Source organism: Nothobranchius furzeri, chromosome 11, assembly GCF_043380555.1.
Source record: "Nothobranchius furzeri strain GRZ-AD chromosome 11, NfurGRZ-RIMD1, whole genome shotgun sequence".
NCBI lineage: Eukaryota > Metazoa > Chordata > Actinopteri > Cyprinodontiformes > Nothobranchiidae > Nothobranchius > Nothobranchius furzeri.
The window spans coordinates 28,767,814-28,911,992 of NC_091751.1; the positions used below are offsets into that span (position 1 = coordinate 28,767,814).

The 144,179-nt window shown below is 43.8% G+C and overlaps 3 protein-coding genes, 2 long non-coding RNA genes and 1 pseudogene across 12 annotated transcripts; 2 read left to right on the plus strand and 4 right to left on the minus strand.

The window, feature by feature from the left end:
- Window positions 1–2,907: 2,907 nt before the first annotated feature.
- Window positions 2,908–5,055, minus strand: LOC107383337 (uncharacterized). Of its 5 annotated transcripts, none has more exons than XM_015955890.3 (5): window positions 4,903–5,055; window positions 4,195–4,369; window positions 3,755–4,104; window positions 3,526–3,665; window positions 2,908–3,440 (listed from the first exon to the last, which is right to left on the minus strand). In XM_015955890.3, exons 1-5 carry the CDS (start codon window positions 4,948–4,950, stop codon window positions 3,023–3,025), a joined length of 1,131 nt encoding a protein of 376 aa, XP_015811376.1. In that variant the 5' UTR covers window positions 4,951–5,055; the 3' UTR covers window positions 2,908–3,022. The 5 variants fall into 5 exon arrangements, with proteins under 5 accessions (XP_015811376.1, XP_015811375.1, XP_015811377.1 ...); XM_015955889.3 differs by having other exon boundaries at window positions 3,526–3,668; XM_015955891.3 differs by lacking the exon at window positions 4,903–5,055 and adding an exon at window positions 4,807–4,874 and having other exon boundaries at window positions 3,526–3,668.
- Window positions 5,056–5,851: 796 nt separating this feature from the next.
- LOC107383627 (deleted in azoospermia-like) lies at window positions 5,852–15,887 on the minus strand (annotated as a pseudogene).
- A 2,117-nt stretch (window positions 15,888–18,004) lies between these two features.
- LOC129164913 (uncharacterized) lies at window positions 18,005–22,632 on the plus strand. Of its 4 annotated transcripts, none has more exons than XR_011521881.1 (11): window positions 18,005–18,161; window positions 19,438–19,560; window positions 19,631–19,848; window positions 19,933–20,034; window positions 20,119–20,223; window positions 20,299–20,331; window positions 21,248–21,295; window positions 21,408–21,499; window positions 21,580–21,844; window positions 21,985–22,197; window positions 22,280–22,364. XR_011521881.1 is itself a non-coding variant. In XM_070556049.1 (11 exons), exons 5-11 carry the CDS (start codon window positions 20,191–20,193, stop codon window positions 22,342–22,344), a joined length of 795 nt encoding a protein of 264 aa, XP_070412150.1. In that variant the 5' UTR covers window positions 18,005–18,161; window positions 19,438–19,560; window positions 19,631–19,848; window positions 19,933–20,034; window positions 20,119–20,190; the 3' UTR covers window positions 22,345–22,632. The 4 variants fall into 4 exon arrangements, 3 of the variants coding, with proteins under 3 accessions (XP_070412150.1, XP_070412151.1, XP_070412152.1); XM_070556049.1 differs by having other exon boundaries at window positions 21,580–21,890; window positions 22,280–22,632; XM_070556050.1 differs by having other exon boundaries at window positions 19,714–19,848; window positions 21,580–21,890; window positions 22,280–22,632.
- Window positions 22,633–22,885: 253 nt separating this feature from the next.
- LOC139073081 (uncharacterized) lies at window positions 22,886–24,257 on the minus strand. The gene is made up of 3 exons (XR_011521882.1): window positions 24,126–24,257; window positions 23,158–23,221; window positions 22,886–23,071 (listed from the first exon to the last, which is right to left on the minus strand). It is a non-coding gene; the product is annotated as an uncharacterized lncRNA (long non-coding RNA).
- A 5,141-nt stretch (window positions 24,258–29,398) lies between these two features.
- On the minus strand, window positions 29,399–99,458 carry rapgef5a (Rap guanine nucleotide exchange factor (GEF) 5a). The gene is made up of 26 exons (XM_054744675.2): window positions 99,057–99,458; window positions 81,552–81,602; window positions 76,399–76,505; window positions 75,866–75,987; window positions 74,571–74,748; window positions 68,072–68,153; window positions 67,900–67,948; window positions 67,705–67,778; window positions 58,974–59,153; window positions 45,981–46,126; window positions 45,109–45,209; window positions 42,348–42,426; window positions 42,124–42,268; window positions 39,482–39,573; window positions 39,360–39,390; window positions 39,191–39,269; window positions 38,927–39,076; window positions 38,686–38,783; window positions 34,288–34,410; window positions 34,007–34,185; window positions 33,839–33,929; window positions 33,714–33,764; window positions 33,544–33,631; window positions 33,408–33,472; window positions 33,201–33,255; window positions 29,399–29,684 (listed from the first exon to the last, which is right to left on the minus strand). The coding sequence occupies exons 1-26, from the start codon at window positions 99,198–99,200 to the stop codon at window positions 29,566–29,568; spliced, it is 2,679 nt and encodes an 892-aa protein (XP_054600650.2). The 5' UTR covers window positions 99,201–99,458; the 3' UTR covers window positions 29,399–29,565.
- A 635-nt stretch (window positions 99,459–100,093) lies between these two features.
- LOC107383338 (uncharacterized) lies at window positions 100,094–103,530 on the plus strand. The gene is made up of 3 exons (XR_001572729.3): window positions 100,094–100,213; window positions 102,815–102,898; window positions 103,415–103,530. It is a non-coding gene; the product is annotated as an uncharacterized lncRNA (long non-coding RNA).
- The last annotated feature ends 40,649 nt before the right edge of the window (window positions 103,531–144,179 follow it).

Sequence of the window (144,179 nt, forward strand, 5' to 3'; positions counted from 1 at the left end):
TGATTTCAGAAGAATACATCAGTATCGGTAAATATCAGTTATCCACCATAACAGTGATATTAGTATCGGTATGAACACACGAGTGAACACATCACTCCTGTATTATCTTCACTGCACTGGCTGCCTGTCCATTTTAGGGTTCATTTTAAACTTATTTAGTTTGTTTTTAAGTCTTTAAACGGTCTTGCCCCGCGCTACCTCTCTGCGCTACTGCACCTTCACTCCTCCTTTCAGTCGCTCGATCAGGTCATCTGACCAGTTGCTCCAGGACGTTCCAAGGACACAGCGTAAGCTCAGAGGGGATAGGGCCTTCGCTGTTGCTGCTCCCAGAACTCTTTGCCGGCACATCTTAGAAAGGCCTCCACACTGGAAACTTTTAAATCATCTTTAATGACCCACCTTTTTAGCTTTGCTTTCGACACTGTATGAAGTTTTGGATTTCTGTTTTATTTTAGTGTGCTTTTAACTTCTATACTGTATTCTATTTTATGCTTTTATGTTTTTATATTCAGCATTTTGGTCCGTGACGGCTGTTTTAAAGTGCTTTATAAATAAAGTTGGCTTGGCTTGGTATCGGCCAAAAAGATTCATATTGGTGCATCCCTAATTAAAGGTTCACGTTTTAGTTTTTTTTAATAACATCATAGCGCTAAGCTCACGTTTTCTTTAAAAAAAAAACCTGCCCAAAACAGCTGTTCTGCTGGTGGCACGAGGCCAGTCTGCAAAGGAAGACGGTTTGCTGCTAAATGAAATAGCCTATGTAGTAGTAGAGCCCTTCTAGCCAATCAGAGGCGAGAAAGGCAGGATCTTCCTTGGCCATCCTACAATTCTAAATCACGTCCGCAGGGCGTCTACGTGCTCAGTGAGAGCAACATAATGCTAGCAATAGAGCACTAAAGGCTAACTTTAATCGTTTTCTCTATTTAATTGGAGTTGCTCCGAGGAATAAAAAACAAACAATGCATAAATTTAACTATTATACATTTAGGTGGCTCGGGCGAAACCAGAAAAAGAAGTTTTCCTATCTGGCCGTAGTGGAAACTCATGATTTGTTTTAGAACACTTCTTTCAACAAGACGTCTGTAAAACGGGAAACAGAGCCGGCTTTTCCTCGATGGCTATTGGTTCGTTGACCTGTCCATCAAATCTACACTCGTAAACTCTGCTTCTCATTGTACGATAGGGTGGAACAAATGATGACGTCAGAACCAAAACAAGAACTTACATGTACATTCCTGCTCTGAGGTAAAACCATCGCTGTTTAATGGTGACTCCTCCTATCTGTGATAAACGCAGTGCGTCCGGTCAGACCTTTTTCTTCGTTTTTCAATACAAACGCATTTTTTTAAGCAAAGTCTTTTTACGTTTTTAACATTTAAAACTAACAACAATCCTCCATCCCCACCCAGCCCACTACACTGGACCAACTAAATAAAAAATACATAAAACAGGTCTCATGGACGGTGACACTGATTAAATTCAAGTTTATTTATAAAGCACCAATTCAGACAAGAGGCGTCTCAAGGCACTTCACAAAGTAAACATTCCAAAACAAGTCAGTTCATTAAGCTAATCAGGAAAACTTTTCCTATACAAGGAATCCAGCAGGTTGCATCAAGTCACTGACTAGTGTCAGAGTCTTTACAGCAATCCTCATACTAAGCAAGCTTGCAGCGACAGTGGAGAGGAAAACTCTATTTTAACAGGAAGAAAACTCCAGAGGATCCTAGCTCAGTAAAAGCAGCCATCCGCCGCCACGACTCACTGGGGATGGAGAAGACAGAGCATGCACGCACACGCACACGCACACACACACAACCCCAAACCCACCAAGAGACACACAAACAGCATCCATTGCTGCAGAAATCCAGGTTTTCTTCGGAGATTCTGGGCCGCCTACTATCATTCTATTACATATCCCGCAGTCCTTTCCAGAGGATTGTCCACTAAAGCATTCTATCAAGCCTCCCACGGGCCTAACACCGGATCACAGCAGCTGCAGGGCACAGTGAAGTGGATTGCTCTGTGTGTAACAGTTTGCTCTGCATGTTGATATCAGGAACTGCGCTGATCCTGCTGCTGTTTTGCAGACCAGTTCTTTTCTAAATGGTAAGTAAATAATTTGTTTGTGGTAGTGTACAATGCTGTTGTATATTTATCTTTGAATTAAACATATTTGTTTGTATTCACATTTATTAAATCCATCTTTTGCATTTAAAATTATGGAAACGCTGTTTCCACGCAGGAGCGTGTTTGTTTATTGTCATCTCTCTACTCTGTTTGGATACACAAAAATGACCACATTTATCAATCGCAGTGTTTTATTTTGAAACATTTCTTTATTTTGTTAAATTTACCAGCTTGCCTCTTCTGTTTGACTTCCTGCCAGAATTCACGCAGCTCCCTCACGGCTCACGAAAACAGAGCACACGCCAAAATGATCGCTGCATGGCGTGGACCTTCGTAGCACTCTGCAGCTGGTGTGACCGAGACCGTAGGTTAATAAGGGCACCGAAAAGAAGCGCTCATCGTTCCACGGCGCTTCTGCATCTGATGTGATCTGGGCACAAGTCTCCTCCCTTTCTGGTCCACTCATGGGTCCCCGGAAAAACAACAAAAAGAATGCAAGTCAATGGAGCTAAAGGGGCTATTGGGGCAACAAAACCTCAGGGGGTAGAGCGGGTTGTCCAGTAATAGGAAGGTTGCAGGTTCCATTCCGGCTCTCGACAGAAAATCCTGCTGTAGTGTCCTTAGCCAAGACATTTTCACGTCTTATTTAATCAATTTTGAAGACTTTGGAGTTCCATACATGGGGGCAACCTGCATATATTGGTATCGGTTTATATCAGTATCAGAAATGAAGTTAGCCCGTATCGAACATCTCTACATTAAAGTATATGACAGAAGTCGTTTTAGCCAGATGGTTTATTACAGAATACATACGGAACAAATGACTGCTTCATCGTGTTAAAGGTAAGGTGACTAGAAAAACAGCAATTATAAAAATGACAGGCAGGACGTTTCAGAAGTTTGTCTCACTTATTTCTACCTTCATAACTGCGTTGCTGCAGTTAGACATTGTAGCCATGATGGTGACATTTCTACCTTTGTGTGTTAGACTTTGACCTTGGGCTTTGGCTCTGACAAAAGATCCCTTAGTGGTTTTAAACATCTCTTTAAAAAGTTCCTGACCGCACTCCTTACTGTGGTCAAAGATTCCTACAGCATAAGCAACTGAGTTGAGGTCAGTCGGCACCACAAACAAGACGGCGGCTTTCTCGGTGAAGGATCTGGTGGAGTTATTGAAGAGGTCGTAGGTAAAGATGCCGACAGATCCTTGAGTCGTGTTTGGAGTTGTAGTGAAGCTTGCCTCACCAGAAGTGGAAGATCGAATAGTAGGAGGGAAAGGAACAGAGCAGCACCCACTGTTGAGGTAAACACTGTCCACACAGAGAAAAAAAAGCATTTCCACGTGAAAAGGTGAGGTATAACAAGAAAGAATCTAGTGAGATGGTCTGAATTTACCTTGGATAATAAAGAGTGTAGTCTGAAGTGTCATTTTTCAGCTCAATGGAGCACTGGCGATGTGTTGCTGCTGAAACAGGCGAAGGACCAGGACCTACAATGCCAGCTGCACTGTGTAGGTACTCCATGAGAGCCAGCATCTGCTTCAGAATTAAAGCACAAAACTGTTTCATGTGCTTGGTGAAATCCAACTGTGCAAAGAAGCTTAATGTGGAAACAAACAAATTACATCAATTTTCCTGTTTTCTTGGAACTGGAACAACGTTGAAGGGCTTGGAGGGAAGGAAGCAAGGGAAGAGGTCTCCGAAATTGGCCCCAGGGTGGGTGACACAGGGCTTGGAGAGTTTGAAGGACTTCCGGGGCATGAGAGCTGGGTGGATGTGACAGAACCCTGCTTCTGAGTGGACAACAAAGAGCTTTTCTCATGGGCAGGCGTTGGGGAGGATTGCATATGTTTCTTGAAGCAGATGGAAAGATGGTTTTTGATATCGCATCTCCTGAGGATCGTAGCTGAGCAGTACAAACAATGAAAATGTTGTTGCTTCCTGCAGCCAAGTGCACATCTATGGATGGTATAATCTGAAACGTCACAATAACAATTAATAAACACTCTACAACTATAGGTATATTTACGTCAAAGGAAATTGTGCTTATTATTCACAGAAATACCGTCAACGAAAAAGGCTCTTCTCATATGTCCGTTCATATGGGACCTCAGCTTAGACTGTCTGGTTGGCTTGAAAACTTCTGTCACGCAAAAAGGACAGTGATACAGAGGAGTCGGGCAGCAGCTGCATTTTTTCATTCTTGGCAGGGACAACCCCTTCTGAATTGTAATATGGAACTGTTGGGAGATGGATAAAAGGTTAAAGGCTAAAATGAAAGTAAGATCTCCAAATGTATGCAAGACGTGGGATGATGGCTACAAGAAAAACTGGAAACGAGTGAACTTTATCATGAAGGTGACCAGATGTGGATAAAATTAAATCTAAAAATAAAAACTCTCATTGTGTTTAAAAGCAGGACTGTTGTAGTTTGACAAAGTTTGTTGGACTGAGCGTTTGTCACCAAACCTTCCACATAAAGTGGGATAAAACCTGCATCTGCGACAGTAACAACTCACGGTAAGTATACACATACCAGTGGCTAAGCCATAAACACGGTAAGCTGAAATAAACGTGACACGGTCGCTAAGCATCGAGGTAAACATGACTTTAGTTTAGAATAAACACGTTTTACTAACTAAAGACTTTTTGAAAACCAAATGAACTAGTAGAGAACCTCAGCAGGAAACCAGATGCCGTGCTAGCGAGACGAAATAAAGAGCAGTGTCATTTCAAAATGACCGGAAGTAAACAAAATACCCAAACGACTCACTTTACTTTCTTCCTCTGGTGCGGCACAAAGTGAGGCATGGTCGTCCATATCGACTGTAGACAGCTAAAAAAAAACACCACAACGACGCTCTGAGGCCCCGACTTTCCGAGGTCTCTTCCGGCCTACGCGGGTCTTTTCCGGTCTACGCACGCCTTTTCTGATTCACGCATGCGTATAAGAAATTATCTAGTTCTTTGTTTCCACCATAGACACGAAAACATCAACGCAACAGCGCCGAAGAACGTAACAGCACCGGCGCCATATTGGATGGGTCTCTTCACTCTCCAGTCAAGGCAGTGAGCAACTATACCCGTTTCTGTGCAGCCAGCATACTATTGACAACAGATCACATGGGACTCCTTTTCTAACTTACTTGATGGGATTTTGGATTTGAATTTTTATTTATATTTAAATTATGTTTTCTGGGTTTTTGAGAATGCTTGATAAAATGTTTTTTGTTGGACAAGCATTTTCTTCAGTAGAAAAGTAATGCACCTGGGGTGAATAGAGACCCATCTAAGATGGCAACCAGCCACTGTCAGCTCCAATAGGCAGCACCAGTTCACATGATGTCTACGCATATGTCCGTGGTTTCTCCCAGACCTATGGATGTGTGTACACACAAAAAAAGGTACCATCCAATGAGCTTTTACTTGTTGTTGTACTTTAAATTTGTGTATTTCTTAAACAAGTACAAATCAGCTTGACTTTATACCCAGATGCTTTGGTGTCATGATGTAACACCATCAAAACGAAACGCCCTGCGACCTAAGGATGATGGGCTTGTGGCCAGGCAGGACGGCTAACCTGAGGCTGGCTGGTAAGCAGCAGCTGCTGACAGGACCCTCTCATCTCCACCGCTCCATGCAAGGATGGAGAACTAGCAGGAAAAATACAATAACAAATTCAATCTTTATTATCAAAGCAAATAATCAGGGAAACATCCTAAATAGTGGGTTTAAAAGTAAAGCACACCAAACACCAGGTTAACCTTCCAACAAGTGCCGCACTTTTGAAATATAAAATATGCTGCCGAGTTACAGTAACAACGTGAACAGTGAACAGTTTAAAATCAATGTTTGATCCTTCTTGTGTTTGAGTAGAAAAGTGAATAAAAGATTGTAATCAGAGAAGCATTATAATGAACCAGAACATCTCCAGTGTAGAAAACAACCAGACTGCTGTCAAGACGTTTATAATATTCACATAGAAACGTGCAGAGCCTTTAACCAGGAGCAAAACCCACATAAAGAAACTGAAATAAAAAAGTGAAAACATAAATAAATTAGAAGTACACACCAAAATGTGAGTCTAAGTCTTTTCATTCTCCGGTATTAGAAAAAACAGAACAACTAAAGTGACCCCTTGTGTCAGCTGGTAGAAACTCTTCATGTACGATAGTCACTGTGATCTGTGTGAGTTAAAAGCATCTGATCACAGATCAGCCTCATCATTCCTGGGTAAAATGGCTGGGATCAGCTGAAGCAGAAAACTGTCCGATGTTAAAATAGCTCAAACTAAAGCAGAGACAGGGAAGAGCAAAGGCCCTCTGGAAAGTTGGGATGCTCCCAGACGTCCAGAACCACAGATGTCATCTCGTCTGCGCTCCGATTCCCAAAAGCCACCGCGGCCTGCATCTGGGGAAAGAGAGCAAGCAAACAAGCTGGTTTCTATTTCAAATGTAAACAAAGACACACTACAGATACTTCAGCAGATGGGTGTACTGGAAGTGAGGACGGCCAAGATTTACTTTGCACAATCATTTCAAACAGTTGAGTTTGTACCTGCCACGGGGCTCAGTAGCTAAAAACTACAGCACAGTCTGGACTCCACAGTCCACAAAGCTCTGGAAACATCAGAGAACAAGAACAATGAGAACAAACCCACATATGTTCCTTCAAAGACCTCAACAGCTGTCATAAAAACACACAAACAGCACGGCCACAAGGTCTCTTGTAGATAACATGAACAGAGATCATCTTCAGCATGTGAACACAAACACAGCAGCACCATCTAGCGGTCAGCACTGATATCACACTTACAGAAAACACATTGGGCCAAAACGTTGTTTAGTTCGTTAAATAAATAATATATTTTAGAAATTTAAATGTTTTATTTTAATCCAAATAACCTTAATCAGAATAAATAATCACCTGATTGAAAAGCTGTGTCGGTCGGTCTGGAGTCCAGGGAGCTGTGGTGTACTGCATGGTGAGGGGCTACAGGACACAACAGTCCAGTAAACAACAGAAATCCAGATGTGCTTCTACAGGAACAGTGGGGGTGTAGAGTGTCTAGATACCTGATAATAAGGACCATGTGAGTAGTTCGTGGACATCAGAGGAAACACCACCTCTCCAAAGTTGTTGTATGAGTACGGCTGCAAGCAGCAAAGAGGACACATTTACAAACTTTGGCCTTTTTACTCTTTTCCTTTTTGAAGTAAACTGAAACGTTAACAGAAAAATCAAACCAACCCCTGATTAATTAAAAGTTTAGCCTTAAAAGCTACTTTCTATTTCAGTTTTCCTGCAAGCCGACGTGAGATCGGCTCACCCATGAGAGGGACGTACCTGATTATAGTGGGTCCTTCCACTGGGGATGGGTGAGGGTTGAGTCATCCCTCCTCCCACAGGCGAGCAGCAAGGACAGTAGACGTAACCTGAGGGACTTGTCCAAGTAGTCGGTCCAACTAGATGAGAAACAATTGGACCTGGAAACACAAAAATATCACTTCGATCAAAGGATGGTGTCCAGCAGGAGGGGAAGTTTGCACAGAGAATAAGAAACTGAGATAGCATGTTAACATGTATGTGGATGTGCTTTCTATTTGCGGGTGTTTCCTTATAGAGCTCCGGGAGTTGACGTCACTTCTCCCGGCATGCAACAGTTCAAATCGAAACGGCGCCATATTGGCAGGCAGAAGCCGGCAGCTGGACTATTTGTTATTGTCAGAAAACTCAATCAAATGGGAAATATGGTAGATTCCTGTTGTGCCCCAGGATGCAGAACAGATGCGGACGAAATAAGAAATGAGCCGGATTCCCCAAGATCCGGAGAGCTGCAAACGTTGCATCATTGTAATAAAACGCGCTAGTAGTCTATAGGCTAAAATGAAACTGTGGGATCCCGAGAGTAAAGGTTTTCGCTTATGCAGCGACCGCTTCATATCAGGTACTTAAACCAACATTTCCTCAACTGTGTATGGTATTTATTTTAAATGCTTTTATTACGATTCTTAGTGGGCTTCCTAAACTTATTTTGGCGTGGCTTTTTCTGTCTTATTACTCATAGCAACAAGTAAACATCACGTAAAATGTTGCCTCATGAGTTCTGCGTGTTGCCGTTTACGTGTTTTATGATCACAGCAATTAACCGGCTAAGCTGTATTTAATTTTTAATCAATGGTTGATCAATTGTCAGATCACACATAAAAAGCACTTTGGATTGCTATCATCTGTCTCACCGAGACAGATCTCAGACAGACCCTGAGACGCTCCAGCCTGACATATTTATTTTATTCATGGAAAACAATCAGACTAGTGATTTCTCTTGGCGTTCAGTTTATACATTCAAACAGCACAGCACTCTATTTAAACTACTTACATGTAAATCTGTTATTTGTCCATCCATCCATTTTCATCCGCTTATCCGGAGTCAGGTTGCGGGAGCAGTAGCGTTGAGAGGCCCAGACTTCCCTCTCCCCAGCCACTTGGGCCAGCTCCTCCGGGGGAATCCCAAGGGGTTCCCTGGCCAGGTTCGGTATGAAGTCGGCTCCGACTGCTTCTGGCGTTTTTAAAAAGTATCCCAGGGGCACGGTAAGGGTCGGAGATGTTTAGTCTATTTAATTTCTGACTATATAAAACGATTTCTTCGGTTTTCAAGTGTGAAGTAAACTCCGACGAAGTAAAATCCAAGCCGATCCCGTTCAATTTGTTTACATTTGTTGCCTGCCAACATGGCTTCTACTCTCTGAGAGTCACGTGACGTGCGGAGCTCTATGGGAAACATTTAGGCTACATTCACACTGCAGGTTTTAATACGCAATTGTTATTTTTTTGAGTAAATCCGTCACACACAGTGGAGTCAAAGCCAGGAAAGGTGGAGTAGTGATGTTTAAGTCTGCACTGACGGTTCATCCACAATTTCAGGATCACACCTGTCAAGTCTCCCATTTTGGTCCAGAAACTATTTTAAAAACTATAAACTCTTTCACTCTTTATTCCCACAATCTTCCTGTGTTATCTTCCAGCGAGGTCCGCTCACTCCTCAAAGCCCGTGATGCCGCCTTCAGGTCAGGTGACAGAGCTCTGTACAGGGCTGCTCCAGCTGACCTGAAAAGAGGGATTAAAAAAGCCAAGTCAGACCACAAAAGGAATATGGAGTCCCACCTGTCCAGCAACAACACACGAGAGGTATGGCACGGAATGCAAGACATCATCAACCACAGAGGCAGCACTGCGAAAACAGAAAACCTGAGTGTGCAGCTGGCAGAGGAAATAAACTGCTTCTTTTCGTGCTTTGAAACACCACAACAGCAACACTCATCTGTTTCAGCCCTGCTCCCATCCTCATCCTCACCTGGTTCTTACACCGCTCCACTCACTGTAACGGAGCACGATGTCAGACATGTGCTCCTAGCAGTGAACACCAGGAAGGCGGCCGGTCCAGACGGAGTACCTGGCAAAGTACAAAGACCATGCGCACACCAGCTCACCCTCATCTTCACCAGACTCTTCAGCCTCTCACTGGATCAGGCAGCCATCCCGTCCTGTCTAAAATCAGTCACAATCATCCCAGTACCGAAGAAGTCTCCCATCTCCAGCTTAAATGATTACCGCCCTGTGGCCCTCACACCAGTAATCAATGCTTTGAGAGACTGGTCCTTCAGCACATTAAGGATCACCTCCCCCCAGAATTCGACCCCCACCAGTTTGCATACCGTGCAAACAGATCCACAGAAGACGCCATCGTCACAGGCCTCCACGCTGTGCTGAGTCACCTAGAGCAGCGGCAGAGCTACGTCCAAATGCTCTTTGTGGACTACAGCTCAGCCTTTAATACAACCATCCCGGCATCCTCATCAACAAACTGGTCACTCTTGGCCTCCCTCCTCTCACATGTGCCTGGATAAAGGATTTCCTCACAAACCGGCCCCAGACTGTGAGACTCGGCCCTCATCTCTCCTCCACTCGCACATTGAGCACCGGCTCCCCACAGGGCTGTGTGCTGAGCCCCCTCCTGTATTCTCTGTACACCCACGACTGCAGTCCGACCCACAATAACACTCTTATCATCAAGTTTGCTGATGACACCACGGTAGTCGGACTCATTTCGAAGGGAGACGAGGCAGAGTACAGAGAGGAAGTCCTGAATTTGGCAGCATGGTGTTCAGAAAACAACCTGGCACTGAACACCAAGAAAACCAAAGAGCTTATTGTCGACTTCAGGAGACACAGCACCGACTTGGCCCCCCTCTACATCAACGGGGAGTGTGTGGAGAGGGTCCACACTTTCCGGTTCCTTGGTGTCCTCATCTCTGCTGACATCTCCTGGGCGGAAAACATCTCAGCGGTCATCAAGAAGGCCCAACAGCGGCTGCACTTCCTGAGAGTCCTCGGGAAGTACAAGCTGAACTCCAACCTGCTGCTGACCTTCTACCGCTCGTCCATTGAGAGCCTGCTAACCTATTGCATCACGGTGTGGTACGGCAGCTGCACGAAGGCGGATAGAGTGAGGCTTCAGAGTGTGGTAAAGACAGCACAGAAGATCATCGGCTGTCCTCTCCCCTCCCTGATGGACATTTATTCCTCCCGCTGCCTGAGTAGGGCAGCAAACATCATCAAGGATAGCTCCCACCCTGGCTTCAACATGTTCAGACTGCTTCCCTCAGGGAAGTGCTACAGGTGCATTAATACAAAAACCCACAGACTCAAAAACAGTTTCTTTCCCAAAGCAATAACCACCCTGAACTCACACATGCACCGATAACACAGCCCCCCACTTCCCACTTCCTCTATTGACCACCACTATTTATACCAATTCTATGTGCAACAACTGTATATTCATAACCCTAATATTGTCCATATGTATATAGTGCTGCAGAACTGTTAACCCCCCCCCCCCCCCCCAGCATGTTTTTTACACTGAGTAGGAGATGCTCTGTATCTCATTTTACAATTGTATAATGACAATAAAGGCATTCTATTCTATTCTATTGGTAATTCCTGAAAAGGAACTACCTGCAGCACCCCCCATTACCCCCCTCCTGAATTTTTTTATTCCAGAACTTGGCAGGATTCCCAGAGAGACCACTGAATCCTTGTCAGCGCTGCTCCTCAGGAATGTCAACACACAGCGCTCACCTCCTCTGACTCAGTGACGTAGGAGGTGATTAATGCGACTTGACCATTCAGGCTGCAGTCGCTTTCGAAAACATCAGATACGCATCAGATTCAGGACCACATATGAATGTGACCTGGATCGAATTTGACAAAATGGGATCTGTGCTGTTCAGACTGTCACAAAGAAATCAGATATGGGTCACGTGATGTATTTGTGCCTTCAGCGTGAAGGTAGCCTTAGTTCCCATTTGGACTGAATCCACTGACGTTAGGTCAAACATATGTGGGCGTCTTTCCTTCAGGACTGCAGGACCCAGCTTGAGTTTTGGCCTTTAAAACTGATCTGTTGCTGTTAAGTTAAGAAAAAATACATTCAGAAAGAAAACATTACCCCGACTTGATACTGTTGCAATTAACCACACAGACAGACATGAATTCACCTCAACAATTGACTCATTGTTGACCTCTTTGTTAAAGTACTCAAAGCCATAACTAGAAAACACTAAATTCCTTAGTAAATACAGAAATATATTCATGCAATAACAATGCACAATGTAGAACCAAAACATGCATCATTAGAGACATGTACTACACAGACAAACCTCCATTTTCAGTTATTAATAAGATGAAAAGTCATATTCATCTGTAAAAAGTGCAGAAACATCATCCAAGTAAAATCATCTCTCACCCTCTGCAAACAAATCCATGATATCTGACAATTTTAACTTCCCTCAGAGCCGTATTTTGTAAAGAGGTCCAACAAGTCATTTTTATGAACCTGAAGGATGACAAACATGTCAACGACCAACAGAAAATCCCTTCCTTTGTTAATTAAAGAGGATTTTAGATCTGGCAAAGAAAGTACATGAAAGCAATACAAAAACATGAACAGGCATCCTCTCCTAAATCTAAATTAAGGTGAAAATGTAAAATTGCTGTAGAGCAAGATGTGAGACTGAGATATGTTAAACCTTTGATTAAAAAAATAAATAAATAAAGATCTCCATCTGTAAACCAAGTGGTAATAGGAAACTTAAAGAGCAAGTCACCTCTTACAAGAAGCGTACTTCACTCCCACTTCATGTTTGAAAAATGCAACAAATGCTGTTGCCTAGCAGACCGAGAGGGTGGAGCCACTAACAAATACACACACTCACGACATTGTGACATCATAATGTACCAGTTTACATCATAGCATACCTCTTAGCCAATAGCGGTGGCAGATTTAAATTCAAATCCAGTGCAGAGTTTTTACTTGACAACGGCACAACACTGACAGTTTCAGGCAGAAAATTTAAATTGTAACTAAAATGCACTAAAGTGCAAAACTATTGATTACACATGTCTGCAGCATGATTAGACACACATTTATATAGTTTATCAGAAAAAAATAGTTGATTTGGGGGTGACTTGCTCTTTAAGTCACGTCCGGACCACGGGTCCCGGGAAGAATGAAAAAATGAATACAAGTCAGTGGAGCTAAAAACACTATGCTCTGATTCTCCTTTTTTGTGCCATGGATTTCACATTCAATGTCTGTGAATTTTAAAGACGCATTTTGATATCAAGAACGCACTTATTTTCGAACGGGGGAAACACTATTTTAGGTTTTGTGGGAAAATAAGTCCAGAACAAAAAATGCGCTTCACGAAAGTGACATTGTCGAACCAGACATGGAGGAAACTGAGGGAAAATGGCTGTAAGTTCAGCAAATTTCCCACAGCAGGAAAGAACCACCATAAATCTGGTCATTTGGTAAGTAGCAGCTACGCCAGGGGAGGGGAGATTATGTGGTGACGTCACATTTGCGACGTGCCGATTTCTAGTTTGTAGTCATGCTAGTTACGAACTTTTACAAGCTAATAAATCTAAAAGTACGTGACTGGCGTGGTCGAAACACCCATCATTACTTTTCATTTAAATTGCAGTACAACATATGTGTGATCCAGGGCGTGAGGCAAAGCAGAGTTTTTAGCCCCGTTGACTTGTATTCATTTTTTCGTTCTACCGGGGACCCATGATGCGGAAGTGACTATTATGGTCTACATTTCTGAAGCCAAGAAGGAGTGGCTAAAATTGTAGTTCCACCCTCATCCACTAGGGGCTGGCAGCAGAAAGCAAATCCTCATAGACTCCCATGTTAAAAATGCCAATTTTACAGCAAAAATACATGTTTACAGCCTGGTTCAAAAACCCATTTTAGGTTTAATAGATCTAGTTTACACTCATGACGACTCTGAGGGGGGTGATTTTTTTATTGTAACTCTTCTGTTCAAGTGTATTAAATGCATAAAATTGTGAATAATTAGTGAGCATCAGTGCCATCTGACTTCACAGCTAGTCCCGGGGAAAAGCTGCAGCCAGGGCCTCAACCTCACGTTAATAGATGTTTGGCCATTTCGACTCTCTGAACTTTAGTTTTGTCTGTGTGTTCATTAGGGATGCACCGATACCGATGCTGGTATCGGTGCCAATACAGATACCGATACCAGTATCAGTAAAAGTTAACAAATACCAGTAACTGATACCAATGCAGTTGCTTGAAAGTGACTTCACTGTAACTTGTCATTTCTGTTCACCTAACATTTTAGTTTTGTGATAATTTATGTTAACATGTTTTACTTTTTATCTACCTAACAGTCTTTTCCTATTGAAAACAGAGAGGAAAATAAAACCTGTATTCCAATTAATTACATTTTTTGTGTGGTAGAAGTATCGGTATCATAATCTGTATCGGCGAGTACTCATATCCAAGTATCGGTATCGTATCGGTTTGGAAAAAAGTGGTATTGTTGCATCCCTTGTCTTCGTGTTTGGATATTCATCGTGAAATTTTTTGGACAAAGGGCAAGCTGTGGTTACTAACAGATCGTCCAAGCAGTTTCTGCTTCTTTTTACCAGTAAGTAAAATTATATTTCTGTACTTTATTTTGCTGGTTGAATGGGAAAAATGCTGTGTCATTTAACTGCTAGGTCAAACACGCTAGTGGGGCTGCTGGCTGGATAAGAAACTTGAGCTTCTGCCCGTCTCCTGTCTCCTGCCCGAGACGAGTTGCTAGAGCAGGCGGCTGGCTGTTCCCGTTTCCCGGTGCAGCCGACACTCGGACCGGCTCCGATGCCAGGCTGTAGTCATGCTGGTCATTTGTGGTCACCGCAGCTTTTTTGGTTGATGCTACTTCACTTTTCAGTCGCTCAACCACATTTTTCTCGCTAAAAGTTTGCTGGTTGAATGGGGCAAATTTTATGTGTTTACCATAATACTAAGATGGGTTGAAATCAGTTGAAATATGATGTGTTGGTGTGGCCGCTGGGTATCTGACCAAGGATCGGGTTTTGCTGGACCACCACAGTGAAAGATCCGCGAGTCAACCATTCTCGTCTCTGGTCGGAAGGGCGGCATGAAAACGCGAGCCGAGTCCAGGGGCCACATGCGTCGATAACGTTGAACTCACGGATTTTTGACCGCGGAGGACCAGCGGAGCTCGATATCCTTGGTCAGCTTACCTAGTTATGATTTTGTTACTAAGCAGGTTGGAGGTGGTACACACACTCACTCACATCCATGCACATGCACATATGCACACATGCACGCACACACACACACAATGAAGAAGTTTAAAGGGACTTTTCGGACTTTTGAATTTTTATGCTCGCGATTGCCCCTCAGCTGACCCGAGCAGCTCGCGTTTTCTGTGATTTTACAGAAAAACAGGCAATCACAGTAAAAATGCCAGGGCTCATTCTACAGGACCAGGGCATTACAGGAGAATGTATGAAGAAGAAATGTATTATTTCTATACATGTTTTGACTGTCAAACTTCCTTATAGTCCCTTTAACAAATGAATCTGAATTTACCATCATGTCAATCCCTCCCACAAACAGAGCATTTGGGGTCACTTTGCCCTTAGGCAGAATGATTCCATTTAATAACTTTGAATAAGTCTGGTTCATGCTTTTGGTTTCGTCGAGATCCTTAAATAAAACAAACATAAATATTATCTAATGAGAAATTACTAGAATAAACATGGTGGTGGTACATGAACTCAATACCTGACTAGTTGAATGACCTTGAACAGTTTCAGTCACATCATGGCTAACATGTGCTTCACTCAGCTTCTACAACACATCAAATAATAGCTCTGTTTAAAATATCTGTAACTTTTTCACGAGTTTACAAACGACCACTACAACAGAGGTGATGCTGTTACCACAAAGCTTCACGTTGAAAATAAAAAACTTTCGCTTTTTTTTTTATAGCTTGAGAGATTTGACTTCACCCACAAAGTCCTGCTTAAGGATATTTTTGTAACTGATAAAATATTCCTCTTGGCGTACTTTACCAAATAAAAAAAGAAAATTTAGCGGCGAAACGTTAATTAGGAGGGATTTGTCCCAAGTTAAAGTTAGCCGATGTTAGCTAGGGTGCCATTTTCAGATCGGCAAACGTGAACTAGGCTCTCCTAACAAACTCAACAGATAAAAAAATGCCTCAAGCTATGTTTACATGATTCATCTCGCTGCAGTCTAGATCAGTACGCATAAACTCACCATGTCTAAAACAAAAATAAAAATCTTCAAATCTTCCCTGGACATCAGCAAACGTCGGCGCCGAGATTAAACCACGCCTGCACAGTCACGTGACCCAATTAAACCAGACACTCGAATTCTTTAGATTAGATTTTCTCTTAGAATCTTTTTTGACTGTAAATGAAACTAAATTATTAAATTTTGGGGTAAGATTAAAACATTTAGTTACAGTCAAAATGTAATTTAGTAGCTCGCTAAGTTTGAATGACAACAATAATCTACAACAGCAAGATAAGCATAAATAGGATTTATCCTAGTTATTGGAAACATCTAATCCCACAAATTACTTCGAATGTAAAGGGATTAACGTCTCTGTAATATAATTTGCGGCAGCTCGGGATAAGCTTTAAAAGTGAGGACAATACATTAAAATGCACTCTAAAATGAACAGGGACCCAGCACAGTATCTTACACATTGTGGATATTCAGGATGTTCTGCTGGTCTGTGAGATCTACCATGCCCCTGAATTCTGCACCACCTGGAGGCGTTTCAAATCTTGTCTTGTTGAAAGATCCAACCCTGGTGCAGCTTCAGCTTTGTCACTGATTCCTGGACACTGGTCTCCAGAATCTGCTGATACTGAGTGGAATCCATGTGTCCCTCAACTTTAACAAGATTCCCAGTCCCTGCACTGACCACACAGCCCACAGAGAGAGCTTTATTGCCAGCGCTCCAGCGAACCAGAGCATAGGAACTTGACTTCACAGAACAGCCTGACCAAGGTTACACACACACATATAGACAGAACAGGTACAGGCAGACCATGAGAGCAGCCATAACGGCGCTCATTTCAGTTGGATGAAGAGGGGATTACATGAGGAGAGTTGGGGGAGGGAAAAAAAGGCAGACCAGAGTTACTCCCAGCAGGGAGTAGCTCTACTATGCAAAAAAACACCTCAACATCTAAGCAAAAACGTCACAGTTCACAACATGAGACTTCGACTTCGATTGGGGGGGGATCCTGATTCCTCAGCGGGAGCAGCCCGTGTGGCGCTCAGCCAACTGTGTCCACAGGTGGGTGGGAGGTCACGGGAAAAGGCAGAGCACATTGAGTTCCTGCATTTTGATGGCCTCGCTAGGCAGAGACCACAATCTGAGGGGGGGGGGGGGGGGGGGGGGGGGGGGTAGGTCGGGTTTTCACAGCATCTGTCTGCACTCCTTCCGTCGTGGGGGTTGTATGCACGCAACTCCAAGGCTGCTATGGCGTCAGATTGGATAACAAGACTTTGTTTGGGTCAGGCAGAGATAATTTTCCTCTCTGCCTTAAAGTCTGTATAGATCATTCAAGTCCTCCAGTGAAGCCAATTCAGGTATTAAACATCTCCACACCGTCCAGTGACCCTCTCCGAGATGACATCCATTTTGCGCACTAATACTGGCAACGCAGCAAGGACATTGTCCAGCTTACGGTTCACCTCGAGTAACGTCCCAGTCAGTGAGGCATCCGCCCGGGCGGTGCTTGCCATGGGTGCGGGTCGCACTCCAATCGCTCCCGACTTCCCAAATTTCCAGATAACCAGATATCCTCCCACTCCAAACAGAAGAAATCTAGTGATCATCAGGCCAAATATCCATATATCTTCGACGTCCTCAATGGACAGCTGAGAGAGACAAACGATCCTCCAGACCTTCCAGGAATCGAGCGCATATCCCGCTGCGTGTGTCCCTTGAGGGCACGTGGGAGCCCCCTCCTCCGTTCTCATCGTGGAAAAGCATGATGGAACCACCATGTTTTATTGTAGGTAGCAGGTGTTTTTCTTGGAATGCTGTTCTTACTCCTCCATGCATAACACCCCATGTTCTGCCCAAGCCCCCACAATGCCGCTCAGAAAATGGTCCCAACCCGGAAGTAAGAAAAATTGCAGTTCCACCCTCATCCGCTGGGGGCTGGTACCAGAAGCGAGCAAATCCTCATTGACTCCCATGTTAAAAATGCCATTTTCACAGCAGAAATAAACATGTTTACAGCCTGGTTCAAAAAATGTTTTTTTGTCTAAATTATCTAGTTTATACTCATGACAACTCTGAGGGGGGTGAATTTTTTTCTCACTCTTCTGTTTAAGTGTATTGAAAGCCTAAAATTCTGTATAATTAATGAGCATCCGACACACGTGACCGCCGCCTCAGACCCATGTGACCACAGAGCTAGCTCCGTGGGGCCTCAGTACAGCCTCGGTCTCTCCTGGAAACTGTGTCGGGATTTTGAGTCTCTGTGCTTGTGAATTCTGTTTTGGATAATATTGGTGCAATTGTTGGACAAAATGACTTGCTGTGGTATTAATTGCACTAATAGAGCGTCCAAGGAGTCTCCACTTCATTTTTTTCGGTAAGTTAAAATCTATATTTGTATTTTATGTCACTGCTGCCTTTAAACTAGCTGAGTTTACCGAAGTAGCTAGCTAACTATCAGTTTAACATGTAGCATGTACTGTTTAACCATGAAATTTAAATGTAAAATACGGTAAAATAATTAATACGGCATATTTAGATGGGTAATAGGGTAAAACCCAGTGCATTTAAGATAAAAATGGGTTGAAATATGACGGGGCGCGCCGCTTGGGGGGACACTTCTGTGCTCCATTCTTTCATCCGGTAATCTCCAGCGGTCAGGCCGGGCAGGCTGACCGATGCGGCGCCTCGCTGCTGCGGGCTGACCGCTAGTGGAACTCGGAGACAGATCTGACCGGAGAAATACTGCAGCTCGTTGAGAAGTTGAGAAGTCTATTAAATTAGTATAGGGCATACAGCGTTTCCCTTAAATCCCACCGCCACGCCGACAAGATCCTAAGTTTCTTTGTTTTTGTTGGCGCTGTTTACCGAAGAAGCAGCGGGAATACCAGCAAGTTTCATCAGACTCGTAAAGTTAGTTTTTGCAGGGGAGCCCCTGTATTTTACTGCTCCCTCCTGCAGTCTTCCCCTATTAAAATTTAAAATGTGTAACTTCATGTATTGGGATGAATGACTAATATTCATGTTAACTAAAACGTTAGGTATTTAGGGGGAAAAAAACAAAATAATAAACATTATACAGATGTCAAATAAATCAAACTGTAATTAAACTATATATTTTCAAAGTTTCGATTCTGGATAAAATCCAACAACATATGCTCTATAAATAAACACTACACATGGCTTTTACACACACACACACACACACACACACACACACACACACACACACACACACACACACACACACACACACACACACACACGTTACATTGTGATTTCTTAGTAAATATTCTATTTGGCGAGAGATAAACTTTATTGTATTTATCCTAGTGAATCTATAATTAAACGGGTAAACTAGCAGTAGTACATCCTACATCAAAGAAAGTAAAATGTTATTATCAGGAGAGGGAGAATGATTAAGTGGTTAGCAGCAGTGTGCTAGACGATGGCCCCCTCCATGAGGCCACCACAGCTCAGCAGAACATCGTTGTAGCTTCTTCTGGGGAGAAAAACACTTACAGAAAAAATAAAGTTAACAGCTGAAATAGCAGGAAATAATACAGTTAAAGAGCAGATTGTAGAAGAAAGAAACCCCTGGGTTAAACTGGTCTGTCTACTGCATAATACTGAACTCTAACATGTGTCCTCAGGGAAGGACCTGATTGGTGTCCAGAACCTGCTGAAGAAGCACCAGGCTCTGCAGGCTGAGATCACAGGTCATGAACCTCGCATCAAGGCTGTCACCCAGAAAGGAGAGACCATAATGGAGGAAGGTAGAGCAGGTCTGGTCCTGACATGTTTCTGAGGTGTCTGCAGGTTCTGGCTCACTTTGTTTGGGTCCAGGTCACTTCGCTGGTTCAGAACCCTCGGCCCGTCAGAACATTCTTATCCACCACGTTCTAACACCAGACCTGTTAACCCGACAGCAACAAGTGGCTCCAACTGACGATGAGACCGGGAAGGAGCTGGTTCTGGCTCTGTACGACTACCAGGAGAAGAGTCCTGGAGAGGTCACCATGAAGAAGGGCGACATCCTCACGCTGCTCAACAGCACCAACAAGGTTCGTGTGCCCTTCACAGCCGAGGAACGACCTCCAGCTCAGAGCGAACATCTCCACACCTGCTTTGTGTTTGTGTGACTTTAGGTTGTTTTACTTGAACTCGCGTCTTTAGCTGAATGAGGATGGAGAGACGGGTCAGACCTGGAGCAGGTCGAGGTCTTGCAGAATTTTGACGACTTCCAGAAGGTCGGACTTTTCCTCCTCTCCGTCTTCCAGCAGCAGCTGTCAGATCAGCTCAGGTGATAATCAGCAGGTGCTTTTGTCCTGCAGGACCTGAAGGCCAACGAGTCCCGCCTGAGGGACATCAACAAGGTGGCATCTGAACTGGAGTCAGAAGGTCTGATGGCTGAGGAGGCTCCTATGGTTCAGGCTCAGGTGAGCGTCACCTGTCTGCAGCAGCTGGTCCCTCTCACTTCCTGGTTTGTTAACTCTGCTCGTCTCTGTTTGTAGCAACAAGAACATCTGGGTTCTGCTCCTGGAAAGGTGCGTGTTGTCCTCCGCCTCCACCAGAACCAGACGTGGTGTTTTTGTTACCACTCATTTGTTTGTTTACAGGATGAAGCCGACTCTAACCCCGGCTTTCCACAGGAGTCGTCAGCAGCACGTCATAGCTGCTGATAGGAACCGCTGTGGTCAACAGAACCTTTTCCACTGGAGCCGTCGGCAGCTCGAGTCGGCCGCGTCTCAGGAGCAGCATGTCGCGGCCCTTACGCGCCGGTTCTATTTTCTACGCGCGACGCCTCTGAAACGGGTCAAGTTCGACATTTTTGGGGAAGGAAAGACAGGAAATCGGACGCGGAAATTGAGAGAAGCTACCGAGATTTTCAGAATAAAGAACGTACTGCCTTCCGGTTGCTTTACTTTTAAAAAAAGTTACTAACTGAGCGGCCCCGTGAGAAGTTATCACCTAGCTAGCGGTCTCCTTTGTTTTTCAGGTCCGTATTGGCGATTATAAAACGGACAGAACATAAAACACAAACCATGTTGTAGTTTTCTCCTGCTTGTTGTTGTGTTTACTGACGAAGTCACTCGTGTGACTTCGTGCTCGGTCGGTGACAGCTGCTCCCCTGCTGCTTCGCGTCTCGTGGGAAGGGCCGAGCAGCAGCTTACGCGAGCAAGACGTGCTGCTGCAGTAACGTGCTGCTGACGGCTCCCGTGGAAACCCGGGGTAACACGGCGTCACCCTAGAAGGTGAGTTCATTCAGCTGATCAGAGGTCAGCTCTGATGGCCGCAGTCACGGCCGACCGTGCTGAAATCACACAGGAATTCAGGTGACCCGGCAGGCACCAGGTGCTGGTGAAAGTGGGGACATGTCAGCTGGTTGCCATGGCTACAGTTATCTTTATGCATCTGTATGACTGCTGACTGGTGTGTGTTTCCTGTGACCTTTGACCTCAGACCGTACGGTTGGGCGTTCAGACGATGGCTAACTTTAATTCCATCAAGGTAAGAGGAAGCTCTTCCCTTCCTGTCTGAGCGATCCGTCTCCAGGTTTCCTCGTCCGGCGTCCAGCCCGCTGGCGTCCACCTTCATCTCACTGGGTTTGGTTTCTCTCCAGGAGCTGAACAACCGCTGGCGCTCGCTGCAACAGCTGGCTGAAGACCGGAGCAACATGCTGGGCAGCGCCCATGAGGTGCAGCGCTTCCACAGGTACCCCGCACACTTATGCGCCGCTTACGGGTCAGTAGAGTTTGGACCCACACTCAGACGGAGTTCTGATGTCTTCTCAGAGACGCTGATGAGACCAAAGAGTGGATCGAGGAGAAGAACCAGGCCCTGAACACAGACAACTACGGCCACCACCTGGCCAGCGTTCAGGCTCTGCAGCGTGAACATGAAGGCTTTGAGCGTGACCTGGCAGCTCTGGGTGATAAGGTCCGCTTCCTGATCGGTACCAGGACCCGAGTTGTCTCTGGAGACACGTTCTTCATGGTTCTGGTGACTCCACCCCAGCCGTTCCTGATCAGCGATCAGCGGGGTGCTTTCCTATTTAAGGTGGATGGAGGACACAATTTGACGCCAGAAGATTGCCTCAGTTTTGGTAGTAACCAGCCACTCGTGTTACCTCTAGTGTTCCTAGGATTAATGTTATTTCGTTGTGTTTTTGCTCTTATATTGGATTTACCATTCTTCAGGATTCCTGTCGACCTCATTGGATACTGAACTCTACTCCAGGATTTGGATATTCAAGACACGGACCTTATCACCACCCTCCATAACCCACCTCTCATCTCACCCAGTGCCCCATCCACCAGGACGCCCCGCTTCTCTCCACCTCTGCTCCCTCTCCTGCGCTTCCCCCGGCTCTCTACCTCTCCCTCCTCCAGCCAACACATACACCCACCACAGTAAGTCTGCTGAACACCTCTGCCTGCCTACAATGGATTTTGAAACCAGAACCTATGCTCACCTGTGTTCTCCCTCCTCCAGATGCTGAGCTGTTGTTGCAGTTCCAACCACAGACTTGTCTGTGCACCTTAAGTTCCTCCTTATAAAGAAATAATTTTTTCCATCAGTTTTTGGTCAGTGTTGTATTCTGCATGTCTTGGGTTAAGTACCTTCCTCCAAACATGACACTCCTCTTCAAAGAGCAAATCTGTTCAGCACATTCTGACAGACAGACCACCATTCTTCTGTCATGATGCTGTACAGGACATTTTTAGAGTTTTTCTTTTTAAAGATAAATAGGATTACATTTAAATAGCAATACTTTCACATTATCATTTTCCCACACTTCTGTATAACTGTATTTTGTTGTTTTTCAATAAAGAATGACAAATTAATTAAGTTTGGATTTGTTGCACACAAATACATATCTGTAAAAAATATCTACAAAGCTAATGTTTACATAACAAGTATGATTGGGTTTTGCAATACGGCACTATTTTAGTAAGATTTTTAAACCAAGTAAAGTTAGTAAAGAACACATTTCTATTGTCTGCTAAGAAACTGTTGGGATTTAAAATGGGCCTGTTGTACAAATAACTTGTAAATGATTATTCCTCACTTTTGTCTTAACCAAAGAAATTCCAGTAATTGAGCAAAAACATTTATTTTTAACACTACATTTTATAAAACAGGGCGCAAAGTGTCGGCACATGTATGTATGTCGATGGTCCACCCCAACCGAACCAGGAGACACAGACGTCAGGGAGGCCAAGGTTGTCTCTGCAGCTCTCTGGGCACCACGCCTCACTCAGCTGTCCCCAATGATCCAAATGGCTATGGAGAAAAAATAACAGGTTTGTCATAATTGTTTAAAGTACAAAACCATACATGAAGTGGTGAGACAGGTATGTGGAACTTACACTTGCTGCGTTGTGTAGCTGATGTTGGAGACACACAGGCTGCCATGGTGACATTGAAACAGATCTAAGAAAAAAATGAAAATTAAAAACTCCAAGACCTCATGTCATATTTACTAATCAGCTATGGCTGATTTATTGTTTGGATCACAGTGAGTTACACTAATTCTAATATATTTTATTTCTATTATACATACATACTTTTTAACTGTTATTTTCACATGACTGTTATCAGGCTCTCTTGTTCTGGTTCTGATGATAATTCCGTGTCTTCCAGTAAGTTATCTTGTGCTTACTTCATCTGTAGAATGTCTCTTTACTTTTGGTAAATTGTACTGAGTCCAGAATAAAGACTAGTTGGCTGTACAAGATACAAACAAGTATAACATTTTGGAAATATATGAAATGTATTTACGCTGCTAATTTAGCTCGAATACTAATAACTGCCATATTTTCCAGACTATAACTTGCACTTTTTTACATTTTCTGGCTGGTCCTGCTACTTATACTCCGGAGCGACTTATATAACAAAATATGTAGGCTACACCGCGCTGCTGCGGGCCGACTCCGACCCACACAAGAATGAGTTCCCCTGTCCCGCTGGGAGGGTTTCAAACACCGCCAGCATCTGTTAGAGCCTGTGGCGGGGTGCTGAGGGCCGGCTCCAGCCCAGGAATGAGCTCTCCTCGCCGGCCGGGAGGGTTTGAAACACCGCCATCATCTCCTCTGCTGGCTGTTGTTCATTCTGTTATGGTTACCGGTGCTTGTGTTGCAATGTGAAACGCTTGGTCTCAGATTTTGTAAGAAAGATAATAAAATGTCCCCCCAAAATACGACTTAAATATATTTTCTCTTATTCATGATACATTTAATGGCTGGTGCGACTCAGGAGTGATAGCGCCGAAAAAAACTGTACTGAAAACTTCCTCAAAGCAAAATGTTTTCATTACGGAAATAAATTATAAACTTACCGATTTAAAACTTTTTTAATACAGGTACTTCTCACGAACAGGCGCAGAAAACCTCCACCTAAACTCCGTGTAAGGTTCAGGTCGATGGGTGTTCCAGTTAGCTCCGGTTGGGTTGAAGCTAGGTGGCTACATCTGTTAGCTCGGCTCCCACCTCCGCTTTAGCTTTGGGTTAGCCAGGGTTAGCTTCAGGTTAGCTCGTAGCTAGTTCGCCTGGGTGTCGTCACTCGAGCCCAGCCTTACAGCCCCACCCTCAGCTCCTCCTCTCTTCCCTTTTATGGAATTGTCTGGGCTGGACGGAACCTGTGACACGGTCAAAATGGCGGTGGTGGCCACCTCCCATTATAGACAACAAACGTGTTATTGAAGCCAATGGAATCCGTTTGTCCAGTATATGTACAGTCTATGGTTCTGCCCAAATAACTCAGTTTAGTTTCTTCAGTCCACAGCACCTTATTCCAGAATGAAGCTGGCTTGTCCAGATGAGCTTTGGCGTACCTCAAGCAGCTCTGTTGAGCTGTGGGTGGAGAAAAGGCTTCCTCTGCATCACTCTCACATACAGCATCTCCTTGTGTAAAGTGCACCGAATAGGTGAACGATGCACAGTGACTCCATCTGCAGCAAGATGATGTTGTAGGTCTCTAGTGCTGGTCTGTGGGTGACTCTGACTGTTCTCACCATTCTTCACTTCTGTTTATCTGAGATTTTAATTGCTTTGCCACTTGGAGCCTTAACATGAACTGGGCCTGCGATCTTCCATTTCCTCAGTATGTTCTTAACTGTGGAAACAGACAGCTGAAATCTCTGGGACAGCTTTCTGGATCCTTCCCCGAAACCATGATGGTGTCAGGTCTTTGTTTTCAGCTCATGTGAGAGTTGTTCTGATGTTGCTGCTCTTCAGAGAATATTCACAGAGGAGGGAAACTTAGAATTGGCCTCCTTAAATACTCTCTCATTACTGGATTCACCTGCGTATGGAGGTCAAGGGTCACTGAACTTACCAAATCAGTTTTGAGAATTAGTTCTAAAGGGTTTTGAAAAAATGAATTGACTAAAGTGCCCAAATGTATGCACCTGTGTGCATACACGTGCTTGTGTATGTAAGGTTTCTCTATAGAAGTGTTCAATAGTGAATGTAAGGGGCCACAGACTGGGGGGTTTGAGTTATAAGTCTTTGGAGTTTAACATAAGTACTTACCATATTTACCCCAGTTAAAACATACTCAGCAACATAAACTTTGGTTTTCTGGTAAGCAATGGCCACCAGCATGCTACAGCCTTACTTATTTAAATGACATTGTCCTCTATTGATCTGCAAACCCAAAGACACCGTAGTACAAACAGGAGATGACATAACTTATTTATATTGTGACATTTCTGCAGCACTAAAGCACAGACAGAACACCATTTTGCCGTAGCATCTTATTAAAGTAGTCTTATTAAAGCTGCAGCTGCAGCTCTCACAAACTCCCTAAACCAGGAGTTGATTTTAGTTGTCACCTTTTTTCACATCTTGAGTTTGCAAGAATACAGACATCATGTCATCAATTTCTTTATGCTTATTATTCTCAGTCATATTTATCTATAAATCCTAGTGACTCAAATCAGTCAGGTAGTCTACAGGTGTGTCTCAGAGACAACAGGATGACCATCTCTGTTTTCAGTTGAATGCTGATTGTTTATGTAAAGTCAAGTCATTAGGGATGTGAATCTTAGAGCAAATCACGATTTGATTCGATTCAGAATCGATTCTCAATTTAAATCGATTCACGATCAGTATTAACAAAGAGTGTCAGCTCCAGGATGAACTACTTTGTTGTACAAGTTAGTTAAAGCTATGGGACATTTTTATTTGACTTTAAACTGGTCATGCTCAAAAAATGCAAATCTACAAGGTAAAATAAAGTGATTCTAAAACTGTAATCAAAAGCAATCTTTAGACCAAAAGGCAACATTTATTTTTGCTTACCTTGTAAAATATAACAAATCTGTAGTTACCTAACAGTAGCTTTGAAAGTAATACGGTCAAATACTTTTCAAGTATGTGTGGAAACAAGTTTAACATTTGAGTACTCAACCTGTTTAAAAAGGTGCCTCAGATTTATTACGAAGAAAAATGTGTTCTCTCATTTATCAATAACTTTAAATAAATACATGAGTAATCCTGAGCCCTCACTTATCAACTTAGAAAATAAATATGAGAACATCTCAAATTAATGACTATTGAAAAAATTACATTCAAGTGCCCACTTAGCAGATTCAAAAATAAATCATCTCAATTTATGGGATTACAAAAGTAAACGGAGTACTGACTCTCCTAACAAAGATAAAAAAACAGACCAAAGTGCATCTCAAACCTGTAACATGCCAAATATTTGAGTTCTTGGGATCGATTCTGAACCTTTGTGAATCGACTCTGAATCGTTATAAATAAGAATCCCGATTCAGACTTGAAACAATTTTTTTCAGCACCTCTACAAGTCATCCCAATGCACTTTACAATTCAACCCACATTTACTCAAATATAACAGCTGCAGATGTGATTTTGTAGCAGAAGTCAGGTACAAACAACACCGGGTCAGGTGACTGAAACCAAGCGACTGCAGTGGGCAGGTCCAGGATTGTCATGAGTCCAACAGCAGAGGGGAGGAAACCGTTCTTGTGGCGAGACGTTCTGGTCTGGATGGATCTAAGCCTCCTGCTCGATGGGGGCGAGTCGAAGAGACTGTCCAGAGTGACACGGGTCAGCTGTTATCTGACCTGAATGCCTCAGTGCCTTGGAGGTGTACAGGCCCTCTCTGGAGGGGAGTTTGCAGCCAATGACCTTCTCAGCAGAGCGTATGACACATTGCAGCTTCTTCCTATCCCTGGTGGTGGCTCCAGCATACCAGACGGTGATTGAAGAGCAGAGAAACCCAATTTGTCCTTTATTGTTTTCTGTATACATTTAAAGTAAATTACTGGATAGTTCAGGATAATGAGTTAAACTCTGATGCAGCAGCATGAAAACTGCAAACAGTGAAAATGAATGAGCTGATCCAGATGCTGGTGTTGGTGCATCCCAATAAAATACATACTAGAACCTTCAGCACCACTATGTATTAATGTACTTCACCCTGGAAAGAGAATAACTAATCATTACAAGCTTACATGACCACGAAGAGAGGATGTAAACCTCTTACTGCCAACACTTATGGCACAGGAAGCAGTGAAGACCAATGACTCCTTAGTAGATGTCACATAAAACCTATAATTTATTCATTTTCAGTAAAATCGAACATAGTAAAACAGCTTTAGAAAAGACTTCAGCTGAGGGTTGAAGGGGACTAGGGGAAACATATTGCTTTATAGTTGACCTTTTTTCCATTTACAACAAATAATAAACATTGGCATATATTTACACAAACAATATTACAATAGTACAAATCATCAAATCAGTCTTTTAATTTGTGAATTGTTTTTCCACTCATGCAAACAGTTTTTTCTACAATGATGCTTATGTAAAAAAAAAAAAAAAAAAAAACAAAAAAAACCATAACTTTACTTTTTAATGACAAAACACTGAGTTCAGCTCCTGCTGTTTAACTGCCCACTCAGCTACTGGACAGCAGAAGGCTTCTCCTGCACCTCTGCTGCCCCCTGGTGGCCATAAAACACCAAACATTATTGAACTTTGTAGCGTTGCAACTTCTCTCTTCTAGTGAGCACCTCTACAGAATAAAACCTCTGAACATGGCACAAAACAAGACATTTATCACTATAAATAAACAATACACACAGTTCAATAAATAAGCAATAAAACAATGTTTTTGATCATGATCATCGGAGGTGTGTATGTACATCATGTACAGTTTAAATAGGGACCACGGGGTGTTTGTGTCACTCTGAACATAAACAGGTTAGGTCTGACTTTTCAATATCAGACAAAAATTTAAAAACAAGAGGCGATAAGATTTTCTACAGAAATAAAAAAAAACGTAGTATGAAAGGTTGCTAATATTAGCTCACCTCTCAGTGGTTGCAATGGAATTAAACCCAAATGCACAACAGAGAATATGCAGGTCACAGTGGCTTCAAAGCACAGCCTTTTGTTGCTGCTCTTACGTTCACAGGTGAGACTTCTTCAACATCAAATATCTGGATGCTTTTGAGGGATTTTTCCTCCAAGTCCATTTTATTTCAAGATCTCAAAACTAGTTCCAATTTAAAAAAACAGTTGAGCAAAGAAGTCAATAAAATCAAGTGTTTAATACGGTCAAAGAAGAACCAAACGGGCCTTTGGCACAGAAACCGCTGGGAAACACCAACTCAGTTTGTGTTGAAATGTTAGCAAACACTTGTTGGGGCATCTATTGCACTTTATCTCCACTTTAGATCTGATAAAAGTCAAAGAACAAAGGGATCAACAGGAGCTGGGAACACAACTGATTACCTGACACCTGCTGGTATGAAGGCGACAGATGTCCCCCTCTGTGATCAGAACTAAGAAATGCTTCTCACAACTCAAGAGTCAGAAAAGCGTAGAATGTCTTCTCTAGGTCAGGGACGAGGTCCTGCTCCAGGTGGAGGAGTCTGAGTGTCTCTGGTTCTTGTTCACGAGTGACAGAAAGATGGAGCAGACTGGTGCTGGTTCTGCAGTGATGCGGGTGTTGTATCGTGGTGACAAGGGACACGCTGGAGGGAATGTGTTATTCATCTGGTCAGGGCTGCTGCCCCCACAACCCAACCTCTGATAAGGGGATGAAAACAGATGGATGGAGAACTGATATTTTTATAGAAAGTCAAAACGAATGTATTTTTGAAGCAGAAAGTCTGTTCTTCAGTCAGCAGCACCTTCTCACAGTTTAAATGAGCCCATTACAGATGCTCTTTTCAGTTGGTGAGAATGAGCTCACGTTACATGAGCGATGAGACCTCGTGGTCCTAGAACAACAAAGATGTTTGGCACTGGAAAGTGTTTAGGTCCACACTAGGCACAGTTCTGTATCGTCTGCATACATGCACAATGAAAGCCATTAAGGAGCGTTTGGCTCAAGCACAAACATGATGTCTCCAGGACTAGAACATGTCTGCAGGTGGGAACACGCTGGTGGACATCTCAACCAATCAAAAACTTTTACAATATTTTTGGGTTTGAAATGATGAAAATGTTCTTGTTGATGTTCAGGGTGAAACCAGAACAGGTTCATAAACAACCAACTGATACAGAGAAGAAAGGTACGGATTCTGTATGGACCAACCACGTTCCCGTTCACAGATCCTGTCCCTCTAGAACGTCCACACAGGTTCACACAGTTTATAAATCCTCAGAAAGTTCATGTCCATCCTAGGAAGTCCTGAGTCCTTCTTGTCTATCTGACATCACTGCTGGTTGTATGAACACTGTGTGTCCGCGTGTGTGTGTGTGTGTCCGTCCAGTATCTTGTGCGTGTTGGGAGTGGATTTAGGCTCGAGGCTCAAGTTTGTGCGACAGTTCAAAAAGCGTTTGCTGATTGTCGATGATGTGCAGGCAGTGAACGCTCGCCCGCACCTCTGCACTGTCCACCCCAATCACCTCGTTGCCTAGGAGATGGACACAGGTCAAACTCAAATCAAAGAGTCACAAAAACACACATTTAATAAAAACTCTGCAGCCAAGTGAAAAAAAGAAATGAAAGCCAGCCAGTCTGGAAACTGTTGCTTAGTAACAGTACAGATAACTACCGATGCGCCGGCGCATGCACCTAGCTCATAGAGCGAGACCTCGTGTCGGTGCACATATCGTTTAAGAAGTAGTCATGTGACGGCTGCTGTTTCGCCTGCCACTGACGCGCGCAACTGTGTTTAAACAGAGGAGCATCTCCATCTGTCAACGGGATGAGTTTCTGCCAAAAATACACCTTTTGAAGCTAAATTATTCCATTGTTAGATCCCAGAGTCAGAAACAAAATGGAAGGTTTTGTTCTTATATCAGCAAACAAGCTACTCGTTTTCATTTCCTTGTCTTGGTTTCTGCATTCTCCATCAGGATCTTGTTTCTAAATGATTCTTTCTGAATCACTCATACGATTGTCTGCAGGTTAAATGTTGCATTTATTCAACTGGACGTCCAGTTTCATAAAAGCATGTCAAAGACAGGTAGTACGTGACTTCTACTTCACAACAGTTTCACTTTTTCACAAACTGTGACACATATTCACATTATTTATCTTATTGTGCGTTTTAAACGTATCAAAGATATTTTAAACTTGGATTAAGATCTAAACTAATCCTCTCTTCGTCTCCATGTCTGGTTAAATTATGCCAAGTTGGTGAGAAGAACATTTGTAATCCTACATATCTTTTCACACAAAACCGAAAATAACTTTTGCCGCCATTCAGAAATGAGCGCTTTGTTTCTGTAAAGTGGTGGTGAGTAGTTTCCTGCCGCTAGGGGGCAGTACATAAAACATGTCAGGGTGGTTTTACACCACATCTTCCTGACTGTTGCTAGTTTAAAAAACATTACAGTAAATGTTACCCGTGGAGCAGAAAGCATGCAGCCTCAACGTGACTCCTCAGACTTTGATGGTTCTTCAGGTAATTCCAGTGAGATAATGTAGTTTTCTGCCGCTGTAGTTTCCGGATCTGCTCTGGGGCTTGCACCTGCCGATGACGTCATCATACAACGGCAATACCGCTTGACCAAAACATATTGCATCCCTTTTCAATTCGGTTCTTTCACACGTTTTGGAAAGAGTTTAGCAGCTTTGTTATTGAATTGGATATTTCATACTACCTAAATGTTTTTGAACGTGGTAACGTAACTTCTGTAAGCCGTACTACGTACAGCCAGTCATCTAGTGTGATGTCATCAACAGGCGCAGAACCTTGAGATGGCCAGAAGGAAACATGGCAACCCCCAAAGACGCTAGACCTGTGCCCTATGTACATTAGACCCCATTTTTATGGTTACATGGCACGAAGCCTCCAATATTTTTCTACAACATTTCGATGGATATTTCCAGAGTGAAGGTAAAAACTACTGAGTGTCTCTTTAAAATTCGACATCATAAATGAAATCTATGGCACATATCAAACAGGATTAGAAAATAACTTTTATAGCCACAGTGACGTGCATTTATGTTTTTCTCATTTCTGGGACCATGATCCAAAAGTTGATGACTAATGGGCCATTCCCATCTGTACCGGGTCGGCCCGGGCCGGGTAGCCCCAGTCGGCCCCATCCTGGCCCGGTTGATTCCACACATCCTTGTCTTAAGCCCATGTGGGCTGATTCTACCCACCAGTCAGAGGCTTGCTCTAATGGAAGGTGTGAATTTGCTGTCAGCAGTGGGTGTGTTGGCCCTGGTCGGCCTGAAGCAGACCCCCTCGAGAAGAGGGCTGAGAATGAGCCTTGGTTGGCCCGGAAAAATACCAGGCCACCCAGATATGTAAACAACCTACGCTACCCGGCCCGGGCCGACCCGGTACAGATGGGAATGGCCCATTAGGCCTAATTTAAGTCCCTCAGTCAGCTCGTGTCGGGTCACACGCATTGTTCAATAAAGTTTAGAAAAAAAAAGAGAAGGGTATGGCTGCAGACCCGGAGACCGCAGATTCACTCTCTATTGTTTCTGAGACAGCGCCACCCACTGTTTTATAGCAATCCAAGATTTTCGATGGATGTTTAGAAAAGTGGGCTTGACTCCGTCCGTCCTTGTGAGTCCTTGCAACGACGGATAATGGCGTGTCTCCGTACTGACGCAGATGGAGAAGCATAAATTAGGCTTAAGGCTCCTTACTGCAAAGCAGCAGAAACTTTCCTCTAAAGATTTGATTACAAAGTAGATCCCCACAGACTGGATTGTTTTTTCCTTAGTTAATCTCTCAAAAGTAAACATTTCCCTTATTGAACGGGTCGTGTTCACCAAAGTTATTATTCTTTACACTAAAAACATCCTAAATGCTGCTTAGCATTAGAGTTTCCTGCTAAACACTTGGAAAAGCAGAAAATAAACTTTACATAAAGCTGCATATTACAGTATTAAAGAGAGCAGACAGCACTGTTGGGACACAAGCCTTCTCATGCTTCCACCAGACTAAACTATCTAAAGCCGGGCGTACACTGTGCGACTTTTTCACTCGCAGCGTTCAGCTTCAGCTCAAACTGTACGACTTCATCGCAGAGCAGATCTCACGAGTCATGTGCTCACACTGTACGACCCAGTTCTCGCATGCGACCTGACTGCTCACACTGTACGTCTGGTAGCAACACATCGGCCCTAAAAATGTGCTAAAAATAGCAGTTTTTACTCAACACGTCAGACTTTTTTGTCTTGCCTGTTGTCCTTCGGGAGTGCTGCAAGAGGACACACAGGGATTTATGGGGGTTGGATGAGGAAAACGAAATAAAGAAAGTAAATCTGTGTTTTGTGATCAGTTTAATTTGACATGAACACGACAAACACGCTTTCTTGACAATCTTTGTGAGTAAAAAAACGCGTAGAAACAAAAGCGAACAGCGTGTGTTATTAGGGAAATAGCGAGCGACCGGCCGGCGTTGATGCAGGATTGCGCATGCGCCGTGAGCGGTTCTGATACTTTTTGGATCGTAGCTGCTCGCAGCTGCTCGCAGCGCCGCTTCAACAGTGCGATACCCTCACGAGGGACGAGCGAAATATTAAACACACCAGAAGTCCCTGCGACCTCACGACTGCTGATCGGCGGCTGGTCAGGTGGTGTTAATCGCCTCTCGTAACCCCCTGTACACTACACGACCGCTCGGCGCAAAACTCGCCCCGATGTCGTGGCTTCTCGCACGACTGGAAAATCGGCTCAAAAAAGTGAAAAAGTCGCACAGTGTACGCCCGGCTTAAAGCACAGACGTGTGGACTCAGAGGGCTGACACCGATTGCTGATGCCCAGTTTGGCTCAAATGAATAAAAAAATGAACACAATATAAAGTTTTTCTATTTCAGATTAAAAACAGTTTCTCTAGAAATAGCAGAACAGCCACTTGGATGATCTGTTGTTGCTGGCAGGAGTTGGACCTTCGCCATGAGGAGTTCAGGCTAATGTCTGAGTGTCTAACAGGCTGGTCAGGGCTAGAAGACTCACCTGGCTGCTCGCTTTGGCAGTGGCGAATCATTCTCACCGTGTCTGCAATCATGCGCTGTAGAACAGGAAGAAAACATGTCAGAGCGAACGTCATAATCTCATCCTTCACATTTGATTAGATTTTTGGGTTAGTCACACTTCTACAGCGGCCATATAACTCTACAAGCATGAAGACCTTTTAGACAGCAGATAAGTGACTCCACTCACCAGCTTCTCAAAGTTGACCAGGTTATCATGGAAGGTTTTATTTCCCTCGTGGATAAAGGTGATGTCTAACAGCAAACAGACATATTAAGGTGTGTTTAGCACGTGTTTGTATGAATGTGGAGGATTTAGATGGTACCTTTTAGCAGGAGAGGCATGAAAGGAATCTTGGGAGGCTTCATCCTCTTGAAAGCCTCTCTGTAGGCTTTATGGTTCATAGATGGATCCTGGAAACATAAAGGATCCATAAATTAATGTTTAATAAATAAGGAGGAATTTCATTGGGGAAAAAAACTATTTCAGTCTCACGGTGATGAGCTCCAGCTCTGAGAACAGCTTCTTAAACTTCCCTGGACATTTCTGAAAAGGAAGAAGTTAGGTCAGAGGTGGATGTTTGGTAAACAGAAGTTTAAAAACACAGCGATCCTCCTCACCTCCCACGTCTGGTTGAGTCGACTGACGGCGGCTGTGTTAAGACCCATGATGATGGCAAACGCAGAGTGCAGATTTCTTTGGGCTTTACAGCTAAACCAACCAAACACACAGAATCACGACCCTGTTCTTCAGGATTTGGTTCCTGCCATCATGCTTGTTGAACTTACTGAGCTGCGATCTTGATGAACTTCTTCAGCAGCTGGACTCTCTTATTGAGGGAAACACACATGAGAACCTCAGACATGACCCACTGCTGGACCTCGTTGCAACGCTGAAGGAGAACCGAAAGCGCCGCAGTGTAACCGGCACCTGGAGCTCGGCTCAGAGTGTAGTACACCAGCTCCTGCTGCTCAAGGAATCAGAAACACAGATTCAGTTTAGGGCTCTAGACCCACTGGCTACTCTGCTCACCCGGCAGACTCTGTCTGTATTACAAATCTGTGTGTACCTCATGAATGGATTTGAAGAGGCTCCAGTCCAGGTGTGTGAGCGCTGCTGCTACATCCCAGGTGTTGATGCCTAAGAGTCGAACTGGCCTCCTGCTCAACTCACAACAGTCTATCAGAGGAGGCTGCAGACAGAAAAAACAAACGAGTTCAAAAGTGCACCAAATCTCATCCCCCCCCCACATATGACCCATACCTGATTTGTGACAGTCTAGGGTTGTCACGGTAACCGGTGTAGCGGTAAACCCCGGTAAAAAAAGTTGACACTAATAACCGTCTTGTTTTTTAAAAAACTATATTATCTCGGTGGGTTTACCGTGGCTGCGGTGTAGGCGCGGTGACCCTTACCAGCCACCGTATCATCTGCTGAAGTTGCCGGCGGCACATGCGCACTTTGTTGTTTACAACCAAAACTTTCTTGAAGCTAAAGATGAAATAATGGCAAAAGGAGGAGACGGCAGTGTTCAGGAGGACATTTATTATCCCTCAAAGAAGACAGAGTGGGAAGTACGGGCATCTTTTGGATATTTGAAGAATGCAGAGGGACAGTTGATAGAAGACGGCTATCCTGTTTGCAGCACGTGCAGAAAAAGTGTCTGTGAAAGGCAGCAATGCTTCAAATCTCATGGCACATCTGCGTGGCCATCACCCACAACTCTACAGTCAACGCAAGGCAAGCTAACGTTAGCATTTTAGCTAAAATGCGTGATCCGAGGATTTGGGTTGAGGGAGAATGCAACGAGTCGCTATACAAAGCAGCCGCAGCGCCGCTACCTGCATATAAACCGTGTCACGGACACCCCCATGTTGAAATGACGCTATGCATTACGGGGCTCCCAGGGGCAGATAAGAGTTGGTCTCTCTCCGAGAATAATTATGAATTTAACAATGATTACTGCCTGATGACATTTTCCCACATCTGCAAAGCTCACTGGAAGGACACAAACCGAGGACAATATTTTCCTGATATGCAGGGTTTATTACTCAAGTAAGGGTAAAAAAGTATCTGATTAGAAGGCTACTTGAGTACTGAGTATCATCTGATCTAATATTTTTAAATGATGACATCAAACAGACTTAAAATAAGAAGTTATGGCCAAATATTGGTATTTTAAAGACTAAAGGGAAAAAATGTAAACAAATAAACAACATAATTACAAAATAACACATTTTAGGCAAAATTAGACACAAACTGAGGACAATATTTCCTGACATACAGGGTTTATTTAATTGTGTGAAAATGTAGCACGTTTAAAAAAAATACCGCGATAATACAGAAAACCGTGGTAATTTTGGTCACAATAACCGTGAGGTTAAATTTTCACACCGTGACAACCCTATGACAGTCTGAACAGCACAGACCTGATTCTTTTCAGATCTGATCTAGGTCACTTTCATATGTGGTTCTGAATCTAAATATCAGTCTAAACGATCATGCCGCATCAAATCCGCCTCCTACGTCACTGACTCAGCAGAGGTGTGCGTTTTGTGATGAACAGCGCTGACGGAAGGATTCAGAGGTCTGCCTGGATATCCTGTCCAGTTTTGGGAAAAAAAAATGGGGGGGGGGGGGGGGTCGTACTGCTGGAGCAAAGTACCTCTCCAGTCTCTGTGGGGGGTGGAGTTTCTCCATTAATGAAATTAATACTAAATACGAGAAGCCAAAACAGGAGACTTCACAGGTGTGATCCAGAAATTGTGGATGAACTCTCAGTGAAGGTTTTCACATCACAACTTCACCTCTACTGGTTCTGACTCTACAAAGCGTGTCGCGTGGACTTCCTGTTGTCTTCTGCACATGCGGACCTCTTTAGGGCCGTGAACTCTTCATGCTGAAGAGTGTTTGCTGTTGTATTTCAGTTATAATGTGAGCGACCACACAAAAAAATCAGATTTAATAAAAAACTGGAATTGAGCGTTAAGACTATGGAACTAGGATTGGGACAATATTACATGTAACTTGTACAAAGTTTTGTAACTTGTGACATGTTTTGTAACTGTAACTTTCATTTTGTAACACGTAACTTTCGTTTTGTAGCATGTAATTCTCATTTTGTAACATTAAACTATTATTTTGTAACTTGCAGAAAAAAATCAATGTACAAGTTTCAAATCACAACTTTCAAAACACACATCTCAGGCTACAGTTACAAAAACTCAAGTCTACAAGTATGAAACATTTTGTCCCAATTCTAGCTCGCTTCCAACAGGAATAGTCTTTGACAAGAATACAAGACTTGTGATTGGCTGGTCAGATAAAGCCCGTCATTGGTTCTTTGGAAAAGAAGCTAAAATTGGGAGAAACTATTTAGTACTTGTAGACTTAAGTTTTGTAACTGTAGACTGAGATGTGTGTTTTGAGCGTTGTGATTTGAAACTTGTACATTGATTGTTTTCTGCAAGTTACAAAATGAAAGTTACGTGTTACAAAACATGTTACAGGTTACAAAGCTTGGTACAAGTTACATGTAACATTGTCCCAATCCTAGCTCCATATAAGACCTGCAGTGTGAACATCTCTGTTTTTATAGAAATTCAAAGAAAGCTAAAAGAATCCAGTGAAAGTTCTTCCATCTAAGCTCAGACAAGAAGTTTTTTTCAAACCTGATGATTTTTGTAAACAGCCTGTATTATGTATATGATTCTCCACCCGAGGCCGATTCGATCCGTATCTCGATACGCTGCCAGCGATACGATACATTAATGATACAGTGAAACCCTCTGCTGATGTGATTTGAAACGATTCATCACGTTACAAAGAAATCACAAGCCCACATCCGGTCTTTAAACATCATAATTCTTTTCCCCTCTCTTCCTCTGTGAAGGATGTATTTGATCCTCTATAGTTTTCAATTGATCAATAAATACAAGATGAAAAAAATAAATGCACTTCTTCTGTGAAATTTACATATTATACATACAGTCACTCTGCTCAGAAAAATAAACCAAAACAATCAGAAAAGTATTAGAGTTCATCATATTTATAATCATTAGGAATTATTATGAAACACTGTAAACATCTGAGCATGAGGGGCTATCGTGAGAGCTGCTGAAGCCCAATGTTAATTTCCTTTAGGAGAAACGTGAATGCTGCAGATGCAGGGAGATGTGAGTTCATCTCAGGTGTTTATTGAACTTCTCTGAACCACCGTCACGGGCAAAACGTTGTTCTGTCTGGAGTTTTTAGTTCTGCTCAAATGTTACAATAAGGGATTATCTTAAACTACCTCACACAAAGCTTCAGGTGCGCAGATCAATAAGAACGATCGGAAAACCATGGTTTTTACCGACAAGAGGCACGCATGGAACGATAAATTATGACACAGCCGTCGGCGGGATCCGATGCACACATAAGCTACCCATGCAGTCGCATCGCTAACGCCCTGAACGAATCACCGGTTCAGATCGGTGAATCTGTCCAGCTCTACTTCTGAGAGTTCTACAACCCCCCAAAGCGCTTCACAACACAATCAGTCATTCACACGTTGGTGGGGATGAGCTATGATGTAGCCACAGCTGCCCAGGGGCGCACTGATAGAGGCAAGACTGCCGAGCACAGGCGCCCCCGGTCCCTCTGACCACCACCAGCAGGCAAGGCGGGTTCAGTGTCTTGCCCAAGGACACAACAGCAGTATTCTCTGGTGGAAGCCAGGATTGAACCTGCAACCTTCAGATTACTGGACAACCCGCTCTATCTCCTGAGCTACTGCTGACCCTTTTCTTTGTATTTCTGTGGCAACTGGCACAAAGTCAGGTTACAAACTTCCATCCATCCATTTTTTTACCCGCTTTCCCAAGCAGGGTCGCCGAGGGCTGGTGCCCATCTCCAGCAGTCTGGACACACAAACCCTGGACAAGGTGCCAGTCCATCACAGGGCAACACAGAGACTCACAGGACAAACAGCCAAGCACACACACACACACACCTAAGGATATTTTACAGACCAATCAACCTGACAGGTGTGTTTAGACAGTGGAAGGAAGCCGGGGTACCCGGAGAGAACCCACTCGTGCACAGGGAGAACACGCCAACTCCATGCAGAAAGATCCCAGGTCGAGATGTGAACTCAGGACCTTCTTGCTGCAAGGCAACAGCGCTAACCACTGCACCAGTGTGCAGCCCAGGTTACAACTTTCCCAAAATAGAATGTATATACCGACTTCCTGAAGAGACTGAATTTAAGAAATTTTAGGTAAATTTGTTGTGTAAATAATATATTTTACTGTTAATCATTCATCTGCAACCTCGGCCTTAGACTCTTAACAGCTGAAACTATAATTCTTCAGTTTGTTTATAATCTTGCTTGTAAAACCTACAATAATCTGCTGTTGTTTTAAAGCCTCTGCTTCCAAACAGGAAGATCTGACGCTGCCGTCCAGCAAAGTGGATTTTTACATACCAGGATCTCTGTGAGGTCTCTGTGACAGGCTGCAAGCCTTCCCTGTGGGGTCAGAGACTCTGAATACACACAGTCACTGGGCTGCAGTACTCGACGCTCTGCAGGCAAGAGTAGGAGAGGAGAAAGGATGAGGAGAACGAGACATCTGAGGGCAACTTGATGCTTACTGATCTAATTATCAAGTTATTGTGAATAACAACAAAGGAGAGCCGAGTGTGTTTATCGTCCTGTGTTGGTGTACCTCCGGTGTGTGACACCACAGCTAGCACCATGTCCTCCTCTGCTCTGTCCAGCTTCAGGCTCACAATCCGCTGCAGCTCGTGGGCCTCCAGTGCAGGATGAGTGTGGACACTTAGGTAGGAGTCCACACTCACGTACACACAACAAATCACTGACAAATACCCCAAAATAATCACTGTTAGTGACAAAAAAAAAATCACACTAGAAAAACCCAAACTTAAGCAGGTGTTTGGAGATGGAGCACCTCCGCCATGATGGTTCCTACCTTCTCTGGTATCTGCTGGTGGAATACGATGCTGTAAACTGTTTTCCTTTAAACTCAGCTGCTGACACAGTTGTTTACTCTGACAGAGAAGAACCAGTTAAATGATCCTGTAAGGGCTGAGAGCATGTACGCAGCATCAATATAACTGAGCTCTGAAAACCTGACTTACCTTTTGGTGTGGAGGACAGTCATCCACCGTGCTGCAATACAAAAGCACACAACCATCAGGAGGAATGCAGCCACACAGTTAGAAATCTATCAAAAATCCTATTTAACGCAAAAACTGCTTACTGTCTGCGGCGCAGATGTTTCTGTAACTCTTTCAAGTCCTTTTCCAGAGTAGGAAACTCGTACAGATCTTCTAAAACACACCTGTAAAGTGTCTGAAATGCAGAGATGACACCATGAAGCACTTGTTCAGATAGCTGAGCATGCAGGTGTGAGACAGTTACTCCTGTCTGGGTGCACGAACAGGCTAACGATGGAATGGGTCAAGCATGGAACAAACATACCAGCTCAGTGGCCTAGTGGTAGTGTCCACCCTGGGAGATCAGGGTTCAAATCCCGACTGAGTCATAACAAAGACTTTAAAAATGGGACCCAATGCATCCCAGCTTGATGCTCAGCTTTAAGGGGTTGGGTTTGGGGGTTTAAAGAGAAACTTGCTTTAGAGAAACATAATAGAAACTCGTTTTAAACATTTTTTTTACACATACATAACTTATTTATGCTTTTAGAGTCATTTTTCTGAACTTCTTTTTTTTTTTTGCCAAACCAAGTGACGTTAGCTGAGGGAGTCCTGTTAGCTTAATCCAGAGAAAAATATGGATTCTAATGCGGCTCCGACGCAGAGTAAACTTTAAATGTTTATAATTCTACTTCTGATTGACCAGAACCATAAAGTTATGAGTTTGCTGCACGCCCCTGAGAGCAGAGACAAACCAGAGGGAGAAACCATCGGCCAAAGCAGAGAGATTGTGCTGCGATGTGAGGAGAAGCAGCGGGGGAGCAGCTTGTGAGTTAACGATGCTAGCTTAAACTCGTGTGCTAACATCACAATATTGTACAGATTACTATCGTGTACCAGACATTTAAAATAGCATCGGTCAGTTAATGTAATATTAATACTAATGAGTGTCGGTCAGCTGTCTCATACTCGTTAATATCCATTCACCTAACGTAGTTTAGCGCTAAGAGAGAGAGAGGGAGAGAGGCTCCTGTCATCCGGTTCTGGAGCTCATGCAGGCTTTTGTGAGCTGGATCCGACACAGACACCAGCGAGCCAGTCCAGCTGGTATTTTAAAAAGCTGCATACAATCCTCTCCTGGTCGTCCGCAGTGATTCTGATCTGATTCCGACCCGTTGAGCCATGCGTCTCTTCTGGTGGTCGGTTCTGACGGTGATCTAAGCTCCAGAAATCCACATTTAATTTTTTGAACCCTGCCATAGGTCCCAGGAGCCCAGCGCGGACCTCCCTGACCCGGTACCGACCAATGTGGGCTACAGAAGTCCGTCTTTTCAGCTGCACAAAACATCCTCAGACACGGAGATAAAGGCATTGTTTCTCTTTTCTGGAAACCCGTGGACTCAATGTCCAGAGAGGCTGGAGTTAGTACAGCCTTCACACACTATAGTTTATCAACATGAACACAATCCAACACTAGTAAACACACACACTGACTGGATAACATGACCTCTCTCCCCTAAAACTAGCCACTCTCCACACTGAGCTGAGGCAGCGCCGAGCTTCTAACTCCCTTTGGTTACGTCAGAGGTTCAGATTTAGAACAAAGAGCCTTTTTAGAAGCTTTGCTGAGAAAGGCCACTTTTTACTATAAAACTCTGCTGTTATGTATGTTATAACTAAATATCCACAACAAGCATTTCAAATTTTATTTTTGGACAGCATTTTATATGAATTAGAGAAAAAATTGAACCTGTAATTTGCTCTTTAAACCACCAAATGGTTCCCCAAGGGGATGGGTCAAATACGGAGGACTTTAACTTCTCAGAGCTGAGTAACAGAAGTCGGTTTGGGGAATAAAAAGTGATTCTGCTGCAGGCTTCCAGAAATGCGTAATCAGCTGATTAATTCATGTCTACAAGATTTTTGGAGTTTTTAGAAAACAAATTGAAATAAAAAATAAAAAAAACTCAGCTACACAGAATGCAGATGGTTCTGAGAGAAGTGTAACACATTCCCTATAGTGTGTGTGTGTGTGTGTGTGTGTGTGTGTGTGTGGTGGAGAACTAATAACCTGCATAAAAAATCTAAAGGTCAAAACAATGAGAAGTTGTGAGCAAACACACACACACACACACACACACACACACACACACACACACACACACACACACACACACACACACATCTTTATCAATGTCACCACTGACCCAAACATCCTCAAAATTCCAATTCCTCCTCATGCTTCTGTTACTAGGCAACCATCACCAGGGTAATGCACTCCATTTAAGATTATACCCTCGCCAACTCTAACCACATTGGTTTCCATGGCAACTGCACCAGAGCTGTTGGGTTATGAAAGTGACTGGTGTGTGTGTTCACTTGGTGAGTTTGGATCTGATCACATTTTCTGTCCAGATGAATTCACAGAATCATGTAACAATAACAGGAACATGGAGAACGTCACTTCCTGGTTCTGTTCAGATTCAAACATGAGGCTCTCCTGCAGGAGGATGATAAAGCTCATCCCATGTGGTTCAAGACACACACACACACACACGCACGCACGCACGCACGCACGCACGCACGCACGCACGCACGCACGCACGCACGCACGCACGCACACACACACACACACACACACACACACACACACACACACACACACACACACACACACACACACACACACACACACACACACACACACACACACACACACAGATGAGATCATTAAAGTGACAAATACCTTCATGAAACTCCTCACATCCTCCTCCTCCTTCAGGAAGTCCTTATAAAGCCGGCTCCAATGAGAGACTAGCCGCAGTACTTTGCGCTTCCTGAAGAGGGCATCTTTGCCCTCCTCTTGGCCCCTGCAACGAGCGCTGCTATAGGTGGTGGTGGTCAAGGAGACAACAAAGACTATGTGGAGACTGAAAGGACATGTGACAATGCAGGCATGTGTAAGGATATTGTCCCAGCAGCGCCTGGCAGAGGTCATGAGTGGACATGAAGACCAGGTAGGTCAACAGGAAGTCATCCAGCAGCATTTCTGAGACACACACACACACACACACACACACACACACACACACACACACACACACACACACACACACACACACACGCACACACACGCACGCGCACACACACACACACACACATGCACACACACACACACACAATAGGTAACTCCAGTGATCATCTGATACCTGATGGGAAAAATCACTACACTTCTACAACAACACAAAAATCTATGACACATTTTATGTTAACCCAACATCTGTGGGAGGAAACTGGAGAATACCCAGACACACATGGAAAGTGTTTTCTACCTTAGCCAGGATTCAAACTGGCAACCTTCTCACAGTGATGCAACTGTGCTGCCATCTGCCAGCATGCAGCTTGTTTAGGGCCAGGTAATCCAACTGCCGGGTAAAGATTGTGTCTTAAGTCTCATTCTACATCGTTTCACTCCTTTTTTTTTGCACGCGCCGACTCAGAAACTACACTGAAACTCTAAAGAGAAGATTTTGAGACTGGTTCCAGACATGTGCATTGAGTCGGTGACCATTCCTAAACCAAAGTCTTCTCTGGAATTTTTCTGTGGGACTGTTTGTCATTAGGTCCCAGGAACTACAACATCACGTTTCCAACCACAGCTATGCAGTTCCAGTTAATCGGATTACTGGTTCATCTCTTTCCTGGGCCCTTATCCGCTTCCTCATCAAGGTTTCGTTGGTATGCTACAAGCAAATGTTGTGCACGTTCAGGTTAGTTACTAATCTCTGCAGAGTCAGGCCTTAAACAGGTGTGTGTGTGTGTGTGTGTGTGTGTGTGTGTGTGTGTGTGTGTGTGTGTGTGTGTGTGTGTGTGTGTGTGTGTGTGTGTGTGTGTGTGTGTGTGTGTGTGTGTGTGTGTGTGTGTGTGTGTGCATAAAATGCATATATGTACACATACATGTGTGCACAGGCCGGTGAGTGAACATTTCATCCACCGTCTCCACTTCACAGATAAAACCACCACTTTCCTCAGAGCTATTTTTAGAAACATCTGATCTAACTTGTGACTTACCTCATAGTCACCTTCTGTCCTCTGAGACTTTGTATAAAAGTTAATGCTAAAAGAAATGCTCTGTCTTGACCTTTTAACTTCCATCTCTCTCATCCCAGCATCCCTCTCCCTCCTCCCTGAATCCCGTTTTCCATTTGCTCCTTCTTGACGATTACTTTTCCTCCCACTGCTTCTCTCCTCCTACGCTCGCTCCCTCAGCTCTGTGTGATGATAAATATCCATTTTCATCTTCAACATATACCCCCTGCGCTTGCCCGCTGGCACAGACAAAGTCAAACACACACACACCACCCTAATGAATAACTCATTCAGTTTGACCTTGGGGGTTTATCTCTTGTGATAAAGAAAAAAAAGGAGAGAAAATGTCTGTGCTGAACTAATCGCAGTAATCTGCAGCTCCTGTGGTGTGTGTGTGTGTGTGTGTGTGTGTGTGTTATGTGTTTGTGGCAACAGGGTGTTGGGGTAATTGCTCCGTCTCTTCATGGTAGCATGTTAGAGCCTGTTCAACATGCTGCACGGCTAAGCCCATTAAACGGCACACTGACGCTTGGTACCACCCCGGGGAACCTTCACACACCCTTACACACACACACACGCTCGCACGCACACACACACACACACACACACACACACACACACACACACACACACACACACACACACACACACACACACACACACACACACACACACACACACACACGCATGCACGCACACACACACAACTTCTTAAGAATACACAAAAACGATGGAGACATTCACAGATGCTACATCAGCAGCAGCCAAACAGAAGCTCTGACTCTGCATCCATCCTCCTGCCTCCCTATTTCCTCACTGCTTTAACTCTCCTAAATATCAGGCAGACTTCCTTGACAAAGCCCATCTCAGTTCTCTCCCACATTTATCTCTCCCCCATTCTTCCTTTGCTTCCTGCAATTCAGAGAGATGGCTCCCTGTGGACCTCTGGGAGCGGGTGGTGCTGAGGCTGGAGCTGGTGCATAAAGGCGCCTTGTCTTTAAAAAATGGTGCTGAGAGGCAGGAGCAGAGGTTTTTAAGAGCCCAGCTGTCCCAGAGACACAAAAACACAATCTACAGAAACTTCAGCTTCATTCAGATGTCAGTGTTGACTTTATTTTAAATCAACTGACACAAAAGGACAGAATTTGCATTTCTCTCCTGAATTGTGAAAATAAATTCTGTCATTCTTGCAGAAAAAAAGTGACTTCACGTGTTTTCAGTCGAGCTCATGTATTTAACGGACTGGTATAAAACAAGAGACAGCTACACAGAAAACTGCCCAAGGAATAAGCCACAGGTGTCGTGACAACCAGAGAAAAGCTGTGAGCTCCCAGAGGCAGTCGCAGCTTTCAACCACCAAAATGCTCCTCATATCTAAAGGCAATGATACGGCTGAGTAACCACACACACACACACACACACACACACACACACACACACACACACACACACACACACACACACACCTCAAGTAAAAACGAAACCTGGACCTTGTTCCAACTTGACGAGATAATTCCTCAGCAGCAGAGCAGCATGTTTAGCTGGTGTGTGATCGCTGCTGTTGGGTCATCTGTCACGAAGCCTTCAGTTGCTTCATGCTAATGACTAAAATGTTGTTTATGCGAGTGTGTCTTAAACTCACCGCTCTCTCTGTTCTCTGGAGTTCCTCTTTGGTCATCCAGCCGTAGATCACTGAGGAGATGCTCCAAGATCTTGAGCGGCGTTCCCGACACCACTACATACCTGTAAGATGAAGAATTGCAACAGTCTTCCTCAGGGGGGTGAGCACACCAGGAGTATTCACCACCTTCTCTCCATGTGCTGTCCCTCTCTTCCTCTTTCACGTCATCATCATCATCGATGAAGGGAAAATGGGGGACATCAAACGTACACGTGTCTAGATCAGTGCAGTCTGCACAGTCTTCCTCACGATCGTCTTCCTCATTATCATCATCTACAACCTCTTCTGCTTCTGCAAGAGTAGCTAGCTCAGAGGTCATCTTCATGTCTGATCACATTGCTAAGTTCCTCGTTGCCAGGAAAGGAGATCCTCCACTGCCTCCCTCGCTGAGATTCTACAGTGACCCTGCTTACTCTGAGTCGTACACACACACACACACACACACACACACACACACAACCTGCCTGTCACGACACACCCTCTTTGTGCCTCCGGTGCTGGCAGACATTACACAATGAGATCAACTTTGACTGCAGTAAATAACTCTGAACACACAGAGGGTGTTGAAAAAGTCCTGGTGTCATCTTTTCATCCATTCAGCTGAAAACAAGAAGCCATTACCTCCTTCCTGTTCTCTGCCTAAAACAGACATTATCCAAGTCTCAAACCAGCACTTTGTCAACACAACACTGACACCAGATATTCATGAATCCAGAGCTGCAACTTGAGATCTCAAAGTGAAACAGAAAAGGAGGAGGGAAGCTGTAATTATGTTGTTGTTGTTCCTATCCATCACTATGGAAGGCCTTTAATGTGTAGGGAAGTAAACCGACCTCTTATTGCAGTCCTCCTCTCTGGACCCGCCCCCCAACGACGTAGGCGAGAGCCGGTCTGACGACGGTGTCACTGACGATGTTACCCTCTGCAACACCAATACGTCTCTCCCCCTCTCCTTCAGACAAACCCTCCCCAACGCCTCCTGAGAGGGAGAGAAAAAGAGACGTGTCACAAGTGAAGCAAGGACAAACCCAGCAGAAGCCCGTTAACATGAATGTTTCATTCCTGCCAGAAGAAACCAAACCAAAAAACCTCTACCAGGGTCAGGCTTCATGTTTGCTTTCATTTCTTATTTTTTACAGGCGTATTTACACAATATTCAAAACCTGACGGTTACATCTTCTGTCCACCAGAGAGCACTAAAAACTCCATTACTACCTACAAAATCTGTTAATAAATGTTTCTGTGCTTATTTAAGAATTGTAATCACATGTTCTACAACCAAGTTTTTTTCCCTGACCAATCAAAATCCCTCTTTAAAAAACCTGCTGCAGCTTATCAACCAGTGATGAACTGATCTCCTCGCCTTAAAGAGCAGCAACATGTCAAACGCTGACGTGCTTTTGTGGAACAGAGTCCAAAATGAACAAAGAACCACGATAAGTAGCAGCTTGAAGATAGCAGGAAATCAAGGAGATCAAAGGCGGAGGAGTGGGAGCAGAGATGAAGATGCAGATGCTCGCCGCAGTCTGTGTCACAGCCCAAGTGACTGAGCTGCAATCGAATCTGACACTGAGCTGGTAATAGAGCTGCTCTTCTCCTAAATCTGAACACATGCCAGCATCTCTGCTAACGTTTGTTATGAAGGTGACCCAAAAATATACAAATAATCACTAAACAAGCAATGTTAAGCCTTGGTTTATATTCAGCTACTTCAGTAACACACACACACACACACACACACACACACACACACACACACACACACACACACACACACACACACACAGATTAAAGAGCCCGTCTGATCCTCACAGATAGCAGGTGTGAGATGAGTTGGGTCAGACAAAACAATCAGCTCCCAGAATTCTTTGTGATTCCAAACAAGCCTCGACACATCTGGATTATGATACAGATGTTCAGCAGCCACCTGATCCTCCACCCAGTGTCAGCATCTACTTTAACTCAGGCTCAAACTCTCACACTATGACATTTCTAAACGGAAGGCGGCCAGTGCAAACACAAGACACGAAGCGTACTTACCACCTCTGAGGTGATTAAACCAGGTTCAAACGGTTTTATAATTACTGTGCAGTGTGACAGCTAACTGGAAGAGATGTGACACTTTGTTTGGTTAACTGGATTTTGGCGCTGCACCAAGGCCACACCCGGCAGCAGCAGCCGATCTGATGTTCAGATAATGCATCTAAGGGGGGCGTGTGATCAGATCCCAGCAGCGACAGATTCTGAGCTCTCCCGCCTCTTTACACAATCAGATATCAAACAAGGAAAAGCAATCCAGAACCACGAGGAAATATGTTCAACATTATGTAACCGTGAGCCTGATCTGAGGAAACAAAAGAGAAAAAAATGTGTTTCTTTATAAGGCAGCCAAGAAAAACCATTCAGAGCCCGGAACGGAAGGAGGGCGTGTCCAACACAGTTAAGAGCAAGGCGTTTCCAGAAATCATTGCCACCGCATTTTAAACCATTAACCTCTAAATAAACAGAGATACTGCTGAGTTTGTACAGGATAAGAAGCAACTCAAGGTGGAAACAGGAAAAGAATACTAAGAGGGAGAACAGAAGGGACCGGCAGGTTATGCAACAGAGACCGGGACAAACTGTGTGGGAGAAACCGATAAAAACAGACAGAACACAAACGTGACTGAAGTTTTTTAAAAATTGTCAAATGTCTGTGATTTCTCATTGTGATGGGTTTCACGGGTCTGGCATGTAAGACAGACATGGAGGAGTGAATGGGAAAAGGGTCCCCCGTGACTTCTTCAGCTCTAAACAGGCTTTGTGTGTGAAAAACGGGGAGATTATGCAACAGAAAATTGACCAGAGAATATAACCTTGGTCAAACTGAAACTAAAAAATATATCTGTGTGTAAAAACTGTGAAACCAAAGCATCAGATCAGCACACACGTGTTGGTGAGGCCTTACTGTTATGCAGACTGCTCCTCAAACGGAATATTTTTCTGAGGAAAGCATAAAGGAAGCCCTCTTTTTTACATTTATTTCCTGTTTCCACTAGCATCGTGGGAGACTGAGCCAGCGATGACTGTGAGCTGTGATGGAGCTACGTCTGATTCCAGGGATAAGGAAATTAAGCGGTCCTTTCAGGTCAGCAGCACAGAAAACACACAAAAACGCTCACTGTGCTGCGATTCCCATGAAGGAACACTTGTCCAGCACAGAGCACACCTGTGTCTACGACCTTGCGTGGCTCCTTTCTGTAGGACGAACTTGGATAAACCCGGAGGGCTGAATGAAACGATAAAGAACTCAAGTGTAAGTCAGAAGTGACTGGAAGACAGAGAGCCACTCGACACAGTCTGCTGACACCAGTTACATCACTATGGAAACAGCACACATCAGTCTGTCAGGGCTTATCGGTCACGGGGGAAAAAAAGGATATTTAAAAGAAAACCACCATGACAACCATGTAAAAAGGACAGTTGTGGATAGAACGCGTAGCTAGGGTCTGATTTCTGCTTAAATCTGCAGCCAAAGATTTCATTTGAAGTCTGAGTGCAAACATCTTTGGGTGATCAGAAATGTGTTGATTCTCTGTTACCTAAAGTTGTTACGAGTAAACGATGCAAGAGCCAAGCGTTTCATGTAGACTAAAAACAGATTCTGTTTGGAAGAATGCTACTCAGACAAATCCTTATTTTCTGTAGATAACAAGAAGCAATCCACTGTAGGCTAAAGATGATGCTAAGGGGGCCAGGAGCTTCAGTCTGTACGTGACACTTATCTCTCTGAAGTAACTTAACCTTCCATCATTTTTCTCTCATTATTTGGATGTAGATGATTTCACCGACTGACTGAATGGATAAGATTTTATTGATACAAAGACGAGATAACCATAGGCGAAAATCCCTGTCCCCCTCTGGCATAAAGTCCCCCCCCAAATAATTGAGCATATAAACATATTTAACAGTGATATAGTGTTGTCCAATGAAAGCAGAGCATAACCGAAAAAATAAAACCTGCAAAACATGTTTTTATTTATTCAAAGATTAAGGATCTGCAGCTCGTCTCCCTACTGGAGTCTCAGTTTGTTAAAAATCCTCCAAGTTGGCAGACTGAGAAAATGCCCAAAACAAATCAAAGCTTTTGTTGCATTTTGTTAAAGTAAAAGGAAACAGAGGTAAGTTGTTTAAACAAGCAGCCTAGCAGCTAATGAATAAAGCACCAACCTGTAACCCCATACACCATGCCAGGCCCTTTTAACATTTAATCAGTAATCACACATTTTTTAGCCTCATTTCTATTTTCACATTGAAACAATATAACTGATGTTTTGAATAAGTTTGCAGTGGTTTTTTAGGAATGAATGCCTTGTAAGTCATTCTCTTGGACGAAAAAAAGCTCTGGTGCGCCTTAAGGACAAAGAAGTGAGCCAGATCAGAGTTAAGCAGAACACAACAGGATTTGAACTCTTACTTCCTGATTTTCCGACATCTCTCCTCTGATTGGCTAACAGCAACACGACTCTACCACTGACTCTGTTTGCTCTGCAGTTCTGATGTTTTATCTCCACAAATAACACACGCCTGTAGGAGTTCTGCTGTGTTGTGGATTTACTAATGCTAAAAGTTAGCTTTTCCTAACCGAGACGTTCTCTGCGGTTTCCTGGATGTTAAACCAACAACAGTCTTCACTATCATGAGTCACGATGGGTGAGTCCATGAAAGCTATTTGATAGTGTGACGTAGATTTGTCAGGATGTTCAAATCCTAGAGTTTCACCATCTGGTTTCTATTAGGGCTGGGCAATAAATCTATAGCAATATTTATTTTGAAATAATGTTTCCTTGATAGACAACTAAGAATGGGTTGATATAAATAGAGATACACGGCTCAGTAGCAGCCAGATGGACGCATTGCTAATGACTAATGTTAGCGTAGCTTTAGCCTACTGCCAGTACCAGGTTACATGGCTGGTGAAACCAGAAAAAGCAAGCACCCAGGTTAAAAAAAGGGACGGAAAATCGAGACAGAGGATGCAGCAAATGACATAATTGAAAATAAGGAACTGAACTGTTCCATCGTATGAACGTAGTTTGGCTAGTTGCAGCTACGAGCTATTAGCAGCTACTGCGCCGCTAATATGTTGAGCACAGGTTCTGACAAAATCGGGGGAAACCACCCACTGTAGCACCAGGATGTATAACTTCATAATCCCAGATGACGAGATTGAAGAGATTTACTAGAGGCACCATGCATGTAACATTTATTTCACTCATCTACACGAACTGTTCACTGCTCCTGTGCTCCAAGACTAGAAAAGACTAAACTATTTGATCCCCACACAATAGATTGCGTAAGCAACTACAGAGATCATTGGTTACATATTGTAACCCCGGATTCTGAGTCTAGTCGCAGCCCTTAAGCTAGCTGCTATTGGAAGGGTGATCTCAGCATCAGCCAATCAAGAAGAGCTTAAATGTACGCCCACCAATGGTGGGCACCCCCATGGGTATTTAAGTGATGCGACTCCACTGTTTGCCTCTGATGGCTCTTGGACCTAACAGAACCAGTGGGGCCAGTGGCTTAAGGGCTGCGACTAGACTCATAGAATCTGGGGTTACAATACGTAACCAACGTTCTATTTCGTCTAGTCTTAACCCTTAAGCTAGCTGCTATTGAAATAATGCGCAGCTGGATGGGTTTACGCCACACTGGTTAGCTCAAACCAAATGGACACATCCAACATTTCTCTTCTTAGAGAGGGTTGCTCAGCCTAAGCCTAACGGCTTAGAAGGTTGAGGCAGCCAGAAAGAAGAGTGGGGTTCCCACTAAAATGATCATCCACAAGAGGATGAATTTAATGATCTATTGATATAATCACGGACTCATATATGAGGGGTGATAACATAATAAGGAGCCTGGGGTGACAAGAGGGCAATGGATTGAATGGGACCCGTTATGAGGAGAACATAGGTAGTGACTGTGAACATATCCATCTGGATATGTATTATTGTAGTAGGGTTGATGTGAGGCCGTAATGTTTTCACTCAGCCTGTTGGGGTCCAAGCACTGAACAAGTGATGGATCCTGAAGAAACATCTCGTAAATAATAACGAGTAAAGGAACATGGGGAAGCCCATGAAGCAGCTAGGCAAATGTCTTCCATTGACACACCACTGTAGAGCGCCATAGAAGAGAAATACCTCTGGTTGAGTGAGCCCTGAGTGTCTCAGGAGGTGTAAGCGAATGAAATAGCGTCACACAGCCAGTGTGAAAGACGCTGGGTCGACAGCGCTTGCCCAAGGGATGAGTCTCTGTAGTGTACAAACAGGCTTTGTGAGCGGCGAATCCCTGAAGTGCGTGACACATATCGTGCGAGTGCGCGCACCGGGCAGAGAAGGTGGGAAGCTGCCTCCTCATCATGTTCCCCAAACCTGATCCAGATCTGCGATATCAGTGCGGGATGCAGAAGCCAGTTGTAATCGCGGGGCCCCCTCTTGACAGGATGTCTGCTGCCACACTCAGGACACCTGGAATGTAGGTGGCTTTGATGGACAGCAGGTGGACATGTGCCCAACACAGTAAATCTGTCCTGGACCGGGCGAATAGGAGCAGATCGTCCAGGTAAAATAGAACACTCATTCCCAACCGTGCATAATGGCTGGAGAGCTGTCTCCAGACATTTGGAGAAGGTGCGTGGGGCTAGCGAGTAGCCGAAAGGGAGACGACTGAACTGGTATTGAACTCCCTTGAATGAAAAGCGCAGGAACTTCCAGTGTTTGGGAATTACTGGGATGTGGAAGTACGCGTCTTTCAGGTCTATTGACATGAACCAGTCGCCAGAGCGCACGTATTCTAGGACAGTGTTTTTCAACCTTTTTTGAGCCAAGGTACATATTGTTATTTAAAAAAATTACAAGGCACACCACCAACCAAAAATGTAAAAAAAAAAAAAGATACTCTGTAGCCGCCTGTATTATTAACAATATAGTCATTTTGTCTTGAATTAGAATCAATTAGACACAAAAAAGTATTTTAATCATCTTTTTATTTATTCTTTTGAATAGAAAGTGCACTTAACATGTCCACTTCAAAAACAGAGCTGGAACATGAAATTCCACAACAATGTGGTCTTAAACCTAAAGAGATAATAGAAAACTTCAAAGTGTTTTGCAATCAATTTCTGTCTTAAAGCCTTCTGCTAGCAGTAATATAGAAAATAATGCATATTCTCACAGAACCAATAATATTTATGGAAAATATTTCACTGTTCCACACAGATAATTATGAAGACTTGCATGTACAAAATGTCAATCTCATTGTTTTTTACTCACTTGGTGTGAAACCTGTGCCTGTTTGGATGAACACAGAGCTGATATCCTGGCAGGAATGGAAGAAAGACGCACACGAAGCTCTTCCCCAACCACTCTCAGTCTCTCTCTGTTTTTAGTTTTTAAAGCAGTCGGACTTGAGAAGCTCACTTCACACAGATATGTTATGGAAAATGGGAGCTATGTCAAAATGGCTTTGTTTGCCAGAATGGGGAACTGCTGGGCAGCAGTCAACCAAAAACTGTCCAAAGGTAGATCAGCAAAGCTTAGCTTTATACCACAATTTTGTCTCAGGTCAGTCAGTTCCTCCTGCTCCTGCCGAGTCATGTCGTTTCCAAGAACTGCTGAGCTGTATGGGTCCCTAACTCAGTCGAGGCATTCAGTGAAGGCTGAAGAGAAATAAAAAGACATCTTCTCCTCCAGAGTTGTTAAATGTTTGCCTGTTATTTCACACAATGCAGCAGTGTGAACATCTTGCCATTTCTTGGTGAGTGGGAACATTTCAAGGTTGCCACTTTCCACATGTTGCTGCCAGAGGTAACCTTTGAACGGAATCCATTTATTTTATCCGTACTTGTGAGCCAGTTTTCATTTCGGCCTTGCATTCATGAGTTTAGTTCATTTAGATGTTGAAAAATATCCGCCAGGTATGCCAGCTTTGCACACCACTCATCATTTGAAAGCAGCTTTGCGTAATCGGACCCCTCATTTTTCAAATACCCTCTAAGTTCCTCCCACCGCTCATACACACGAGCCAGCACCTTGCCGCGCGACAACCATCGGACTTCTGTATGGAACAGCAAGGCCTTATGCTCCGCTCCCATTTCCTCACACAAAGAAGCAAATATGCGGCTTTTCACAGGCCGTGTCTTTACAAAGTTTACCACGTGCACAACATCATTCAGCACAGGGGCTAGCTCTTCTGGTAAAGTCTTAGTCATGAGGGCCTCACGGTGTAAGAAACAGTTCGTAACAATCACATCTGGGTTTCTTTCCTTCTCTCTGCTCACAAAGCCTGTAGTGCGCCCGACCATGGCTGCAGCTCCATCAATGCAGACACTCTTACAGTTTTCCCACTTAAGTCCTCCTTGTTCAAGATATTCTGATGTGACCTGAAAAATTTCCTCTCCTGTTGTCTTTTCTGGCAACACTCTGCAAAATAGGAAGTTTTCTCGATCTTTGGAAGGGTGATCCCGTAGCAACACTCTGCAAAATAGGAAGTTTTCTCTTATTGCGTCTCCAACCACAAAACGCACATTGGCCAATAGTTGAGCATGTCCACTAATATCTGTACACTCGTCAAGCTGCAACGCAAATTTCTCAGCGATACAGATCTTTTCCAAAACCACACTTTCAATGTCAGCAGACATGTCATCAATACGTCTGGACATTGTGTTATCTGAGAGAGGGACTTTGGCTATTTCTTTTACTGCTTCAGGTCCTAGCATCTCATTTACAATGGCTTTGCAGGCAGGTAATATTAATGTCTCTGCCACCGTGTGGGACTTTTGATTTGGCTACAAGTTCAGCTACGTGGTAGCTAGCTTTAAGAGCTCTCTCATTTACCTTTGTGGTTTTTTCATAAAAGATGCCCGTTTCTCTGTGTTTTTACGCAGGCGAACAAAATAGTCTGCATTCTTGTTTTGAAGTGAAGGGTGTTTTGTTTGGAGATGGCATTTAAGCTTGCTTGGCATCATAGCACTGTTGGATAGCTTTTCACTACACACCAAGCACAACGGAGTTGGTCTCGTTTCATCCTCGGTGAAAGCGAATCCAAACGAAACGTAGCTCTCTCTGTATTTCCCCACCGAGCTCACCGTATTTGCCTTCTTTTGACCTCCACTAGGGCCTTCATCTAGGTCTGAATTTTATTCAGGGCCCAGTTCTGAGCTATAATTTTTCCTTTTCAAAAACTTCTCCATCCCTGTCACTGCAGTATTGCTAGCCAAAATGCTGTCACCGCTACCTGTCACATTCATGCATAACTAATTATCTTGTCTTAATGTTCAATGCAATACAATGCTGCCATCTAGTGGTAAGGACTCGTCTTCACACTGCCAGTCACTACTACAGCACACTCAACGGCATATTATTTGCCGATAATAATACATTTGTTTGAAAAAATATCTTCAGACAAATAAGGTGAAATTGGATAATTTTCCACGGCACACCTAACGACCTCTCACGGCACACAAGTGTGCCGCGGCACAGTGGTTGAAAAAGACTTCTAGGACTTGTCTCATTGTTAACATGCGGAAATGCATCACTGCTATGGAGCAGTTGAACAGGGAAAGGTCGAGTATTAGTCTCATTCCTCCTGACTTTTTCGGTACTACAAAGTAGCGGGAGTAGAAGCTCGAGGTTTCTTGCCTGCGAGGAACTTGGGAAATGGCTTCTTTGGACAGAAGTTCCCATAGCTCCAGCTCTAGGGCCTGAGATTGTTCCTGTGATGTGAGTTCCGTCTCCACAATCTCGTTGAAGGGAGGAGGGGTGGACTGAAAATGGAGTGTGTGACCATAATGAATGGTGTCCGATATCCATTTGTTTATGTGACAAAGGTGGCGCCATACTTGTGCGTGTTCCAACAGTGGACGCGTCTTCGAGGTCACCTGAACTATATCTAAGGACTGGGTTCATGCCCTTACCGCCGTTGGTCGCACCAGAAGAGAACTGGGAGCGACCCATGGAGGGCTGCGCTCGAAAGCGCGAGTGTGAAACAGCTGGGAGAGGCTGATTTGCACAGCGGAGCGTGGTGTCCAAAGATAAAGGACGATTGGGAGCCGGGCCCGTGCATGGGGACAATAAAGTGCCAGCGGATGGAGCCGCGCACTGTGACGCCACGCGTGGTCGCGATAGCGTCATGACATCCCATCCCACCCTAAGTTGTGGGGGGAGCAGGATGTGTTGGGCCTGGCTGGAAGCTAGGACCGGCGTGCAAATGGAACGCACCTTTACAGCTGACTGTGGGCATGTCATGTGATTGACTGTGTGAACATGCAGGTGTTTCACAGTGTTTGGTGTGGGGAACATGTGTGAGGATTCAGCAGAAGATTCTGCAGAGGACTAGGATTTTGCTCTCAATATAACGTTGTTTGGGTTTTTTTCAAAAACAACATCAGCCACAGAGTTAACATTACAGTCATTAACACACACATTCCCCCACCAAGTCATTTTCTTGGTTGCTTTCGGCAAGGTTCTTGTGACTGAGAAGGCCAGGATGATATCTGCTGGTTCTTTCTGAACCATTGGTTGTCAGATTTCTGGTCCCGCTGAGGTGGAGCCGAAGCAGAAGGCCGGCTCCGAGGGGCAGGTGGCGCAGCTGGGCGTTTGAAATTTCCCCGCTGGCCCTGGTGTTTGTCCCATCCTCTGGAGGAGCGGCCAGAGTGAGAGGTGGACCGGGGGCAGACCAGGTCTCTCAAAGTGGCTGACAGTTCAGCTGTCTTTTGAGCTCTCTCGATGGCGCTCCTCAGATGGGGACCAAACAGAACGTCAGAGGTGATGGGGCCTTCCAGCATTTCTCTGTGCAGGTGTTTAGGAATGGAGGGCAGGGCCTTGAGCCACAAGGCCCGCTGGATAAGGGTTTGCCAGGCAGCAATGCAAGCAGAACCGGTGAGTACAGCAGTGCACAGATTGAGAATGGCATAAGCAGTCTTGCTAATGATGTTTTTTGACTCGTCGGGAGCCTTGAGCTCTTCTACCATTTTGGAGATGCCAAAGGCAAGAAGGGCGATGTTATTTCCTGCAGCGCTGGTCTGGAAGGCGCACTGGTGTGTGCGATCGGTGAGACGTGCCAGGAGCTGGTCATGTTTGGAAGCGGGAACTGCTCACTGGCCAGCGAGGTGGATCTTGGCGCCAAACAGCGAGGCCAGGTCTGGCTCCAGTGGAGGAACGGTTGGACTGCCCTTGTCGGAGAAGCCCTCAACTTTGGTTATGGGCCCATATGTGGAGACTAGTGCTTTGAGCTTAGCAGGCTCGGAGAAGGCGGCGGACCAGCAGCTCATGGCACCGGGGAAGCGAGATGGCCAGATGGGGTCTGGACAGCATGTTTGTGTAGCCCCAAAACTTCCCGCCAAATCATCTGCTTCAGGTGGAGCCGGTTCTGGGACGGCTAGCTCCTTGCGGAACACGGAGATGATGACCAGTAGCTCCTGGAGCAGTGCTCTGACTGCTGGCAGGGAGGAGCGTGAAGGTACTAGAGCAGAGGAACCTGCTGAGGGAGGCTCGTCGACCTCCATGTTTTCCAGGAGGGATGAAGGGCTATGGCAGCCAGCCTCGTCGTATTCCTCAAGGTCGCTGTCAACTTCTAGTCGGTTGGAGCCAGCCGGCTCCAGACCGACATTGAAGAACTGTAAGGCTTTGTCCAGCGAGTACGTGTCAGCCACCGGAAATTCCTCATTGGCAGTGGAGGTGAAGTACTCGACCCGGCGGATTTTTTCAGCTATGGGCAGAGCGGCACAAAACGGGTACGAGGCCTGAGGGGTAAAGGCCAGGCCAGTGTGAGGAGCCCTGAGACATTTGGCGTGAAGGACACCGCTGGAGATGAAGCCCGTTTGGCAGGCCGGGCAGGTCCTGACGTCGCTGGACATGGTTGGTGAGTAGAATAATTTTCTCTTGGATAATGCTCTTTAATAATAGCTCTTAAGCTCGACTTGAAGAGATAGGGGAGGTGAACAGTGGAGTCGCTCCACTTATATACCCACGGGGGTACCCACTATTGGTGGGCTTACATTTAAGCTCTTCATGATTGGCTGATGCTGAGATCACCCTTCCAATAGCAGCTAGCTTAATGGCTAAGACTAGACAAAATAGAACTACAAAATTTAAAATTCTGTTCTTTCTGAGCATAGATGATGTCCATTTTATTGTTTTGAATTTTTTCTTAAATTTTCACTGACATAAAACACTGATTGTTTTCTACCTTTTATTTTTTATTATTGTTTATTCCTAAGGAAACTATATTTAAAATAAGTCTGTTTTATTGAGTTCTGTTCTCTAACTTGAAGGTTTTAGTTTAAAATAACCTCTTATTAATCTAAAACAGTTATATAAAGTTTATTCAGCTTTTGAAAATTAAACTATAAAAAATTACCATTTGACATCTTCTTATCTCAATTTAAAATATAATAGAATATTCAAGATTGCCAAAAAATAGCTATTTGTTTAATATCCTGATTGATATTGATCAGTATGAAAATTAATGTCTTGATAGGGATTTTTCCATATCGCAGAGCCCTGTTATCGGAAGCTAATGCGGAAAACAGGTGTAGAACACTATTTTAATGCTCAGCCTGCATGTTAAACCCAGAGTGATTAAATATAATTAGGAATATAGATAGATAGATAGATAGATAGATAGATAGATAGATAGATAGATAGATAGATAGATAGATAGATAGATAGATAGATAGATAGATAGATAGATAGATAGATAGATAGATAGATAGATAGATAGATAGATAGATAGATAGATAGATAGATAGATAGATAGATAGATAGATAGATAGATAGATAGATAGATAGATAGATAGATAGATAGATAGATAGATAGATAGATAGATAGATAGATATAGATATATTTTTTTTTGGTGAAGTACCACTTTAAAGATATACAGTTACTGTGCTTCAACGGAATCATATAAAACAGATCCAGTGTGTGCAACAACTGAAACATATGTTTGCAAAAGCTTTGATATTCTGAAAAAGGCCAATAAAAAGGATTTGCAGTGATGTACCCTGAATTATTCTGAGTGAGAATAGATTGTGGTTTGCAATTTCACAGCATCTGTTTCTGTAGAGCCTAATTAAACCCTCTTGGCACTGCATCATAGCTTTAACATTTCTGCATATCTTTGTGCCATCTTGTTTTGTATTATTGTGGAGGAACGAAAGCGAAAATATGCACACTAGAAAATTCCTGCAGCTGGTCTTCAGAAGAACTCACTGAGGTGATGAGCTTTAACAAAAAAGTGTGTCGTGATGCAGCGTGAAACCAGCCAGCGTTCGCTTCATTTTCTGCCCTTAGGTGTGCCATAGAGTGGGATTATACAGTACAACAACCCACTCATTATGAGCACACACCGAGTCAGCTTGCCACAGAGCGCTTATACACACACGTACACACATACACGTACACACATACACACACACACACACACATGCATGCACACACACACACACATGCATGCACACACACAGATGTACACGCACTCGCGTACACACACACACAATGCGTGCATACACACACATCTTTTATACTGTCATTCATACTTTGAGTGACAAAAACACCAATCATGATGATGCTAGTGAGAACTGACCTCTATAAATCCATGACGAACTCTGACCTGAGGTGAATGTGTGTTTAGAAAGTGACGGTAGTAATGACACCACATGACGTCTATTACATCCCACTCATGCTAACCACACAGCCACAACTTGTTCTGCAGATTACATGTTAAGAGTCTGAAGAATATCGTCATCATGGTGTTAAAGCCTCAGTGTCCAGACTCTACTGACCGCTTGGTTCCTGTCTGGTAGACGGTAGTTGTGGTTCTGCAGCAGCCGACAGCCGTCTTTGGCCAGTCGCTGCACAGCCTCCAGTCCTAGCCGGCTGGTCAGCTCCTCACGGCTGCATCCGTTCCCCATTCCTCCACTGCCGCTGCCACCGCCATCCCGTAATGCACACACTCCGCCAAGCTGCAGCACAGGGGGCATGAAGATATATCTCAGACCACAGTCCCAGGACATGCTAGAGACACTCAAAAGTTTGACTGAGGGGCTGAAGTCAATGCAGTTCAATTAGTCTGAATACAGAAGCAAGTCAGGCATAATCCAGATGTGATGCAACAAAAGGCTGAATGTGCCTCTTTCTGTCCATGCGAGAGAAAAGAGAATAAAAGTTAATCCCGGTGCTCTCTGGTGATCTTGTTCTCTTGGTTATTCTTTCTTCTCCTCTATTCTTTCCATCTATTAGAGTCGGTTATTCCTTTCATCTGTTGCACTTCTCTCTGTGTGAGCCGGGCTGCTCTGTGTCACAGAAAGAGTGCGAGTCTGTGATTAGTAGTAAGTGGGCGGGATAGGGCGTCTGTGTGAGGTGTGTGTGTGTGTGTGTGTGTGTGTGTGTGTGTGTGTGTGTGTGTGTGTGTGTGTGTGTAGGTTCCCTCCCTCTTTAGTCAGGTCAACATGTGTCACTGTCCTGGTATTTCCACTGAGGTGAATTTAAAGTTGAAGATCAATGCTGGCTTTAAAGAAGAAACTGAAATATGAAGAAAGGAGGATTATAATTTGATCAAAACATCTAAAGGATTAAGTGGGAAAGCAGTGTTTTCTCAGACAGTTTGTATTCCCTTATGAGCTGCTTGTGTGATGTTATCACCAGTGGTGGTAGCCTGGACGGTTTATTTTCCTTGGAAGAGAGAAAGAAGGGGTTGTTTCCTTTGGCTGAGTCGGGCTACCTTCCTGTTAGCGTGTCTTCCCACAGTACCCTGCTTTAGCAGAGCTACACACACAATATTGTTTACTTTGTTTTACAGGGACCCCCGTTCCCCCATAACATATCTCATCTTGTGGAAGAACCACATGCACACACCCATGTCCCTCTCTGCTTCCTGTAAACCTGTTCTCAACGTCCTGTTCTGGACACAGAACACACCAAGACCTGCCGTGTGTGTGTGTGTGGGGGGGGGGGCATTGGCCACATCTCCGGGCAGCCCAATGTTGCTGCAGAATTTAATTTAGATGTGTATTAATTTTCCCGACTAAAACATGCTCTAAACATTAAATTTCAACAAAAACATTTCTTTTCATTTACCAGTTTTGTATATATGAGGTTATGTATATATATGTATACATGGTCAGTGATGTGATGTGGTGTTGTACAGCATTTATCACTTGTAAACGAACCTCTGTTAGATGTCTGATTTTAACAGAATCGTGCACAAAATTAAGATTCAACAGTTGGTTAAATTCAGAGTTCAACAACTGATTCAGCTTCAGGAATGTTGTGCATCAGCTGATGTCATTAGCGACATTTTAGAGTGACAATAAGTGAAAATCATCTAGATATCAGCCATGAACATAGGCATCACATATCTGCAGCACATGTTGGCCATTGGCAGACCATGACCTCTACATATCTGCATCAGTATTGGCGATAGAAAAAACAATATTGATCACCCTCTAAACTAAACTAAATTATTATCAACTACATTTCAGCTTTTGGGAGTTTTAAGCACCTGGACTCCACTGTGTCCTTGACCTCTCATAGCTGAATGTGTTTAGTTGTCCTAGGTATTTATCGACACATGGGATCTACCCAGTTACAACTATAATCAGCCGTGGTTATCAAATCCACCCGAGGGGCTTCAGGATCAATCTGATGTTCAGCACACACTGGACAGGGCTGTGATGTGGTGTTGTACAGCATTTATCACTTGTAAATATGTGATTGTCTCTGATAATTCACTATCGAGCTTGAATTTAAGGAACAGCAGTAGCTCAGGAGGTAGAGCGGGTTGTCCAGTAATTGGAAGGTTGTAGGTTCCTTTCAGGCTCCAACCAGAGAATGCTGCTGTTGTGTCCTTGAGCAAGACACTTAACCCACCTTCCCTGCTGGTGGTGGTCGGAGGGACCAGTGGCACCTGTGTTCGGCAGGCCTCGCCTCTGTCAGTGCACCCCAGGGCAGCTGTGGCTACATCGTAGCTCATTCCCACCAGCGTGTGAATGTGTGTGTGAATGGATGGATGACTGAATGTGTTGTGAAGTGCCTTGGCGGGTTCTACATCCCCTAAGGCACTATACAAATACAGGTCATTTAAAGTTATTTCTACCCGTTAACTGATAAAAACCTGTTTCTGCAAAATAAGGTTAACATAAAGCAAGTGTTAGCGGCGATAGAAAGGCTTTATGCTTCTAGGTTGCGATTCATGATTTCTGTTACTGACTCTGATGACTAAACCTTCAGAAGGTCTGAAGATAAACTCATCAAAGAACCTAAAAAAAGAGTAAAAGAAAGTCTGAAAGACTCCTTAGAAGCCAAAAAAAAGAAAGAATGGGTGGTTTAAAACTTTTACATGGAAGGTTCTGGTTTTCCCATCCCCTCCAAGTCTCCCTGATCTGATGAGAGAATGAATAATTTATTGAGAGAAAGAGGTTTTAACTGTAGAGACATGGTAGGTGAGAGCAAACAGGCCTCAATTTGCACTGACCCCATTTTCTAAGTTAGGCTGTGGTATCTTCATACCTCCACTTGCATTAAACGTATCCTCAAGTGACCTTTAAAAAAGAGCCATTATGTGGTGCTGTGTTCGAACTGATCGGGCTGGCTACAGCTGGAACCCTGCAGATGTTGTATAAGTGTGTAGGTGTGTTGGTGAGTGTGTATGTGTGTGCTGGTGAGTGTGTATGTGTGTTGGTGAGTGTGTTTGTGTGTGTTGGTGAGTGTGTATGTGTGTGCTGGTGAGTGTGTATGTGTGTTGGTGAGTGTGTTTGTGTGTGTTGGTGAGTGTGTATGTGTGTGCTGGTGAGTGTGTATGTGTGTTGGTGAGTGTGTTTGTGTGTGTTGGTGAGTGTGTATGTGTGTGCTGGTGAGTGTGTATGTGTGTTGGTGAGTGTGTTTGTGTGTGTTGGTGAGTGTGTATGTGTGTGCTGGTGAGTGTGTATGTGTGCTGGTGAGTGTGTAGGTGTGTTGGTGAGTGTGTAAGTGTGTTGGTGAGTGTGTATGTGTGTTGGTGAGTGTGTATGTGTGTTGGTGAGTGTGTAAGTGTGTTGGTGAGTGTGTAAGTGTGTGTTGGTGAGTGTGTATGTGTGTTGGTGAGTGTGTAAGTGTGTTGGTGAGTGTGTAAGTGTGTGTTGGTGAGTGTGTAAGTGTGTGTTGGTGAGTGTGTAAGTGTGTTGGTGAGTGTGTAAGTGTGTGTTGGTGAGTGTGTAAGTGTGTTGGTGAGTGTGTAAGTGTGTGTTGGTGAGTGTGTAAGTGTGTTGGTGAGTGTGTAAGTGTGTGTTGGTGAGTGTGTAAGTGTGTGTTGGTGAGTGTGTATGTGTGTTGGTGAGTGTGTAAGTGTGTTGGTGAGTGTGTATGTGTGTGTTGGTGAGTGTGTAAGTGTGTGTTGGTGAGTGTGTAAGTGTGTGTTGGTGAGTGTGTAAGTGTGTGTTGGTGAGTGTGTATGTGTGCTGGTGAGTGTGTAAGTGTGTTGGTGAGTGTGTAAGTGTGTTGGTGAGTGTGTAAGTGTGTTGGTGAGTGTGTATGTGTGTTGGTGAGTGTGTAAGTGTGTGTTGGTGAGTGTGTAAGTGTGTGTTGGTGAGTGTGTATGTGTGTTGGTGAGTGTGTAAGTGTGTTGGTTAGTGTGTAAGTGTGTTGGTGAGTGTGTAAGTGTGTTGGTGAGTGTGTATGTGTGTTGGTGAGTGTGTAAGTGTGTGTTGGTGAGTGTGTAAGTGTGTGTTGGTGAGTGTGTAAGTGTGTGTTGGTGAGTGTGTAAGTGTGTGTTAGTGAGTGTGTAAGTGTGTTGGTGAGTGTGTATGTGTGTTGGTGAGTGTGTAAGTGTGTGTTGGTGAGTGTGTAAGTGTGTTGGTGAGTGTGTAAGTGTGTGTTGGTGAGTGTGTAAGTGTGTTGGTGAGTGTGTAAGTGTGTTGGTGAGTGTGTTTGTGTGTTGGTGAGTGTGTATGTGTGTGTTGGTGAGTGTGTATGTGTGTGCTGGTGAGTGTGTATGTGTGCTGGTGAGTGTGTTTGTGTGTGCTGGTGAGTGTGTATGTGTGCTGGTGAGTGTGTAGGTGTGTTGGTGAGTGTGTAGGTGTGTTGGTGAGTGTGTATGTGTGTTGGTGAGTGTGTATGTGTGTTGGTGAGTGTGTATGTGTGTTGGTGAGTGTGTAAGTGTGTTGGTGAGTGTGTAAGTGTGTGTTGGTGAGTGTGTATGTGTGTTGGTGAGTGTGTAAGTGTGTGTTGGTGAGTGTGTAAGTGTGTGTTGGTGAGTGTGTAAGTGTGTTGGTGAGTGTGTAAGTGTGTGTTGGTGAGTGTGTAAGTGTGTTGGTGAGTGTGTAAGTGTGTTGGTGAGTGTGTAAGTGTGTGTTGGTGAGTGTGTATGTGTGTGCTGGTGAGTGTGTATGTGTGTTGGTGAGTGTGTTTGTGTGTGTTGGTGAGTGTGTATGTGTGTGCTGGTGAGTGTGTATGTGTGTTGGTGAGTGTGTTTGTGTGTGTTGGTGAGTGTGTATGTGTGTGCTGGTGAGTGTGTATGTGTGTTGGTGAGTGTGTTTGTGTGTGTTGGTGAGTGTGTATGTGTGTGCTGGTGAGTGTGTATGTGTGCTGGTGAGTGTGTAGGTGTGTTGGTGAGTGTGTAAGTGTGTTGGTGAGTGTGTATGTGTGTTGGTGAGTGTGTATGTGTGTTGGTGAGTGTGTAAGTGTGTTGGTGAGTGTGTAAGTGTGTGTTGGTGAGTGTGTATGTGTGTTGGTGAGTGTGTAAGTGTGTTGGTGAGTGTGTAAGTGTGTGTTGGTGAGTGTGTAAGTGTGTGTTGGTGAGTGTGTAAGTGTGTTGGTGAGTGTGTAAGTGTGTGTTGGTGAGTGTGTAAGTGTGTTGGTGAGTGTGTAAGTGTGTGTTGGTGAGTGTGTAAGTGTGTTGGTGAGTGTGTAAGTGTGTGTTGGTGAGTGTGTAAGTGTGTGTTGGTGAGTGTGTATGTGTGTTGGTGAGTGTGTAAGTGTGTTGGTGAGTGTGTATGTGTGTGTTGGTGAGTGTGTAAGTGTGTGTTGGTGAGTGTGTAAGTGTGTGTTGGTGAGTGTGTAAGTGTGTGTTGGTGAGTGTGTATGTGTGCTGGTGAGTGTGTAAGTGTGTTGGTGAGTGTGTAAGTGTGTTGGTGAGTGTGTAAGTGTGTTGGTGAGTGTGTATGTGTGTTGGTGAGTGTGTAAGTGTGTGTTGGTGAGTGTGTAAGTGTGTGTTGGTGAGTGTGTATGTGTGTTGGTGAGTGTGTAAGTGTGTTGGTTAGTGTGTAAGTGTGTTGGTGAGTGTGTAAGTGTGTTGGTGAGTGTGTATGTGTGTTGGTGAGTGTGTAAGTGTGTGTTGGTGAGTGTGTAAGTGTGTGTTGGTGAGTGTGTAAGTGTGTGTTGGTGAGTGTGTAAGTGTGTGTTAGTGAGTGTGTAAGTGTGTTGGTGAGTGTGTATGTGTGTTGGTGAGTGTGTAAGTGTGTGTTGGTGAGTGTGTAAGTGTGTTGGTGAGTGTGTAAGTGTGTTGGTGAGTGTGTAAGTGTGTGTTGGTGAGTGTGTAAGTGTGTTGGTGAGTGTGTAAGTGTGTTGGTGAGTGTGTTTGTGTGTTGGTGAGTGTGTATGTGTGTGTTGGTGAGTGTGTATGTGTGTGCTGGTGAGTGTGTATGTGTGCTGGTGAGTGTGTTTGTGTGTGCTGGTGAGTGTGTATGTGTGCTGGTGAGTGTGTAGGTGTGTTGGTGAGTGTGTAGGTGTGTTGGTGAGTGTGTATGTGTGTTGGTGAGTGTGTATGTGTGTTGGTGAGTGTGTATGTGTGTTGGTGAGTGTGTAAGTGTGTGTTGGTGAGTGTGTAAGTGTGTGTTGGTGAGTGTGTATGTGTGTTGGTGAGTGTGTAAGTGTGTGTTGGTGAGTGTGTAAGTGTGTGTTGGTGAGTGTGTAAGTGTGTTGGTGAGTGTGTAAGTGTGTGTTGGTGAGTGTGTAAGTGTGTTGGTGAGTGTGTAAGTGTGTTGGTGAGTGTGTAAGTGTGTGTTGGTGAGTGTGTAAGTGTGTGTTGGTGAGTGTGTAAGTGTGTGTTGGTGAGTGTGTAAGTGTGTTGGTGAGTGTGTATGTGTGTTGGTGAGTGTGTAAGTGTGTGTTGGTGAGTGTGTATGTGTGTTGGTGAGTGTGTAAGTGTGTTGGTTAGTGTGTAAGTGTGTTGGTGAGTGTGTAAGTGTGTTGGTGAGTGTGTATGTGTGTTGGTGAGTGTGTATGTGTGTTGGTGAGTGTGTAAGTGTGTGTTGGTGAGTGTGTAAGTGTGTGTTGGTGAGTGTGTAAGTGTGTGTTGGTGAGTGTGTAAGTGTGTGTTAGTGAGTGTGTAAGTGTGTGTTAGTGAGTGTGTAAGTGTGTTGGTGAGTGTGTATGTGTGTTGGTGAGTGTGTAAGTGTGTTGGTGAGTGTGTATGTGTGTTGGTGAGTGTGTATGTGTGTTGGTGAGTGTGTAAGTGTGTGTTGGTGAGTGTGTAAGTGTGTGTTGGTGAGTGTGTAAGTGTGTGCTGGTGAGTGTGTAAGTGTGTTGGTGAGTGTGTATGTGTGTTGGTGAGTGTGTATGTGTGTTGGTGAGTGTGTAAGTGTGTTGGTTAGTGTGTAAGTGTGTTGGTGAGTGTGTAAGTGTGTTGGTGAGTGTGTAAGTGTGTTGGTGAGTGTGTATGTGTTTTGGTGAGTGTGTAAGTGTGTGTTGGTGAGTGTGTAAGTGTGTGTTGGTGAGTGTGTAAGTGTGTTGGTGAGTGTGTATGTGTGTTGGTGAGTGTGTAAGTGTGTTGGTGAGTGTGTAAGTGTGTGTTGGTGAGTGTGTATGTGTGTTGGTGAGTGTGTAAGTGTGTTGGTGAGTGTGTAAGTGTGTTGGTGAGTGTGTAAGTGTGTGTTGGTGAGTGTGTAAGTGTGTGTTGGTGAGTGTGTAAGTGTGTTGGTGAGTGTGTAAGTGTGTGTTGGTGAGTGTGTAAGTGTGTGTTGGTGAGTGTGTAAGTGTGTTGGTGAGTGTGTAAGTGTGTGTTGGTGAGTGTGTAAGTGTGTTGGTGAGTGTGTAAGTGTGTTGGTGAGTGTGTAAGTGTGTGTTGGTGAGTGTGTAATTGTGTTGGTGAGTGTGTAAGTGTGTGTTGGTGAGTGTGTAAGTGTGTGTTGGTGAGTGTGTAAGTGTGTTGGTGAGTGTGTATGTGTGTGTTGGTGAGTGTGTAAGTGTGTGTTGGTGAGTGTGTAAGTGTGTGTTGGTGAGTGTGTATGTGTGTTGGTGAGTGTGTATGTGTGTTGGTGAGTGTGTATGTGTGTTGGTGAGTGTGTATGTGTGTTGGTGAGTGTGTAAGTGTGTGTTGGTGAGTGTGTAAGTGTGTGTTGGTGAGTGTGTAAGTGTGTTGGTGAGTGTGTATGTGTGTGTTGGTGAGTGTGTAAGTGTGTGTTGGTGAGTGTGTAAGTGTGTGTTGGTGAGTGTGTAAGTGTGTTGGTGAGTGTGTAAGTGTGTTGGTGAGTGTGTAAGTGTGTTGGTGAGTGTGTATGTGTTTTGGTGAGTGTGTAAGTGTGTGTTGGTGAGTGCGTAAGTGTGTTGGTGAGTGTGTATGTGTGTTGGTGAGTGTGTATGTGTGTTGGTGAGTGTGTTGGTGAGTGTGTAAGTGTGTGTTGGTGAGTGTGTAAGTGTGTGTTGGTGAGTGTGTAAGTGTGTGTTGGTGAGTGTGTAAGTGTGTTGGTGAGTGTGTAAGTGTGTGTTGGTGAGTGTGTATGTGTGTTGGTGAGTGTGTAAGTGTGTTGGTGAGTGTGTAAGTGTGTGTTGGTGAGTGTGTAAGTGTGTGTTGGTGAGTGTGTAAGTGTGTGTTGGTGAGTGTGTAAGTGTGTTGGTGAGTGTGTAAGTGTGTGTTGGTGAGTGTGTAAGTGTGTTGGTGAGTGTGTAAGTGTGTGTTGGTGAGTGTGTAAGTGTGTTGGTGAGTGTGTAAGTGTGTGTTGGTGAGTGTGTAAGTGTGTGTTGGTGAGTGTGTAAGTGTGTTGGTGAGTGTGTATGTGTGTGTTGGTGAGTGTGTAAGTGTGTGTTGGTGAGTGTGTAAGTGTGTGTTGGTGAGTGTGTATGTATGTTGGTGAGTGTGTATGTGTGTTGGTGAGTGTGTATGTGTGTTGGTGAGTGTGTATGTGTGTTGGTGAGTGTGTAAGTGTGTGTTGGTGAGTGTGTAAGTGTGTGTTGGTGAGTGTGTAAGTGTGTTGGTGAGTGTGTATGTGTGTTGGTGAGTGTGTAAGTGTGTGTTGGTGAGTGTGTAAGTGTGTGTTGGTGAGTGTAAGTGTGTGTTGGTGAGTGTGTAAGTGTGTTGGTGAGTGTGTATGTGTGTGTTGGTGAGTGTGTAAGTGTGTGTTGGTGAGTGTGTAAGTGTGTGTTGGTGAGTGTGTAAGTGTGTTGGTGAGTGTGTATGTGTGTTGGTGAGTGTGTATGTGTGTTGGTGAGTGTGTATGTGTGTTGGTGAGTGTGTAAGTGTGTGTTGGTGAGTGTGTAAGTGTGTGTTGGTGAGTGTGTAAGTGTGTGTTGGTGAGTGTGTAAGTGTGTTGGTGAGTGTGTTACCGGGCTGCTCTCCTCACTGGGTGTGCCAGACTTCTGGTGGATTGTCTCTGTCGTCTCAGAGCCCTGCTCTGATACTGCAAACAAATAAATTAATGTTAAAGGTTTCTCGTTCGTTACACAACATCGTGATAATTGAGTAGGTAAAATAACAAAGTTTTAGATGAACACACACACTCCAACTATGTCTTGGCTTACATGCTTTGCGAGTCTTTCGGGCGAGAGCAGCTGCTAACTCGCTTTGTACCTGGGAGAAAGAGAGAGAGGAAAAAAAGCAAACATTTGCACATGACAACGACAGAGCCAACTATCTGCTTCATTTTGCTTTGTTTTGGTATCTTTTCTGAAGCTCTTAGATGCACACACTGACCGTAGAAGTTAGTCTCTCCAGAGCTTTCATCTGCAGAATCTCACTGCAGATGTCCCTGTTGCCTTCAGAGTCTTCGTCTGACCTAAAACAGAAGATTGTTTCATAGCAGCTGCCATATGTTTGATATTCAAATTAAACAGCCTGCAGGTATGGAAGCTCCCTGCAGGCTGCAGTCCCCTCTACGCTGCCCCCTGGCATCAGAAAAGTAGAACTACATGTAATTTTAAAATACATGAAATGGAAGTTTTATACCCCTGGTTAGAGTTGGTTGAGTAAAAAACAACTTAAAAACAAACTCATTAGCACATCATTTAAAGTTGGAGAATCTCTTGTATAGACTACCTTTAATCTCTCCCAGACAAGTCTTGTTTCTCACTCGTGGTTTATGTAAAACAGCTCCCATACACTCCTACTGGCGCCAGAGACACTGTGCAGCGATGCTGCTGCTGCATGTGCATGCCTTTAGGGTCTACACGGGAACATTGGGATCAATAAATACATTTGTGCTTATTTTAATTCTCCTGCACTTTTGAATGAGTGTGTTAAATAAACTATATTCTCTAAATCTGAGGTGTGGTTCTGTTGCTTCAGTCTATGCTCATAATTGTAATTCTAATCTTGTTTCGACTGTATTTGTAAGTTAGAACAGCTAAGTGACCTTGAATGGTCTGAACAGATGTATTATTATTATACACTCTACATTATTTAATAAAAACTTAGAAAATGGTCTCCAACAGCAGCAGACTGCACCTGAGGCCCATCATCCAGCATGATCTCTTAGAAAACCAATTTCTGTATTGGTTTCTGCAGCATGCACACACACACGTCCACACACATTTGCATACAATTTGGATTTCACCCACAGATCCCAGTTGAACTTATACGTTTTAAAGGAGGAAAGAGGATGATGCCCTGTGTGTGTGTTTGTGTGTGATCTGATAACAGAATGATAGATGCAGAAGCTAGAGGAATGGTGATAACACTAATAACACTATAGCCCCCAGCCTGACACATCAACTACCAAACCGTGGCACAGATCGGGGCAGGTGGACTGTCAGATATCTGCAAGGAGTGTGAAAATATTCTACGTTTACTATCAGATTCACCTTTTGGCAATACATGAACTGGTTATATTTTCTTCCCTAACAGATGGAACAAGGACAAATACTGACAAAGAAAAAAGGCCAAGCTAAGCGTATTCAGAATCAGAATCAGAAAACCTTTATTGCCAGTGCTCCAGCGTCCCGAAGCATAGGAATTTGACTCCGCAGCATGGCTTGACCAAGGTTAGACACACACACGTAGACAAAACAGATACAGGCAGACCACGAGAGCAGCCATGAACGGCGCTCATTTCATTTAGATGAAAAGGGGATTACATGAGGATAAATTGGGGGAGGGGAAAAAAGGCATTCCAGAGTTACTCCCGACAGGGCGTACGTAGCTTTGCTATGCAAAAAAAACACCTCAAACAAATAAGCACGAACATCGACAGTTCACAACATGAGACTCCAATAGGAAGGCGGGGTGGGGGGTGGGGCTGGGATCCTGTTTCCCCCAGCGAGAGCAGCCATCTAAGGTGCTCATCTACTGTACAGTAACAGGTGGGAGGGAGATCTTGGGAGGAGCGAAGAGCACATTGACTCCTCCAGCTGATGACCTCACCAGGCTGAAGTCCACCAATCCGAAGGCAGAGTGGGGTAGATCGGGTTTTCACAGCATCTGTCTGCATTCCTTCGTGGGGGTTTTAGTTGCTTGCAGCTCAAGGCTACAAGGGCGTCAGATTCAGATAAGAAGAATTTGTTTGGGTCAGGCTGAGATAATTTTCCTCTCTGCCTTCAGTCTTTAAACTGATCAGTTCCAGTCCTTCAGTGATGCCAATTTTGGGCTTTAAACCTGCCCATACCGTCCGGTGACTCTCTCCGAGATGACATTCATTTTGTACACTAATACCGGTATCGCAGCTAGAACATTGTCCAGCTTATGATTCACCTCGAGTAACGTCCCAGTCTGAGAAGTCTCCACACGGACGGTGCTTTCCATGAGTGCGGGTCGCCCTCCAATTGCTCCAGTCTTCCCAAATTTCCACAAAACCAGATATCCTCCCACTTCAATCAGGAGAAATCCAGTGATCATCAGACCAAATATCCACATGTCTTCGATGTCCTCAATGGACAGCTGGGAGAGGCACATGATCTTCCACTCCTTCCAGGAATCCAAAATATATCCCACCGGGTGTGTCCCCTGTGGACATGTGGGAGCCCCCTGCTCCGTTCTCATTGTTGAAAAAATCTTATCAATCGCATTGAATGACCAGTTTATCAAATCCATGGTTAGTAAAAATAGAGTTTTTCAGAAGAAATGCAGCGAAGCGCTCTGTGGGCAGACAGGACAAAGAGCCTTGGGAAAAGGCTCATTAAGAACTACTATCAGCCAGTGTTCAGTTGGTAATTTGGTGACACTACAAGCATAAATGTGTCAAAGCTGGGGAAGAGGCACGGTAGGCAGCGTGCCACTAACCATTAGGCATCGTATAGCATTACTGAAGAATAACATGATCTATTCCTGCACAGCCTTCCTGTTACCAGGAATTCTACCAGAATTGATCCCAGATGCAGACTCAAGATGAACCTGAATGAAACCAAATGCCGAACTGAAGTCTTGAGGCAGAGCTAAAAGCTAGAGCTATGCTGCAGAGAGCATCATTCATTGGGAGCAGGAGGAGACTGGATGCTCTCCCCTACAGCTACAAGCTTCCAGCATTATTCTGCAGAGTCTGACTTTCTGGCCTCTCTCATTAAAAACAGGGCAGGCGATGAATTGTCCAGGACTGGTGTGCTATGCAAAGCAAGCAAGAACATTCCCTTCTCCCAAGCAAGGGTGTCATATTTTAGCTTTTGGCAATTCTGCTCCTGCTGCACAAAGCAGAGATCGCTGTAATTCAAACACATGGAAGCTGACAGTGTAATTGTAGACCCACGACTACACCCACTCACTGCATACGGGAGGAGCTAGATCATCATCTAAACCTAATATTTACAGGAACTAATCCACCATTTAATACCTTCATACTAAGGTTGATTATTGTAGTTCTCTAATGTTGATGATGATCTAAAGGTTCTCGTAGAGGCCTCCAGCTGATCCAGAACGCTGTTTCCACGATTCTGATGAGAGACCAGATTCTCCAGTTTTAGCATCACTTGGTTGTTTCCCTGCAGGATCCGAGAATAAAGGTCTTCCAACTTATGAAGCAGGGGTGGGGAAACGTTTTCATATGGAAGACAATTTAAATTTGTATGTAATCCTCCGAGGGCCATGCTATGAATAACACATAACCAGGGACGCAAAAAGTCACTTTAAATATGCTTAAATTTGACTATCTGACCCTGTTCGATGAGAAAAAGTAAGCAATCTTTCATAATTTATTTTTCTCCCGTCCCTCCCCCGGCCTCTACAGCTAAACAAATGAATTAGACGAGCCGGAGTTCCGTATTCACAAGAAGGAGCCGTCAATCAGCGAGAACACGCCTCAGATGAAGTGAAAGGAGCTTCATGATACGAAGTCTCAAAACTCATGAACAGTCGGCAAAGCTTCTTTCGGAAAGGTAAGTACAAAATACTTGATTGCATTTTAGAGAATTGTAACAGACTTTTTTATTTAAATAAAAGAGGCTTGTTGAGGAGGCCATGAGGTTCTGGACGTTTGCCTCAGACAGACTCATGGATGTTTAAATGTTGTTCTGGATGAATCCGTGCTCCACCGCCATGTTGGATTTGAAGCGGTTGCTGAATAATTAGAACTAATTTTGCTAAAGTTTAAAAATCACGAAAATTGTTCGTGGCCACAACCAATCTTCACCTTTAGGAGTACCGAGCATGGGTTGCAAAGATGGCATTTTGTCCTTTGTTTCAGGCTAGAATTCCATTGCTAGCCGCGTTATGTCAGTGATGCTTGTTGTCATCACAGGCCAAATAAAAACCTCAGTGTTCTTCAATGGTTTTTCTTGTGCCATATCAGCAATCCTCTTTGAGACAAACTGACGTTTTGAAAGAAATGCTCTTTATCGAGCAGCTCCGCGGCAGCAACAACAAACTTCTTTACAAACTCTCCTTCAGCTTCTTGGCTATTAATGCACTGCACTCACATCCAAACTTGTTCACCTCCGATTCTCTCAGTCTGTGGACGTGTGAAGGCTGATTGTTGAGCAGGCTCAGATGAAGAGAACTGATTTTATCCAAGCGCATTTGTGCTTTCAACTTTTAGAGTTTAGCATTCTTTCAACTGTAACGGTGCCCGAGATTCACTTCTTCATTACTGCCAGAGCATCGCCCAGAAACCAAGCACGCTGGCTTGCCTTTCACTTCTACAAAGAAAAAAACATTTGTCCATTTTCCTGGAATACGCAGCATCCTGCATCCACCCTCCTCTTCCACAGCTGCCATGACAGACCCCTCGTCTTCTGCCAATCGCGTAATGATGTACATCACATGCTGCATTCACTGACCCTGATCTTGACTTGGACAAACAAATTCTTATGTTTTATTGTTAAAATCTGTTAATAATTTTCCACAGACTTTTTTACTCATCCTATAAAATCTAAAACATTTAATTGCGTTGAGGCCCGCTTGAAATGGTCTTGCAGGCCGCACGTTCCCCACCCGTTATAAAGCTCTCAAAATTCAATCTCCCTCTTATATCACAAATATTATTGCTCCAGATGTTCCCAAAAGAGCACTATTTATTTATTTATTTATTTATTTATTCATTCATTCATTTATTTATTGTGAAAGTGCTCCAGTAAACTAGTAAACCTCAATGTGCCTGAAATGAATTTTATTGCTTAGACATGAATCTCAGACTTGAAAGAAGTGAGGATGTGAGCTAAATCATAATGAAAGCAATAAAGTATCCATGATGCAGCAGATATAAGCTTTATAAACAGTAGCATGCGCTCTTTTAGCTTAATGAAAGCAGCCTCTCTCCAAAGCTCCTGCAGCCGTTTCGTACATAATCAGCATGATGGTAATGTTTCCCTGCTTCAGTAACAGTCAAGAGATAAGAAGTCATAACTCATGAAGACTGCTACCAGCTCTCAAGACGAGCACACACGCCTGACTGCAGATTAATTGATGGATTCTTTTTTAGTACGTCTACTCTCTGAAGCTGGTAGTGATGTAATTTTAAACATGTCCCCATAAAGCTTCAACTATTCATGCTTCAAAAGACATGCTAAAGAGGACGGAGGGTGTGAGGCTGCTGGCAGCAGAGGAGCCTCTTCTTTAGAAAAAAGAGGAATTATTGTGTTCTGATGATAAAAACATAAACAATAATAGATCCAATGTCCACATTAACAAAAATATCAAATAAACAACTTGGTTAAACTAAATGTATTCTAAACTCAGTGGTTCTCAGTGTTTTGTTGTTTGAACATGATTAGCTGGAGATGAAGTGGCTCTTCCATTCATTAGGTCTGCACCCTGCAAACTTCTAGAGGCTCTATGATGAAAGTGTGCATGTCACAGTCTATAAAGTCCGCGATGGAGAACACAGACATACACGCAGCTTGATTCATTAGTAAAGATGGCAGCTGAAACCTTGCTGTTGCCGTTCTCCCTGGTGTCTGGAAACTCACCCTGCAGAAGCGATGTGCAGAGGAATATCTGAGCTTCTTTTACTTTTACTCCCCATTTATGTTCCATTCAAACACACACACACACACACACACACACACACACACACACACACACACACACACACACACACACACACACACACACACACACACACACACACACACACACACATTTGAGTGACAGATTGAGTTCAGTTGCAGCCTCAGCAGGATCCTCACACACAGGAGCAGCAAATCAGGGAACTTGGTGACACCACTCTGTATGGATGTGCGACAGGCCCTCTGAAACCTTTCCATGTACACGAGTGATCACTTCATGTGTCACTTTTTGTGTTTAAGTGCACTTGTTCTATAGATACGTAGGTGTGTGCCTGCAAATAAATACGTCTCCAAGGAGACGGGGGATTTAAGATGCTGGAGAGAGATTAGGTTTCTCACTGGGATTTCAGGAGGATCTTCCTTAGTGTGTGGTTTTTATGTCATGTTGCAAAGACAAAAATACACTAGCAGTAGCGTAAAGCCAGTCTCTCACTGGGCTAAGATTGCTGGAGACACATAATTGAATGAAAATATGAAAGTTAGCCAAAAGAAAGAAAATCTGTCTTTTTCAAGCAGGTCCAAGATTCTATTAACATGACGATAAGGACCTACAGCTGCAAATAACGCGGAGAATGTCACATGCTACTTGTAACCAGTAAGATACGTCTCACTTTTAAATGTTTAACCACGACTTATCCAAGAGAAAAAACACTAAACAGGAAGTGAAAGCCTCTGATTCTCTACAGGAACAACAGGCTTCTCTTCCAGGTCCAGTGAAGTAACACATCTACAGTCAGACAGGTTCAACTGAATCTTCCATCACTTACGGGCTGTTGGCTCCACCACCAGACCGGAACTGGACATATGGAGCAAGTTGTAGGAGGAGCTTAACAGCTTCTGGCCACTCCCCCTCATTGGAGCGAAACTCACAGGACGGGGAGTCACATTCCTCAAAACTGAACTGGTAGTAGGAGTTGGAGTCTGAAAACACCACCCTCTGGTCCACTGAAAAAAGATCAGACAAGCTAAGTCAGAAGTGTTGGCTAAAATCAATCTAGAGTGATTTTATTGCTTATTTACCTAAAAGTGTTACACATGGACATTAATTATGTTGTGTGATGCTTACAGTCAAAGCTGTTGAATATTTTTTTTCTAATAAAAGTAAAGAAATATTTTTATCAGGAGCTGGAGGTGAGCTCAGGAGACCATCTAGCAATAAAACAGCTGATTTAACTTTTACTCAAAATACTTTGGTGGGGCTTGGATTACGAATGATGGGGGAGTGGGAAGTACTTTGCAGTGATGCAGAAGCTGAAGTGGTCTGGGTACCAACCCTCACTAATGACCTTGAGCTTTGACTGAAAGAACAAGCGGCTGACATTAGTTTCCTTCACAGGGTGGCCAGGATCAGCTTCAGAGGCAGGGTGAGACCCGGACCCCCAACGTCGAGGGCAGTGTTTTGGTCCTGCTGGTAGGAGAACTATGGGGTCAACCCAGAACATACCAGAGGCATTTTTATCTCCAGGCTGTCCTAGAGGAGCTGATTGTTGGGGAGAGGATGGTCTAGGAAACCCTGCTAAGGCTGCTGCTCCCATAAGCTGTAAAATAATAAGTACTGAGTATTTTTAGTGAGTAGAAGGAAATCTGTGATAAATACTGATGTTTCTATTAAACACCACCAGCAACAAAAATCTGTTAAACAGGACCTTACAGGGATTTCCATCCTTCAAAGAAACTCCAGCTACCTCTGAAAACAGACCAAGCGTGCAGTGAAGCACTGTTCTGTACTGATGACAGCAGGACGACACTCAGGCCAGAACAATGAGAGATTATTGAAAATCAAGTTTTGCTATCTGGTGCATCAATCCCAGCTTCAGAGATCTAAATTAAATCAAGTTCATGTCTGGAGCAGGTGAACGAGGCGATAAATGAGCCACTCAGTTCAGCTGGAAATAACCGAGTCACGTTCTTGCATCTGCAGAGATGCTGATGTCGCTGGAAGAAGGCTATAAATTCTGAAGCACTGTCCTAGCCACCAGTGTGTGTGTGTGTGTGTGTGTGTGTGTGTGTGTGTGTGTGTGTGTGTGTGTGTGTGTGTGTGTGTGTGTGTGTGTGTGTCTACCAGACAACAGGACTCCCAGCTCCAGCAGCACCTGCCAGACACGCACAGCAGTCGTCCGACAGCGCACGTACACACACTGCTCACAGAGCCACTGCACCAGCTCCACTCCCACATAGCTTCGCCTGTTAAAACACACACACACACACATACACACACACAAGGTCACACAAGGCACACACTTCTATGGCACAAAGCTCGTTTTCATCAATATCTATTGATTCTTCATTATTACTCGTTTGTTATCCTTTTCCACTGAAATACTGAACACGTTCCATCTGCTTCCTCTGAAGGATAAACTCCATGCATAGGAATAAATGTAGCTGGGTTTTTCCTCCATGCACCTGGATGTTCTGCATGTTCGGTTAAATCTAGTTAGGTGCATGTAATCCCTGACCGTTTCTGTTCCTCTACATCCATCTTTGTTCACTGTCCTGCACACGTAGCCGAATAAAACGGGGCAGTGACGGATAATGCTTCACTAGACTCGACTGAGTCCAGTGCATCAACACACAAACCAACATGAGCAAGCGTACCGTATGATCCTGGCCAAGTGTATCTTGTCTTTGGTCGGGTACGGCCCGTGTGAGAGGAAGGCGTTCCTCACAGCTCGTCCAGCACACGGGAAACTCTGTGAGCAGGACTAACACAAACACAAACACATACAAAATCAGCTGTAGAAACTTCAAATTACAAAATAACGTCATTGATATTATTGTAGACATAAATATAAGGGAGCAAGGCGCTAATGTGGAAACATTGGTGTGTTGCTGCATTAATCCTGCTGTTGATGCCATCATAAACACAATCATTTCAACTAAGCTGTTGAGATGGCTGCTTGCTGTTCGTTATGTGTGTCCTCTTCTACTGTAAACGGCACAAACAGAGGCCACTTACAGCTTATTAGGCTCAAATTGAAGAGCCGATTTATTCTTCACATTTTTTATGTACGCTGAAAAAAATATAAATGCAACACTTTTGTTTTTGGTCTTTGTCTGAACTCAAACAACTGAAACTTTTTCTACATTTACAAAACACCCATGACTCTCAAATATTGTTCTGAAATCTGTCTACATGTGTGTTGGTGAGCACTTTTCCTTTACCAAGATAATCCATCCTACCTCATATCAAGGGGCTGACAGACAGCATAAATAACACACGTGTGCCTTACACTGCCCACAATAAAAGGATACCCTGAAATGTGAAGTTTAATCAAACAGCACAATGCCACAGATGTTACAGCCTTTGAGGGAGTGTGCAATTGGCATGCTGACGGCAGGAATGTCTACCAGAGCTGTTGCCTGTGAAATGAATGTCCATGTCTCTACCATTAGCTGTCTCCAAAGACATTTCAGAGAATTTGGCAGTACATCCAACCGGCCTCACAACCATAGACCACGTGTGACCACACCAGCCCAGGACCTTCACATCCAGCATGTTCATCTCCAGGATCGCCTGAGACCAGCCACCCGGACAGCTGCAGCAACAATCAGTTTGCATAACCAGAGAATTTCTGCATAAACGGTCAGAAACTGTCTCAGGGAAGCTCATCTGCATGCTCTTCATCCCCATCGAGGTTTGGACGTGACTGCAGTCCGTTGTCCTAACCAACTTGAGTGGGCAAACACTCACATTCGATGGCGTTTGGCACGTTGGAGAGGAATTCTGTTCACAGATGAGTTGAAGAAGAAGAAAATATCATTTCTATAGTGCTCCACACCTTCATCTCCTCACGCTTAGACTACTGCAACTCTCTTTTCACGTGTCTGAGCAGAACCTCCCTGAACCGTCTACAGGTGGTTCAGAATGCCTGTGCTCGACTTCTGACCAAGTCCTCCAAACACACCCACATCACCCCGCTTCTCCTCCAGCTTCATTGGCTGCCAGTCAACTTCAGGGCTCATTTCAAGATCCTGGTTCTGGTCTATAGGGCCCTACATGGACAAGCACCATCTTACATTGGTGATCTTCTTAGTCCCTACACCCCCAGCAGGTCCCTGAGGTCCAGTGATCAAAGCCTACTGGTTGTGTAGCGCACCAGGCTAAAGACCAAAGGTGACAGATCATTTGCTGCTGTGGCCCCCGGACTCTGGAACTCTCTCCCCCTGAGCCTGAGATCAGTGGACTCAGTGGTCTCCTTCAAAAAGCAGCTGAAGACTCACTTGTTCAAGCTGGCTTTTGTATGACAGACTTCACCACTCTCTTTATTCGGCTCTCCCTACCTATTCCACCTTCCTCAGGATCTACTGATTTCCCTCTTTCCTATTCACTCTCTCTCTTTCTTAACTCATTCACTGCCACTGACGACTAAAGTCGTCATTTGCATTTTTTTACTGTTTGAGCATTGGAACGAGCCCCCGCGCTGAGAGAACAAACATCTCAGCCCTGAAGCCGATCTTCATCCGCATACGTCACAGATCACATGATCAGGAAGCAGACCATCCATGTGTTTGGAGATCGTTTTGGGCCGTTCCTGTAAAAAAAAAAGTGAGACGCGAACTGGAAAAACGTCTGCCGATCACAATTCGACAACGGATTATGAAAGAACGGATAACGCTCGAAACACACGGCTTCTTCCTGATGTAAGAGGTGAGTCTCCTCTTTGTTTAGGTTGTTTTGGCATCAACATCATGCTAGCGCGCAACGTTCTGTGACTCTTAAAAAAACAGTAAAAACGGTGAGAAACGCTGGCAGCGAAGGCCGTTAGCGATCAGGAAACGGCTGGCAGTGAATGAGTTAACATTTTTTCTTTTAAATCGCAATTGCTTATTCTTGCTCATTTTAAATATATTTTAAACATTTTCGAAATGCTTTTTTATATTTTTACAATTTTTATATTTTTTGTTTTTGTTTTTGTGAAGCGCCTCGTGATTTTTATCTTGAGAGGCGCTATAGAAATTATATTTTCTTCTTCTTCTTCTTCTTCTTCTTCTAAGGGAGGTGGTGGAGGACCTAAACTTGGAGACGGCCACAGAAAAAAAGTGCTCAGACCGATAAGAGAACCACTCTAGTGCAGTTCCTGATAGGCCTACCCAGTCTCTCAGCCTCTCCAGTAGCAGGTGATGGTCAACAGTGTCAAAGGCTGCAATCAAGTCCAGCAGGACCAGAACAGAACAGTCCCCTGCATCACTGTGAGTCAGAAGGTCATTAGAGACCCTAAGAAGAGCTGTTTCAGTAGAATGAGCTCTAAGAAAACCTGACTGGAAGCAATCATAGATGTTGTGTTCATCAAGAGCAGCTGTGAGTTGTTTAGCCACAACCCTTTCCAAGATCTTGGAGATGAACGGAAGTTTAGAGATGGGTCTGAAGCTGCTATGGAGAGAGGCATCAAGACTTGGTTTTTTAAGAAGCGGGTGGATTACAGCGTTCTTAAAGTAAGCAGGGACCTGACCAGAAACCAGAGTTTTCACTGTTTAGGGCAGATGGCAGACTGCCTAAGTGGCGTCATGTGGGTGAGTGGGTTGCTGATGTCAATGTTGTGGAATGGTGGCCCATGGTGGCGGTGGGGTACCTGTATGGGCAGGCATATGTTATGGACAATGAACACAGGTGCAGTTCATTGATGTCGTTTTGAATGAACAGAGGTACCGTGACTCGATCCTGAGGCCCATTGTTGTGCCATTCATCCACGACCATCACCTCATGTTGCAGCATGATAACGCACGGCCCCATATTGCAAGTATCTGTACACAATTCCTGGAAGCTGAAAACATCCCAGTTCTTGCATGGCCAGCATACTCACCAGACATGTAACCTATTGAGCATGTTTGGGATGCTCTGGATCAGTGTATACGACAGCGTGTTCCAGTTCCTGCCAATATTCGGCAACTTCTCACAGCTATTGAAGAGGAGTGGACTAACGTTCCACAATCAACAACCTGATCAACTCTATGCCACGGAGATATGCTACTCTGCATGAGGCAAATGGTGGCCACACCAGACACTGACTGGTTTTCTGCCCCACCACCCCCCATAAAGCAAAAATGTGCACATGTCAGGGTGGCCTTTTATTGTGGGCAGTCTAAGGCACACCTGTACATTATTCATGCTGTCTAATCAGCCCCTTGATATGCCACACCTGTGAGGTGGGATGGATTATCTTGGTAAAGGAAAAGTGCTCACCAACACACATGTAGACAGATTTCAGAACAATAGTTGAGAGTCATAGATGTTTAGTGTATGTAGAAAAAGTTTCAGTTGTTTGAGTTCAGCTCATGAAAAATGGGAGCAAAAACAAAAGTGTTGCGTTTATATTTTTGTTCAGTGTAATTGATTGCCAAGGACATATTTGCAGGCAACATTCAGGTTATATGATACACATTGGTTCTGTGATTGTTTCAATCAAAAAAGAAACTGAAAACCAAATTCGAGCCCGGTTTTTGCACGTCCTTGAATCGTATTAATCTGTGAGGGGTTAAAGTTCATTTCTAATATATGGTTATTATATATAATATATCTGCACAACCAGAACGCTTATTCTAGTGGAGAACAACCAAAACAGGGTTGGACTTCCAAACCCTCAAAGATCATCCATAGGTCAGACGGTGCCGTGCATCAGAGCTTCATCAGCTGGCATGTTAGGCTCAAGATTATGACAGGAAACTTACAAATCGAACATGCTCACTTTGTGGAAAGGATATCAGAAACAAGAAAACCTCTTCGTTCCACAGAGAAAATGCTTGAATGATCTAGATTTGTAAAAGCAGAATGAGCTGCATCCTTCACAGATTTAGACCCTGGGCTAAAAGATTTTTCACACTTTGTTGTTCATCAAAATGTTAAAATATGTTGTGGCAATGCTGAAATCAGTAGGCTAAAGCTAGGTAGACATAATAAAGAGTAGAGCCTGATGTCTACGAGGAAAGATGAAACATTTGCTAACAGAAGGAAACACTTTAAACAGGAATGATACCAGACCTATCGTAGTACTGAAGATGATACACATGGGTTAGGTTAGGGTTAGAGCTCACCCTGATTTATTGACTCTCTTCACAACTTTATTTTTGTCATCACCAAAACACGTACAACATTCTGACTGCTGCTGCTGGGCTGGGCGAAGCATCATAAAAACGTCCTTTTCCAGTCATTTGTACTAATTTTCTGGAGTTCAATTCAATTCAAAAATACTTTATTAATCCCAGAGGGAAATTGATTTGTTGAGTTGTTGGTTTACCTGATGCTGTCCCTGAAATAAGGCTGGTATTAAACCTGAAGAACATGATGTCTTTAGTGAGGGAAGATATCAGCTTTTAAAACTAAAACCAAGAAAAATTTAAACTATTTGGCACAAAAGAAGCAGATGTGGCTGCCTGTAAGAAACCCTAAGTGTTTATTTTTTTGTTTTGAGCTTTCAGTGATGAAAGAAAATAATGCATAAGAGATATGTAAGCCCTCAGGCCTTCTGTGGAACGCTGCACTTAAGAGTAGTTCCCCAACTAAATCCTGGTGATAGATGACTGAATGAGCCTGAATGTGGAGGAAGTGAAACTAGATTGGAAACAGACCAAAAAAGTCGCTCTGATGTCATCTTTTTACAAACAAACATTTTATTCTGCCTCATGGTGTGTGTGTGTGCGTGTGCGTGTGTGTGTGTGTGTGTGTGTGTGTGTGTGTGTGTGTGTGTGTGTGTGTGTGTGTGTGTGTGTGTGTGTGTGTGTGTGTGTGTGTGTGTGTGTGTTTGTATTCTTACCTTGTGTATGGCGGATCCAGTGCTTGGTCCAGGTATGGTGTCAGGTGATTGCTGTTGAAACAAAACACAAGTCATCAGAGCCCACATGCTGAACAAACACGCCCCTGAGAACAGAAAGAAACTCACATCAGGAAAACACACATTGGGGCGGTCTTCTTCAGTGACACACTTTCACCACACTCAAAGTACAGGGTTATCCATTTAAAATATTTTACCAACCCAAGTTGTTTTTGTCCATAATGGAACCCATTTAGGGGCTAACACGACCAGGGAATGTCAATAAAATAATCAGTTTACAGGAAAACTAACAACCATTTGTTTGCTACAACCAGCCTTTGCCTCAGGTGTTTCCACCCAACCTCTACACCCCCATCAGGAAAGCAGCTTTTAATCTTAATGGATTATTATGGTGCCAGGAGGGTTTTCACTGTGCTGACACACTGGTGTTAAAATAGATTAAAACTGATAATCTGTGTTAGTTTCTAGAAAGAGGATATGGTTCTGTGTGCAGTTTTCTTTTGGTTCCTCAAATTATTTAAATCTTTGGCACTTTACTCTCAAAACACAATAATAATTCATCTTGTAAAATAATAATTTTCAGTGTAATCAATATGATTTATTGACCAAAATGAACTAAAAGCCTAATGTTCCTTAAAGAGATGGATACTGCTTGCTGCATTTCATGCCAGAGTTTGGAACAAAGGTGATGTTCTGTTGAGAAATGATGGCGTTTTAGTCTCACACATCACAAGATGTGTAGATGTGAAGCTGTTTTTGTGCCATCTCCGACTAGCGGTGGTGGTCGGTGGTCATTTTCAGTGTTGGTCAAGTTACTTCAAAACTGTGATGCATTATTTATTACTTGTTACCCTCATTTTAAAGTAATTCATTACAATACAATATTACCGATTTTACAATGTAAGGCATTACACTACTTTTGCATTACTTTAAGTTACTTTCACCAATACAACTTCAATATGAATCTGGTAATGTGACGCTCAGTGAGCTCATGACATATATGTGGAAGGTGATGTGGTGTCTGAGCTAGGGTTGCTGTTAGAAACAGTCAGATATAATAACAGTGCTTTAAAATGATTGTTTATTAAATAAAAGCAACAACAATCTGTACTCTCAGCATGCTGCCATCTTATATTAACTGAGCAGGGAGTGGGGTGGTGGGGGCTCCAAGCCTATATTTGCCTTGGTCCCCAAATGCCTTGATACGGCCCTGGATGTGGGACTGACTTCTGGGGTGATCTGATTCTATCACATGTATAAATATTAAATGCTTTTATATTATTGCTTTTCACTGGTAAAAATGTGTATTGGGGATAATTCTACCTACTTTTTTCTTTTCAAGCACTTTGTTTTGTTTTCTTGATTTTATTTGAATAATTTCCTGACCTTTCTCTCTCTAACCTTCCTGCATGCTGCATGTTTTCTCCGTCTTCCAGAAAAACTGTTTATTAGATTTCCTACTTTCTAACTAATCAGCCAAAGGGATCTACCGAACGCCAAAAAAAAAGCTTCATATGCGCTGCGCTCCAGCAGCAATGAGTTGAAATCACCGGGGCACAGATTATGAACTCAGCTGAAAAGTACATGAAGTACCAGAGAATGGGCTGATATAAATGATCACAAACAAATTACTTTGTTTTGGTGGAGCGATTTTGTGAATATAACAGCGGCCGCGCGCAGCAGGAGTATTTGAGCCATCACCACTGCGTCCTCTCTGCTCATAGAATGCCCGCAAAGCTGAGTCCATAAATGACGTCATAAATGTGGACACTGGATCTTTTTTCAGGCTTCCCGCAATTTGAATTTTTAGGAAACCCACATCTTGATTCTGGGTTTAAAAATGCATTGTAGTTACCGCGTTACTGACAACTGTACCGAGTAAATATTACCATTTTCTTTCCCTGTAATGCCTTACATTACCACATTAGAGCAAAAAGCAATGCATTACAGTAATTAATTACATTTGTACCACGTTACTCCCAACACTAATCATTTTAACTAAGATGACTCCAAAAGTGAATCCAGACCTGCAGGTGAAACTGGAAAAATTAAAATCTGATGCAAAGGTCCATTTATGTCAGTAAAACAACTTAGACTGAGAGACCATCTAAAGGCTTAGGAACTATTTGCGGGTGTTTTGGATTCATCAGCTGATTAGTGTGATGCTTTGAGTCTAGAATATCGAACCTATTCACAATACTCTGTCAGAGATTTTGAATGTGGGGTTTTCATCAGCTGTAAGATATAATCATCACAGTTATGACTAATGAAGGCTGCAACATCTGGATGTGCATGGAATGACTGTCTCATAGATTAGATTAGATAAATTACTTGCTGATGAACTTTTGCACCATTTTATAATTTTTCCAGTCTCACCTGTAGATGTTCATCCAGTTATTTATTATATCAGATGAGGAGATGGAGAACTCATTCTCACTTACGAGGACCATCTGACCAAAAGGCAGCAGCAACAGACACATAATTAGCTTTACACCAAACAGATAAGATAAAAACAAAGAATGAGATAAAACTGTTAAACATAATGACAAACGTTTCACTAAAACATGTCCACCCGTTTGAGTTCTTTTATTTTACAATTACAAAAAAACTGAAATCTTTAGTTTTACTGTGAAAATGCTTACCAGTGACAGTATTTGCTTTTTTATTTACAGTGACCAACAGGAAATCGATGAGGTCATTGTGAGACTGTTTGCACATTAACATTTATTACTCTGGCACACTAAGATCCTCCCTGGAGTCATAAACACACTGCAGAGGAAAGCAACCATACAGATTAAAGATCACTATCCTCTCAACTAGCCTAGTGAACAAGACCAAATTCTTGCTTTGCAAAGTTTGGTCTAGGCACGCTCCATTGGAACCTCCACAGCTCCTACCAGGACTCTGGCTAGCCAATCACAGCTCTCTAGAGGGGTTTCAAACACATAAAGAGCTGTGATTGGTCCATAATGGTGGGCCAATCACAGTGCTCTATCTGCTTAGTGAACAAATCACAGAGCTTTATCTGCTTTGTGGGCCAATCAGGGCACTCTATATGCCTGGTGGGTGGGATGATGCAACAGAGTGAAACAAGAGAATGTCACATTCATTGTCCAGTGGAATGTGGAGATCATTTGAAAGACAACGGTAGAACCCGCCCCACAACCGAGAGCCGTCAATGGAGCGTGGCCAGACTAAATAATACATTTATTTAGTCTGGCTTGCCAGGCTACTCAAATACAGCAAAAGGAGAATATTTCTAATGTTGTTGTCATGGCGCACGGCAACAAAAATGACCAAAATCATAGTGACTGTTTTAGGTTGCACTCCCACTTTCATATTTTTGCACTTCAAATATTAGCAGAGAAAATCTGAATGATGCTTTCACTTCCTAGAAATGAACACCCAAGCTGCCCGAGTGCCCAATCTTTAGCCAGGGCTTATTTCCCTCATCAGTGGGAAACTTGTTCCAGAATATCTGTCTGGTGGCTAATAAGCCTTCAAACTAAAGCCTGAGCAGCTGTTTTACCCTCATTTGAATGACCTGACTAACCCACTGACCAATCAGGACAGCTCAAGCGCTGAAGACAGAATGGAACAAAGGCAGAGATAAAAACGTAAAATCATGGGAAAATATGCACACAAACATGCAGCTGGACAATCTTAAAAGATGACTTTCCCCGACGCTACAATGGAACCAAAACATTTGTCTGTGCGACGACAGCCGAGGTAATAATATTGCCTATAAAGGTGCCTCTGTGCAGAAGTACTGACGACTCTTTGCTCCAAACTCACTCCAGATTAGATTAGAGTTGAGATTGTCTCGACTCCTGGCACTGAAAAGGCCAAGTGGAAATATGATTGCACTGGAAAAAAGCCAAACAATTTCTGCCAGACCCAATGAAACAGCTGGTCTCAAAACGATCAGATTCAATTAAAAACGGTCAGTTATTTTGCTCAGAATATAAAATAAAGCTTTCAGGCAGCCAAGTGTTTTCCAAGCTACAAGGAAGTCAGAAAAATACAGAATAGTGATGTCAAAACCAGTCAGAGTAAAATACAACCTACATGTAACATGTAGGCTACATTTCAACCCAATTCATTAACCTCAATTAATTACTAGTCCTTTCAGAGGCTAAACTCAAGTGTTTCAAACATCAGTCCAAGTAAAAGGGGCAGACCAAAGGCTAAACCCACCAGAAGTCATAACAATTCCTAACTGTTGAACTAGCACTTTGAGATTTCAGTGAAATGTAAAGTGCATTACAAATAAAATGTATGAATATCATTATTTAACTGTATTATGACAGCACTGGCAGCAGGTGTGCAGCTGGCGCCCACTGGAAACCACCCACTGAAATCCCCTGCTATCAATTGTAGGTGCTCCTCAACTCTTAACTGAATCCAACAATAACCGAGTGATAACAAGTCAGATAAATAGGGCGAGCAAATAAATGCAGCCCAGTAAGACAGAATGATGAATGTAGACAGAGAAATGAGCCGAAGAGGAGGAAGGAAGACCCGATAATTCACAACAGAATAGATGACACTGGAAGTAAGCGTGACAGATGGAGATGAGGAGAGATGAAGCAGCAAAAGGCAGAGATTGTTTTAATTATCATCATGAAAGAAGGAAGAACAGGAAAGAAAAAGACAGGCTGAGAAATGCTCAGCAGAGGATACTGAGGATCTGTCTTGTAGGAAAATGAAAAAGAGGGATGATTAGAGAGATGTAGATCAATGTGGGTGATCCTCATTACAGCGATGACATGGGGGAAGTCCCATGTTCACACGCACACCCAACTTTTAAAGCTAATATCTCACAGCTCATCTATTCTTCTGTATGACATAACGCAAAATACTACATCATTCTTTCATTCTGAGTCAAATGAGTACTCCTACCACTCAAGAATTTACATCTATTTTACAAAGTTTAGCACAGAACCTTAAAACTTGTATACCTTATATATGATCTCCTTCAGAACTCAACTTATGCTGTCTAATCCAAGCAAATAAAAGGTCTTTGTTAGAGTTTTCCCATCATTAGACATTAAGGCAGTAACTATTTCATTATGTTTGGCAGTCAAGAGCAGAAATTCTAGAAAACCCTTAGCTAACAGGCTTACTGAAGCCAAGAAAGACAGTGACATTAATCCAGAACGTGGTAGGAAGAGTCTAAGTAAGAATAGGAAGAAGAAGGCTGGAGCACTCAGGTCAAACTAAAAATATTTCATTGGAGCAAATAAATGAACGAACGTTTCGACATTGCGGTCTTCGTCAGACAGCAATGTCGAAACGTTAGTATTGTATGAACAATACAACTGGAAACAGTGTTCAGAGGCGGGGCAGGTCGGTGAGCACCTGGTGGCCGGGCTTATATCCATGGAGCTCGGCTGGGCATGGCCGGAGTAGAAACATGGGTCCCCCTCCCCATGGGCTCATTACTTGTGGGAGGGGCCAAAGGGGTCAGGTGCAAAGTGTGATGTGTGGTAGCCGAAAGCGGGGATTTTGGTGGTCAGATCCACAATCGTGGGCCAAACATAGCGCTTAGGGCTGCTCAATTAATCGAACTTTAATCCCAATTACGATCTGAGTTTTGAACGATTATAAAAACAAAACAAGCCGATTGTTTGCTCCTCCCACTTGCGCTGTCCTGAGTTGCAAATGAAGCGCTCCTCCCACAGTGTTGCCAACTTAGCGACTTTGAGGCTATTTCTAACAGCTTTTCAGACCCCTTTCTTGACTTTTTAATTCTTAAAAGTACCTAGCGAACACCTCAGAAACATCTCTGGTAACCCTTAGCTACTTTCTGGATAACTGTCGTTGACATTTCCTGCAGGTTAGCTAAACAATCTGCCTGCGCTCCGGACCGTTCTTCAGGACATTAGGAAAGGGAATGATGTAGTGATGTGTCGGTCACTAAAGAAACAGCTCTCAGAGCCAGCTCCCTGTTGGATTAACCAGATACCACATACCTGCGGGCTCCTGAGCCACTAAAAATGGCTAAATGTACGCGTGCGGTGCGCTAAACACACGTGCAGCTTGCCCCTGATTGCTGTGAGACTGGGTTGAGGGGTGGGGGGTGCAGCTGTGGTTGGGACAATTATTACATTAACTGATGGACCTGTAAATAAATAGTTTATAAATAAGGTAGAAATAGATAGAAATAAGTTCCTCACGCTGATAACTAATAAATCTCTCTGAGGACACGGTGCTAGTGCACTCTCCTAGAGCACCTTGACATGACTAAATACATATTATGCAAAATTTTGTGAACATCAATTTATTTGCATTTATTTGTTATAAATGCCACTGCATAATTCTTGCTGTCAGTATTTGCAAGATATTGGTATTTGGGTCTGTACTGGTTAGACTTAAATGAGTTAAACCAAGGTCTATAGCCCTTGGGTCATAGACTATGAGCTATAGGTATATTGGTCTTTTTATACTGGGAATCAGGAGTTATTTTAGTGATCATCTTGTTTCTTATTTATTTTTGCCCTGATTGTGCCCCGAGCAATTTTATGACTGAATAAAAACAAATAAAATCAACATAAATTGAAAAATCGTCCTAAATAATCGAGATCTCAATTTCAGTCACAATAATTATTATTTTTGCCATAGCCCTAATAGCGCTCTATCTTCTCTGTGGACTAATCACAGAGCTCTATCCATTTTGTGGGCTAATCAGGGCCCTCTATTCCCCGGGTGGGCAGGATGATGCAACAGAGTGGAACAAGATGGCAACAGTTTGTTTGAAATGGCTTTTACATCAATTTTGGACTATTTGGACTTTGGCTTTATTAGAATCAGGAGCAGATAGATGTATTCAAGTCCTTTTTGTAGAAAAAAGGATGTATTTTCACCTTCTTCAATAGCAGACTGCCTTGTTTACCAACATTTGTTGCAGTGATTACGTCACATTTTTTATTGTCCAGTAGCATGTGGAGATCATTTGAAAGACAACAGTAGAACCCGCCCCATGACCAAGAGCCATCATTGGGAGCGTTGCCAGACTATATATTTATTTGGTCTTGCTTGCAGGCTATAAAGCCGCAGCTCGATGACCAAATTTGTTGTTGTCTTTCTTGACCACTACCTGATGGTGAGTTGGCTTCGGTGGTGGGGGAGGATGCCGGTTAGACCTGGCAGGCCTATATATTTTGTGAGGGTCTGCTGAGAACGTCTAGTGGAGTCTCCTGTCAGAAGAAGTTTCAATTCCCACCTCTGACAGATAGGGATGGGTACCGAATTCGGTACTTTTTAAGGTACCGACCAAATTCCACAGTACCGACCAGCACCGATTCACTTCATTTGAAACGGTGCCTCGTTTCGGTACCCGTCCTTCACAACGAGAACTTGCCTAGACAGCTGCGCATGCGCAAGAGCATTATGTCATCGCTGGCTTCGAGCCAGTTGTAAACAGAGCAGCATGGTAGAAAGAACGCACCCTAAAGCTTGGGTCCACTTTACTAAATGTGATGGGTAACTGGGTGATGATGAAACCAGCGACAACGATCTAAGTGAGACATCCTCATCTTAATCTACTCCAGTAGGTAAATAAAATGTAAGATAACATTAGCTTGATTTGTTAGCTTCCGTTTCACTAATGGTGTGTTCGCTTTCTCCTCGGAACTCCGAAATTTCGACTAGAAGAACACGAACGCACACTAAAGTTTGGCTTCACTTTACTAAATGCGACGGGTGATTGGGTCAAGATGAAACCAGTGGCAACGATTTAAGTGTGAGGCATCATCGTTTAAATCTGCTCCAGCAGTTAAATAAACTGTTTAAGATAACGTTAGCTTGATATTTTAGCTTCCTATGCCTCCATTGTTATCATCTAATGGTGCGTTCGCTTTCTCCTCGGAAATTCTAACTTCCCAGTAGGAAAAATCAATTGAAAAAGGACGGCAAAAGGAATGAAGATACACAGTAAATTTAGTTCACAGTAAAGATGTTTGCTTCAGTTTAATTATCAGCTTATAAAACTACAAGGACGATGATAAAATACAGTTGTATGTTATTTATCGTGATATTTATCAAATATGGTTATAAATTGGGAAAAATATGTATCTAATTATAAAAGAGAATTAAAATATTAAACACTCAAAAGTATCGAAAATTGGTACCGTTAAGTACCCGTATCGATTCGTAGGTACCGGGAATTAGTACCAGATCGATTCAAATGTCAAAGGTACCCATCCCTACTGACAGAACTTTCAAAATTTTCTGCGGGAGGCAGGGGCCACTGAGTCCGAGTGGGCCATGTTCCGTGCTGTTCCATTTTCGAGGTGGCCGACCAGAGCTGCCGCCGCAGGGTCGTCTGAGCCTGACGTGGTGGCATTCCCTGAACTCGCTGGTGGACACAAACGGTTGTGGATGCCCTCAAGCTGAAGAAAGAGTCCTGTTCGGTCTTTTTGGCCTGTGGGACTCCAGAGGCGGCTGATAGGTACCGGCAGGCCAAGCAAAATAAGGCTCGGGTGGTACCAGCGGCAAAATCCCAGGTGTGGGAGGAGTTCGATGAGACCATGGAGCAAGACTTCCGTACGACTTTGAGGAGATTCTGGTCCATCGTCCTGCACCTCAGGGGGGAAAAGCAGTGCGCTACCAACACTGTTTGTTGTGGGGATGGTGTGCTGCTGACCTCTACTCAGGATGCTGTGGATCGGTGGGCGGAGTACTTCGAAGACCTCCTCAATCTCACCAGCGTATCTTCCAGTGAGGAAGCAGACTCCGGGGACTTTGGGTTGGGCTCTCCAATCTCAAGTGTTGAAGTCGCTGAGGTGGTGATAAAGGTCCTCTTTGGAAAGGTTCCAGGGTGGATGAAATCTGCCCAGAGGGTACTTTGGGATGGGGTACCAGGCCCTCTGATTCAGGCTGTTAGGTCCCTTTATGACTGATGCCAGAGCTTGGTTGCACTGCAGTAATTTGAGCTAATTGCAGGTGAGAGTTGAATTCCGCCAAGGCTGCCTGTTGTCACAGATTCTGTTCATAACTTTTGTGGACATGATTGCTGGATTTTAGCACAGCATTGTCTCAGGGGCAGGTAATCCTGGTAGTCAACAGCATTTGACTGTGATTGCCACAAATGGCTACAAGGTAAAGAAGTTAAATGGAGAAAAGAAGAAGACCAAGAACAGATCCTTGTGGAACCCCCAGCAAAGGTCTGGCAACCGCCCAAAACTTCCTGGAAGCTTTTCCCAGACAGAAGCATCTCCTATTCAAGAGCTGCTCCCTTAATGGCCACCAATCAAGCAACTAAAATAAAGCAGAGCTCTGCAGCTTTATTTTAGCGCATAATTAGTTATACATCTGTAGAGTCTAAAACCACAAATTATTCACATATCAAGGCATTTTAGATCTATCTAAATCGATATCTTTAATATTAATTATAATCATAAATTTGTATCGGCTTGCAAAATCAGAATCAGTGCATCTAGCAGAAGCACTTTTTCAAATATAACATTTAACTAAACAAGTAATGTGTAAAAGAATCATTATGAACTAGCAATGGGGAACAAAAGCACCACTAAAAGTCAGGAATAATCAGATTTCTACCATCAACTGCAGAAGAACAAGGCCTGAAATCTTGATTATTTAGGTCTGTTAACCCCTTCACAAAACAGATTCTTCCTGTAAAAAAGTATTTCAGTGTAGAAACACAGCCAGAGTTGGCCTGTTGGTTTAGCAGAGCACACAAAGCAGCCAAGCACAAAGACTAAATACATCTGACTGAACATTGTCATCATCCCGTCTCTTTCTTGTTTCCTTTGACGTCCTATCTGGTCTTGTGATCTCTTGTCTCTCTTCCTGGCGAACCCAGATCTTTTGAGGGAGTCTTTGTTTCCCCACCGTCATCATCTCTGTTCACAAACACGCTAGCAGTGTTTCATCCATACACTCACACATCTAGAAAGATCTCTGCTGCTGCCGTGTTCCTGTGAGTCTTGGTGTTTGTGAAGATATTCACTAAAACAACCAGGCCCTTTTGAGTCAGGGCTCACGGTTCTTATCAAAGAGATAGAAGACTTTAAAGTGCACATATAGGAGGAGAGGCACAGAGGATTGGTGAGGTCATCATCTGAAAGAAATGGATTACCGGTACTCAGATTAGATTGCTGAGCACAGTGAAGAGCTGGCGCGCGGTGTGCTTAGCAAGCTCGATCTCGCACACATCCAAGCTGAGCGCCTGTCGACTCCTCCTCATATTAAGCACACGATGGAGTCAAAATGAAGGCATCAGAGCATTCACGGCTCAGCGAGCCCAAACAGACGAAAACACACACAGCAAAACAAAGAAACTCACTATAGGACCTTAATTCACTGCCAGCATCCCACTTTGCCATAGTTCTGTGAGGATCATTTTAGGATTAAGCTACTTAGTGAATGAAGACTATTTTCTCCACACATTGCTTAAAATGTATTCTGTTAATTGGGTTATTTTTTTATATTTTCTGTATAATAGGTTTAAGTTTTCTCCACTTGTCCTCTTATCTTCCTTCTTTCAGTGTAAAATTAAGTTATACATGATAATTTTTGATGGAGGGAATGAAATGCATCTAAAGCCAGTTTTGATGGATTTTTTTAGCAAAAATTAGATGAACTCAGAATTAAGAAGTTTTCTCTGGGATAATGATCTCAGAGTGAGATAGCTCATGAGTGTTTCAGAATTTCCTTTAACAGATTAAAACAACCTTTTACAAAATGTGTGAGTGAATAGGTTTGTCTGAAGGTGTCTGACACGTCTCAGGTTACAGAAACAAGGAACCCTGGGCCATCCTCTGGAGGCAGAACTACAACTCCATAGGCTGACTCGTTATTAATGTTTCAGAAAAATGTTTAATCACTGAATATTTCATGCAGGCTGAACATGAAAATAGTCTACACCCCCTTCCTGCATTAGCTTCTGATATAGACGGTGAAATGCTAGGATTAGAAAAGTCCAACAGATCTACGTCAAGCGGTCGCTTGGACTGGCCCATACTGGCTCGTAACGGGGAAGGCTGTTATTGCCAGAAACTGTACAAAACATCTCGGCTAACAGGTGCAAATGGTTAGGATTCGGAACTCAACCACACGACAGAAGTTCCTCTGGGCTTGCGTTATTTGTGAAGATAAAATGCAGAACAAAAAAAGTCAGTGACAGAGTTGCGTTGCTGTTATCTAATCCAAGGCAAGATGTCCAAATGTGAGAAAACAAGACTCCAAATCCTGCCGTGTTAAGCACTTTTCTGACATCTACTCTTATCCCAAAAAATTGACTTTAAGATCCTGGGTGTTTCTCATTGTCAAGGAACCTCGTCTTGATGTCTTGGCCCCGCCCCGGTTGCCTAGGAGATAAGTCATCAGGAACCGCCAAGACTTGTTCCAATGTTGATGTTCTATGAGGCGTGTGTTCTCCGTTTGTTAGCCGTTTAGCTAGCTGAGCAAGGATACATGGGAAATGTCTTGTAGCCTAGCCTTTTCCAGAATACACTGCAGTATTTTCAAAAGGACGGCAGATCAGAAGCCAGCAGCTACTTCAGGGGCAAATTTCAAGTTTAAAAGTAAGTCAACTAATTTAAAATGTTTTTTTAGATCCAAAGAAGTTATCTATGGTTGGTTAGTTGTTTACTAGTTGAAGCTTCGGTGGCTAGCGGGTAGTAACTCACTTACATATTTAACTGAACAGACATACACAATTTAAAAAGTAAAAGGCTTGTTATATATTTATATTGAAACTAATACATATAAAATATAATGTTATCTCCTGTGTCATGTGATGTTACGTGACCGCTGTGGGAGCCGTGGTCACGTGATGCAAGTCTGTTCCATTTAACTGTTTTCTTTGACCAAGGAAGGACAGTGTCCTCGTAAGCAAGGCGCCTGGCCTCACAAGACATCGCCTTGCAAGGCCAGGCGCCTTGACATTGAGAAACACCCCGTGTCAGAATCCCGTTGGTTACACTAATTTTAGAAAAACAAGTGTACCGGTAACCTAAATAATCTTAGGCAGGTGGGTAATGCTGGCCCAAAAATTAAACTACATACATTTAGGGACTAAGATTTCTAATGCTGTAAAAAAAAAATTCACACTCACTGAAATATCGTGATATTTCTTGTTATGATACTGAATTGGTATTTAAAAGCAGTTTATCAATTTCTTTTATTGAGAATTTAAATGAAACATTTACTGTATTTCGCTCATCTCTGACGTCATCCTTGCGCTCCTTTTGCAGTTCGCAAACACACATCTCATTTTGCACATTAAAAATTATGCTTTCTGTTCCTTTAAAAAAAGACATGTAAAGCCTTTTTGAGATCTGGCAGAGCCACTCAGAGTTCTGCAGATCCACACCACTTTTTCATATTTGTGAAAGCTAAAAAAACAAATAAATTAATACTACCAAATAAATAAATTAGTCTACACTTATCTCCTGCATTAGCTTCTGATAGAAAATAGATGGCAAAACTTTAGTACTAGAAAAGCCTGACGGACAGTCGCTTAAGGAAAAATAAACAATGACTGAAATGTTGTTTTACTTTTCTGCATCGTTTTTAAAGTAAAGCCTGGGGCACACCGGAGGCGGACATGCTGCGCAGCATCGTGCTCGAGAACAGGACGCGCCGCTGAGCGCTTCTTGGATAGTCGCGCGATAGTCGCAACATCACGCAGGACTTCAGAACAGAAAGCGGGAAGTGACTATTGTTTATACGTGATCAGACTTGCTGTCATGTTTTGTGAGACTCAAATTGATTAAAAAGGGGTAAGTACGCTACTTCTTTGGATATTTTAAGATCAACAGTACTTTAAAGTTATCAAAACTGCAGCTGGGTTTGTGCCGTAAAGCCGTTCCGCGTTAGCCTAGTGAACTAGACTAAATTCTTGCTTTGCAAAGTTTGGTCTAGGCACGCTCCATTGGAACCTCTGCAGCTCCTACCAGGACTCTGGCTAGCGAATCACAACTCTCTAGAGGGGTTTCAAACACATAAAGGGTTTCAAACACACAACTCCACGCCTTTCTGCGTGGAGTTGTGTGTTCTCCCCATGCATGCGTGGGTTTCCTCCGGGTACTCCGGTTTCCCCCACAGATCACAACATGCCCTATAGGTTATAAAAATTGTACGTCGCTTTGGATAAAAGCGTCTGCGAAATGAATAAACATAAAACATAAAACATAAATAAAGAGCTGTGATTGGTCCATAATGGTGGGCCAATCACAGTGCTCTATCTGCTTAGTGAACAAATCACAGAGCTTTATCCGCTTTGTGGGCCAATCAGGGCACTCTATATGCCTGGTGGGTGGGATGATGCAACAGAGTGAAACAAGAGTATGTCACATTCATTGTCCAGTAGCATGCGGAGATCATTTTAAAGACAACGGTAGCACCCGCCCCACAACTGAGAGCCGTCAATGGAGCGTGGCCAGACTAAATAATACATTTATTTAGTCTGGCTTGCCAGGCTAGTTCCACGTTGTAATATCTGTTGTAAAGTACTCCACAGTGTCGTAAACAGCAGCTGCGCTTGAGATAGAACTGGCGACCATCTTTAGTGCCTCGTTGTGCCGCGGCGCTTTTGGGACGCGGTGCGGCGCTCCCCATGTGCCCACTCTCATCAACTATAATGGCTTCTACTTAAAATGACAGCGCGGCGCGGCCGCCTCCGTTGTGCCCCAGGCTTAAGACTAAAGTTCATCACCACCCTCAGACTGGGTCCTCAGATGTTTGTTTAGAAAAAAGGTAAAGAGCCAGTAACCCCCAAATGAACAGTTTTTTGCTGATAAGCTCTATAAATGAGTGTCTAATCATGCTGTAGACCACATGGTAAATGGTAAATGGCCTGTATTTGATATAGCGCCTTCTAGAGTCCTGGAACCCCCCAAGGCACTTTACAACACAATCAGTCATTCACCCATTCACACACACATTCACACACTGGTGGGGATGAGCTACAATGTAGCCACAGCTGCCCTGGGGCGCACTGACAGAGGCGAGGCTGCCGAGCACTGGCGCCACCAGTCCCTCCGACCACCACCAGCAGGCAACGTGGGTTAAGTGTCTTGCCCAAGGACACAACGACAGCGACAGACTGAGCGGGACTCGAACCTGCAACCTTCCGATTTACGGGGCGAGCACTTAACTCCTGTGCCACCATCGCCCCACATGTGTCAGACACAAGACCCACGGGCCAGATGTGGCATTTTTATGTGGCCCGCGAGATGAAAAATCAAAAATATAATAAAACTGACCCGCTGGCCGATTTTACCGCTAAGACTACAACTCCCATGATGCTTTGCGGCATTAGCGCGGAGCCGAAGCGCCCCCTCCTTTGTGTTTTTTTCCAGTGTCTGCTGCCGGTGTCTGCAGCTCTACTGTCTCTGACGAACTAAACACTCCTCTCACTCAGCGCTGAGTTTACTCAGCTATTTGCCAACGTTGAAGCCCAGAAATGGAGATTTTAACCGCTCAGTAATGTGTTCACGACTGAATGAGAAAGTTTTCCAACTAAGTTCCAGACAGAGCTGATATAACTCCAGCGAGCAGCGACATGCTCAAATCAGCATGACTCTGTGGCTGCTGTAGTTTTATTTTTCCTCCCCGACACACAACAACGTGGTCAAGCTGCTCAGACGCTCTCCATGTTCATCAGCACAAACCTATGTGAGCACCTGTTGTCATCTAATGTTGTCATTATTATGATGAAGATGAACAAAACAACAGGAGTCTCCTCATCAGCTCAGAGCTCAACCCCATGATGCAGGTATCTGGCTGGAACAGGTGAGCATCACAGTAAACCAGTGGAGCAAACTGAGGTTTAAATATGTTGGTTTTATGCTCTTTTTCTGCTCCAAAACATGAAAGTTAACAGGTGAGATGTTGCATTTTCATTTAAGATGAAATGATATTTTTATTTTGTTGTTGGCCCGTGAGAAAAGATTTAACCTACAGTAAACAGGAAGTGGAAAGACTGCAGATGGATGAATAGAATAGAAAATCCCTTCATTGTTCCTCAGTGGGGAAAGCTAGACGTCACAGCAGCGATGACACGTATTACAGGAGAAAAAAAGGAGAATAAAAAATAAGAAAATGAATAAACAAGAAAACATAAATCCTGAATAGATTTTAAAATGCTGAATGTACCACAAGTAATGAATACCACTGATGTGTTTTATTTAACATTGACTTGGTCGTGTGTAATTTGGTTATTCCACATTCAGTGTTAATGCAAAAATAAGTTTGTCTCCAAATTAAAAGGTTCTAAATTGCATATATGTTGATAAAGAAAATGTGCAAATTTGCCGTCACTTTTTCAAAAAATATTATTAAAAATATTGGCCCGCGACTTCGTCCCAGATTTTCATTTCGGCCCCGTGTGTGTTTGAGTTTGACACCCCTGCTATAGACACATGTAATCAACAATTTGACACATTAGTTCATCTTAGTTAGAATTAAAATTTTCTGCCTAAAACTGTCAGTGTTGCGCCTTCTTCAGGTAAAAACTCTGCACTGCATTTGAATTTAAATCTACCATCACTATTGCTTAAGGGGTACCGTATGACGCTAGCTGGTACCCTATGATGTCACAATGCTGTTGTGAACCAGTGTGTGTGTGTATTTGTTAGCGGCTCTGCCCTCTCTGTCTGCCAGGTGACAGCCTTTGTTGCTTTTTCAAACAGAACGTGGGAGTGGAGTAAGATTCTGGTTGGGGGTGACTTGCTCTTTAAGCTATAGTCTATTTCAGCATGCTGCAGATAACTTGGGCTGAAAAACATCAAGTCTATTTTCAGGTCAGATCAGCTACCTCAGCACCCTAATCAGTCATTCTCAGAGAGAAATGTGTGCTCTGTGGGGTGAAAAATTAACTCTAAATCCAACACCTAACAGAAGGGAGACCTGAGAAAACCATGAAAATGGTTAACCAGAATGTTCTTGTGAATCGTCCAACTCAACTTGCAGCAATGCACGCTGGCTGGACTTGTTCAAGTTCAGAAGCCAAGTTTAAGCAAATTAGTGTGCTTCCATAATGCAGCCAATAGAAGACACTTGGAAGGTAGAACAAGTCCCAACAAAAATAATCTGAATCAGGACTGCTGGAGGCTAGCAAAGGTAGCTGATGGCTCTCTGCAACAATACAGCTTCAATTCACTCAATATGCTATTTGCAAACAGCAAGCACACGAGGTAACGTCAGAAAGTGCTTGATGAACACACAAGATGTGTGCAGAGGAGTCTGATTCTGGAGGAACATGCTGTAGAATCTCTTTAGATTGTCCCCTTTGTTAAGTTTATCGTGTGGGTTTGTTTTGGTGACTGAATACATTAATGTCTGCATGCATGCATGCATGCGTCAGGCAGAGTCTGCAGTCTGCACTAAACAGTCATACCTTTACACCACCACACTGAGCTCACTCACCCTCATAATCCAGAGATGAAAAAAAGCAGAAAACATTCTTCATCCATTCAGTTTTCCAATTTTTCTTTCAGTCTCAAATGAATAACAAGATTAGTTGATCCAATCACTGGGCCATTCTTCATTTCTAATGTAATATTCCTGCTTTTTACCCTCCTCTGACATTTACTTTAAAATATAATGTCAGTGACTTACTTTGACAGGGCAATTTGATAGCGTTGCCTGTTAACAGGACACAGAGTGGCCTCTGTCTGCAGCTCATTTAAGCATCAGTTAAAACCATCAGATGTAACATGACATCCTGTGTGGATTGACAACAGAAACTTCCCATATTTTTAGCACATCTGGCTCCACCGGGGACAGAAAGTCCTGGCGCGCCGCCTCTAATTCTCACATAGGCAATGGGGGATTTGTATTGAAACGGCTGCTGCTGATGAGAAAGATGAGCAGAGCCAACACTTTAAGCAGCCATTTGGCTTGTCGGGTGTGTTTCTTCCACATGGAAACACACAAAGTCACTGAGATTTATTGCTTGGCTGACCAATCTTTAAGAGTATCAAAAGTGCCAAAGGACAGATCTGACAGTCATGGTACAAATATGCCAGCTTAGGTCTGAAAATGTCAGCAACATTGATCAGATCTGCAAGGAAATAAGATTATTTACAAAAAAAAAACCTGTTATGCATCATTTGAGAGGTGTACTTTAAATAAGACTTAAACGCAAGTCATTAGGCTTTAATTACCTGTAATAATATTTGTATTCTACATTTTATCAATATAAGGGAAAATGCTGTGACTGAGTAGAGAAACAGGAGCTGATGTCAGCATAGGTGTTGTGGATCTGCTGGTGGTTGCCTTGGCTACAACAGGACGTGTAAAGGTATGGTGACCAGCAGCTACTCTGCTGGTTATGGAGGTCGTGCTACACCTCCGAGCAGGTGGTAGAAGGTTGGCACTGCGACAGCGATGCCCGAGGCGGAGTGAAAACACCTGAGTCGTGACGAGCTCAGAAACGGCCTCCAACCCGAGTCCGGGTGAACCGTTAAGGTTGCTCACATAAAAACACGGAAGGACAACGTCTGAAACACTCACGCTCTTCTTCCGCAGGTGCAGTCCGTGCTTGAGGAGCCCCGGTAGATCCCGGATTTTGTGTTTGAGCTGAGCTTGGTCCCGCGCGCTCCGGTTCCACCGTAAACCAGCGAGCAAGCCGTCTTCTGCGGGCTCCGAGCCCTCCATGGTTGGCTCCCGCTTCCTCCTGTGTCCTCCCGCCTGCCTGTCGTTACTAACCGGCGAGTGTGTGTCTACTCTGTGCCCCCTCACAAGGCAGCGCACCACCGCCCGTCTCCGTTCGCCATTACCGCCGCCTCGCGCGCTCACCGACCCGCATCTGCAGCCAAACCGACCTATCGAACGTATTCCGCAGCAGCACGCGACGCCGCTCCACCCAACTGCTCGTGTCCCGCTCTTCTGTAGTCTACTACCAGTCTGACGTGTTTACCTGGGGGAGGAGGGGGGGGGGGGGGGGTCTACAGGTGCACGTTGCGTCACTCCCACCGTTTCCTGCTTCGATGGTCAAACGAAGGAAGAGCCTAGTTTATCCCACCACCAGTCTTATGGTTTGTTTCTACTTCGACTTTAAGCCATAAAACAAAACAAATGGTCGCTGTGTGTGTGTGTGTGTGTGTGTGTGTGTGTGTGTGTGTGTGTGTGTGTGTGTGTGTGTGTATGGAGGGGGGCAATAACAAGCAGGGCTATGTCATCAAACCTGTCTCAAATTTCTAAAAGTAAACAAAGAGCAGCTCTGTGAAGGTGTTTGGCGACTCACCCTGCAAGCTGCTTACTACCCCTTTGCCCTTCACCTTATTTGTGACCGTTTTGTTGTAAAGCACCTTGGGGGGGATCTATGACTCTAGAAGGAGATATTTAACATTTACTTTTTTTGTTTCATAGATCAGATGAGTTGGAATCACACCTCACAAGTTCTGGTCCATCCTGACATGACAGCATCAGCTCCATTCATGATGAGAACCTTCCGTTCCACCACATCTCAAAGGTTCTGCACTGGACTGAGATCTGGTGACTGTGGAGGCTGTTGGAGTCCAGTGAACTCATGGTCATGTTCTAGAAACCAGTTAGAGATGATCTGAGCTTTGTGACATGGTGCATGATCCTGCTGGAAGCAGCATCAGAAGATGGTCCATATGGTTATAAAGATTCAACAAAATGCTCTTTTGAAGGTCGACTTTGAGGTAAGAAAGATTCCCATCCCCCTACCTCAGTTTCACGGATTCTTCTAAATCTGCAGCTTCATGTTTTTCCTTGTGTGAATTGCTGTAGATAAATGGTAAAAATCTAATCAAATCAAACTTTATTTATATAGTGCTCTTCATGCTCAGGATGCAACACAAAGTGCTTAACAGATTAAAATGATCCATATAACCCACATTCCCTCCCTTTCCCACACTTAAAACAATTGTGATAGCTTCACCCCAATCCACAAACCATTCCCAGCCGCACACACACACGCTCGTCCACATAACACATTGAAAGACCACAGTAAACACTAGGCTGAGCTCAGATTGGACAGGTAATGAAAGACACGCCATCAAGGGAGCCATCTGCCTCGACAGCAGCAGATCGACGGCAGCAGCCAAGACACCAATCCAGGGCGCCCTGGGAGGAAGGGTGGCAACTCCCACCCCACCACTACCTGGGCACTACCCTAGGAGCGCCGCCACCAACCATCGGTCCCGAGGCAGAGGGCTCCACAGAGGAAACACTGGAAGGATTAAAATACGTAGAGCTAATATGGAAAATATGTAAAATGTATGATGTAAAATATCCAATAAAATGTGATTTATAGAAATAAAACACAAATTAAAAATAAATAAATAAGTTAAACAAGCAATGCAATAAATAGTAATCAGTTAAAAGCTAAATTAAAAACATCTGCACTTGTAGGGCGTTTTTCTGAGTCAGAGGACTCCAAAGCTCTTTACACTGCATTCACTCATTCACACCCTAGTGGTGATGAGGTACATCGATCCGTAGCCACAGCTGTCCTGAGACAAACTGACAGAAGTGTGTCCCGGTGAGGCTGCCGTACACAGGCGCCACGGGTCCCTCTGACCACCACCAGTAGGCAAGCTGGGTGAAGTGTTGCCCAAGGATGGCTGGAGCCTGCGTTCTAACCTGCAACCCTCTGGTTACAGGGTGAACTCCTAACCTATTTGTTTCTGAAGAATTAAACTTCTTGTAGAAGAATAAAGTAACATGGTGTCTTTTCTGGACCTCCTCAGCCACGTTATGGGTGCAGCTGGTGTAGAATACAGTTAACTCCACGTGTTGGCTGTGCAGACTGAGCAGAGCGGATGACAATGACAGATGAACTAGAGGACCGTGCATTTCTCTGCCTGTAGTGGCAGTGATGATTTAGGAGCTATTCTAGGCTGGTTTGTGGGTAAAAGCCTTGCCAGGTTTACTTTTTGAGTTCATGTTGTTCTTTGCCTTTTATCCCATAGCAAAAGTTTGTAAAATATTAGTAAAGATTCTCAATTAATTAGTTATTTATTCAACATAGACCAAGTAATTATTTAAAAATAACATGATTAAAGTACACTACTAACTAACTGACTAGTTACTGGTAATGTGTGTGTGTGTGTGTGTGTGTGTGTGTGTGTGTGTGTGTGTGTGTGTGTGTGTGTGTGTGTGTGTGTGTGTGTGTGTGTGTGTGTGTGTGTGTGTGTGTGTGTGTGTGTGTGTGTGTGTGTGTGTGTACGAGCTGCTAGCTGAAACATGTCAGGTAAAAAAAATTGTTTTTTACAAAATTGTGTAAGAAAAGAACAAGAAATTGATGATGAATAAAAACACTGAATAAACGCACAAAAGATATATAAATGCCACTAAGCACACTGGGAAACAGGAAGTAAACTCCTTACACCATTACAAGCTGTATTTTTTAAAATAAATAAATGTATAAATCATAATGTTTATATCGTTATAAATAAGGGAGTTTTCTGTTAAAAAACAATGCAAGAGTGCTTTAGAGTATAATTATGTATTTTTTACAAAGAAAAAGTAAACAAATGAACAAATTATACTGCTATTTTTACAGTGTGTCTGCCTTTAAGCTCTTGAGCATGAACTAATTTAATTTTAAAACTTTTGGGGACACAACTTGAAAGATAATTCATTTAAATTCAGCAGATATGAGTGGAGATCTGAGACATAAAGTCAAGTAGAGTTCAGCCGCTTCTCTTCTATAACTCGATGGGGTTCGTAATCTGGGATAATTGGACCACTTCCTAGTCTCAGATTGGCACCGTCACTGTGAGTCACATGAAGGAAGAAATGGAACTGGATTATTCACTCATACACAAAAATATTTTATCCAATCAGATCCATGTTCTTGACTCATAAACACATTAAAAGCATGTCATTATATTTAGCATAAATAGAATATTGTCACGTTTCAGACTGAAGAAATTACTCTGAGCTTCTTTCATCACAGCAATCTGAATCCAGAACAGATTTTATTCTGTGGCCTCTTGCAGCTTTATGTGCTTAATATTTTGTCATAGCAATTGCCATTTATCATTTTCAGGCAAACGTGGTCTCAGTTTTTGAGGTAAACTATCAAAGTTTATAAAAAGCTCAGTCCTAGCTTGAATTTGTGACAGCTAACAATACACACATCTCTTTCCAGGGAAGCTTTACTCGTCTAAAACTAACAAGAATATGTGCAAAATAACAAAAAACTCCCATGAGACACAATGAAGTTTTAAATATTTCTGTTGGATCTTATTGGCTGGTTGCTAATTAGTCAATTTTATTGTCTGTTTTCTTAATAGTTTCTAGGGCAGGTGGCTTCTGAATTAGGCATCTTTGGACTGCCTGACAACTAAAAATAATCATCCAAAATGTCAGGATCTGGGGTGAGTCAGCACCATTCTGTTAATCATGCCCCAAGTCTCTGCAGGTGGGTGGTTCTGGAGAGCGGCCAGCTGCAGGCTATTCACAATCTACCGGTCCAGCGTTTATAAGGAGCTGAGAGCATGGACGTAATTTTGGGGGGGACAGGGGTGACCTGTCCCCCCCCACTTTTTCCAAAGTCAAGTTTTGACCCCTGCACTTTTTACCATCCAAAAACAATATTACGCTATATTAAATTGACACTGGTTGTGCTTTAGGACCAAGTGGAAAACAACCGTTTGTGTTGAAGTCTGTTTCCCATTAGAGCATACTGTAAATACCCCCCCCCCCACCCCCCACCCCCATGTCCCCCCACTTCTAAAGTGAAAATTACGTCCATGGCTGAGAGATCACTTCACCTCGCTGGATGATTACTCACCTTAGGTAGCTCTCGCCGGCTAGAGTTTAACTAAAGTCTTAGTCCCTGTTTTTGTGCTCACGTGTTGTTGTCAAGACTTACTTCACCTTATCCTCACCAGGATCCCTCGCCTCCGACCACCTCTGCAACAGCCTGGACAACGCATTCGAGCCTGATCCACGCCTGGACCAACCCGCTCTCCCCACCGCTCACCTCATTTGGATTTCGGATACCTCAGACGCTGCTCACCCCAGTCCCACCAAACTGTCCTCATCGGGGGGTTCCTCATGTGTGAAACTACCAATCAGTCCCTTTTCAGAGAGTGGCTCATAAAGCTTCCCCTGAGATGTAACAAACACTGAAGCGCAGGATTGTGCCTGAGGAGAAGGGAGATGCTGATTGTTGTAGGATGATGTCATATTTAGCTCTGTGAGCAGGGTTATCTTTCCCTTTTTCCTTGATATTCTTCTCTTTTAAACCTGTATTTCTCTGGGCTGCAACTATCAGCTACAAATTAGCAAACAGGAAGTGAGTTTCCAATTTGTCTTGTGGATTTCTTTGAAATGGTTACAGAGCCCCTCTTTAGTGAATTTTGAACTTGTTCTAAACCTTTGGAAATAAAATTGTTGTGATTGCAAGTTTTCATGAAATCCAATAAAAATAAATGCGAGCAGACCTGTTGACCAAAATGCCAGAATTATTCTCCGCTCTCTTATGAGTCGAGGACAGAGGTAGCCATGTGCAGAGATGACACGCTGCATGCCAGCCTGATCTTCATCAAGCAGCTTCTGCATGAGCTCCATATGTTTGATGTCAGATTCCTGCATTGACACACACCATCGTCGGTGTATTCAAACCAAATATTCTTTATTTAGTTGTGTAAATGTTTTTTTTACATTCCTGCAAAATGAAAGCTAACATTTTGGTAAACCCTGGAGAGGTTTACCAAAGTTCACAAAAAACTTGTAAGTGCAAATGTAATGAAACCACAACTAAAAATCGTGTCTTTCTGCAAAATTGTCTAGTTGTCCAGTAAGGTGCTAGCTTTTTATTCTTCTTTAGCGTTTTTTAGCTCATTCGGCCACAACATAAAATGGTGTCTTTATCAAAACAGTCATGTAAAAACCTGCCAAACTAGTCAATCAGGCAGAAGCCCCAGTGGTAACGTGCGTGAACCTTCGCCAAGCAGGCCTTATGAAGGCCTTTTGTCTGCACTCACTGGTGCAATCAAGGTCTGCAAACAGCCAGGCCAGGGAGAATGCAGAGGGTAACACGACTTAGTCATACTTAGCTACCTTGTCTCATTTTCTACCACATAACAAAATGCATTTAACATGAAATCCTTGTTTGTAGCCCTAGCTTCAAATTTAGTTTGTTTTGTTTTACATGTTGTGATTTTCTCAAACAAAGCTCTGCTACTAAATTGAACCTCACCTCTCACTCTGGTTCCATCCCAGACCAATTCTCCTTTTAGAGACGTTTACTTTTATTACTTACATGTATGCCGAAGGTCTTTGGGGTGAAATGGAAAAGGAAAAGCCCTCCAGCATTCAAAGGATTTTCAATGAGCACTACGTGAGCAGCTCCAATCCTCGTTAGTTCTTCCTTAAACTCAGAGGACGAGAAGCTATACCTGAAAGTAAAAAAAGGAAGGAGGGAAAACACCATCAAGCACGATAAAAAATGCTGAAGAAGCAGAACAGGGGCAGGGAACTTTGGTCTTTTTCTGTCTGGATGATGATAAAATATGCTACTCTCTGTTCCTCGGGGACCACACCGAAACCAGCACACGCTACAGACACACAGTCACACATGCACACACAGCAAAATCAAATATACATGATAGAACCTTAGAAAAGAAACTGTGTATGAAAGTGCTCATATAGGATAGCGCCACACAGGGCATGGTGGGTGTGCTGAGGCAGTGGGAGAAGAATGGGTTATAGAGAAGAGGGGGGGAGAGATAAACTATTTACCATATGGAGGCAGCTTTTATCAACTCACACACACACACACACACACACACACACACACACACACACACACACACACACACACACACACACACACACTGCTATCTACCTCCCCTGCACACAAACACACACCGGTCAGACATCTCTTTTCATCTCTTCAGTCTCACACATATTCAAACCTCTCTTCAAACAAATGTACTCTTGATTAAATATTGAAGAGAGCCTATGGCAAGCTGAGCAGAGATACTATTCATCTCGTCACTTATGGAAAAATTCATGCAGGGAAGAAGAAAGAAGGGTGCTGCCAAAGGAAAGGAAGGAACACAGTGACCTGAGAAAAAAAGAACAAACGGTAGAAAAGGATGAAGAGTATGGGAGGGATGAGAGGCAGCAGAGAAGACAGAAAGATGGAATACAATCAGAAGGGAAAGAAAAGTGATGAGAAGACCAGGGCCATGTGTAAAAGCATGAATGAGCTGATACTAGATGCTGTGAATTTCATGAAAAACAAACAAAACAGGCCGTTATTTCACATGACATGTTTAGTTTACTTGTTTGTTACGACTATTTGTGACAGACTAATCTCATTTGCTGCCTTGTTTGGCAGAACTTGAGGGCCATCTTTTGTAATTGATTTGATTTTCTCAGCTATGACAAACACACACAATAATGTGTGTTTCATCATCATGATCATCACTATCATCAACATCATCACTATCATCATCATCATCATTGTCATCATTATCGTCATCATCATCACTATCATCATTATCGTCATTAACATCATCATCATCACTATCATCATCATCATCATCATCATTGTCATCATTATCGTCATCATCATCATCATCATCACTATCATCATTATCATCATTAACATCATTATCATCGCTGTCATCATCATTATCGTCATTGTCATCATTATCGTCATCATCATCATGATCATCACTATCATCAACATCATCACTATCATCATCATCATCATCATTGTCATCATTATCGTCATCATCATCACTATCATCATTATCGTCATTAACATCATCATCATCACTATCATCATCATCATCATCATTGTCATCATTATCGTCATTAACATCATCGTCATCACTATCATCATCATCATCATCATTGTCATCATTATCGTCATCATCATCATCATCATCACTATCATCATTATCATCATTAACATCATTATCATCGCTGTCATCATCATTATCGTCATTGTCATCATTATCGTCATCATCATCATGATCATCACTATCATCAACATCATCACTATCATCATCATCATCATCATTGTCATCATTATCGTCATCATCATCACTATCATCATTATCGTCATTAACATCATCATCATCACTATCATCATCATCATCATCACTATCATCATTATCGTCATTAAATGGTAAATGGCCTGTATTTGATATAGCGCCTTCTAGAGTCCTGGAACCCCCCAAGGCGCTTTACAACACAATCAGTCATTCACCCATTCACACACACATTCATACACTGGTGGGGATGAGCTACAATGTAGCCACAGCTGCCCTGGGGCGCACTGACAGAGGCGAGGCTGCCGAGCACTGGCGCCACCGGTCCCTCCGACCACCACCAGCAGGCAACGTGGGTTAAGTGTCTTGCCCAAGGACACAACGACAGCGACAGACTGAGCGGGGCTCGAACCTGCAACCTTCAGATTACGGGGCGAGCACTTAACTCCTGTGCCACCGTCGCCCCGTCATTAACATCATTATCATCGCTGTCATCACCATTATCGTCAGCATCATCCTCACTATCATCATCATCATCATTGTCATCATTAAAGATGGCGGCGCACAGTCATGCAGCGGCTTCTCAAGCTCCCGGAACTAAGCCTTACTTTTTAACAAAGGAGCAGCAGGCAAGAGGAAACGATGTGCCCGGAAACAGAAAAGAGAAAAACGGGCGTGCGCGCAGGCCCATTCGATGGCTAAGAAACCACCGATTCCTTCCTTGTTCCTGGCAGATATCCGTTCCCTGGACAATAAGATGGATCTGTTACGCCTGAGTGTTTACATGGAGATGAAGCGCTGTGCTGTTCTTTGTCTCACGGACACCTGGCTAAATAACAACATGCCGGATTCAGCCTTTCAGATCGATGGCTTCCAGCTGTTCAAAGCGGACCGCGACTACAGCTCGGGGAAAACAAGAGGTGGACTGTGTGCTTACATGAATGGAGGTTGGTGTACAAACTGTGTGCTGGTGAAAAGCTACTGCTCCGAGGCAATAGAACTAATGACGGTAAAATGCCGACCGCACTATTTGCCAAGAGAGTCTACAGCAGTGTTCGTCACCACTGTTTACATCCCACCGGGTGGTAATGCTAGCGCTAATGCTAGGATAGCGCAACAGGAGCTATATGACACCATTAACTCGCTGCAGTCAAAGCACCCTGAGGTGTTTTATGTGGTTGCAGGAGACTTTAATCACATGAAACTGACGGACATTCTGCCAAGTTTTTACCAGCATGTCACCATTTCTACTCGAGGAGACAACACGCTGGACTGTGCATACACTAACATCCGTGGCGCATACAGAGCTCTTTCTCGCCCCCAACTTGTCCTCTCTGACCACTTCTCCCTCCTGCTGGTGCCAACATATCGCCCTCTGCTGAGAAGGATTGGGCCAACAAAGAAGACTGTCATTGTGTGGCCCACTGATGCAGCATATGTGCTCCAGGACTGCTTCTAGTGCACAGATTGGCAGGTCTTCAGACAAGCAACAACAAAAGAGGGAGAGGTGGACCTAGAGGAATACACCTCCTCGGTCCTTGGATTGATCTCCAAGTGTACTGAGGATGTCACCATTACCAAGAAAATAAAATGCTACCCCAACCAGAAACCCTTGCTGAATGCTGAGGTGAGAGGTCTGCTGAAAGCCAGGGATGCCTTATTCAGGGCAGGTGAGACATCAGCACTGAGAGTGGCAAGGAAAGAACTGGCGGTAGGTGTTCTTAAGGGTAGACAGTCACAAACACGTAGATTACTTAATTTGATAGATTTCTCTTCCAGTAAAAACAGAGAAACTAGTATATTATCTCTAGATGCAGAAAAGACTTTTGATAGAGTTAACTGGATGTTCTTATTTGCAACTTCACATAAGTTTGGTTTTGGGAACTTCTTCATAAACTGGCTGCAAACATTATACAACTCACCAACAGCACGTGTCTGTACAAACAACCAAGTATCAGCTAGCTTCTGTCTTCTGAGGGGGACCAGGCAGGGATGCCCACTCTCCCCCTCACTGTTTGCTATTTTTATCGAACCACTAGCAGCAGCAATTAGTCAAACAACAAGTATTAAAGGCATAAAGTGTAAGAAAATAGAACATAAGATCAGTCTTTATGCAGATGATGTTTTACTCTTTCTCCATAATTCTCAATCCTCTCTCTCCCATTCAATAGAACTGATAAACTCTTTTTCAAGAGTTTCAGATTACTCAATAAACTGGTTAAAATCCACAGTTCTACCAATTAATTTCTCTTTTGTCAATTTGCTTAATACACAATTGGAGTCAGGGAATATCACATACCTGGGAATTAGTGTCTCTCCCAAGCTGGCAGATCTAACCAAACTAAACTACATCCCACTTTTAAAGAAAGTGGAAGATGATCTTGCAAGATGGAAATCCTTACCAATATCACTCACGGGGAGGGTTGCTACAATTAAAATGATGGTCTTATCCAGAATAAATTACTTATTTTCAATGATCCCGAACAAGCCACCAGCTGACTGGTTTAGATCTCTGGACTCCTCAATCACTAAAATCCTTTGGCAGGATAAACCTCCACAAATTAGTGTAAAAACACTTCAGAAGACTGGATCTACACAACTTTTATCATTTCTTAGCCAACAGGCTGCAATATCTACCAAGATGGTTGCAAGACAACCCACTAGATGAGTCCTGGTTAGATATAGAACAGACACTTTGCAATACGATAGAGCTTTCAGACTTACTATTTATTAGCTCAAGCATAAGAAAACATGAAGGCTTCAAAAGTATTTATATCAGCACCTCTCTGGCAGCATGGTGGGAGTATCTAAAAATGACAGAGTCTTCACTAATACCATGCAGACGCACACCTATCTGGAATAATCCTGATATTTTGCAAAATAAAATGATGAACCTTCCGGACTGGAAAAATAAAGGAATCCTATACCTGGAACATATATATGAAGGATTGGACTTCATCCCATTTAACAGAATAGTCTCCCAATTTGGAATAGATAAAAATAGCTTTTTAGAATATCACCAAATTAAATCTGTAGTTAAACAAAAATTTAAGCTCAATGAAGTAGAATTACAAACACCACCAAAGGTATTAGACTTCGATAATCTCAAACCCCCCAAACAACTGTCTAAAGTATATAAGACACTGTCCAAAATAGACTATAGAATAGCAATCCCTATTGAAAAATGGGAGGTGGATCTATCAGTCAGCTATGACCAGAACTTCTGGTCCCAAACTTAATTAAAAACTTTTAAAATGATCAGACACCCCAATTTACAATTAATTCAGTACAAAATTCTACACAGAGTACACTATACAGGTCATTGGATGTTCAGGATGGGGTTTGTGTCGTCGACCTTGGCTCCTCTGCTGTCCCATCACAGGGGAGGGGGAGGTCCAGGAGGGGGAGGACCCAACCTTACCTGGATGTCCTATGTCTTATATATTCTGGAAGCTGTGCAAATGCATTAATGGGAGTAGACATTCTGCTGGGGTGTGTCACGGTCTGAGGTATTTCCCTGCTGTCACTCCCTGTCTTTTGAGTTTTTCCCTCTGCAGGTGGGCGTGTCTGGAGGTGACCAAGCTGCAGCAGATCTGCTCATCAGCTGGCCAGGGGTATTTAAGCAGCTGGGAGACTCCTACACTTCGCTGGATGATTACTCTACCTGGGTACCTTCTAACAGCCACTTGTGAAACTTATTCGAGCTCTGTAACCTCTTGAGAACTAGATTTGTTTTTGTTTTTGGATTTTTGAGATTTGATGTGTTTTTGGATTTTGGATTTTTGCCTTTTTGACCTCCTGCTCTTGTTCCCAGACAAACCTACACACTCATCTTTGAATGGCAGAACTCTGGAGCCCACACCATCTGGATCTCCAACTCCGCTCGTCTCTCAGCCTCTCCCCTGGCCCAAACCACCTCCAGCTGCCCACCTAACCTTCCTGGACCTCCCCAAGCTCAGCTCCCTCCACGTCTCATTTCTGGATCTCAGTCCCTGCTAAGCCTCTCTACCCAGACCGGACCACTCCTCCCTCAAACCAGTTCCCACCTCTCCAGACCATAAGTCCTCTGCACAAGTCTGATTCCCTGTTCCTTCCGCAAATTGGATCTAACTCCGATCTGTCCACAGTTTTCCCGCACCAGCTTCCCCGTGCAAGAACTCAGCTACGTTTACGCTGCTTCCTTGGTTTCCCTTCAATAAACTCTTATTTAAACATTTTACACCGTCTCAGATCTGATTCTGTATGTCGTGGGTTAGATTTCTTCACCACAACATGACAGGGTGGGGCAGCGTTGGTTCCTTCGGACTCCGTGGAGCTCTGCGATGCTGCTGCTTTGGGCCCTGGCAAGATGGGCTGGGGTCTCCATGTCCTGGGTGGCATTTTGGCAACAGAGGTGCCTATTGGGGCCAGTGGAGGAACTGGCTCCCTGGAAGGCTTAGGCCAACAAGCCATTCCTCCCCATCCCCACACATTTTTCTCCTCCTGCTCCCTCACATTATCACACAAACATGCACATAGGACCTTGGGTTGTGGACAAGTCAGGGGGTGTGGGTATGGACCCCATTTCTGCATTCCTGTGGCAGCCTGCCCCCCAATTTTATTTGCACATTAAACACTTCCAACAACATTCCACACAAACACACACTTAGGGCCTTGGGAGTGAACACATTCAATGACATTTGGCAAGGGGATCTTTCAGCCTTATCCCAAGTGCCGGTGCCCACTTCCAATTTTAAACTGCACTTAGACACAGAGGGCTGTGGGGGGAAGAGGGGTGGTGTGGTGGCATCAGCCGGCGTAGGCCAGACGAAGCCTGCACTGCCCACTCACCACAGCCACGAATACACCTCATCAACATGCACTAATACTGTACTGGAGCAGGCAGAGGGAGACTAGGGGTCTTGGCACACCTCTGTGGTCGCTTGGCTTCCTAGGGCTGGAGGCTAGGAGGGGGATCTGGCCATCTGGCTGGGGTCTGGGGTGGTGGGTGGGGGTTGCATCGACTGGTCGACTTCACTGCTCTGTAGTGACTTTTTATGCCTTTCATAGACTAGTCGATGTCACGTGATAATGACCGACAAGATGCAGTCCTCGGAAAAGACAGCAGGTGATGAGCCCCTGTGCGTCGGGAGGCGACACGCTGTGCCAGAGCGTTGGTATCTGACACCCACAGTAAAATGGACATTTGACCGAATTGTGACCTTTACCCTCTTGCAATTTAACCTTCCCCTCACCCCAATCCAAACCTTAACCAGCTTGTGCATGCAAAGCTCTGATCATTGACACGCTCCAGACATCTGCGTCCTGAGCACGGCCACAGTGACATTATAAAATTAGTTGTCACCACCTCAAAAACAAATTTAACACACGATCGTTCATGTCTGCTCATTTCCTTTTATGTTTTCTGTCTTTTATTTGTGCCTGATGCGTTTCACTGCTGTGGCGCGGAGCGCATCACCTGTTTTGTCCTCCGGTGATTTCATCTCACTGGTGCGGCTGGCGCGCAGTGTGCACTCTGCTATTTTTGCGGTCGGTATCTTTTGGAACTTTAGTTCAAAGGTCCCCGGCGGGGCTGGTTTCCCCTGGGTCCCGGGTTGCTGGGTTCCGGGCTCGGCCGGCTTGGGGTGGGAGGCTGCGGGCAAGCCTGTGGGCTTGCCGCTGATATCCCCTGGGACTCTGCCGGCTGCAATAATTATTGTCACTGTCATCATCATCATCATCATCATCATGAACATAATTATTATCACTGTCATCATCATCATCACCACCATCATCAACATCATCATCATGAACATAATTATTGCCAATGTCATCATCATCATTATCATCATCACTATTGTCGTCACCACCAACATCATCATCATTGTCACCATCATCATCATCATCATCATCATCATCATCACCACCATCAACAACATCATCATCATGAACATAATTATTGTCACTGTCATCATCATCATCATCATCATCACTACCATCATCATCGTCATTGTCATTATCACCACCATCATCATCAACATCATCCATTTTGATCACCACCTTCATCACTATCATCATCATCAATTTCATCCATCATCATCATCATCACCATCACTATCATCATCACCACTATCATCATTATCATCACCATAGTCATCACCACCACCATCATCATCACTATCATCACCACCACCATCATCAACATCATCACTATTGTTATCAACAGCACCGTCATCATCATCAACATCATCATCAAAATCATCCTCATTACCATCAACATCATCACCATCATCATCCCCATCATCATCAATATCACCATCACCATCATCAACATCATCATCATTAACATCAACATCATCACCATCATCACATCATCATCAATTTCATCATCATTACATCATCATCATCATCATTGTAACGTGATGAAGGAACCATTTCTCCCCTCTAACAGCTGTCCTTGTCACACAGTGCCAATGTGCATGAACAGCCAAGGTCATGCATTCACTTCTAATGTTTACATTCCAGCAAGAGGACAGAAGAAAGAAGAAGAACGCTTTCCTTTTAATTAATCAAAGAACTCTATTTTAATAAAGCTAATCGAAACAACTGTTTGTCAATAATAACCATGTGACCGATCTGTGAAATCACAATGTTATGATTAATATGTTTAATGAGTAATATGACTTTGGTCTAACTGCACTAGACATCCTGATTCACGTAATGTCAACGGGTGACACATTGTTTACTCACCCAATCAGAACCTTCATTCTGAAGCGTGGCAGAGTCTCTTTGGTGTTTATTTAATCTGTCCACTGCGATTCGTCCAGAATTGTAAACCACCAAGATAAATAAAACAGAACAACACCATTTTGAGTTCAGTATTCAGCCAGCTCTCAAGATCATCTGATGTCCATCACTGCTAAGTGAAGAACAGACTGGCCATCTGTACGTTTTACTTTTAAACTGAGAACTGTCAAGCTGGAAAATCCTGTCGTTACCAACAAAACAACGGTTCCTTCAGAATAAAAGCTGAACTCGCTGACCCAAAGGGGGGTCCCTTTGATGCTGTGAAATACCTGCCGTTTTTACCTGGAGACTATCCATAGACTGGTTTGCCGTGCTGTCGACAATGTTTCATCGGCTCCAGTACCAGAGGAGGGTCCGAGGACCTGGCAGCCTGATCTAACACGGGAGTCCCTGACGGGTAATGTAGAACGGCACAAGATAGTGTCTCATGTCTTTCCTGACTAAAGTTCAAACGTCGATCAGTTAGGAGCAAAAGAACATCTCCCACTCAAACTCGCTTCTCCAGACGGAGGTTTCTGAACAGACATTGCACCAACACACACACTCCACCTCATTACATTACATTCGCATCCATCACTAGAGAGTTAGTCCTGCTAATTGTTTAAAATAATTTCGATAACAAATTTTTCTTAAACGTTCCGAGGTCTCTCTCTCTTCTCTTGTCTCTCAGTTCATACAAAGTGTTTAATTTAAATTTCCCTGTAATAAAAAGAACACTCTTCTGATTTAAGAAAGCCCAGTTTCCAGAGATGGGACCCATGCCAGGTATGGAACATTAATATCTCTGGTCATTAATTAAATTGTAATACCCTTCATTTCCATTACATCATCATCATCATCATCATCATCATCATCAATCATCATCAATGTAGCAACATGAATGGCCTCATTTGTGACCCAAAGGTCACACTTCCCCAGCTGGGTCTCGCTGTCCTGGCTGAACTTCTATCCACAGATTATCCTTTACAGGAGACATAAAGTCTGCTAAACCACCTTTAATCTGACTGCCTTTTATCTGTCTGCTGTTCCATCCCAAGATGGACACTTCAAGGTTTAAAATAATCATTTTTAATAAAATCTTTTCACTGTTTATTACAAGGTTCATAAATAATCATCATACATAATCATCATGGTTCATTATAAATGTATTTAATTACTGAAATGACTTATTATTCTTTGGGTAATAACAATTATTATTTATGATAATCAGTAATGTTTGATCAGTAACCAGAAGGTCATGTATATTATTTACACACACCATGCAGGACACTGAATTCAGGTTAAAGGTAACTGCACCTCACATGTCTTTGCTCCATAACCAAAGCTTTCTATCTCTGAGAGGGCGTGTCCTGAGGTTTTGTTAAAACCAAACTCCTCAGTTCAAGCTGACAGTTCTGAACCAACCAAAATCTCTCCATGGCACCAGAGTCCCAGAGGATAGGGTTGGCTGCCCGAAGCCTCAATAAGCTGTTCTGTCACGCCGATAGAATTTCTCCAATAAACGCCACCTGCACCAGCTGACACAATACTCCTTCAGAGTTAGTTAAGATGCAAGCTCAACACCTGTGTACCAGCGGCAACTCTTGGACCAGAGAGTCGGTACCACTCGGGTCTTCCCTACTGGACTGAGTACCAAGAGGCTGACAACATCCTCCAGACCTCCGGATCCACACAGACAGTCGTCTGATCGGTGAGGTAGAACACAGATTGCGTCCGATGCTGTTCTCGTTAAGAAACAACTTAGTTAGCTGCAAAACAACTATTTCGCCCAGAATGCGTTTTCTCTCTCTGAAAGAAACCTTCTGAGATTCCATCCATGCATCCAACACATGCATTTCATTTTAGCTTTCATCCATACACAGGTTGCTTTTAATACCAAGTTTTATATCAAAGGTGTTATAAATAGTCATTTATAAATTGTCATTTAAATTGTCATCTTTAAATTGTTAGTAATAAATTCTTAACTTTTTAAACCTGACTCTTCTTTGAAATGATTTAATAAATAACTTTTGCTATTAATTTAAATCTCTTAAATTTAATATTAATCTTTGGATTCAATATAGAACAAGCCAGTTGGTGTATGAACTTCTATCGATTAAATAAATATTCGTGGATATCTATGTAAATATTTGCTTCATATGCTAATTTGTTTGATCTTTCTCAGAATCTAACAAAGCTGATAGCAAGCAGCGTCAATTCTAGTATGTAGATTGTCTACGTTACATAAATGGTGAGCCAACCAGTCTTTTTCAGATCAAAACACGCTATTTCTGTGTTTCATCTTCAATAATTATTAAAAAGGGAGCTGTGTCTCTTTAATTTTCTTCCTCCGGACCTTCCGGGAGGGAAGCTTTTTACTGTAACACCGACTTCCGGCATAAACTTCCGGTAGTCCGCGACGCAGCAATAATCAGCCGGGTCTGTAAGAAGCGTTTCAAACTATATCCTAATTGCTAAAAAGTAAGTGAATGTGTGTTTACATGTGTGTTTACGTGTGTGTTTATACGTTTATTCGTCACCTTGTCTGTACATCGTGTCACTCCTGAGTCAGAGAATTCTTTCTCTCTCTTTACGTTAGCACAAAGCCAGTCACTAGACAGTACTGATGAACTGTTAAATAGCACTTTTCTGGTAAAATTAACCGGACTTTTCCGAGCTTTTTGGAACATCCAGACTGTGGTCTGAGGAGTGATCGTGAACAAAATTCGTCACATCACTAATTGCGCGCACCCGCTTAGCTTAGGGACTAGCACAGCCTGCTATGTTCAAGCCACGATAGCAGAAGAGCATTGCGCCTGAACACCGCAAAATATATGCTAAAACTGGCCTAAGACAACGTTAGTGCATGGTTCGTTGCAGCCAAAGAGGTGTCCTATTGGACGTAAAACCCTATTAAGTCCTGATTCTGTTCAAATCTAGGCCTTGTTGACGAAGCTAAAATAGTGTCGTCGTGCGGAGATAGGAGCTGGTACGCCAGAACCAAGAAGGGAAACCGCCGCAGATGCATTCGTCTCCATTAAAATCCCTTTGGGTAACCATTTTGTCTTAAGACCACTGTGTTTTAGCCAAAAACAAGAGTTCAGCTTTCAATAGCTCAGCTTGCCTGTGGATCATTGGTTACGTATTGTAACCCCAGATTCTATGAGTCTAGTCGCAGCCCTTAAGCTAGCTGCTATTGGAAGGATGATCTCAGCATCAGCCAATCATGAAGAGCTTAAATGTATGCCCACCAATGGTGGGCACCCCTTGTGGGTATATAAGTGGAGCGACTCCACTGTTCGCCTCCGATGGCTCTTAGTCCTAACTGAACCAGTGGGGCCAGTGGCTTAAGGGCTGCGACTAGACTCATAGAATCTGGGGTTACAATACGTAACCAACGTTCTATTTCGTCTAGTCTTAGCCCTTAAGCTAGCTGCTATTGGAATAATGCACAGCTGGATGGGTTTACGCCACACTGGTTAGCTCAACCAATGGACACACCCAACATGTCTCCTTTAAGTGAGGGATGCTCAGCCGCAGCCCAGGGCTTAAAAGAATGAGGCAACCAGAGAGGAGAGTGGGGCCCCACTAAAATTATCATCCACAAGAGGATGAAAATCATCCAAGCAAGGGTGATGTGGTGCCATAATGCCTTCACTCAGCCCGCTGAGGTCCAAGCACTGAACGATGGATCCTGAAGCCACATCTCGTAAATAATAACGAGTAAAGGAACAGGGTGAAGCCCATGAAGCAGCCTGACAAATGTCTTCCATCGATACACCACTGTGGAGTGCCATAGAAGAGGAAATCCCTCTGGCTGAGTGAGCCCTGAGTATCTCAGGAGGATCCTGCCCTGATGATGTGTAAGAGTGAAATGGCGTCACACCGCCAGTGTGAAAGATGCTGGGTCGACAGCACTTGCCCAAGGGAAGAATCTCTGTAGTGCACAAACAGGCTTTGTGAGCGGATGATTGAACACAGATCTATCTCCAAAACCTTGGTGACAGGATGAGATAGCTGCAGCATATGTTTTAATAGTGCTGAATGCGAGGCCCCTGTCCATCAGTATCTGCAGAAACGATAGGACATCCGCCAGCTGGCAGGAGAGCGCATGAACATTTCGCTCCGTGCACCATTTCTGGAAAGCTGCCCATTTAGCAGTATAAGATGTGATGGTAGAGGGCGCTCGCGCACTCTGAATCGTGGCGACCACATCATGCGGCAGCCCAGAAGCCTCTAAGCGTGACCGCTCAGCGGCCAGACCCACAGCCGTTGGCCTATTTCTGGAGGATATTTGATTATCCCATCCACCTGGAGAAGGGCGTCCGCCCTCCACGGGAGCCTCCACGGAGAGCCGGACACTAGCGCTTGCAGGTCCAGAAATCATGACGCGGACAAGCGTCTGGGAGCTACCAGAATCACCGAGAGCTGTTCCGACCGAACTCGGTCCAGGAGACGGGGAATCAGTGGGACTAGCGGAAACGCATACAGGAGCGTCTGAGGCCAGGGCTGGTGCGAGAAGGCGTCCGCTCCGAGTGGGGGATGGTCCCGGGGACTCAGGGAAAAGCACAGGCTGTCACGGTCCGTGATGAGCCTCCTGCAATTAACCTATATTTTCTGAGCACTGTTTTCAGGTGGGCGCGTCTGAGAGTCTCCAGCTGCAGCCAATCCAGTCATTACGGCCCAGGGGATTTAAGGAGCAGTGTGACACCACTTCGCCGGATGATTACTCTGTCTTGGGTAGCTCTAGCTTTAACCTGTCTTGATCCTGTAATTTTTCTAGTTCCGATTCGCTTACCAGTGCTTATGAAGTTCTACTTGTTTTCTGTCGCCAGTGAAAACCCCAATTATTCTTCCCTGCTCTGCTCCAGGTTTCTCTCCACACTCCACCACCTCCATAACCAACTTGGACTCCTGCACACCAGATCACGCTGTCTCCTCCCCTGGCCGCTCGCTCTCAGCCGCTCACCTGCCTTCACCAAACCGCTGCTCCTACCTCCTCTCTGGACCAACAGTCCCATCACCTTCTGGAGCTTTCCTCTCACCCGGACCTGACCAATCCCTCCGGAAGATCTCACCACTAACTGCAATCAGTAAGCTCCACTCCCAATATCATTCTCCGTCATTCCCTCCATATACTCACTCTGTCTCCCTCCTTAGAGTTCCATCCTGAAATCTTGCTGCCAGCCTGCCCGTCATCTGTTCCCGTTCCTATCATTGCTCTTCAGTATATAATAAAGTTGTTTTACTTACTTACCGGTTCCTGTGTGGTGATTCTGCATGTCGTGGGTCAAACGACTGCCGCCCGTCATGACACAGGCGACACTGTGCGTTTTCGCGAGCCGCGAACAGATCCACAGAGGGTTCCCCGAACCTCATCCAGATCTGTGATATCATTGCGGGATGCAGACGCCATCGGAGTCGCGGGGTCCCCCTCTCGACAGGATGTCCGCTGCTACATTCAAGACCCCCGGAATGTAGGTGGCTTTGATGGACAGCAGGTGGACATGTGCCTAACACAGTAAATCTGTGGCTACACGCAATAGTGGGAGGGATCGAACTCCCCCTTGGCGATTTATGTAGGCTGCCGCCACCTGGTTGTCTGTGTGAACTTCGACATGATGGCCCTCGAGAAGGACAGCGAAGTGTCTGATCACATTCCTCACTGTCATAAGCTCCAACACATTTATGTGCTCGTGCGTGTGGGAGGGCCAGCGATCTGCCACCGCATGGGACAAGCACGTGCCCCCCATCCCAACAGTGACGCATCCGTAAACACAGATACGTGTGACGTAGGACGTCCGATGGGGACCCTGTGTGAGAGGATGCAGGGATTCCCCCAGTGAGCGAGGTCCCCGCCCACTGAAGGGGGAACCCTCAACATACATCTCTTCTGACGCATCGGGTGTACCCGGAGGCGGATAAACCAACGCTGCAGGCACCTCGTGTGCAGTAAACCTAGCGGCACCACAGCGTGGGCTGCAGCCATCATGCCCAGAAGTTTCATGACTAACAGGGCTCTCACGATCTTGCGGGGTTGCACGCGGGTGATCACCGAGGCGAGATCTGCCGCTCTCGCCGAAGACAAACGTGCTCTCAGTAGAGAGGCGTTCAGCTCCACACCGAGAAACACAATCAACTGGGATGGAAGGATGGAGCTCTTCTCCCAGTTTATGGAAAACCCCAGGGTTGACAGATGCTCTATTAACTTCCTGGTTTGCTCTGACGCCTCGTCCTTGGACCGGGCGCATATGAGCAGATCGTCCAGGTAAAATAAAACCTTCATTCCCGCCATGCGCAGTGGCTGCAGCGCGGTCTCCAGACATTTGGAAAAGGTGCGCGGGGCTAGTGAGTAGCCGAAAGGGAGACGATTGAACTGGTATTGAACTCCCTTGAATGAGAAGCGAAGGAACTTCCGGTGCTTGGGAATTACTGGGATGTGGAAGTATGCGTCTTTCAGGTCTATTGACGTGAACCAGTCCCCGGAGCGCACGTATTCCAGGACTTGTCTCATTGTTAACATGCGGAAATGCATCACTGCTATGGAGCAGTTGAACAGGGAAAGGTCGAAAATTGGTCTCATTCCTCCCGACTTCTTCTGTACTACGAAGTAGCGGGAGTAGAAGCCTGAGATCTCTCGTCCACGAGGGACTTGGGAAATTGCGTCCTTGGACAGAAGTTCCCGCAGCTCAAGCTCCAGGGCCTGAGATTGTACCTGTGACGTGAACGTCGTCTCCACGATCCCATTGAAGGGAGGAGGAGCGGACTGAAAATGGAGTGTGTGACCGTAATGAATGGTGTCTGATATCCATTTGCTCATGAGGCAAAGGCGGCGCCATTCTTGCGCGCGTTCCGACAGCGGACGCGTGTTCGAGGTCACGTGAACGACGTCTGAGGACTGGGTTCGCGCCCTTACCGCCGTCGCTCGCACAGGAGAACTGGGAGCGACCCATGGAGGGCTATGCTCGAAAGGGTGAGTGTGAACAGCTGGAAGAGGCTGATCCGCACCGCGGAGGGTGGAGTCCAAGGATTAAGGACGAGTGGGAGCCGGGCCCATGCACGGGGACGACAAAGTGCCAGCGGATGGAGCCGCGCACCGTGTCGCCGCGCGTGGTCACGACAGCGCCATGACATCCCGTCCCACCCAACGTTGTGGTGGAAGCGGGATGAGTTGGGCCTGGCCGGAGGCTGGGGTCGGTGCGCAAATGGAGCGCACCCTTACAGCTGGCCGTGTAATATGACGGACTGCGGGAACATGCAGATGTGTTGCAGTGCTTGGTGTGGGGAACATGTGTGAGGATTCGGCAGAGGGTTCTGCAGAGGCCTGTAGGATTGAGCTCTCAATGTGACGTTTTTTGGGTTTTATTTCAAAACCAAAATCATTCACAGAGTTAACATTACAGTCATAAGCACACACATCCCTCCCAACGAGTCGTTTTCGTGGTTGTTTTCGGCGAGGTTCCTGCACCTGTGACTGCCAAGATGGCGTCTGCTGGCTCTTTCGGAACCGTTGGCCGCCAACTCCCTGGTCCCGCTGAGGTGGAGCTGAAGCGGGAGGCCGGCTCCGCGGGGCGGGCGGTGCAGCTGGGCGCCTGAAGTTTCCGCGCCGTTCGTCCCATCCTCTGGAGGAATTGCCGGAGTGCGAGGCTGACCGAGAGTGGACCAGGTCTCGCACCGTGGCTGACAGTTCAGCCGCCTTCTGAGCCCTCTCGATGACGCTCGTAAGATGGGGACCAAACAGAACGTCAGAAGTGATGGGGCCTTCCAGCATCTCCCTGTGCAGGTGATCAGGAATGGAGGGCAGGGCCTTGAGCCACAAGGCCCGCTGGATAAGGGTCTGCCAGGCAGCAATGCGAGCAGAACCGGTGAGTACAGCAGCGCACAGATTGAGAATGGCACCAGCAGTTTTGGTAATGATGGTTTTTGACTCGTCAGGAACATCAAGCTCTTCCACCATTTTGGAAACGCCAAAGGTTAGAAGGGCGATGTTATTTCCTGCAGCGCCGGTCTGGAAGGCGCACTGGTGTGCATGATTGGTCAGCCGCGTCAGCAGCTGGTCATGCTTAGAAGCGGGAACTGCTCGCGGGCCAGTGAGGTGGTTCTTGGCGCCACACAGCGAGGCCAAGTCCGGCTCCAGTGGAGGAACGGATGGCCAGCCCAAGTCAGAGAAGCCCTCGACCTTGGTAATGGGCGCATATGTGGAAATTGGCGCCTTAAGCCTAGCAGGCTCGGAGAAGGAGGCGGTCCAGCAGCTCATGGCAGCGGGGAAACGCGGCCAGACGGGGTCTGGACAGCGCGTCTGTGTTGACCCGAAAATTCCTGTCAAGTCATCTGCCTCAGGCGGAGCCGGTTCTGAAACGGCTAGCCCCTTGCGGACCGCGGCCACGGAGATGATGGCGGGCAGCTCCTGGAGCAGTGCTCTAACTGCTGGCAGGGAGGAGCTAGAAGCCACTGGGGCAGGAGGACCCGCTGAGCGAGGCTCGTCCACCTCCGTGTTGTACAGGAGGGAAAAAGGGCTATGGCAGCCAGCCTCGTCGTACTCCTCACGAGGCTCGTCGACCTCCGTGTTGTACAGGAGGGAAAAAGGGCTATGGCAGCCAGCCTCGTCGTACTCCTTACTGTCGATGACATCGTCCAGTCGGGAGGAGCCAGCCGGCTCCTGACCAACGACGAAGAACTGAAAGGCCTTGTCCAGCGAGTATGTGCCAGCCACCGGAATTTCCTCGTTGGTGGTGGGGGTGAAGCACCCGACCCAGCGGACCTTTTCAGCCACGGGCAGAGCGGCACAAAACGGGCACGAGGCCTGGGGGGTCAAGGCCAGGCCAGCGGGATGAGCCCCGAGACAGGCTCGAAGAGATAACGGAGGCGAACAATGGAGTCGCTCCACTTATATACCCACAAAGGGTGCCCACCATTGGTGGGCGTACATTTAAGCTCTTCATGATTGGCTGATGCTGAGATCATCCTTCCAATAGCAGCTAGCTTAAGGGCTAAGACTAGACGAAATAGAACTGATTAAGGGGTGTGACGCAACCGTGCCTCGCCTCCATTAATCACGTTCCTTTAGCCGGTGCTGCCATCTTCTGGCAGTTTTTCACCCGGCTCAATAAAGCTTGAAGCTTTTCTTTTCTTTCTTCTCACTAATATCTTATTTCTCAAAATAAGGTTTCTAGTGCATTATCAATATGTCATTCAAAACACAAAAATTTATCCTGTAACAAAGCTCATTTACAAACAACCGGTAAGCATTGCTTCCATTCAGCTTCCATTAATTTTACAACAAATTAAAGGATCGGTACATCATTCAAATGAGTTCAGAGGGAATTAAACAGCTGACTTCCCTCATTCTACAGATGAGAAATGATTTTCAACTGCAACTTGCTGAAATGAGAAGCATAAAAACGCAGCTTTTCAATCTGCAACAGGATGTCCCAAAAATCCAAGATTTTGGAAACTATCACCAGGTGGGAGGGGCTGTAACTCTGTTCTACTGGCCTTCCTCCAGATAAGATGCAAACGCTGCACTCGGATGTACTAATTGGATCTGACTTACAGGAAACGCACAACATCTCCCATATCACTCCATCCACATTGATGATAAGTGAAACGTCCACGGCCAGTGGCCCGGCAAACCCTGGTGTCGAGCCTGACAAACTACTGCTGGGGCCTCTCCTGCCACAGGGAAGGGGTGGTAATCCCATAGTGTCTGTCATTTTGCAACAGGTGCATCCCTGCAACGCACTTTTCAGACACAGGTTCAGATTTTACAATCATGAACAAGTCTCTTTATGACCGTGTCTGCTTGGATGTAGGGGGGTGGGTGTGCGCCCTCCAGAACTGATTCCCTGTGCATTAACTATCCGTGTTTTCTCTAATTCTACAGTGTTCTTGTCTTCTAAGAGGCCCATGAGCTTGACACACCCTGTGTACATCTCCGAGAGTGGAACCATGCCTCTCACCCTTGGCATGGACTTTCTGAGGCGCATTGATGCTTTCATTGATGTGGGAGGGGGGGGAACTCTGGTCAGGGGTTGGAGAACCTCTGCCCTCTCGGCCCCCTGATGATGTGTCCATCTTTCAAACATCTGATGGGTTTGTGTCTGTTCAACTTGATTTTTTTTTATAAATGACCTTGTCAGTCTTCAGTTCCAGGACCCTGCTATCAGCAGGATGATCTTGCACCTTTCTGATCCAAAAGCTTTTCAACATCCTTCTCTGGGTTTGACTGCGTTCCTGAGCAGCGTGCTCTCTCTTGTGTTCCTGTCATTCCTCTTTATGGTGTTGTAGACCACAACGGCGCTGGACTGACTGGGGAATCCAGTACCTCTAAAAGCAGTGAAGTCCACAGAGCCTGTGTTGTCCCTGCAGCAGAACCACTCCTACCTGGGTTGGGAAAGCCACCTGACCCAGGGGAAGATGACGCTTGCAGCGACGCTCCGCCTGAGACTCCACACCCTGCAGTGGGGACACCACCTGCCGCAGGGAGAGTTGATGGTGGCACAGAGACTCCAGCTGAAGCCCGTTACTCTGTGGTGGGAACACTACCTACCAAGAGGGGGGCCGACGTCATCACTGACCTTACTCCACTACAGCTGGCGCTGATGACTTCTAAACCTCAGGTGGGTGACTTACCTACCAAAAGGGGGGTCGGATGTTGCCATGTACCTCTACTAGCTGACTCTGATCTTTCTGAACGCACCTGTGCGTCGACCGGGGGCCCTCCAGAGAGCACATCTGCTCCGAACCCTCGTAAGCCTGCACCTGTCTGTAGCCTAAATCATTCTTGGTTTCAGTCTTCAGGACAGACAATGTTTCTCTTGCTAGTCACATGTCTCTGTCTGATCCTAAACGTGGCTGTGCTTTCTCCACAGCCTTCACTAATATGACCGTTTGAGCCGGGGTTCTCTTTAGGTGTCTCACTCAGAGGACCACTGGATCTTTTGATGTCCAGCCATCACCTGCTGTTCCAGCCAGTTCAGTCTGGTGGCGCTGTGGCTTTCACTAGTGAGCGGGCTTTGCAGAGCCTTAACAATCTGCATTCTGTCTTTGCTTTTCCACAGAGAAGTCGGAAGAAACCAGCAGGGAGCAGTATGACTCCTCATGATCTGAGGGCCTCTCATTCCGACCTCAATTTTGCTCCTAATTCTGGTCACACAACAGTCACCTCTGGTAAACTGGTTAATAACCTTTCGCAGGGAAGGTCAGGTCCATACCTGACAACTAAACCACTCTCTCCGGTCGTGTATCTGATCAAGGTCACCAAAGGTAACAAAGTTCCCATGTATTTATGGGTCCACAAGACCAAATTCAAACCTCACAAAGTTTCCACTAATTTGGATGTCATTATAACCAATATAGCTGACCACCCAACTCGAATCATGCCAAAAGGGGGGCGAACTTCCGTCCGCTCTCGCTGGGTTCTCTGATTCAGGTCACGTAAGTCCTGTTGAGTGTATGTGTGTGCGTGAATGAATTTCATGTCTAAACATATCATGCAGGCTTGGTTGATCTTGGCTGTGGTCGTGCTGTGGTTTTCTATAATCAAATGATTTAAGTTCATAACAGTTCAAAGTGAGTAACTCCACTACCTGCACTACCTGTTATGTTGATCCAAATTCAGTTTCTCTTTACATTTAAAATTCTAGTGATTTGTCACAAACAGAACTCAGAAGACCCGTAATGATGCCAAACACGGTAAAAGTATACAAAAAATTTTTTATTTTTTGTGGAGTTACCAGAGGTGGGTGTAGCATTAGAGAGTTTATAATGGTCTGCCCTTAACAGCTGCCCCTTCACACAGTACCATCGCCAAGGTCGGACGCTTGGTTCAGTATGTTTACATTCCAGGAGAAGAGACAGAAGAACAGAAGAAGAACGCTTTTCATGGATTAATCAAAGTACTTTATTTGTGATAAGCTAATCAAAGCATTTGTTGATCATTAATAATCAGGTGAATGATCTGTGAAATAAAGAGGTCACGAGTTATGTGTTTAATGAATAAACAGGGCGGCACCAGACACACTGATATGCATTACCATGGAAACGCATGACACATTGTTTTCAACCAATCAGAACTTTCGTCTGTGGTAGGGCAGAATCTGGTTTGTTTATGAAAGTAGTCCAATCCGGTTTACTGAGATTCTTAAACAACTGGGAGATACAAAAAGAAGGCAACGCCATTTTAAGTCAGTTCCACGTTCAGCAGTTACATGTTGAACTCAGCTCCAGGACATCCGAGTTCCTAAGGATTTCCATCGCCATCATTTGGAAGTGCAGACTGGCCAGATGTACTTCCTACTTTGAGCTGAAATCTGTCAAGCTGGAGATTTTCCGTCGTTTGTACCAACAAAACGACTTTCCTTCAAAATAAGGGTGAACTTGCTGACGCCTGCCGACTACGACCGGAGTTATCCTCAGACGGGCGTTGTGTGCTGCGACCGCTGTTTCAACCAGCTCCAGTACCCATGAAGGTCCGAGGACCTGGCAATTCCTGATCTACACGGGAGACTCCCTACGGTACGTGGTCACGGCACAAAATGGCGGCTCATGTCATCAGCTTCTGAAGCCTCGTGGTAGCCTAGTCATAACAAACCAGACTCGCTACGTCAGCCTAGAGATTCTGAACAAAACACACACACACACACACCAACACGAAACATCTACATCCATATGCATCCATCATTGAGATAGTCCTGGTAGATTGTAAGAATTTATAATTATAGAAATTAAAGATTCTTAAACGATCCCAACTCTCTCTCTTTCTTGTCTCTCAGTCAATACAAAGTGTTTAAGTGAACTCCCTGATGATAAAAACAACCTCTTCTGATTATAATATCTGGATCTAATTACAGTGTAAAATTATATACACTATTTTCCACTACACCACTATCATCAACATCATCTTCATCATTATCAGTATCATCATCATCATCACTATCATTATCACCAGCACGTCATCATCATCATCATCATCATCATCACTACCATCGTCATAGTCATCATCTTCATCACTATTATCATGATATCACTTCCATCACCCAATTGGCCTTATCAAGTGAACGGCGAAGACAGGCTAGATCAGGAAGTGTTCTCGCTTTAATTAACTTTTGTTAATGAACTAAGACAAATCAGAATTTGACACGTTTATAGGGCATTACCAACATACCTCCGGAGTCACGCCTTCAATCAGATACTCAGAGAGGTTACCTTTTAGTGTGAAGTGAAAATGTTTTTACACATTTATGTGAAGTGAATGTTAATACCTTAATATCAATTTTATGATGTGTGAGTATACTGATAGATTAACTTGTTAAAACAACAAATACTGATCTGGAGTAGTTTAAGACCTGAAATAAATCACTGCAGGAAAAATATTCATTTTAACACATCATTGATCGATGCACACATTATTCAAACATTTTGGAATTTAACAAGAGATGATTTTATGACACTTATGCAGTTATCAAGTTTTAAAAAGGTTCAAGGAAGGTACATTTTAATCATGCTCCTCTGGGACAGAGCCAGCTGGATATATCATGGACTCTTGGAAACAGTGGAAGCTGATCTGCCTCTCTCAACTTTTTGTAGAGCATTCTGAAGATGTCTGGACATTAGTCGTTTTGGTGTCGGGATTCCTGCTGTTTGGCCTGAGCGGTTACCTGGCATACCGAAAAATTAACGAGCTTTCGAGGAATAATGGCTTAATCCCGGAGCTCATGGATGGATGTTGTGGGGCTGTGTTGGCTGACGCGGATCTGCAATATCGCGTGGATATCGGGGGCAGTCCCACTGGTCTGACAGACCAGGGTGGTGGTCCCCTTATTTAAAAAGGGGGACTGCAGGGTGTTTTCCAACTACAGGGGGATCACACTCCTGAGCCATCCTGGTAAGGTCTATTCAGGGGTTCTGGAGAGGAGGGTCCATCGGTTTGTTGAACCTCAGATTCAGGAGGAGCAATGTGGTTTTCGTCCTGGCCGAGGAACACTGGACCAGCTCTATACCCGTAGGGGGATCCTGGAGGGTGCGTAGGACTTTGACCAACCAGTCTACATGTGTTTTGTGGATTTGGAGAAGTTGTTTGAACGCGTCCCTCAGGGGGGCCTGTGGGGGGTACTCCGGAAGTATGGGGTACCAGGTCCCTGGGTGAGATAGATCAGGTCCCTGTATGACCGGTGTCAGAACTTGGTCCGCATTGCCGGCAGTAAGTCGGGCTCGTTCCCAGTGAGAGTTGGACTCCGCCAAGGCTGCCCTTTGTCACAGATTCTGTTCATAACCTTTATGGACAGGATTTCTAGGTGCAGCCAGTGTGTGGAGGGCATCTGTTTTGGTGGCCTGAGGATCAGGTCTCTGCTTTTTGCAGATGATGTGGTCCTGTTGGCTTCATCAGAACGTGATCTTCAGCTTTCGCTGGAGCGATTCTCAGCCGAGTGTGAAGCAGCTGGGATAAGAATCAGCTCCTCTAAATCTGAGACCATGGTCTTGATTCGGAAAAGGGTAGAATGCCTTCTCCGGGTCAGGCATGAGGTCCTGCCCCAAGTGGAGGAGTTTAAGTATCTTGGGGTCTTGCTCGCGAGTGAGGGAAAACTGGAGCCTGAGATCAATAGGCGGATTGGTGCTGCATCTGCAGTGATGGGCGTTGTACAGGTCTGTCGTGGTGAAGAGAGAGCTGAGTCAGAAGGTGAAGCTCTCAATTTACCGATCGATCTACGTTCCTACCCTCACCTATGGTCATGAACTTTGGGTAGTGACTAAAAGAACGAGATTGCGGATACAAGCGGCCGAAATGAGTTTTCTCCGAAGAGTGGCTGGGCTCTCTTTTAGAGATAGGGTGAGAAGCTCGGTCATTCAGGAGGGGCTTGAAGTAGACCCGCTACTCCTCCACATCGAGAGGAGCCAGTTGAGGTGGCTCGGGCATCTGGTCAGGATGCTTCCGTGACTCCTCCCTGGTGAGGTTTTCCGGGCACGTCCAACTGGGAGGAGACCTAAAGGTAGACCCAGGACATGGTGGAGGGACTATGTCTCTCACCTGGCCAGGGAACGCCTTGGGATTCCCCCGGAGGAGCTGGCCCAAGTGGCTGGGGAGAGGGAAATCTGGGCCTCTCGCCTTATGCTACTGCCCCCGCGACCTGACTCCGGATAAGCGGATGAAAATGGATGGATGGACGGATGGATGGATGGATGGCCAAGGCCATGTGTTTCATCAAATGACCAGGGTTAACTTTCTACCAGGACACAGGTTGGGCCACCCTGACACCAGGAGGTCAATTAGGAATATCTCTAAACTCGTGCTTTCCATATCGCAAGACTCCTGACGCCTCTGAGGACACAAGACTGCTTATCTAGTTCATTTTAATGAAGTTATATTTTGTTTTTGGCTCATAGAATAACTTTTCTAGCTTTACAAGTTTTTTACAATCATATTCTGCGGTACCAACAATATGTTTTAGTTTTTTAATTATCTTGAATACTCTACAGTAATGAATAATGAGTTAACATAAATGGTTATTCCTATAATATTTTATTTCCGATCTTAAACTACACAGAATGAGTCTACTTGCTGAATTTAATAATGATTTATTTACCCTTATATTCACACATTAATATTGGTATATTATTATGAATGTTTAACAAATTTTTTCTCATTAATGTTTGACATTTTTACTCCACATTAGGTGAAATAACCTACCTTAGGTGTTTAAGAAGGTCTTTGATAATTGCCCATTTTAAACTTGTTAAGCTCTGATTTGTCCAAATTGATAAACAACAGTTAATAAAAAGAGAAATCACTTCCTGGATTCTTTGAGTTCTGCCACCTGCTCAGCCTGGCCAAGCTGAGCAAGTAAGCATTGAACCATCCTTCAAGGTCAAATCTTCTTTGCAAAGCTGCATCAGATGCAAAACTTCATCTGACTGCCAGCATTCACCCTGAAGGTACCTCAGGCCACCGGTATTGTATTCGAGGTGGATCTACGTGCTTCGAATACCACAGAAGTCAACTCCATCGGTAGCTGGCCCGTATTGACTTCTCCAGCCCCTAGATCACCGGGAGCCTTCACCACAAGGGTTCATAGATTCTGCACAACTGCTGTGGATGGTTTTATTAAGTGATAGCTTGTTAAACCATACAGTCAGACTTATTGTTTTGTTCTTGTTTTATACATTTGTTTTCTAGTTTAATGTTTTTACCTTTTTTTTCTCGTGTACCATGTTCAGTGCCGTGGGCTTCCTGACAGGGTCGTGGAAGGCGCTTTATAAATAAAGCTTAGATTGATTGATTGATTGATCGGTTGATTGATTGGTTGATTGATTGATTGATTGATTGATTGATTGATTGATTGATTGATTGATTGATTGATTGATTGATTGATCGATTGATTGATTATTTTACAACCCAGACATCACAATTTTCTCAAACACTTAACCAGGTTTTGCTACATAACATTTAAGCTTACATTCCATCATTTCATTCATGGTCTCAGTTATCTTGTTTCAACCATCATTCATCATAATGTGCTCTGTGTCGTCATTAGTATTAGAAATATAGTAATAAATAGATTTTTATAAACTGTATTTTTTCCTCTGTCCCAAATTATTGTGAAGTGTTTTGAATCCCGGGTCTCACTTAGTTTTACTTACTTAGTTTCATCATCAATCAAAAAATAAAAGATTAATAGTATATATATATATATATATATATATATATATATATATATATATATATATATATATATATATATATATATATATATACAATTCATATTTATATGGAATATCACATCTTATTGATCATTCATTAAATGTAACCACTTCCATATGCTTGCTTGTGCTTTTATTACACTGTTTATGTAATAATGCATTGTTTGTTTTAAATGAAGCCGACCCCAGGAAGAATAGTCTTCACTATGGCGAATACTAATGGGGATCCTTAAATAAACAAATAAACATATCATCACCATAACAATCATCATCATGACCATCACCATCATCACCTTTCCTTATGTCAGAACACCAAACCACACAACCAGCCTTGTGTGCTGCTATTTAAACTACCCGACAAACATTTGCATACTTTTGCATCAGGGCGTTCACAAAAAAAAAACATCTGCTTTTGACTGCCGCCTAGTGGTGATAATGGTGAATAACAGACAGAGAACTTCATTATTTGAGTGAATTCAAAGGTTGCCATTAAAAAACAGTTGGGGGGCTTTTCGGTTAAATTTTGTCGTGCAGACAGCAAAACTTGTGACTAATTACACAAGAAGCATTTTAAGGGCAGTGGGGAAATAATACATGTACCCTAATGAATAATACTTTTCACCATTATATTTGTGTTGACAAGGTAAAAATAAAAGAAAAATGAGTTTTTTTATTTTATGAAATGAAGGTGCCCATGGTTGGTGGGCATTTATGGTCTTCATAAATTATAGTTTCTTGTTTCAGCATATTTTATTTATATTTATTTAGGTTTGTGTATATTTCCAAACAACATATACTCTATAGGATGAAAATATTTATAGCCAAGCCTTAAAAAAGAGGTTGGTAATTGATATCAGGTTATAAAAAGGTTCAGATTTGTTAATTTTTTTGTTTTAATATGTCCATATATTCTACAGATTTAGGAGAACAGGGTGGTATTGTCTTCAACCTGAGCCTCAAGCTGAGGGTGGTACCACAGCTCTGGAAGACCTCCTGTGTGGTTCCAGTGCCAAAGACACCAAAAGCAAATGAGCTCAGTAGCTACCGGCCGGTGGCTCTCACGTCCCACCTGATGAAGACACTGGACAGACTGATCCTGGGACACCTCCGGTCTACTGTGGGACCTTCGATGGATCCATGCAGTTTACTTGCCGACCAGGGGTTGGAGTAGAAGATGCAGTCACCTGTCTACTACATCGTGCTCTGGCTCACCTGGAGAAACCTGGCAGCACTGTGAGAATCATGTTCTTTGATTTCTACAGTGCTTTTAACACCATCCAGCCAAGGATTCTGAAAACTAAACTGGAGAGGGCTGGGCTGGACCCTAACCTGGCAGAGTGGATCCTGAGCTATCTCCCAAACCGGCCCCAGTTTGTGAGAGCCTGGGACTGTGTGTCTGACCCGCTGACCTGTAGTGTGGGTGTGCCCCAGGGGACTGTCCTGGTTCCATTTCTCTTCACTCTCTACACCGCTGACTTCAGACACAACATGGACAGCTGTGTCCTGCAGAAGTTCTCTGACGACTCTGCGATTGTCGGACTGATCATCGAGGATGACAATGTGGAATACAGAGGACTGACGCAGGACTTCGTCGACTGGTGCCAGCAAAACCACCTTCTGATCAATGCAGGGAAAACAAAGGAGATAGTGGTTGATCCTCGCAGACGCCGGCCTGCTGTCCCCTCACCGGTGAACATCCAGGGAACGAACATCGAGAGAGTGGACTCCTATAAATAGCTGAGTGTTCACCTGAACAACAAACTGGACTGGTCTGACAACACAGACGTGCTGTACAGGAAGAGAGAGCAGACTCCACTTCCTGAGGAGACTACGGTCTTTTGGGTGACGGGGACACTCCTGAAGACCTTCTACGACTCTGTGGTGGCATCAGCAATCCTGTATGGTGTGGTGTGTTGGAGCAGCAGCATCACAGAGAGGGAGGGAAAGAAGCTGGACAGGCTGACAAAGAAGCCCAGCTCTGTCCTGGGCTGTCCTCTGGACTCAGTACGAGAGGTGGGGGACAAGAGGGTGCTGGCAAAACTCAGATCCATCTTGGACCATGAGTCACACCCCCTGCAGGATGCTTTGTCTGCTCTGGAGAGCAGCTTCAGCAACAGACTGATCCACCCTCGCTGTTCGAAGGAGAGATACCGCAGATCTTTCCTCCCTGCTGCTGTTAGACTCTATAATTGTCACTGCTAACAGAAGCCATACATCTGTAACCTTCCACTGCAAATATCATCTTTTTAAAACATGTGCAATATAACTACTACTCTCATTACCATGTGCAATAACTATCTTAACTTATTACTTGTGCGATATCTTGTGTGCTGCTGCTGCTATCCTGCTGTACCTGAGCCATTGCAATATTAAAGGTATTCTTATTCTTATATGTTTATACTTCCTCCTGCTCCTTTATTCTTATTTTGAAGTCTACTTTGTTTAGTATGTTTTTACTTTTTTCTTTGGTTTGTGTGTGTGTGTGTGTGTGTGTGTGTGTGTGTGTGTGTGTGTGTGTGTGTGTGTGTGTGTGTGTGTGTGTGTGTGTGTGTGTGTGTGTGTTTTGGCGGGAGGGATGACTGAATATTTGTTTTGTTTTCAATTTTCCTGGATCTTAAATATCAGAAATAAACTTAAACTAAGAATATTTTGCTGTAATGAGGTTTGCAGACACGTGTAAAAAATAAGAATATAGAGAAAAAGTTCAATATTTTTGTCACTCATTTTAGAGAGTGAAACTCATTATGAAGACATTCTCTCATTTTCTAAATCACTTTTCCATACTGAGGTCTTGGGGAGCTGGTGTTTAACTCCAGTAGTCATCTGGTGAGAGGTGGAGGACACCCTGGACATGTCTCCAGTCTAAGACAGGAACAAAAGAAAACGGTCATAGAGTCTGTCAGGTACCATTTAGTGTCACCAAATAATCTAAACACGCATGTTTTTGGCCTGTGGGAGGAAACCAGAGAAAACCCACGCATGCATGAGAAGAACATGCTAACTACTCTAAAAGACTGCAGCTGGGATTTGGACCTACAACAGCAGTCTAGCTTCATTACACACAGAGTGAAATATTTCAAGCCTTAGTTTCCTGCAACTGTGGTAACAGATATGAAAATTTGAATATTATATGAGATCAATAAAAACAATATATATTTCAACAAAAATGTTAGGTCTGGGGAAAGTGTTTATTTCTATCCATCAATAATTTGTTGGGCTTCCAGCATCTATCCAGAGTGGCATGGAGGCCATCAGCCTGGGATAGGGGTAGAATGTGATGGTAGCCCATTGCCTAGCAGCCTTCAGGTCATCTGCTGTGGATGGTCTGGTGTCTCTCCTCTTCCTCTGATCAATACGACAGATTCTTCATGGGTGAGATAGATCAGGTCCATTCTCTGGCACCAGGGCAATGGAGGCAGCTGTTGGTGTCTTTGGCAGAATGGGCAGATGTCAAATCTCCATAAAGCTCGTCAGCTGGTGGATGGCTTCACTGACCGTGGACAACAGAAAGCATAGTGGACCCAACTTACAGCAACATGGATTCTGACCCTCTTCTCTCTTTCTCCAGACTCAGTGAGCTTGATTTCTAAATTACCCGCAGACTATGCCTTCATCTTCAGTTCTCCTTTAGCCCAGGTAAGATGCTCCTCATGTTGTCTCTGGTTCAGGAGTGAATTCACACGATTGGCTCTTGATGATCTGACTCTAGCATACATGCATGCATGCACGCATACATACATACATACATACATACATACATACATACATACACTCACGCATTAGGGGTTGTATGAACTAGTCGACCTCACTGCTCTGTAGTGACTTTTTATGCCTGTCATCGACTAGTCGCTGTCATGTGATAATGACAAGACGCAGTCCTCAGAAAAGACAGCAGGTGACGAGCCCCTGCGCGTCTGGATCGAGGCGGAGGCAACGCGCTGTGCCAGAGCGTCGGTACTGACACCCGCCGTAAAACGGACATTTAACCAAATTGTGACCTTTTCCCTCTTGCAATTTAACATTCCCCTCACCCCCATCCTAATCTTAACCAGCTTGCGCATGCAAAGCTCTGATTGTTGACGCGCTCCAGACATCTGCGTCCTGAGCACGGCCACAGTAACATTATCAAATCAGGTGTCGCCACTCAAAAACAAATGTAACACGATCGTTCCTGTCGGCTCATTTCCTTTTATGTTTTCTGTCTTTTATTTTTGCCTGATGCACCCCGCTGCTGTGGAGCGGGGCGCATCATCTGTTTTGTCCTCCGGTGAAGCACTGCGGCCGGCGAGCAGCTCGCACTCCGCTGTTTTTGTCGGTGGATCTTTTAGAACTACAGTTCAAAGGTGAATATATATGAACCCAGGTAGCAGTTTTTCTTTAGGATTGAGAGGAGATGCAGGAAGATAATAAACAGACAGGACAGAAAAATACTCATAAAAACAAGTTAGTTTTTGTACCTGGTGGTTGCAACAAACAGACACCACTGAAGGTAATCAGAAGTGAGGAACAGAAACTGAAATAATTGTTTTAATGTTTAGAGCAGCAGGAACTCTGAGAGGCTGCAGGCGCATCAGTGAGTTTGCGGCCGCTGCGCAGGGGGAGGGGGGAGGGGGCTGAAGCAGGAACAGTGTATGTATGCAGAAACTACCATTGTTAAAAGAGATGTGTTTAACTTTAAAAATGTGGGTGCAATTTCAATTGTCAAAAACTCCAGCGAACCAACTGACCACGCCCCCCCCCCCCGCTTCTGGTGTATGATGTCATTAACGACTAGTCGAAGTCGACTCAATTTTCATTACTTGACTGTCGACTTTAAAAAAAATTAAGTCATGCAACCCCATCACGCATACATACATACATAAATACGTACACACACACACATACTGTACATACATACAAACATACATACATACATGCATACAAACATACATACATACACTCACGCATACATAAATACATACATGCATACAAACTGTTGTGTGACGGGGTGAGTACTCCCTCTTCTCTACAACATCTTTGTAAGATCTTCATTCCAGGAGAGGGCCCTCACCAGCTGCGGAGCATTACCGATCAGCAGCAGCTGCAGATCCTCTAATCAACCGCAGCAGAGCTCTATTTAAGAGGAGAGGGAACCACTTCACATCGCTGGATGATTAACTACTCACGGTAGAATCTTGCCACTCAGTTCTCAGGTTTTTGATCTCTGCTCAGACATTCGTGCTGTCGCAGTTTTTGGATTTATCTGGTTTTTGTGCTTGGATTCTGGTGTTTGGACTCAAGTTTGTTTCATCTTCAGGATACTTGGAATCGCTGAACTATTGTTGGATGTACCTACCTGGAAGTCACCATAACCCGCCTGGATTACACTCTCAAGGTTCGCCTCTCCTCCTGCTCCACTTGCCCTCTGCCGCCATCATCTGGCTCCCTCTCCTGGACACACCCCGTCACACCGTCTGCCCTCCCTGCTGGCTTCTGGACTCTTGCCAACTACTTTGAGCTTGGATATCTCCAGGACACTTTTAGTTAGGTTTAATAAATCCTTGTTTGAACTTTCTTTTGTCATGTGATGATTCTTCATGTCGTGGGTTAAACACCTTCCCAGGGACATGATACATGCATACACTGACGCATGCATGCATACACTGACGCATGCATGCATACACTGACGCATGCATGCATACTTACATACATACACTCACACACGCACACACACACACACACACACACACACAGTACAGGCCAAAAAGTTTGGACACACCTCCTCATTCAATGTGTTTTTTATTTCATGACCATTTACATTGGTAGATTATCACTGAAGCTATTACAACTATGAATGAACACATATGGAGTTATGTACTTAACCAAAAAAGGCGAAATAACTGAAAACATGTTTTTATGTTCTAGTTTCTTCAAAATAGCCACCCTTTGCTCTGATTAGTGCTTTGCTCACTCTTGGCATTCTCTTGATGAGCTTCAACAGGTAGTCCTTCAAGACTGTTGGAAAACCATTTCAGTTGATCCATCATAGTAGTTTTGTATCACACTGGCCCAGACCATTAGAGGCTGAGGAAACTTTTGTAGCTGTTTTAGGTTAATTAACTGACAGTGATTTTGTCACAAAATTCTAATTTTCGGAGACGCTGAATCTTGGGTTTTCATTAATCATCACAATTAAAATTAAAAAAGACTTGAAATATTTCACTAGTCTAGAGTCAATATTACACGAGTTTTACTTTTTAACTGATTTTCAAAAATATTGAACATTTGATGATATTCTAATTTTCAGAGACGTGCCTGTACATGATCCAAACTGATGTGTCGAAACATTGGAATTTCTTTATTTTTGAATCAGCGTTGTGAAATTTCTTTGAATTTGACCCACATTTTGTGAGGTTAACATCATTAATCAAAAGCAGATGCTCCTATCTGCTGGAAGTGGAATATTTATCAGACCTTTTTCAGCCTGTCTATCTAGAAGCAGAGGAAATCAGACTTCCCCAAGTTTCACTTTTACTGAAAGAATAAAAGAGGATCTTACTAATTTAGACCCTAGAAAAAGCACCAAGTTATCATTAACAGATTGGACTTGTCAATAACCTATTCTCTCCATCCTCGGAGTACCTCATTACAAAGACATATCAAAGGGTTTAGTGTGATTTAGCTTTAAGTTTTCATAAATTTTAACAACTCATTGAATAACTATCCTGAATTTATTAAAGTAGTTTTTTAAATAAGTTCAGTTGTCATGTTATTCAATTCAATTATTTGTGTTGATCATTCATTCATTCAGATTCTTAAGATCAATCACTTTCAGTCTCTTCAGGAGTCCCTCAGAACTCTGTCTTTGGCCTTGTTGTTTGTAATAAAGCTTTGTCGTATTCTGTTTATTTGCTTTTCTACTATTGTAATGAGTTTGCTGTTCTGTGTTTTGGTGCTGTCACAGTGGCTATTCCTTTAAGACACCCGTTTGCTGTGTGCTTAGGAAAAAAAGAGAAATAAGGGTTCAGGGTGGGGTGAGACAGAACTTTAGCTGTCTGGGAAGTTTCTGTGTGTTGAGCTGTTTGCTGGACCACGTTAATAAATTACTGTTGAGAACAAAACATCTGGTGCAGAGTCACAAAGGTTACACTAAATTAAATTGGGCATACAGTGAAATGAGTCCTGTTGGACCTATCAGCTGCCTGTGGACCACTAGATTCTCCTGTCTTACGTGAGGAACTGGGTTGGGTAACAAGCTTTGGAGTGGTTCAGGTTATTTAACAAAGAGAAGCTTCTGTGTCCATTTTGGATCTGCTGAGCCTTCTCCAGTACCTCTCACACGTGGAGAACCTCAGGGATCTAATCTGGGATCTTTTCTTTTTTTTTGTGATATCTGCTTCCTCTGGGTTCAATTCTAAGAAAATTTGGGATGGCTTTCCGTTTTTATGCAGACGACACCCAGATTTATGTTTCTTTGAATCAACAAAGTAATTGTTCTGCAAATAGTTTGTTGAAGTGCATGGTAGATATCAAGGTTTGGGTGTCTTGTAATTTTTTTTCTCGATGCAATGGTTTTGTTGTAGTTGCAGTCAATAGCATAGGATAGGGTTTGGTAAATTGAGTGCTTTAAGAGCTCATTATTTATTACCTCTACTTATGACCAATAAGCTCTATATAAATATAGAATATCAAACTGCTTGGTCTTTACTGTGTTTAATCAGAAGATTCTATGATTCTTTGTTTATTCAGAGATTGTAAACAGTTTTGATTCAGGAAAGAGTCAGGTTTGTAAAAGTAAGAATTTAATTCACAAACAATTAAAACATGACAGGTTAATTAATATTTACTGTGATGGATGAATCTAGATGTGGTATACGGTGCCTAGGTGTGAATGTGATGTTATCTGAACTTCCGTATCTAGGAGAGCTGAGTTCTGGGTGTAAAATAATTTGGTTTGCGTTAAGCTATGAAGTTGATTATTATCAAAAAGCATCAGACGCTATCTGTGTGTCTACTTCACCCGTTCTCGGAGATCCTCTTCGTGGATCCGAAGGTCAGAGAGGTCGGATGACCTCTGGCACCCAGGTCGAGTAGATTGACCACAGCATCGACTTCTCCAGTCCAGAGATGTCTCGGGTCACGACAGATGGATGGAACCACGCGTCAGGGACTCTTAATGAGTTGGAACAATATCAGCTTTTTCTGCAGGAACCATTTGCTGTATCAGCTTCGCAGGTGCAAAAAGATTTTGACGGCGTGTCAAAAGCTTTGATGGGTTTGAGAGTGTTGCTTCAGATGGCGGGTCTGAAGCTTTTCTCAAGAGTGATCCGGGTTTAATGTTCTCATGTTAGGATTTGTGTAGCCAACCAGAGGTTGACAAGTTGAGGAATATTACCAGGACAACCTCAGAAACACACCTTCCTTGATACCAATGCTCTGATCTGGGATAAAGGACCATCTACGTGTCACGCGTTTGGCTTAACTTTACTTTGTCCTTGTGTGAGTGCAAATGGTGCTGACCTCGTCATATCAACATGCTGAAACATATAAAAAATCTTGCCAGAAGTCTAGAACTTGCTATTGTTGTGTTTATCCATCCATCCATTGTCTGAACCCGCTTTGTCCACGTAGGGTCGTGGGAGGGGGGGGGGGGGGGGGCGGTACCTATCTCCAGCGGTCAATGGGCAATCAGGAGGGGTACACCCTGGACAGAGAGCCAGTCTGTTGTGTTTATAGCATTGATAATTATTTTTAATTAAACAGCATAGCTTAATCTAAAACAAACAAAACATTGTAAGTATGTGAAAATGTAAACATTTTAAAGACATTTCTCTTAAGGGTTTTTTTGACATCAGTGTAATATGAGTGTCACAACCTGTCCTGTCTCCCCATTCTGTTCAGTCCTGTGTCAATGTTAGTTACTCCCACCTGCCATTCTTCTCCCAATCACCCAAGGTCCCAGCTCCTCCTGTATGTAAACCCTCTCGATCCTGTTTGTCTTGTCAGATCATTGTTTCGTTGTCCTGCGTGTTTCATTAAAACCCTTTGACTACTCCTGTCTGTTTGCCTGCCTGCCTGCTTCACGTTCATCTAGTTTTCAATATATGTTTCAAATGTTTGGATATTTCGTTGACATTTTGACTCCAAAATCATAAATCATCAGGACTCCATGCCCGGTTACACCAGTCTTATAGATCTGATCTAGAACTTGCCAGAAATGGGAAATTCTTGTGTAACCGTGCTCTGAAACCTAAAATCATTTAGCAGGAATGCTCATCATATGGAGTTGTGTATGTGTATTTTCTCTTTCATCAGTCAGGTTTACAAGCCATTTTGAAGAGTTGCATTCCTTTGATGTGAAATGACATCTCAAACAGAGGAACTATGACCTGATCTGGATTTTAAATGCTAGCAGGATATTAGCCTTCACACAAAACATGTCAGGAGATTTAATCTGACTTTTGTTACAACCTACAGAAATGTTTCAATGTTTGTTTGGGGAGGATTAATACTGCTTGTTGGCCCTTTTCCTCTTATCTGTCTGAGTGTTCCTTCTCCATGAGTACATTTACATGCAGCCAATATCCGGGTTATGATCGGGTTAAGGTCGGGATTCGGGTTTCTGAGTTGATCAGAATAACCCGTTTACAAGCATAAATAGAAAGATTTACCTCTAACTTGCATAACCCGATTTAACTGCGGACGTTGGGGTAGCGTCAGGACGTATGGACTACGTCAGGACGTATGGACTACGTCCAGACGCAATATGCGTCATTTCCGGTTCTTCTTGTTCTGGTATCCGTGAAAACAACAACATGTTTCCCAATTCGGAAGAGATAGCGACCGCGTTTGTTTGCGCTTTAGTTTCCTCGTCACTCAAAGTGTGGTGCTGTGCCGCGACTCGCCATTTTGCTCCCAACTTGTTGTTTACTTCCGGTGTTCTGGCGTGTACAAGACGTCTCGCTACTCAAAAGACCAAGATTCTTTGCGAACAGAGCATGCGCAGAACACACGCTTTGATGGGGATATCCCGATATGCGTTTACACGACCAAGCATTCGGGTTAGAAAAGGGTTACCCCAGGTGTAGTAACCGGGTTTTTAAAAACCCGGTTATGAGCATATCCGGGTTTTTGGCGGTGTTTACAAGGACCTGCGGAACCGGGTTATTGTGAATATTCGGGTTTTAAAAGGGTTACTGGCTGCATGTAAACGCACTGCATAGCTGCCTCCAAGTTTCAGTCCTATTCGACCTCCCTCACCCATGTTGTTCCACAGGGTTCTGTGCTGGGGTCTCTACTGGTCATCCTTTATCAACACATCCTCAGCTTTAAATGGAATCTCTTAGCATATTCATGCATATCACATTCAACTCTACATGTCTTTTAGGCTCCATGAGATGTCAAATGGTGCTTTTCTTTTTGGGACTCTGGTAGCTGAAGTGGTAGCAGCAGCTGTTTCTCCTTCTCTGATATTATTGAGTGGAGAACCTCTCACGACACCAGTGGTGTTGTGTTGCTAAATATGCAAGTGTGTTATGAAAGGGGGACCCTTGGAAGTGTGATGATTTGGTGAGTCAGAGGTTTTTAGACAAATGTGACAGAACCATTTAATTTTTTTTAATCTCCACAATATATTTGTAGCTATGTAAGAATGTTGTTAAGAGGCATGAAAGAAATGTTTGAAGCTATGCTTGTTTTGCAGATTTTCTATTGTAGCTTTAACTACAGGGTTCCTTTCAAGATCCTGGTTCTGGTTTTTAGGGACTTATGTGGAAAAGCACCACTGGTGATCTTGGTGTGACCTCCTGTTCATCCTCTTCTTCCTCACTAGCTTCTTTTCATGCTGGTGTTTCTGTCAATTCTGTACATTTCAAGCTGTATTTACTTTTTTAAATTTTATTCTCATTGTTATTCCTCATCTTAATTTTTCAATTTGTCCCTCATTTTTCAGTATGTTCTTTTTAATCATTTTTCATTGTTTCTTGTGAAGTACCTCATAAGTTTTATCTACAAAGGCACCAAATAAAAAAATCTATAACCTCAAACACTTTACCCCACAACCACTGTTATTCTGAAGACTCAAACTACCCCCTGGAAGTACCAGAATACTCCTCCAATCAAACACATGCCCACTCTTACAACACACTCATTATACACCTTTTCCCCCATTTTTGGACCCATTTCCATAGCTTACTTCCCCATTAATAATCCCACCGGGGGGGGGGGGGGGGGGGGGGGAGGGGGGATTTGAGTCACTACTACATATTTCGGCAAAATGTAAATTAGGGTGAATATGCGTGCATTTATGGACTTGGGAAAGACATTTGGTTAAATCTTTTCTCATGCTTCCTAAATGGATATTTTAATTTCACTGGAAAGCTGGAAGTAAAGGAAAGTCAGTCAGGAGTTTTAATGGCCAACACCAATGTCTGACAGCAGATACATACAAACTATTTTTTGTCCCAGTTTCAATAAATAATTTCAATAATATAGTGGTTTTAACAGATGGACAAGTGTAGACATGTTGACTAGCGTGATTTGTGCTGTAACTTTAGGGTTTCTTCATTGCACCAAAGGCTCAGAAGTGCTTCATGACTTACACAAAACAGGAAGAACTTGTGGGAAAGTTATGCAAACAAGTCAGTTTCTACAGCTGTCTTGTTCTACGTAACAAAACCAAAGAAAGTAGAATTACTGCAACTGTTAGAGAAAAGTCCAAATGTAAATGTAATAATGTCCTGCATTATTGTTACTGCAGAAACATTTGTGTTCATATTGAGGATAAATAAAAATGAATGTTTCTGTATGTTTAGAGATTTGCTTGTTTTTCGTATATTTTAATCCTCCATTACTGCCAACTGGTTTCTACCCAACCTGGACCAATCAGCATGCAGCACTGGCCACATTAAGGAGTGTGTGGAGCTGCACTGTTGGGCCTTTTGGCCACATTAACATGATATTGAACATGTCATCCACAGTGCAAAGTACATTTCAGATGCAAGAAAAAACTGAAAACAGTAGATTTTAAAATCAATTATTCAGAAATTAAAATAGATTTGAAAAGAGCAGTTATGTTACAGTAGGTGCAGGATAAGAAACAGTCATAGACAGATGAATACATGAAAGTTTTTCATTTTTATTTAACCCTCTGGAGGCAGGTGTTGCAGATTTGGAACAGTTAAAACCTACCTACCTGGTTACTCCACATAAGTATTTCATGAGCATTTTTTAACTCAGATGTACCCCTGAAGGACTTAGTTATTTGTCCTTTTATCAAAACTTATTTTGAGCCTGAGCGGGTTAAAGGTTACTAGAGGGGTTGCACAGTGGTGCAGTGCTTAGCGCTGTCGGTCCTTCTGGAGTTTCGTGGAGTTTGCACATTCTCCCTGTGCATGCGTGGGTTCTCTCGGGGCACTTCGGCTTCCTCCCACAGTCTAAAAATACACTGCCCGGCAAAAAAGTCACCACAGAAAAATGAAAGTCAAACACTAACATTTTGCTGGACCGCCTTTGGCTTTGATTACGACACACATTCCCTGTGGCGTGGTTTCCATAAGCTTCTGCAACGTCACCAGATTTATCTCCATCCAGTGTTGCATTAATGTCTCACCAAGATCTTGCGTTGATGATGGTAGAGTCTGACCACTGCACAAAGCCTTCTCCAGTTCATCCCAAATATTCTCACTGGGGTTAAGGTCTGGACTCTGTGGTGGCCAATCCATGTGTGAAAATGATGTCTCATGCTCCCTGAACCACTCCTTCACTATCTGAGCCTGATGAATCCTGACATTGTCATCTTGGAACATGCCCGTGCCGTCAGGGAAGATGGAATAACCCGGTCATGCTGTGTTGAAATTCTAACACTTCAGGTATGTTACTGTTGCTTGCATAGGGCACACAGAGGAACACCGTTTAATTTCTGACCATGTCTTGCACATACGTGAGTCTTGACAATTAAGCAAAAATGAATCAAATTAAATTATATCTACCACCCCGTTATATTCCTGCAGTGTTCTTGACCGGTTTTTGAGTTCACCTGCTTTTGCCTCTTGAGTCCTCACCTGCACTTGGGTCCAACAACGACCAAAACCAAGACGATACAGGAAGCAAGATCAAACTTTCACTATTTTATACAATCTTTCACTGAAAATCCTCATTTTCAGAATTCCTCCATACAGGGAACCCAAAACAGAATTGGAATTCCCTTTCGCTGATGTAATAATAAAATCCACTTTGTGACTTTTATTTAACCACAATCTTTAGACTCCAGTTTCCGCTGCTATTATTGGACAAGCTAGTTTATATATAAACATGCATAAAAGTATGCATACAAGTTGTGAAGTCAAAAACATTTTTAGAGCAGATAATGCTGAGTCAGTCAGACATGTTTTTGTGGGTTTAAGCAAATATGAATAGATGTGTAACAAAGTCAGCATTAATAAAGCTGTAAAACTATAAAATAATATAATTATTGTCATTTACAGTAGTTTTACAATGGGCTTTTTGTTTTCTTTCCTTGTATTTATTTTTTCATTGAAAAATATTAAGCTAAACTGAACAAGTATGAAGACTTTTTATAGCCTAATAAAATATAAATTAATAAAAGATAACTAAGGAAAACAAAGCAAATTCACTGAATATCTAAATTGTTTTTAAATTACCTGATGCTGGCCAGAAGGGAGTTTAGATAACTTCTTATTAAAAAAAAGACAAGATTAAAACATCAGACTATAAATAAAATATTTCAGATTCAAGAAAATAGATTAAAAACATGAGCAGCTGATCAAAAATAAACACTTCAACGGGGTGGAGAGTTTTAAACATGATTTATTTTTCAAAATAAAAGCACATGTCCTTACTTTTGAGTAAAATATATCGGCTAGTCCTTAAATTAGGTATCTTCTACCATTAGTTTGCTGGAGGAAGTAAATATTTTTATTACTGAGTTTTCAATTGTAGTTTTTCTGAAATTGGGTGAAAATTAGTCTTGTGCATTTTTTGGTGACTTGAGAAAGATTTTTGTTTAGTGTGGTGTTTTTCACTCCCACAGCTCTGGGATGCCCTGACCACGCTCCCTCGCCAGGGACTCCCCGTCGCGCATTCGGTGGGGGCGGTGGGGGGGTACCCTAGGGGAGAGCATCGCTGAAGCTGAGACTGCTTCAGTGTAACTGTTTGTTTTAATAATACGTGATGAACGGGGACAACA

Excerpts from the sequence above, each read along its gene's own strand:
- LOC107383337 (XM_015955889.3), bottom strand. The coding sequence starts at position 4,950 with ATGGACGACCATGCCTCACTTTGTGCCGCACCAGAGGAAGAAAGTAAA. Across the intron at positions 4,105-4,194 it reads AAGAGCCTTTTTCGTTGACG|ATTATACCATCCATAGATGT; the intron begins GTATTTCTGTGA and ends GTGACGTTTCAG. Across the intron at positions 3,669-3,754 it reads AAGAAAACAGGAAAATTGAT|CAGATGCTGGCTCTCATGGA; the intron begins GTAATTTGTTTG and ends TTAATTCTGAAG.
- LOC129164913 (XM_070556049.1), top strand. The coding sequence starts at position 20,191 with ATGGCTGAGGAGGCTCCTATGGTTCAGGCTCAG. Across the intron at positions 21,296-21,407 it reads CTAACTTTAATTCCATCAAG|GAGCTGAACAACCGCTGGCG; the intron begins GTAAGAGGAAGC and ends GTTTCTCTCCAG. Across the intron at positions 21,891-21,984 it reads AGAAGATTGCCTCAGTTTTG|GATTCCTGTCGACCTCATTG; the intron begins GTAGTAACCAGC and ends ACCATTCTTCAG.
- rapgef5a (XM_054744675.2), bottom strand. The coding sequence starts at position 99,200 with ATGGAGGGCTCGGAGCCCGCAGAAGACGGCTTGCTCGCTGGTTTACGG. Across the intron at positions 59,154-67,704 it reads CCAGTGAGGAGAGCAGCCCG|CTTGGCGGAGTGTGTGCATT; the intron begins GTAACACACTCA and ends CCTGTGCTGCAG. Across the intron at positions 33,930-34,006 it reads TTCATCAAGATCGCAGCTCA|CTGTAAAGCCCAAAGAAATC; the intron begins GTAAGTTCAACA and ends TGGTTGGTTTAG.